Below are 144179 nucleotides of genomic sequence, written 5' to 3'. Positions count from 1 at the left end.
CCTTCAAGTTTTCTTCCTTTAAATCTGGCTTTAAGTATAGGTGAGTTATAGTGCATAATACAGCGAGTGGAAAGGAACTTCAGACTTTACTTGGAAATTGCCATTTTTGGCAATTGCCACTACATTTCACTGTGAAACTTTTACTCCTTTTATAGACTAGCCTTACAGCTTCCATCACTGACATTTTACACACAAGACAGATTTTAAAGGGTTAGGATTGCTGCTATACAAATCATAATCTTTTTTTTTTTACATATATTTGATCGTGCTGGAATTAAAAGTACACCCTGCAGAGCACATAAAAGAGGCAAACGAGGTAAAGTGTGCATAGTAGCAGGCACAGGCGGACGATCTTCCTGCGAGCATGCAGAGGTGGGATGCCCAGGATTTGTAAAGTGTTCACTCTGCAAAGTGCTTCTATTGCCGGGCATAAATGAGGGTCGTTAGATCAGGTAGCGAGGCAGCAGAGAAAGCCACAAGGTGTCTTTGGATCAAGAAGGCAGATCTGTTGACGACTGCGGCTGTGAGTCTGATTAATCCAGGTGAGAGAGGGTGTCTGATGTTGAGAGGTTTAAAACCTGTGATGACCTCATGTTACATCACTGATGATGCATCCCAGCACACTAGTCTGTCATGCAGACCTCAACCAGGCACCGCTCATCACCCGAACACCACCATCACTACAGCGAAGCACGGTGGGGGCAGGATTACACTGTAGGGATGTTCCCTCTAATTTTTCATGTGTCTGAGCGAACACACAAACTCCCTGAGTGGTCTCTTGGACCACTGTGAGCAACAGCAGACGTGTGCACTGTGGTCACGCCAGCATCCAATCCACCCAGGTTACATGGTTTATTAAAGTAATCAAATTACAGCATTTATGTTAGACGACTTTTAATTAACTGCTTTAGCCCACTTACAATGATTTTTTTTTTTTTAAAGAAATCTTGTTCATGACCTGTGCAGCATGTTAAAACTATTGGAAGTAAAAATAACTTAAACTCCAATTTTGAAAACACAACTTTCTAAAAAAGAAATTTATGAAGCTCTGACTCATATCATGAGTCTGAGTCTGTGGTCTGGGAGAGAGTCTGTAACTCTGTCTGCAAAATACAGTAAATAATGACCAATGCTGGGCAGTTAATTATATAGTTACTTCTTCAAAAAGGTAACTGAGTTATGCAAACAACAACATTTTTTGCAGCTGTTTACCTAAAAATGCAGCCAAGGCGTTTTTTTTTTTAAATAAACATTTCAAGCTATTTACAGAACACAAATTATTTGTGCCGCTCCAAAAAATAATTCCTGTCCACTATGAGATGAAGGAGAACAACAGCCTGATACCTGCAGGCCTGACAGCAGCAGACGTATCACTGCTGTAACACCTGTAACATTCAGCAGGCGCCTCATTGTTCTGACACACAACAACACTATTGACTACACTACACACTAACTACACACTGACTACACACTAACTACACACTAACTACACACTAACTACACACTAACTGCACACTAACTACACAAGATTTGCACTAAACGTCGCAAATCTCTCACATCTCAAAAACACGCCGTCACTCCTGTTTTTACCGTTTCTTCCCACAGTAAATATAAACAACGACAGTATTCAGTAAAAAACAAAGAAACATTGCAGATATTTTTATCATAACTCTGGTTTTACGTGGCCGATCAACACAATTTAAAAACTGGTATAAAGTCCACACTTTTCCCTCAGTTGTTCCGTGGATGAGCCGAGGTCTCCCCTCTCGCCGCCGCCTCTGAACACACAAATACAAATTGCATGTGAAGCAGGAGGTGCAGATTTTTTTGCTATTGTTTTCTAAATCCAGGCTTGATCACGTGGAGGTATTTGGAAAACTTTTTTTGGCCAGCGGACGACTGTTGTCTCGCAGAAAGTCAAATCAAATGTATGCGATACACAATCAATTCACAAGAACACATTTAAACAGAAGGTGCCTGATTTCAACTAAACGAAATCATATCATCACGTTTGGTTTTTTTCTTCTTTCTTGTTTTTTTTTTATTTTTAAATTAAGCATCTTCTAATGAGAGTGCAAAAACAGTAAAGAAAGAAAAAAAGAGACCTCTTTCCTCTCGATGGAAAAATGCACCATGTCGACCAATTTTTTTAAAAAAAAGTCAGCATCTGGGATTTGGTTGTTTAGGAAGAGGGGAAAGCAAGACAGCGAGAGAGAGACAGAGATCGATAGCCGGTTTTGAGATGTGGGAGATTTGTGACGTTTAGCGTGGAGTGTATAGTTAGTGTGTTGTGTAGTCATAGTTTTGCTTTGTGTGTCAGTGAGGCCACTAATGACTGTCACAAAGGCACATTGCAATGTAAACACTGTCACCAGGTGAAAACAGGAGCAGTGCTACACCTGTTGTCCTCTTGTGGTGGACATTTTTTTTACTGGCACAAGTAGTTTGTGGGGCATCTTATTGTGACACCTGATTGTTCTTTCATTTTAGTTATAGTAGTATTTTTAAATGGTTGTACCAAATTTTAAAAATGCCAGATGTATTGGTTGCATTTTCAGATAAATAGTTGTATATGTTTATAAAATGTGTGCACAACTTTTAAAAATGTACAATTTATATTTGCATTTCAAGTTATAAAAATAATTTACTCAACATGTCTGTGGTTTTGACAGTAAAAAAAACCTAACTACTAGGATTTTATGGGGTTTTTTTGTGTGATTTCAGATCAGTTGTGTTAATACAGTAAGTCAGTGAAAAAACCAACTAAATTCAGACACATGAGGTTGAGCTGAAAAGAATGATACCAAACAAGGCAGGAAGAAAATAAAAATGAAACAATCTGAGGGTGAAATACAAATGTAAAATCAACAGGAGTCAAAAATGTCCAGTTATATTTTGGACCTCAGAGGGTCAGCCTAACAAATCATGAAAAGTTAGGTTTGGATTTTTGTTCACGACGGTGCAGATTTCTGACATTTTGTGTAATTTAAGCACGTAACAATTTGTGTGAAACTGAAGTTAGCACTTGGACTTAACGCTACAAGCGCCACTTCAACGACCACATGGGATCTGTACAAGACACAAACTGAAAGCATTGGGGGATATATTACACCACAGGTGCCGTATTTGTGGGGGTAGTTACAGAGGTTGTAATTTTTGCAACGAGACTTTGGCTTTAACCGAAGATGGGGCTCCAAGTTCTGCTTTACTTAACGAAAAGGCGCTCTGTCACCCAAGAAACACGCAGGCGCAGAGAGAGAGAGAGCGCGTCGCCCTGTAACCATGGCAACCGTAACGCTGCCGCCTGGAACAACAGCACGTAGCTGTCAAACAAAACCAAACAGTCCTGACCCGCGACAACATGAAACAGGAAAGTACCGCAGTGTAATCCATTTATTTCAACAAAGTAACTGTATCCTGAATACCACCTTTTTAAACGGTAACTGTAACGGAATACAGTTACTCATATTTTGTATTTTAAATACGTAACGGCGGCACATGTATTCCGTTACTCCCCAACACTGTGTGTGTCCCATATAATACAGTGGTTCTCGAAATGTTTAGGCTTCCTTCACCCCCAGCACATCACATAACCATAGGGCAAGAATCCAAATTGAATATAGCCTGAATATAGCGCCACTATATACTTTTTTGCTGCATAAACCATCTTCTTTCAGCTTTGGTAAGGTGCTCACTGATGTCCAACTGAACCCCTCTCCCTCCAACTGGTATAATTTTATATCCATAGCTGATCATTTTTAATTAAAGAATGTATCACACCAGAATTGGACACGAGAAGTGTGGACAATGCTGCCTTGTCTGGCAAGTCTTGATTTCAGCAGGACATTTGAACGGCAGGATCAGAATTTAATGTGAACAACATAAATGCATGGATTAATCCTGCCTGTTGGTAGAGGAAAGTTTGGTGAAGCACGACAGAAGATTTTGTTCCTGATGAAGGAAAACAAGACAAAGAGTGCTGAATTAAAAGAACCGTCTGCCCAGCTTCAACGCGCGAATGCTACTATTAGGGAGATGCAAAGGGATCTCCAAAACATGGAGCAAAAGAATCAGGCTGTCACGGTTGTTAAAGAGTGGACTCAGGCGCGGAGCTCAGAAATAATGACAGTGCATTTATTTACAGTGCAGCAAGGTGACAACAGTTCAAATGTGCAACAATGGTGATAGTGCGTCCCTCCTTCCGTGTAAGCCCGTGCGTGCTAGTGAGTGCCCGTCTCTCCTCCAAGTGCTTCCTTAGTGTCCGTGAATCCTCCGTCAATCCCAGGCTTAGTGCAATACTCCAGCGCTGTCTGTCGCTCAGCCACACCATTAAGTAGCCCTGCTGAAGATGGTAGTTGATTGGCAGCAGCTGGTGGATTGACCGCGGGTGCGGCAGCTCCGGGCGAAAGCACTTCCGGGTCGGTACATTGTAAATAGCTGTACTTTGTGTGAAGTTGTTTTAATAAAACAAAAAAGAATAGTATATTTGTTTGTTTTTCTTTATTATAGATCTATTCACATGTACACAGCAATCACATAAAAATGAAATGCAAACTATTTACATCGCACCACACAGCTGTCATCAATCTTTAACCACAACATGAAACATTACAGGCTATTTAGAGCAGCACGTTGTTTCCAGAAGTATTTCCCAACAAGTTCAGGAAGGCACACTTTACGAAAGAAGTCTTGTGCTTGCTTTAAGCGCGGTTTCCAGAAATCCACAGCAGGGAAGACGCGAGTCACAGCAAGGTCTCTCTGTGTCCATGTAACGGAGCGGAAAGGCTGATTTTATTTCCAAGATGTTTTGTGTTTTTAAAAGGAAGGAGACCTTCCTAAAAACGGGCAGAGCAGTGGAGCCGCCAAGGGAAACACACAATTTAAACTGTAAGATTAAAAATATAATTTATTATATTTAAATAGTTAAAAATGTAAGATAAATTAAAACAACCTTGGCCAAGGGATAACACAATAAAAATCAATAAAACACAACATTAAAAGTCCAGTGGAATCCACCACAGCATAAAAGTCCCAGGGAGTTAAGAAATCCAGCGAAGTAAAAGGGAAACCCAGCGGAGTCCTCTCCTTCCTTTCCGCATTCGCGTCTTGATATGCTAGAGAAAGGGAGGAGCGGCAGTCACTATTCTTCCGGCAGTTTTTATTCAATAAAAGGGGATAAGTCAAAGACTTACCCCGGGTGGGCAGAGCTCTCAACTCCGCCCGCCGCTCTTAAAAACTGCAAAGCCACACAGCCGTCCCGTGCCTTCCGCTGGTGCTGTCTCCGCTCTCCCCGCTGGTACTGTCACTCTCTGCACTGGTGCCCTCTGCGCTGGTGCCCTGTGCGCTGGTACTGTCCGTTCTCCTAACGCCCAGCTCCACCAGCCCCTTCGGCTTGCAGGCGCTGCCGCCTGGCACCACTTACTCCTGGCCGTCTCTCAAGCCTCTCGGTCGAACCGCTTCCTTTGGTCTGCCAGGCCCTCTTATTGGCCTCTCTGGGATCTCTCGCAGGTGTGAACAGTTTATTATCAGGTAGGGGCGGAGTCTTTCCAGGACAGGTGTTCAATTTAAATAAGATAAAAACATGCAATAAAGCTCATACAAACAAACCCAATATACAATATTAAAATATTAAAACAGATAAAACATTGCAAAACATGCACAATAAAAACTCTAAATAACTTGTCCCGTTTCACCCCGTGACATCCACACAACGAGGTCACAGTGGCTGGCGCCCGTAACAAAGACTCAGCGTCTCTGTTGTGTAAACACGCCAGTGATTGGGGTAATGTGGGTGAGTGTGTAGTGTAGTTGGTGTAATAGTTTTCGACTCCACACAGTCACTGCTTTGCTGTGCTTCTGCAGCGTATCCAGTAATGGTGACAAATCCTCCAGCGTTGCAATAGGAAGCTGCTCTTAAGCGCAGAAAGAATTGTTTCCAGGGATTTCTATTTGTATCCAGCTTGGCGTGCAGGATCCTTTGTGTAATCTATGCTTACATATGTATTTTACACACAGACAATGTGAAAAATACAACACATTGCTATGGATTGATGCTGAAAGTGCTAATTGCACTAAAAAATTTAGCTGAAAAAAAAAAAAAACACCAACTAAATAGATAAGCATGTCTGTTAACAAAAAAACCCAAACGCTTTACCCAACTGGGGTTTTTCAACTACCTCAGGGACAAAGCTTTACCAAAATCTTCCAACTCAGACCCTGTGACAAGGTCTGTGAAAACCACGTTTTTATGCCTGAAATACTACAGTACTACACTCCCACCAGATGAGCTCATGCAGCCTGTCACGAACCGGGACATACAACCATGACAAAACAGGAGATGCACACACAATTTATTGTGTTATTAATTTAGATGAACTGTGCTAATATAGTATACCAAAATGAAAACAATAACTCAAATTTCAGATATTTGAGGTAGTGCTGAAAATAATGGTGCCAAATAAGGCAAGAAAAACATATTTTAAAGGTGAAATATAGAGGTAAAATCAAAAATAGTCAAGAACGGCCAATTATACCCTGGACCACAGAGGGTTAAATTTGAAAACGGTTTAAAAACAAACAAACATCCCCATTCTAAAATGTCATGTGACAATCTGATTCATAAAGAGTGATGATGTCACAAGGACATGTGATGATGTCACAAGGACATGCCTTTGATCCTTTGAAGTTTTTCTATAAATAGGGGTCAGGAGCAGCAAGTTTTAGTCAGTTTGTTCGCAGCCTTCAAACGTTCGACCAGAGATACATTTGAAAGTATTTGTAAACCTCTTCAGAGTCACTGTGCACAGGATTAAAAATGGATCCACGAGAACACCAACAAGGAATAAACAATTTTGCTGCCTCTCCTTCGAGGTCTGGCCGGCCACTCACTGCAAGAGGTAAGCCTGATATGACACGATCCATTGGTGCCTCATCAGTCCAAAGGACATTACAGGAAAACTCCGACCTACATGCAAAAATTAAACAAATTGAAGAAGAGAAGCTTCAACTGGAGGAGAAGTGCAGACAATTGGAAGCACGAAATCAAGAGCTGGAAAAACAACAGCAACGCCAGCCTTGCACAAAAATTATTAGTGAGGCCTGGGAAGTAATGTTTGGTAGAGCACGAGAGAAGATTTTGGTCCTGATGAAGGAAAACAAGACAAAGAGTGCTGAATTAAAAGAAACGTCTGCCCAGCTTCAACGCGCGAATGCTACTATTGGGGAGATGCAAAGGGATCTCCAAAACATGGAGCAAAAGAATCAGGCGCTCCAAGGAATGCTTGATGAAGCTATGGAACAAACTGCACAAATCCTCGGACAGAAAAAGGAAGGGGTCACACAAATGCAGGACCAACTCAAAGGCATAAAGAAAAAATACGAAGTGCTGAAAGTCAGGCTGGATGAAACAGAGTGCAAAAATAAAGAGCTTCTTCAAGAGAAAGAGCAACAGGAAGAAGAAAAAAAACGTATTCTCCAGGACTTGGAGAGAAGAAATGAGCAGTTAGAAAAGATACACGAGGAAAAACAACAGCAAAATACAGACAACCGCAATCTATTAAAAGAAATGGAGCAAAGATGCCAGAAACTTGAGAAGGAAGTTGAAGAAACAACCGATCAGCTGAGAACCCTCATCCTAGAGAAAAAAGTGGTCGTGGAAAAGCTCATGGAAAAGAAGAAAAAACGTTTCCGCTTCTTCTGGAGGAGGGACACTCCTGCTTTTTCTACTTTTTCTATTTTTTCTACTGCAGATGTCACCTCGTCTCCCTCCACCTCTGTTCCATCTTAATTTTCACCTCTCCTCTCCCCTTCTCTCCTAACACTTCTTCCCTCTCTCCTTCATCTTTTTTCACCCCAACCAGTCCCGGCAGTTGACTGCCCCTCGTGAGCCTGGTTCTGCCGGAAGTTTCTGCCCGTTTAAAGGCAGTTTTTCTTCCCCACTGTCGCCTAGTGCTTGCTCAGAGGGGATTGTTGGGGTTTTCTCTTTTCTTTTTTTTCCCTTCTTATTACCATTTTCCTTTATTTACCGATTTGTTTTGTTTACTTTTCTTTTACGTTGTTTCTTTATTTACTTGTTTAACTTTTTTTCAACTTATGTAATAAACTAATAAACCAATTGAATTTATCCTCTGCGTATTTTACATCTAATCTTTAAAGAATATTTCCAAAACATTTTCAAACATCACGATCTGTCTTTTGTTTGCTTGTTAAAACCCCGTAAATGGTGAAGTAAAAACCCTGTGATATGGTTTAAAACATCAAAATAGACTAAACAACTAGTCTAAAACCAAGAGACACTTAAATATTAAGTTAAACCTCTGGGGTCGCCGGACGCGTCGGCGCGTCAAAATCACATGACCAATTTAAGACGACACAGCTACAAGATGCACCGATTCAGAGGCTGTATCCCAATTCAGGGTCTGCAGCCTTAAAGGCCGCATTTTAAGGCCGATTACGTCACAGCGACGCGACGAAGGCCTAAAAATAAATGTTGGTTTCAGTTCTATGAAGCTTTGAGTATTTTGGATTAGTAGCACTGCTGTGTTTGTTGCATCATATTGCTGTAATTGTTTATATGCTTTATATATTCTGAGGTAAGTTGATCGATAGTGTTACGTCATATTCTATAAGGATGTTATGTGTTTGTGTACTTTCTGCCCAGTTTGACCCATTTAGCAGAAGCCAGCCTGGTTCCACTTGCCTCTTACCCGTGATTTCAGTGGAAATTTCAAATTCAGGATCTGACACACACTGTTTCATGTCCTACACAGTTCTTGCAAGTTCATAGAAATTTCTGTTCAATTAGAACCAAATATTTGAGTTGATGGTTGAAATTGTTGTTGTAATTTGTGTTTTAAATGTTTTTAGATTGATGTTTTGTTTCCTTTACAATATTGTAAAGGAAACAAAACATCAATCAAAAAACTGTCCTCTTTTTCTTTTTTTTTTTTATTTGGGCTACTTAAATTTATTTTGGGCTACCAAAAACTGAAGAGTGCCTGCCCAAAGGGTAAGTTTCATGTTGGACTCATGGTTCTTTGTTAGTCCAGTTTAGGACAATGTCTCTGACGTATGTATCATATCAAATATATGTCATATCAAAACAACCCCACACCTGCAGTTGTTTCAGTTTTTCACAGGTGTTTCCTGTCAGCCGGTCAACCTCACTCAGGTGGACATCCATATCAGCCAACCAAACGACAAGCTCCTCCCTCTGTGCTTCAAATCCCTCCCACTCTGAGACCAGGAGCTGAGAGAGAGAAAACAAGGGTCAATTATAAAGAAGAGCGAAAAGTGAAACCTCCTGAGAAGGTCTGACTCGCATACCTGCAGTCGACCTATGATTGGCGTTCACGTCATCCCAGCGGCGGCCGCACTCCCTCGCCACTGCCAGCAGCCAAGTCTGCAGGGTGCCCTGGAAGAGCAGAGTTAATGTTCGACTCCTCACATCTCCAATGGTTGTACACGTTGTCATTAACGTGGCTTCACTCCACATCAGCCGCTTTGCTAAAACACCGGTGTCAGCACATAAGGACGCTGTCAGCCTGTCAGCTACGTTGATTAGCTGCGTATATACGAATGTGAATCGCATCATTGGCTGGACTGTGGGATAAGGTGGCCTCGTTCTGATCCCATACGGGAGCAGCCAGTCACTCACTGACTAACACTGCAAAATAGAATTGTTAAAGTATTAATTTTAATTTCAATTCAGGTCAGAATTTTTTTCCGTGCGCAACGCAAATTTTCTGTGCGCAGAGACCGTGCCAGCAGTGCGCAATTGCGCACGCGTGCAGCTTAGAGGGAACATTGCACTGTAGGGATGTTTTCGGCAGCAGGAACTGGGAAATGACTCAAGGATGAGGGAAAGAGCAATGCAGCACCATACGTAAACATCCTTGATGATAACTTGCTCAAGGGCACTATAACAGGACAGTGATGCTAAGCACACAGTTAAGATAACAAAGGAATAAATGGTATATGCCACATTTCTCTAGAAGGCTCTGCTGTTTTTCCTGCAGCAGCACGCAGCTGTCCGAGCGGACGTTTGAACAGTGGAGAAGTTCCCACGTGAAGAACGACGAACAAAGTGCCAGCCACTGCAGCACCATGCTGCCTTTCCAATACAGTTACATTAGCAGATAATTTCCTTTTCTCGGGATGTAACGGCCACTAAACACTTTGCACACACAACACATTTACAGTAAACACTGCACACATTTGCTTTATTAGATTTTTACAGTAACGTTGCATTTTAAGCCTTTTAAATGGTCAAATAAAGTATATAAATATATTTCAAATGCATTTTATCTAACCATCAAAGTCTTAAGTCTCACAGATTTCCCTTTGGTAAACAGTCTTTCTGGGGGAATAACAGCAATGACAATGCAGGTGTTCAAGTACTGCTGACATTCCAAAGACTTCCTGTCCCCTCTAAATGACAAAAGCATTATTCCACAGTGTCAAGGTAACAGGATGAGCCTCATCTGCCAAATGCAAAATCAAATGTGATTTAAAAAGAGAAATCGAGCTCTTAGTTTCTTCCAGGTGCTCGATGTGTGTCCATATGCACCACACCTGCAGAGAAAACATCTGTGAGAGAGTTCTCCAGTGGACCGTTTGGGTTCATGTTTCAGACACATGAGCGTTTGCCACATAACCTCAGCTGACAGAGCCAGCACTCGGCCTGCAACCAGCAGCAACATCCCCACATGCTGGATCCACAGAGGCAGCTCCAACCAGTGGGACAGCCCTCCCACTGGCATGGATACAGCCACACAGGGAGGCAAGCCGCCCACCACCCAAACTCCCAGAGGTGTCCGAAACCCCGGCAGCAAGACATTTATGTGGAGCTGTGTACCAGCACTAGCTCAAACACGTTGGCAGGAGGATTACCGTTTGCCATGACAGCCTGTACGAGTGGGGGGCTGCTGCTGAAGCTGTTCTTCCACTGCGCCCCCGGGTGTTGTGGTTATCCATGAACACACACCACTCCAGTGCAGACACCATCCAACCCCACAGCAATTCAATGCACCACCGCTGTTAGTGTGGCACAAATGTTAAGGCGGTGTTGAATTCTCCCAATTCTTTGAATCTTTGGGCTGAAGGAGGGACAATACTCGGTGTATAAATGCTCAATCAACAATCATTTATTTCCATACAATTCAACAGTCAGAGCATTACAACGTCCGGACGGGAGAGATGCTACCAGAGGGTCAGGCACATGTCTCAAAATGGTGACGGGTTGCTCAGCTTTTTATAGTCTCTAGTGGCCCCCAGCTAGTCGTAAAAGCCAAAACATCACATTTTTTCTCTGTTACAGCGCCTAAGTTATGACCTCGGCAGTTGTTTCTCTGCTTTCTGTAAGGTGGGGGTGTGGAATGTGGTCTATCTATCTCCCCTGTCTTTAGACACAGAGTCTCCTGCTTACAACCTTCTCTTCATGATTCAACAATTAAGCATGTCAAGAAAACAGTGTAACACATTCCCAGCAGATCAAGGATACAGAGTGATGCACATTTATCTAATGAACTAATATGTGAATATGTTCTGTTAACTCAAAAGTATAATGAGAACTAAACTACATACAGCTCACACACTCTATATTAAAGGGTATAATGTGATCTACAGCAGTATTCTAATTCAACTACCTTGATTACATATATAAGGTAACATATAATAACAGAATAATCTAATATTGATTACCGTTTGCCATGACAGCCTGTACGAGTGGGGGGCTGCTGCTGAAGCTGTTCTTCCACTGCGCCCCCGGGTGTTGTGGTTATCCATGAACACACACCACTCCAGTGCAGACACCATCCAACCCCACAGCAATTCAATGCACCACCGCTGTTAGTGTGGCACAAATGTTAAGGCGGCAAAGAACTGCAGAGTTTTTCTGATTCCTCTCGTGTTTTTGTGATTCATCTGCCCCCCCCCTCTCATTTCCCCCCATTCATAAGCTCCTCCTCCAAGTACTCCTCCCATCTTCAAAATACTCTCTCCCTCTCTGTCCTTCTGCACGTCCTTTTCAGCTTAATGTCTCTGTTGGTTGTTTTCTCCTTCCTCAGTCTCCACCTTCACAACTCATAATACGCCTTTACTTCACCTCGCTGCTTATCCCACTTTACTTTTGAATACTTCCTCATCCCACCACCAAGCCTCCTTGTTCCATTTCCTCTGTGCAGAGGCTGCCCCGAACACCTCCTCAGCAGGTTGATTACGGCTTTAGTCACCAATACCTCATCTCAAGTCTTTCCTGACTTCTGCACAACATTTTTTGCTGGTATTTAAGTACAGCCTCGTTTTCATCGCCTTGTGCATGTGTGATGATGTGCTTCAAACGTAAGACCTTAAGCAGCAGACTCCACAGCATGCCTCTGCCCAGGTTATCGACAGCTACATCCAGCCATGCTGCAAACCTGGAGGTCAGGCCCAGCCTCCTTGCCAGCCAGCCGTCCACTGCTGCACAGAGAACAGTGGGGCTTAGATGGGATTAAACAGTTCTTATCTGCACTAAGAACAGTGTGAAGCTCATATTCAAGCAGCCCATGCAGACAGTTCTTACTTGTCATATGGAAAACACAAGTGATAAAAACTTCATCAAAGCTTAATGGACTCCGCCATAATATATTATTGCTTATAGATAAAAAGCTGGTGTCAAAACATCATCACCAGGACCCTGAATTCACCCGCAATGTACATCAGGACAAAACATGGACTCACAAAGACCAGCACCTTACTAATACCTTAATAATGCTTAATAGTGCAGCATTGTTATAAAGTGCTACACTTATTTCCTGAACGTTTACATTAGTCACACATCACTGTCAACATTATATTCAAACAGACCATTTATACTATCATATATAACTCACTGTAGCTAATTCATTTCTACGTTACTCCCTTCCTTCTTTGGTTATTTCAGCACTACCTGCACAGTTACGTTGTTACATTATCTGTGCAAAATCGACAAAAATCTGTTTCTTCAGTTATTTATAAAGATCTGTTCAGGGTTTACGGATGGGTGACAAATTAAAGGAAAACTTAGCAAAGTCTCTTAGTACAGTTTTAGGATTAAAATAGGAGCTTCCATGCTCTGTGAGAAAAGAAGGAGGACAAATCAGGCCTGATTGTTTAAGACCTTGTATGTGAGGAGCAGGATTTTGAATTCTGGATTTAACAGGAAGCCAAAACAGGAGAAATCTGCTCTCTCTTTCTAGTCCCTGTCAGGACTCTTGCTGCAGCATTTTGGATCAGCTGAAGGCTTTTCAGGGAGTTTTTAGGACTTCCTGATAATAATGAATTACAGTCGTCCAGCCTGGAAGTAATAAATGCATGAACTAGTTTTTCAGCGTCACTCTGAGACAGGATATTTCTAACTTTAGAGATGTTGCACAAATGGAAGAAAGCAGTCTGACATATTTGTTTAATATGTGCGTTGAAGGACATGTCCTGGTCAAAAATGACTCCAAGGTTCCTCACAGCGTTACTGGAGGCCAAGGTAATGCCATCCAGAGTAAGAATCTGCTTAGATACCATATTTCTAGGCTCTTCAGGGCCGAGTACAATAACCTCAGTTTGATCTGAATTAAGAAGCAGAAAGTTAGCGGCCATCCAGGTCTTTATGTCTTTAAGACATTCCTGCAGTTTAACTCATTGGTGTGTGTTATCTGGCTTCATGGACAGATAGAGCTGGGTGTCATCTGCATAGCAGTGTAAATGTATGCTATGTCTTCTAATGATACTGCCTAAGGGAAGCATGTATAATGTAAACAGAATTGGTCCTAGCACTGAACCCTGTGGAACTCCATAATTAACCTCAGTGTGTGAAGAGGACTCTCCATTTACATGCACAAACTGGAGTCTATTAGATAGATATGATACAAACCACTGCAGCACAGTACCTGTAATACCTACAGCATGTTCTAATCGCTCTAATAGGATATTATGGTCGACAGTATCGAACGCTGCACTAAGGTCTAGCAGGACAAGCACAGACATGAGTCCACTGTCAGAGGCCATAGAAGGATCCTTTTAAATAGTCCAGAGTATGTGAAGCATTGTGGGTTAATTTATTATTAAACTGAGGCAGATAAAGTGCTTGAAGTTTACAGAATAAAGCGCTGTATGGTTAAAGGTAACTTTGAGTCTAAAGTGCCTTATGTGGTCAGTAAGACCTAAAAAAAGTATTTTAAATAGTCTTGAAATGCCCCTCTTCACATATGGTACATGTATGATCAACTGCATATACCTGCTTAGGAGAAATGCAGAAATTATTCAAGTTATTTTCAGCAAAGTCATTCAAAAGTTGTGCTCACAGATCCAGCGAGCTAAGCAGAGGGTGCATTACCATCAAGAGATACACGCAGTGAGTAAAGAGGGAGAAACACTACTGGTAAGCAGCCCATGCAGCAAACACCAGCCAATCCTGATGTATCCTGAAAAACACAGAGACATGACAAACTGAGACTCACACAGTACTTGATACACTTAAGGCCAGCTCACAATTTCTACACATTTTTCAAGTGTGGTCATTCTGCTTCAGCAGCTTCCCAACACACCGAAATGCTCCAGCAGGCAACAAGCTGCTTTATGTTCACAGCACCAGTTAAGTGACTCGTTATACAAACACACAGCAATGTAACACAACTGAGTGTTTCTCACCAACTATATTCGGCCAGTAAAGCAGTAAATTGGTCATGTGATTTTGACGCGCCGACGTGTCCGGCGACCCCAGAGGTTTAACTTAATATTTAAGTGTCTCTTGGTTTTAGACTAGTTGTTTAGTCTATTTTGATGTTTTAAACCATATCACAGGGTTTTTACTTCACCATTTACGGGGTTTTAACAAGCAAACAAAAGACAGATCGTGATGTTTGAAAATGTTTTGGAAATATTCTTTAAAGATTAGATGTAAAATACGCAGAGGATAAATTCAATTGGTTTATTAGTTTATTACATAAGTTGAAAAAAAGTTAAACAAGTAAATAAAGAAACAACGTAAAAGAAAAGTAAACAAAACAAATCGGTAAATAAAGGAAAATGGTAATAAGAAGGGAAAAAAAAGAAAAGAGAAAACCCCAACAATCCCCTCTGAGCAAGCACTAGGCGACAGTGGGGAAGAAAAACTGCCTTTAAACGGGCAGAAACTTCCGGCAGAACCAGGCTCACGAGGGGCAGTCAACTGCCGGGACTGGTTGGGGTGAAAAAAGATGAAGGAGAGAGGGAAGAAGTGTTAGGAGAGAAGGGGAGAGGTGAGGTGAAAATTAAGATGGAACAGAGGTGGAGGGAGACGAGGTGACATCTGCAGTAGAAAAAATAGAAAAAGTAGAAAAAGCAGGAGTGTCCCTCCTCCAGAAGAAGCGGAAACGTTTTTTCTTCTTTTCCATGAGCTTTTCCACGACCACTTTTTTCTCTAGGATGAGGGTTCTCAGCTGATCGGTTGTTTCTTCAACTTCCTTCTCAAGTTTCTGGCATCTTTGCTCCATTTCTTTTAATAGATTGCGGTTGTCTGTATTTTGCTGTTGTTTTTCCTCGTGCATCTTTTCTAACTGCTCATTTCTTCTCTCCAAGTCCTGGAGAATACGTTTTTTTTCTTCTTCCTGTTGCTCTTTCTCTTGAAGAAGCTCTTTATTTTTGCACTCTGTTTCATCCAGCCTGACTTTCAGCACTTCGTATTTTTTCTTTATGCCTTTGAGTTGGTCCTGCATTTGTGTGACCCCTTCCTTTTTCTGTCCGAGGATTTGTGCAGTTTGTTCCATAGCTTCATCAAGCATTCCTTGGAGCGCCTGATTCTTTTGCTCCATGTTTTGGAGATCCCTTTGCATCTCCCCAATAGTAGCATTCGCGCGTTGAAGCTGGGCAGACGTTTCTTTTAATTCAGCACTCTTTGTCTTGTTTTCCTTCATCAGGACCAAAATCTTCTCTCGTGCTCTACCAAACATTACTTCCCAGGCCTCACTAATAATTTTTGTGCAAGGCTGGCGTTGCTGTTGTTTTTCCAGCTCTTGATTTCGTGCTTCCAATTGTCTGCACTTCTCCTCCAGTTGAAGCTTCTCTTCTTCAATTTGTTTAATTTTTGCATGTAGGTCGGAGTTTTCCTGTAATGTCCTTTGGACTGATGAGGCACCAATGGATCGTGTCATATCAGGCTTACCTCTTGCAGTGAGTGGCCGGCCAGACCTCGAAGGAGAGGCAGCAAAATTGTTTATTCCTTGTTGGTGTTCTCGTGGATCCATTTTTAATCCTGTGCACAGTGACTCTGAAGAGGTTTACAAATACTTTCAAATGTATCTCTGGTCGAACGTTTGAAGGCTGCGAACAAACTGACTAAAACTTGCTGCTCCTGACCCCTATTTATAGAAAAACTTCAAAGGATCAAAGGCATGTCCTTGTGACATCATCACATGTCCTTGTGACATCATCACTCTTTATGAATCAGATTGTCACATGACATTTTAGAATGGGGATGTTTGTTTGTTTTTAAACCGTTTTCAAATTTAACCCTCTGTGGTCCAGGGTAGAATTGGCCGTTCTTGACTATTTTTGATTTTACCTCTATATTTCACCTTTAAAATATGTTTTTCTTGCCTTATTTGGCACCATTATTTTCAGCACTACCTCAAATATCTGAAATTTGAGTTATTGTTTTCATTTTGGTATACTATATTAGCACAGTTCATCTAAATTAATAACACAATAAATTGTGTGTGCATCTCCTGTTTTGTCATGGTTGTATGTCCCGGTTCGTGACAGGCTGCATGAGCTCATCTGGTGGGAGTGTAGTACTGTAGTATTTCAGGCATAAAAACGTGGTTTTCACAGACCTTGTCACAGGGTCTGAGTTGGAAGATTTTGGTAAAGCTTTGTCCCTGAGGTAGTTGAAAAACCCCAGTTGGGTAAAGCGTTTGGGTTTTTTTGTTAACAGACATGCTTATCTATTTAGTTGGTGTTTTTTTTTTTTTTCAGCTAAATTTTTTAGTGCAATTAGCACTTTCAGCATCAATCCATAGCAATGTGTTGTATTTTTCACATTGTCTGTGTGTAAAATACATATGTAAGCATAGATTACACAAAGGATCCTGCACGCCAAGCTGGATACAAATAGAAATCCCTGGAAACAATTCTTTCTGCGCTTAAGAGCAGCTTCCTATTGCAACGCTGGAGGATTTGTCACCATTACTGGATACGCTGCAGAAGCACAGCAAAGCAGTGACTGTGTGGAGTCGAAAACTATTACACCAACTACACTACACACTCACCCACATTACCCCAATCACTGGCGTGTTTACACAACAGAGACGCTGAGTCTTTGTTACGGGCGCCAGCCACTGTGACCTCGTTGTGTGGATGTCACGGGGTGAAACGGGACAAGTTATTTAGAGTTTTTATTGTGCATGTTTTGCAATGTTTTATCTGTTTTAATATTTTAATATTGTATATTGGGTTTGTTTGTATGAGCTTTATTGCATGTTTTTATCTTATTTAAATTGAACACCTGTCCTGGAAAGACTCCGCCCCTACCTGATAATAAACTGTTCACACCTGCGAGAGATCCCAGAGAGGCCAATAAGAGGGCCTGGCAGACCAAAGGAAGCGGTTCGACCGAGAGGCTTGAGAGACGGCCAGGAGTAAGTGGTGCCAGGCGGCAGCGCCTGCAAGCCGAAGGGGCTGGTGGAGCTGGGCGTTAGGAGAACGGACAGTACCAGCGCACAGGGCACCAGCGCAGAGGGCACCAGTGCAGAGAGTGACAGTACCAGCGGGGAGAGCGGAGACAGCACCAGCGGAAGGCACGGGACGGCTGTGTGGCTTTGCAGTTTTTAAGAGCGGCGGGCGGAGTTGAGAGCTCTGCCCACCCGGGGTAAGTCTTTGACTTATCCCCTTTTATTGAATAAAAACTGCCGGAAGAATAGTGACTGCCGCTCCTCCCTTTCTCTAGCATATCAAGACGCGAATGCGGAAAGGAAGGAGAGGACTCCGCTGGGTTTCCCTTTTACTTCGCTGGATTTCTTAACTCCCTGGGACTTTTATGCTGTGGTGGATTCCACTGGACTTTTAATGTTGTGTTTTATTGATTTTTATTGTGTTATCCCTTGGCCAAGGTTGTTTTAATTTATCTTACATTTTTAACTATTTAAATATAATAAATTATATTTTTAATCTTACAGTTTAAATTGTGTGTTTCCCTTGGCGGCTCCACTGCTCTGCCCGTTTTTAGGAAGGTCTCCTTCCTTTTAAAAACACAAAACATCTTGGAAATAAAATCAGCCTTTCCGCTCCGTTACATGGACACAGAGAGACCTTGCTGTGACTCGCGTCTTCCCTGCTGTGGATTTCTGGAAACCGCGCTTAAAGCAAGCACAAGACTTCTTTCGTAAAGTGTGCCTTCCTGAACTTGTTGGGAAATACTTCTGGAAACAACGTGCTGCTCTAAATAGCCTGTAATGTTTCATGTTGTGGTTAAAGATTGATGACAGCTGTGTGGTGCGATGTAAATAGTTTGCATTTCATTTTTATGTGATTGCTGTGTACATGTGAATAGATCTATAATAAAGAAAAACAAACAAATATACTATTCTTTTTTGTTTTATTAAAACAACTTCACACAAAGTACAGCTATTTACAATGTACCGACCCGGAAGTGCTTTCGCCCGGAGCTGCCGCACCCGCGGTCAATCCACCAGCTGCTGCCAATCAACTACCATCTTCAGCAGGGCTACTTAATGGTGTGGCTGAGCGACAGACAGCGCTGGAGTATTGCACTAAGCCTGGGATTGACGGAGGATTCACGGACACTAAGGAAGCTGTTAGGTATTTTGATACCATAGTAGCATTTACAGGATATTGTTTTATACAGGAAAACTGTTACTCAATAAGGCCCAACTACTAGTTGTTTTTCTCTTTCTCTGTGACCCAAGAATTAATGTGTAGGACTCACAAGCTGGTACCCCAAGGTCGAAAACACCACAGAGATGAGACCACTTCCTTACTCCCATCCTCCCTTTTTCTTTATCTCCTGGAAAAGGCTCGTTAAAGGCTAGGTGGTTTGTTTCAGAATTCACTAATGAAAGAACTCTGTATTTTATGTCTAGGAGTGTATTTTGCTGGGATGATCATAAATTATAGCTGAACTGATAAACTACACAAGGGATACTTTGTTCACAAGGCAGGAAGACGTTTCCTTATTTGGTCTGTACCGGTTTGAACTGGGAAAGCTGACACACGAACCTTTTTTTTCATCTATATAAACTGCTGTGTATCAAATAAACCTTTGAGTCGATTTGGGAAGACAACCTGAAGCAGTCTGTGTTTCCTTGTTCTCCCAAGCTGCTCCCGACGTCGTAACTAACCCAGCTGAATGGCATACCTGAGTGTTACTTTAAATAATTAGGAATCTTAGAAGGAAAGGACAGAACTCTGCTTATCGCTCACGCCACGGAGGAAACCCGGGAAGGCAATTTCCTTCAGAAGCACTTGGAGGAGAGACGGGCACTCACTAGCACGCACGGGCTTACACGGAAGGAGGGACGCACTATCACCATTGTTGCACATTTGAACTGTTGTCACCTTGCTGCACTGTAAATAAATGCACTGTCATTATTTCTGAGCTCCGCGCCTGAGTCCACTCTTTAACAACCGTGACAGCCTGATTCTTTTGCTCCATGTTTTGGAGATCCCTTTGCATCTCCCTAATAGTAGCATTCGCGCGTTGAAGCTGGGCAGACGGTTCTTTTAATTCAGCACTCTTTGTCTTGTTTTCCTTCATCAGGAACAAAATCTTCTGTCGTGCTTCACCAAACTTTCCTCTACCAACAGGCAGGATTAATCCATGCATTTATGTTGTTCACATTAAATTCTGATCCTGCCGTTCAAATGTCCTGCTGAAATCAAGACTTGCCAGACAAGGCAGCATTGTCCACACTTCTCGTGTCCAATTCTGGTGTGATACATTCTTTAATTAAAAATGATCAGCTATGGATATAAAATTATACCAGTTGGAGGGAGAGGGGTTCAGTTGGACATCAGTGAGCACCTTACCAAAGCTGAAAGAAGATGGTTTATGCAGCAAAAAAGTATATAGTGGCGCTATATTCAGGCTATATTCAATTTGGATTCTTGCCCTATGGTTATGTGATGTGCTGGGGGTGAAGGAAGCCTAAACATTTCGAGAACCACTGTATTATATGGGACACACACAGTGTTGGGGAGTAACGGAATACATGTGCCGCCGTTACGTATTTAAAATACAAAATATGAGTAACTGTATTCCGTTACAGTTACCGTTTAAAAAGGTGGTATTCAGGATACAGTTACTTTGTTGAAATAAATGGATTACACTGCGGTACTTTCCTGTTTCATGTTGTCGCGGGTCAGGACTGTTTGGTTTTGTTTGACAGCTACGTGCTGTTGTTCCAGGCGGCAGCGTTACGGTTGCCATGGTTACAGGGCGACGCGCTCTCTCTCTCTCTGCGCCTGCGTGTTTCTTGGGTGACAGAGCGCCTTTTCGTTAAGTAAAGCAGAACTTGGAGCCCCATCTTCGGTTAAAGCCAAAGTCTCGTTGCAAAAATTACAACCTCTGTAACTACCCCCACAAATACGGCACCTGTGGTGTAATATATCCCCCAATGCTTTCAGTTTGTGTCTTGTACAGATCCCATGTGGTCGTTGAAGTGGCGCTTGTAGCGTTAAGTCCAAGTGCTAACTTCAGTTTCACACAAATTGTTACGTGCTTAAATTACACAAAATGTCAGAAATCTGCACCGTCGTGAACAAAAATCCAAACCTAACTTTTCATGATTTGTTAGGCTGACCCTCTGAGGTCCAAAATATAACTGGACATTTTTGACTCCTGTTGATTTTACATTTGTATTTCACCCTCAGATTGTTTCATTTTTATTTTCTTCCTGCCTTGTTTGGTATCATTCTTTTCAGCTCAACCTCATGTGTCTGAATTTAGTTGGTTTTTTCACTGACTTACTGTATTAACACAACTGATCTGAAATCACACAAAAAAACCCCATAAAATCCTAGTAGTTAGGTTTTTTTTACTGTCAAAACCACAGACATGTTGAGTAAATTATTTTTATAACTTGAAATGCAAATATAAATTGTACATTTTTAAAAGTTGTGCACACATTTTATAAACATATACAACTATTTATCTGAAAATGCAACCAATACATCTGGCATTTTTAAAATTTGGTACAACCATTTAAAAATACTACTATAACTAAAATGAAAGAACAATCAGGTGTCACAATAAGATGCCCCACAAACTACTTGTGCCAGTAAAAAAAATGTCCACCACAAGAGGACAACAGGTGTAGCACTGCTCCTGTTTTCACCTGGTGACAGTGTTTACATTGCAATGTGCCTTTGTGACAGTCATTAGTGGCCTCACTGACACACAAAGCAAAACTATGACTACACAACACACTAACTATACACTCCACGCTAAACGTCACAAATCTCCCACATCTCAAAACCGGCTATCGATCTCTGTCTCTCTCTCGCTGTCTTGCTTTCCCCTCTTCCTAAACAACCAAATCCCAGATGCTGACTTTTTTTAAAAAATTGGTCGACATGGTGCATTTTTCCATCGAGAGGAAAGAGGTCTCTTTTTTTCTTTCTTTACTGTTTTTGCACTCTCATTAGAAGATGCTTAATTTAAAAATAAAAAAAAAACAAGAAAGAAGAAAAAAACCAAACGTGATGATATGATTTAGTTTAGTTGAAATCAGGCACCTTCTGTTTAAATGTGTTCTTGTGAATTGATTGTGTATCGCATACATTTGATTTGACTTTCTGCGAGACAACAGTCGTCCGCTGGCCAAAAAAAGTTTTCCAAATACCTCCACGTGATCAAGCCTGGATTTAGAAAACAATAGCAAAAAAATCTGCACCTCCTGCTTCACATGCAATTTGTATTTGTGTGTTCAGAGGCGGCGGCGAGAGGGGAGACCTCGGCTCATCCACGGAACAACTGAGGGAAAAGTGTGGACTTTATACCAGTTTTTAAATTGTGTTGATCGGCCACGTAAAACCAGAGTTATGATAAAAATATCTGCAATGTTTCTTTGTTTTTTACTGAATACTGTCGTTGTTTATATTTACTGTGGGAAGAAACGGTAAAAACAGGAGTGACGGCGTGTTTTTGAGATGTGAGAGATTTGCGACGTTTAGTGCAAATCTTGTGTAGTTAGTGTGTAGTTAGTGTGTAGTTAGTGTGCAGTTAGTGTGTAGTTAGTGTGTAGTTAGTGTGTAGTTAGTGTGTAGTCAGTGTGTAGTTAGTGTGTAGTGTAGTCAATAGTGTTGTTGTGTGTCAGAACAATGAGGCGACTGCTGAATGTTACAGGTGTTACAGCAGTGATACGTCTGCTGCTGTCAGGCCTGCAGGTATCAGGCTGTTGTTCTCCTTCATCTCATAGTGGACAGGAATTATTTTTTGGAGCGACACAAATAATTTGTGTTCTGTAAATAGCTTGAAATGTTTATTTAAAAAAAAAAACGCCTTGGCTGCATTTTTAGGTAAACAGCTGCAAAAAATGTTGTTGTTTGCATAACTCAGTTACCTTTTTGAAGAAGTAACTATATAATTAACTGCCCAGCATTGGTCATTATTTACTGTATTTTGCAGACAGAGTTACAGACTCTCTCCCAGACCACAGACTCAGACTCATGATATGAGTCAGAGCTTCATAAATTTCTTTTTTAGAAAGTTGTGTTTTCAAAATTGGAGTTTAAGTTATTTTTACTTCCAATAGTTTTAACATGCTGCACAGGTCATGAACAAGATTTCTTTAAAAAAAAAAAATCATTGTAAGTGGGCTAAAGCAGTTAATTAAAAGTCGTCTAACATAAATGCTGTAATTTGATTACTTTAATAAACCATGTAACCTGGGTGGATTGGATGCTGGCGTGACCACAGTGCACACGTCTGCTGTTGCTCACAGTGGTCCAAGAGACCACTCAGGGAGTTTGTGTGTTCGCTCAGACACATGAAAAATTAGAGGGAACATCCCTACAGTGTAATCCTGCCCCCACCGTGCTTCGCTGTAGTGATGGTGGTGTTCGGGTGATGAGCGGTGCCTGGTTGAGGTCTGCATGACAGACTAGTGTGCTGGGATGCATCATCAGTGATGTAACATGAGGTCATCACAGGTTTTAAACCTCTCAACATCAGACACCCTCTCTCACCTGGATTAATCAGACTCACAGCCGCAGTCGTCAACAGATCTGCCTTCTTGATCCAAAGACACCTTGTGGCTTTCTCTGCTGCCTCGCTACCTGATCTAACGACCCTCATTTATGCCCGGCAATAGAAGCACTTTGCAGAGTGAACACTTTACAAATCCTGGGCATCCCACCTCTGCATGCTCGCAGGAAGATCGTCCGCCTGTGCCTGCTACTATGCACACTTTACCTCGTTTGCCTCTTTTATGTGCTCTGCAGGGTGTACTTTTAATTCCAGCACGATCAAATATATGTAAAAAAAAAAAGATTATGATTTGTATAGCAGCAATCCTAACCCTTTAAAATCTGTCTTGTGTGTAAAATGTCAGTGATGGAAGCTGTAAGGCTAGTCTATAAAAGGAGTAAAAGTTTCACAGTGAAATGTAGTGGCAATTGCCAAAAATGGCAATTTCCAAGTAAAGTCTGAAGTTCCTTTCCACTCGCTGTATTATGCACTATAACTCACCTATACTTAAAGCCAGATTTAAAGGAAGAAAACTTGAAGGACTGAAATCAAATAAACTGAATATTTCATCTCATCAGTGTAAAAGTGTCCTGTTGTTTGCTGGGATGGTGAAGTCCAGATGTGTACAGCTGACGGACAGCAAAGAGGGAAACTGTGATGGTCAACGATGTTTTAATGTTTTTGAAGCTAACAGTGAAGCAGTAACAGGACAACAGTGAACACATCCCACACGTCTCCTTTGAACTCTGAAGAGAGAAGCGGGCTGTTGGAGACATCGCAGCTTCAATTTGAACTTTGTCCTGCGCCCCCCACCCCCGACACCACCACTTGAACTACACTATTCCCTTTCAGACATCAGCAGATCATCTTGGCCAAGCAGGAAAAAGGAACTTGCACCTCAGCCGAAGCTGGATTAGAAACTGCTGCCGAGACCTGTTTTGTAATCCTCTGGAGAAGATGCAGACGTAGCCCTCACAGCACACACGTCAAATCATGCAAAGTTTCTCCATGATTCACTTTTTAAGACAAAGAAATATTCATGATCCTTCTCTTTGTATGCACCTGTTTACAAGTAAAGTCTGTAGATAAGAAATCTACTCAGAGGTGGAGGGGTGGGGGGTCTATTTAAGCCAAAGCACTGAGTGTTTAGCTGAGAGCTGGACCTCCTCCTCAGCTACAGCCCCTCACATCACTGTTACAGAGGGAGACATTGACAGCACTGAAGCAACAGCAAGGCAAAGCTCGTTTTCTTCATTCGTTCTTTTCAAAACAAACTAAATACTAAATTAACAGCGGACTATTCATCCATGGCATCACATTCTCAGTAACGTTGCACAGAATCTCCACAGCCTGTGTTCAGCCTCGACTGTGCAAAATCTCATCCTTCATCTGCTACAGCATGCGTCCATGCCTTTCTTCACGCCACTGTTACGCAGCGTCTCTTTAAGTGCTCATTTCTCCTTCACCTCTTATATTGACAGACTGCTTTAGTGAAACAAGGGTCCATGTGTAATGTTAGAATTGCACTAACGAAAAAATCCCATCCAGAGAAGCTGGTGATTCCCAAACTGTGGACTAAATATTAGACTGAAAGCATCTGCAGTGGAAGGCTTTACAGGATCACAGGTACATAAACAGTGCTGTGAACAAGAGCTTGCCCCGTTCTTGATATACACATTGTTTTTTGCATTTTTGTCTCACTTTCAGGTCATCATACAACTGTTAATGTTACACAGACATAACCAGAATAAGCTCAAAATTAGGATTAAGGGTAAAAAGTTATCCAAACCTACCTGGCCTAAAGTCTAAAAACTGGTCGAGTATGGAGGAGCACTGGTGGGGTGTTGGCCATGAACAACCTGTTAAGGTCATGGACTTGCTGGTATATTTGGGATTGTGTTGTTCTGCTGCGTAACCCGAGCACGCTCGAGCTGTACGTCGAGAGCAGAATTCCTTTTTCCATCCAGATCCTTAATCATCCAAGCAGCCCACTTCCACTCCCACTCCCTCCACATGCTCTTACTGTGATGTTCTTTTTATGAAAAGCTGTTTTTGTTTTTTTCCTTTTTCAAACAGGGCCAGGTAGGTTCTTTTGTCCCTCACCAAAAATCACAAATCAATTAAAAACGTATGTTATCTCATTTTAAATGTTGTCTGATGATCTTAATCACTGCAGTGTGACAAACATGCATGAAATGAAGAAATCAGGAGGCAAATACTTTGTCGCAGCACTGTAGCTTACTCCAAATATACAGAACAAAATCCAAACAGGTTTCAAATGGACCAACTAGGTGTTCAAATGTTCTGTTTTCTCATGTCAGTGAGCCAAACCCATTAACATGGTTAAGTCACGCACACAGCTCTGGCTACACACCTGCTGTTCAAACTATTTGTGTGTGACAGGCAGAAGAGAGCTGGCTTTAAGAGAGACAGAGGCACTAAAAGAGCTGTTTTCAGATAGACACTGACTTGAGTGGCTGCCCCAAGGCTCAGGATAAGGTCAATAAGGATTATTTAGAACTGAGAATAATGAAAAGATACAATATTACAGTCTAAAAATAAGAACATGTTCCTTTAAAGCCCTTTCGGCACAAAGTATGTAATGGCCGTTGCATACTTTGTCCACTAGAGAGCCTAAGTTAGCTTTAAAATACCAACATGGCAGCTGTAGAGCTGGTGTCCTGCAGGCTTTAGATATGACCCTGGGTCAACACACCTGAATCCAATGATTAGTTCATTGTCAGGCCTCTGGAAACCTTTTTAATTTAGCCATTTAAACCAGCTGTGTTGGATCAAGCACATGTAAAACCTGCAGGACGCCAGTCCTTGAGGCCTGGAGTTCCCCCACCCCTGTTATAGAGCTAAGATGTCGAGTAAAACTGAAAACCAGCCGAAGCTGAGCTTTTAAATAAAGCAACAGATGAGATTCTGGACAGCGAGACTCTGAACGATGGGCCAGTAACAGAAAAACATATCAGGAACTTTAATGGGATTTTCTGACAGGAGGGTGTGAAGCAGAGAGGCCACATGCACAATAATCAGGCTGCTATGCAAACACGCACACAAGCACACAATATTGGTCCCCACTGTAGCGCCGTTAAGGATATAATAGTTTATTTAGCACTTCAAAATATGGGTCCGTCTACAGACAGATAACTGCAAGCTGGTGTAAGGCTGGTAGTCATCGGTGGAGCACTTGGGCACCGAGAGTTGTGTTCCACTCACTCACTCACACATACAGCCTCAAGATGAACAAAGCGAGGCTGCGGAGCCTTTGCACATGTAGCAGCTTCCTCTTTGCCCTCCCATCCGTGTCCCTTGTTATCATAGTGTTGAGCCATTTCTCATTCAGTAAGAAAACTTAAACAAAGGGCTACATAAACATATGTTTGCATATAAATTATTGGCATTTTAATGATGCTATGTCAGTACTAAGCTGGAAAAAAAGACCTGTGAAAACCTGTTGTGTGTAAAAACCACACCTGGTGTTATCACATTCTCCTCCACGCAACTTTGAGGGTTCGCGTTCAGTTAATTGCAAAGAAAAAAACAACAACAAAAAGCCTTCAAATAAAACTCAAGAGTACAATCTGTATTTTCTTTAACTGTACAAGTGTCAAAAATATCCAACTATTTCCAGCTGTGATCTGCCAAGTGATGCTGATGGATGTGCAGGTATTCCACAGATGCTGTCGTGCAGCTCTTGAGAACACGGGTTCGCTCCCGGAGATCTGAGCTACACTGGTACGGTACAAAAGCAAAACTGCTGTCCAGGAAGAAAAAGGCGAGTGAGATGAGAGGCGAGGAGGTCGTGCGTCATCCTTATAGGACGTCTGACGTTTCTTTTCGAGTCCCCAGTCTCGGGCATGTGTCCTCTTTCTGTTGGAGAAACGCAGTGACTGCATCTTGATGGTGAGAGTGTGTTGATGAGGTTTGATAAGTGTCTTCTCTATTTATTTTTTTTATTCCATGAAAACGTGTGTATGTCTGTGTGTGTGTACTGGCAGCATACAAAGTCAACCAAGCTGCCAGTGATGTTTGAATTTGCTGTGTTACTAATCCGTGTGAAACTGAAGCATCACATTTTGGGCTCAAATCATGTCCACACCAGGCTAAAACCCACCCACTTGTCTCTTTTCCCTCCTCTCTTCTCCTTCTCATTCGGTCAACCAATCAGCCGAGACAGGGGCGGGTGGGGCCTAGGCTCTGGGCCAATAGGAAAGCTTGTACCACCTCCTGGGTCTGCTGGGGTGTAGTGTTGACGTCCTCCAGGGCATCCGCCACTGCAAACTGCCGGTCCCTCAGCCGGTTCCAGTTGGACAGTACGTTGTGGTATTCAAACACCTTCTCGTAGTTTCCCACTGAGTTGTAGAGTTTGATCAGGCCTCGGTAGTCGTACTCCAGCCCACTGTAACCCTCGCCAAACAGCTTTTTACCTGTGAAGACAGAAACATCACAGACCATGTTTCATTCAGTCTCTCTGACTCGAGCCCCGTTTTTGATAATGTTACCCTCTTCCATTGTAGCGAAGTAACGTCAGGTGTTGGACTGATTAATGTCAGCTCTACATAAATGATTACATAACAATAACAGCAAAACTTGGCAATTAACTGAGAAGTAGGTTGAGTATGATGCATCTCAGTACAACATGTTCTGTGACGAAGCAACATCAGGACCCAGGCCTTGGGCCTCATTTACTGTGACACTAAAAAACATGGACGTGAACGTGTTCTGCTCTTACTGACCGATAGCGATGGAGCGCAGATAGAGCCTCTCTGCATCCTCGTACTGGTTCATGTCATAGTTGTAGAGGGAGGCCAGGTGACCCACAGACAGAGCCACCTCATAGTCTTCGTGGCCCAGTAGCTGCTCCTTAATCTGGATGGCTTTGATGTGCATCTCCTCTGCCTCCTGGTTACACAAATACGTGTGCGAGACAAAGAGATATGAATCACAAACAAAGACAAAACTCAAAGGCAATATTTATTTGGTTTCCATGGCCTTTCCCATAAATCAAACATCCAGCTACGTTTCCACTGAAAACAAAAAGTGGTTCAGTGCCTGTAAGTGTTGTAACTGGGTCAAAGTAAAGTTGTCACATTACACTCTGAAAGCAAGTTATGGCCTTTCACACTTAAATTGTTTTCCAGTCCATTTCCAATGGACTAAAAGGAATAACGTGTAGTCCCAAGTCAGTCTCTCATTAACAGCAGGATATTAGATACTTGCCCAAAGTCATTTCAGCTGCAGACTAGAACTTCTGCAGGATTACTTTTAACCTCCACTCTGGCTTTTTATAGGCCAAAGACAGCATCTAAGACTGGTGCACACTCTTTATAAATGTGCACCACTCTGATATTTGTGTAATCCCAGCCAACTGCAATGACAATATTTCACATCTCATCATTTCTGGCTTTAAATAGCAAAAACCATTCAGTCTCCCACAAACAGTGGTTTGTGCTTGTAAAAGCACAATGTGACTCACTCTCACACAAACACTCATCTCTTAATCAAGATGAGGTGAATGTGGAATAGCTGTTCTCTGCCGTTGACCTTTTCTTACACTGAGATTATTTTTATCACAAGGCAGCACAACTGGCACACGCTGGGATGGTTTATGCCCCTTAATTTTAATTATTGTGTCAAATATTACAAACCACACATGTCCTCCTCACCTTAAACTTCCTCATGGACTGGTAGAGTCGTCCGAGGTTGCCATAGTGTTTGGCTGTCTGTACGTTGAACTCTCCGAAAGCCTTCTTGGCCAGCTGCAGCGAGGAGAGGTGCAGGTCGTGAGCCTCCTGCAGGAGGCGCTCTTCTGTCTCTTTATTGTGACAGTCGATGGCAATTTCTTCCAGAATCAGGGCTGTTGGGGAAAAACAAGCAAACGCGGATAGAGTCTATAAGACATAATGCACAGCTTCAAACAGATACAGCACTGTGCAAAAGTCTTGAGCTATCCCTAACTTCTTATGTTTTAAAGGATTCATGTAAACTGGTCTTAATCAATAATTCTCCAGGCGTCCTGAAGCTCTTTCAAACTGTTTGTTTGGACATCGGCTGCTTTTTCACTCACTTGCTGAATGTTTTTTTAATCTGTCAAACCACAAAAGTTTGACCTACGAATAGACAACTTAGCAAAGAACCAGTTTTAAATTGTTCTTTCAAGGTACTTTATTACAAGCAGCCAGTCACACACACGAGCATAATACTACTCTCCACTTTGCCTGCCTTACCTTTGACTCTCTTAGAGGAGGCCAGCAGAAGATGGTCCTCAGGCAGAATGTGAGTTATGATGTCTATGGCACGTTCTGCATGGAATCTGAGGGACAAACACAGCACTCAGTCGTGTAACTCAGACTTGGCTGGAAACTCTACATATTGGGGACAAACACTTCCAAGAATATCAAGTGTTTCCATTGAACAAAGTTGTTTTGCAGCTCATACGGTCCAAAAGTGGATCAAAGGTCTCACCATTAGGCAATGCTGAATCACAGCCTTTGTATACACGAGGAGCATCACATGATTAATTACACAAACAACAGGCATCTCCAGTCATCTTTACGTCTGCCCGTGTGTACAGTTAAACATTTGATATGTGCAGCTGCATACACATTACCCAAATACCAGAGTCTGACTTTGGGTGTTGGACTACATTTACAAGGCAGCTCATGAGGAATGTAATTAGCCGAGTTTAGAAGATGCACTCACAGAGCATTGTCAAATTTCCCAGAGCTGTACTGGTGCACATATGAGGAGTAGGCTAGGTCTTCATGGGCTGTGGCAACATGGATGTTCTTCCCCCCAAAGACCGATTGTCGGATATCCAGCGCTGTCTGGGATTTGTACATCAGACAAGATTGAATTAAATAACATCACTGAAAACAAGAGCATACTCCTGTAGCACATCGCTCTACGTACCTGGTAAATAGCAACCGATTGGCATATGTTGTCCACATTTAATAAGTAAAATCCATAATCTAGCAGCGTGTCGGAGTACTTGGGATGCTTGTGTCCAAAATGTTCTCTGTAAGACAATATTTTCAGTCAGAAACTGCGATGTTAGAAAGTACCCTGTCGAGTCTTCATTACACCCAGCGGGTTACCTTGCTAGAAACACTGCATGTTTGATCAGCTGCTCTGCTTTTCTGAACTCTCTTTTCACCACGCAGGCCTGCAGGGAAGAGACAATCCACAGTTTACACATGTGTCTGGAAGACTAGTGTAAAAATTCAGACAAAGACTGATCTGAGCGATAAATACATGTGTGAGTGTTACCTTGGAGGCCTGGCGAAGGACATCAACCACTACTTTGACAGGCAGCCCTGGAGTAATTTCCTTCATAGCCTCTATACACCACCTGTACGCCTGAGAGACAAGGTCATTGCAGACAGAAAGGACTTTCAGTTGTCTCAGTATCAAAACTGTAAAGCACCTCAGTGGTCAAACCTACACACCTCGTCATAGTGGCTTTTGGCAAAGAGCAAGGCACAGAGCTCGCCGTACAGCGCTGCCTTGTTGGCCTGGTGGCCATGTTTGGCTAGTTTGTCCATGTAAGACTGAGCAAGCTTGAAGGTCTCCTCCCCAAGGTGGTACTTGCAGTTTCCATTACGGACATGAAGCAGCCTGAAGAGAGAAGACAGGGACGCTTCAGTCTCAGTCTTATCTGCTGTATTACTGCATAACTGTCAATTTAAAAACAACAAAAGCTGTGGAAGGAAACTGCTGCACTGGTTTCCCTGAAAATAACTGGATTCAGTTTGCCGCAATTTGCAACATGTGTGTGTGCATGTATGAGAGAAGCTCAGGCTGGCTGTCACCACTGCTACCGTCTCCTGGATTCCTCAGTTTGTATGGATGGTGAAGCCCATCTTTAATGTGGTGTTAGTGCTACTGGGGCACCACACAGGACAGTCCTGTTGATTTTCTACACTATAGATTTCCAGTGTAACAGGGAATCGAGCCACATGCAGATGCTCTCTAACGACACTGCAGTGGTTGGGTGGGCAGGAGTCAGAGTACAGGTACTGGTGAGACGTTTTGTGGGATGGTCCAACAAAAATCTCCCCTTCCTGAACGTCCCCAGGACAAAGAGATGGTTGCTGACTTCCATAGTTCACTTAAATGACTGGACACTAAACTGGAGAACCCAACAGTGATGCTGTGTACAACAGGCGGATGAACAGTCTCTAGTTTCTCGGGATGCTGGTAGACATGTAGCAGGATCAACAAACTAATCTGGAATCGTCATTGGGCAGCAAGGGACAGGCGGTCACTGAACAAACTGCTCTCCATCACGGACAACCCATCACACCCACTCGGTTACACACTACAGAGACAGCAGAGCTCATATAAAACTGTACCACAGCTTACATGTTTGTGCCCGGTCAACACACCCGTCAGGACCAAATATGCTACAGAAACATCTGGATCAAACATTTTTGCAGCTTTTTCTTAGCTCTACAGTGTTCAGTTTATTCATTAATACCATTTGCTAGGATTCATTTATATACAAGGCCTTAAATATGGGCCCATGGTACTTCTAACAATGTTGCTGTTTTAGTTTATAACAGTTACAGTGTTGTTACTCCATGACAGATAGCTGCTACTTCCACTCAGAAGGAAAGCTTAACCGTCTGTGATGAGATACAGTTTCTGTGTTTTATCCGTTTTCATCTGATAAGAATCAAAAAAATGTAAAGACAGACTGTTTAACAGCTCTTCATATGAATCACTCAGTGGCTTTTATTCACAACTAACATTTCAAGCTGTGCTGTCAGACGCCTAAGTGTTCTGGGAGAAAACACATGTTGTGTAACATCATCGGACTACAGAGTCGGACTACAGAGATGAGGTCAACAGACTGACTGAGTGGTGTTCAGTTAACAACCTCCAACTGAACACCACGAAAACTAAAGAACTTATCTTGGACTTCAGGAAGGGCAGAGCAGACCCGGCCCCACTTTACATTCACGGGAGCTGTGTGGAGAGGGTACACTCCATGAGGTTTCTGGGCGTGCAGATATCTGATGACCTCTCCTGGACTGCAAATACTACAGCGGTGGTTAAAAAGGCCCAGCAGCGTCTCCACTTTCTGAGAGTGCTCAGGAGGAACAACCTGGAGGAGAGGCTGCTGGTGACATTTTACAGAGCCACCATAGAGAGCATCCTAACGTACGGCATAACAACATGGTATGCAGGGTGCTCAGCTGCAGACAGGAAAGTACTGCAGAGGGTCATCAACACAGCCCAGAAGATCACTGGCTGCTCTCTGCCCAGCCTGGAGGTCACTGCAAACTCTCGGTACCTCAGCAGAGCTGGCAATATCATCAAGGACCACTCTCACCCCAGCAACCAACTGTTTGAACTATTACCGTCAGGCCGACGGTACAGGTCACATAAAACCAGGACAAACAGATTCAGGGATAGCTTCTTTCCCAGAGCTATCACCGTAGTAAATAAGCACAAAAACAATTGAACCTATTCCATACCGTCACTGTCATTATATTATGCTGCTATTCATACTGTCATTATATTAATGCTGCTATCCTGTATATATTGTACATACTATTGTTTGAGTACTTACGATTGTTTTTTTTGTACTTTTTATATTTTACATTTATATTTATTATTGAAACTTGCACCAAGGGTGTGGCACTCCAATTTCGTTGTACTCTGTACAATGACAATAAAGGCTATTCTATTCTATTCTATTCTATCATATCTGGCACATCTAACAATTATGGTATTGTAACTATAGGACACAGAGTTCCCTGGTGAATAAAAGCAGCTCTTTGACACTGACCTGACACAGCATTCCACAGCCCGGTAGCAGTGGAGGACCTCACTGTGGAGCGTGCACAGCTGCAGGCACGACAGAAACACTTTCTCTGCATCTCCATACCAGCCCGCATCAGACAAGAAGCCACCTACAAACAGAAACATGACAGTCATCTGCCTAACAACTATGGTGTCTGCTGGTCATAGCACAAGGGTCTTAAGAAAACCAAACTTTGACTGGAAGTTTGGTCACTTAGAAAGAAATCTCTAGAGCATAGGTGTCAAACTCTGGCCCGTGGGCCAAATTTGGCCCGCAGCCTAATTACATTTGGCCTGCGAAGCCATACCAAATTATTATTAGAGCTGGCCTACTGGTATTATACAGCTAATATATATATTAGCTGTATAATACTAATACTTTGCTTGTTCCATATTCAGTTTTCCAGCAAAACCTATTTGAGTCCATAAGAAAAGATTCATTCTTACATCTGGAGGAAGATTTTTTTTTCAATAAATATTAATGTTAGCCTGCAACTTTGTTCCATTTTGAATTTTGGCCCACTCTGTATTTGAGTTTGACACCCCTGCTCTAAAGTTTTAAGGCACAGAGAATATCAACCCAAAATCCAGAAACACACATTATGTAAAAGTTAATGACATGCAAATCAGTTTCTAAGTGAAATAAATATTTAGTATTTTGGTGGAGAAACCCTTGTTGGGAAGCACAGCAGTAAGATGTTTCTTGTAGGGATTTTGGCCCATTGCTCTTTACAGAAACTCTAAAACCTGGCTGTTGCTTAGCAACTTGAGGCTTCGGCTCACTCCACAAATTTCATATAGGAATGCCAAGCTTCTTCTTATCCTCTCCTTTGTTACCTTGTTGGTATGTTTTGGGTTAATGTCATGTGGGAAGACTTTTGTTCTTTGGTGGAGAAACTGGAAAGAAACTGATTCTGCAGACAGGTGTGCTTTATACACATAATGAGTTAAGATGGGGAGTATCTGGAATTCACTGACTAATGTTTCAGAGATCTATGGGAGCTAGAACTCTGCTCAAATATTAAATTCTCTCAATGACATGACAATAGGGCTGAACGATATATCGCATTTGCGATAATATCGCGACATGATCAAGTGCAATTTTCTAACCGCAAAGGCTGCGATTATACTCTGGACATGTCCAAATTCATGGGCTGCATCCTCCTGAGGCCGCATTTGTGGACCGATTACGTCACAGCGACGCGCGGCTGTCCAAATTACTACCATATCCCAGAATTCATAGCGCGGCCCAGCCAAACTCCAGTTTCCAGCAATGGCGGCCGCTACTAAGTTTTAAAATTACTCATACTAATCTTTCTGGGTCACAAAATAAACTTTTAACATATTTTCAGGCGAGAAAGTAGTTGTGTAAACATCAAATATCTGCTCGGTTTATCAAGATATCCCATATTTGCAAAAGTGCTTCGACGTTTTCAGAGGCGTCTGCTACCCACCAGCTCGACAGCTAGCCGGGAGCTCGAGGGTTACTGATGCGGCCGAGAACGGCACAACTCCCGGCACATCATTTTCAGATCACCGCGGAGTTTCGCTGCTCGGGTTAAACGTGATATATAAGTCACTTAGACAACCTAAAAATGTTATTGTTGGGCTTTTTTCAGTGTTTTGTTTGTTCGTGAGTAAATCGGTTTGGCTGAGATTAAAGTTATTAGATTAGATAAAATAAAACTTTATTAATCCCCCGGGTGGGTTCCTCCTTGGTTTTCACACAGCTGACTAAACGTCAAACAGAAAACTTATTAAACAGAAGTATGAGACAGTCGAGAATTTACACCAGTGTCTGGTTATATTTTAGATAGCAAGAAGCAGACGGCCGAGTTTATTAAACTCCACCGAGACAGCGGTGACGCTAATCAGAACTAGACCGTCCAATTTCACGCCTTTAAACTTTAAAGGCGTGTTTGTGTGTGTGTTTATACAATTGCTATTATGTTTGCACTTTATGTGTAATGTTACTGACTGCAGAGATCAGTAAGATGTGTGTATTTTTTATTTATTAGTTTTATTTATTTAATATTATTTTTTAATTGAATGACTGTCTAGTAGTTCACAGATGTTGAAAAACTGAGTGTGGTAAAGCCACTGATTTTGTTTATGTATATTTCTGCAATCTGCACATTGTACTGACTTTCATTTTAATGTTTACACCAGGGTTCCTTGTCAGCACTTTATGCTCAGATGTTTGTAAGCTAAAAATAAACTATTGTGTATGTTCAAATATACTGTTGTGATTGAAGAAGTTAAATAAAAATGTCAGTCATCAATTCATGCATCACCTCATGTCATCATAACAGAGGTCTGTCTTCCAGGAAAGAACAGTTTAAAATTAATGTAATATAGTATTGGCCATACTATATGATGTATTGCTTGTCTTTGTTTAATAATACAGAAGACAAATACCTTAAAAAATAATCGCATATCGCATCGCAATCGCAATATTGGGGCAAAAAAAATCGCAATTAGATTATTTTCCATAATCGTTCAGCCCTACATGACAATTATTATAATAACGTATTATCATAATACATATGGCCTAGGGCTGTTCAATATAACGATATGTATCTGATGACTATATAAAAACGTCTATCGTTTCATTTTACCCTCTCGTTTGTTTCGTGGTGTCACAAAATAAACTGTTTACGGTAATATTTGTTCATGTTCTGATGGTCACTGTAGTGGCTATATTATTTTCTTAAAGTTCTCTCTTTCTCTTATATTTAATATCACCACACTACGGACGGACAAGCGCCTGTTTTTATGTGTTGTCGTTAGCAACAACGACGGTAACACCATCGCGTGTTCGATTGTTTATGTTCCACATAAACCTTTCACAATAAAGCTCAAGATCCTGTTGAGACTTTTCAAAATAAACTGAATCACGTGAAAGATGCAGATTATTTACAGATGAAAAGTAAAAAAGAGCCGTCCGGTGCTAAAAAATAAACCTTAGACTCAAACGTTAGAACAGGCTTTTCCCCGCAGCACGCCGTGTAATAAATACTCACAAAGAAAACGGCGCCGTTACAACTTATGTCTAAAAATGTATCGTTTCATGCATCGGTTAAAACACTCGACTCCAGCTACATGACGCGCAGCTGGAAACACTTCACCTGCCCGAGATTCACAGACTTTACAGAAAATGTTACATTTTTGTGATTTATATCGTTATCGGGACGATAGAGGTCTTATATCGGGATATGAGATTTTGGTCATATCGCACAGCCCTAATATGGCCCACATTATATGCTGTTTATATTGTACGTTATCAACCACCTAACATAAGGACAGCTCTGCACTTCTATCCCACACAGTGCTTATCTGAAGCCTCCACTGCCCAGCCCTGACATTTACCCAGCACAAAGCCAAACTGGATGGCCTTCTCTTTGACGTGGGCGTCAGACTCGGCGATGTAGGAGCAGCGGCGGCTGAAGGAGTTTGCCAGAACTGAGGCCACTTTCACACCGTGGTCCATAAGGGCCTGGAAACAGTGGTGCAGGAGGTGTCTGCAGTGATGAAGTCAAAGGGAGACATCGGGTCAACAGTCAAATTGCAGGAAACACAAAAAATAAAAAAATCCAGTCCACAAGCAGCTTTTAGCGTAAACAGATTCTTATCAGTCATGGCCGTAGACAGCATGGCACCATCCCTACTGTACAGAACACCTGGCACAGTTAACTAGCAGTAAGAATATCACACAAGGGACCGTCAAGAAATGAACAACAGGTCAGTGTACGCAGTTGATGTCCTCGTCATACAGAAGGGATCTCATTTCCATATATGAGCATTCCTCAGTCTAAAGAAGATTCACATGAAACGATGTCTACGATGATAGGTGCCAAATGTGTTTTCAAAGATCTACAAACAAGACCTTAAATTCTCTAGTTAGAAATTATATGATGGAAGCAATCACAATATTAGAGTTTTGGTTGATGGACATTGCTTCCTTCCTCTCTGTTCCAGCATCATTAGTGTTTCACACCTATCAGCCCGCCTAACACTACATTTAACAGAGTGGACAAGAGTTTCAAAAGAGCTAAAAACAGATTTCTCTGGTTACCTAAAAACATGTTTAACATCATTAAGGGCACCCGACTAAACCTATGCTTGGTTCCAGTGTAAAAACTGGTTCCATCCACTGTTGGAAAAAAAAAAAAAAGAGGATTCCAGTATGAACAAATGAAAATGCAAGTTTGGTGAATGATGAAAAAACCGGCATTCACCAAACTCCAAATACCATCTTTACTGATGACAAAGTGGCCAGAGCTCATTAAAATGACTCTTTTCTACCCTCCTAAATTTAAAGTTTAGCATCCCAGTGTACAGTGACATATACTTGTATACTTCCTCTATGTTTAGTAGCCAAAGGGTCTCCAAAGGTTAGGAATATTAATATTCCTCGTTTTACTGGATTAAGATAGAAGTTCTGCTTTTCATTTAACGTGTTGCCATGGTGAATTGTGCTATCAAAGCTCCATTGAAGGTGGCTTTCTTTCCCTACTCGCACACACTAAACTCAAGGTGAACGTACTCGGAGTTAACTGATCTCAAAGGTAATCAACTTGCAGTTTATGGTTAATCTCAGACTCTGCTGAACCTGCTCAGGACTGCAGTGGAAGTGTGAAAACTACTTTAGGAGAGTGATGGGCACAGTTTGGCCCCATTATGTTCTTACCTTTTGTCTGAAGCCCGCAGCACTTTAGCAAACACCTCCAGCTCACAGAACTCTCCCCCCAGCTGGCAGAGTCGACCCTGCTGGTAGAGCTGAGAGCACAGCACAGTGAGACACAGTGAGAAATGAGATTCAGTAACAATACAACAGATGTCATCTCTATAGGTACAAGTCAAATTTCTTAATGTGCAGGGGAACCAATGTCTCAGCTGCAGGTAAATGACAGTCTAACCTGTAACTACAGGAGTGAAGCTGAACATTTTTTACTCTGCTTTAAGTGATGCAACCAATGTTGTCTGCTGAACAGGATCTTAAACAAAAAAAAAACAAAAAAAAATTGCTGATGTCTGGCCTGTCATCAAAGTGCACGCAGCTGGAAACTGTTATACTGAGCCAGGATTATGCTTGTTTATGGACATGCACGTGGGCTGCTGTGGACCCCACCCTCCAACTCTGCTTGCAGTCTGCCTGGAATGTCCATACAGAGCATCACAATCACATCTGATAAGAAAATCAACACCACTCAGATTAAATAGACCCTCGTACACTTGTGGACACAGACAGTATAATCCATATAATCCTTGACACGAATGGCTCACCATAGTGGTGTTTGTGACGGAAACTATTAATCACAGATGTCTCTCTCCAAGGTTCTTACATGAAATCTCACCTAATGAAAACTTGTACTGCAGCCACTGCTGTACTGGGGCGTTATTTTGGTTGTGCAGCTTTAACCTTTCAGTGCTTGTAATTTAAGTCAAACGCTCTACTCACAAGTAGTCACCTAGCTGTGGAGGGCAGTGGGAACCAGAAACAGGAAAACATGTGCAGTGTGGACAAGACAACTTCATGATATTAGGTGTGTGCGCCATTTATGTGTCACCATTTCATAGTGTGTGTAAAAACACAGTGACAATTGTCTAGAACGGTGCTTAAAATTCTAGCATGAACTCCACAGATGTTCATGTTGCCCTCAGGATGATTTGGCACACTGGTAAAAATCAGTGTCAGTGCTGGTGAATTCACCATGTGCTATGTTTCAGCAAACTGCTGAAACTGACAGGAACCTCCACAGTGCACACAGAACAGTACCACAGCACTCAGCTTTTAGATGCTAGCTTGTGTTTGATGAAAACTGACACTTTTGTTACAGCTGTACCTTCAATTTATTGTAATGACTTAAACTCGTGGCAGCATTTTCACATGAATTAGTCCAAAGCAGACTTTGAGCACACTGAGCAAAACTCCAGTATATCGTATCAAAAACACATCAGCAAAATGGGTAAACCAGCACTTGTGTTATTGTGCTTTCCTAATCATGTTAGGAGGCACTGAGCACATCGAGTCCATGCCCCAGACTTCATGTCAGTGTGTTTCTCCTGGGAACTGGGGCATCTGAGCTCTAAGGAAAAACCCATTTTGGTTTATTTACAGAAAATATTTATTCATGCTTTTGCTGGATTTGCACCAGAGTCATTATATAAAAGGAGAAAATGTTAACGAAAGCGTAAGAAAGTAACAAAATTATGTGCATTTGTAGCAGAAGAAAAACTTTCAGGGAAAAACAAAGATTTTTTACTGGGTTTCTGTCACAGTGACCACTGAAATGCACAGATGGTGCAGACCACCCAAAACTTTGTTGTACATGTACAATGACAATAAAAGCCTATCCTATCCTAAACTTAGAATTCTCTCCCCATTCAAGTCTGTATGGGTTTTAAAGTAACTGCCCAGCAGCGTTTCAGATAGCGTCTGTGTTTAATGTTGCTTCTGAAATGGCTTTGGTTTGTGCCCACTAGGACAATAAACATGTATTTTAAAATGTTAATGAATCAATACAAACACAATTGAAAATGCTCTCTTCCCCTTTTCCATAAGTGTGAAGACGAGCTGACTGACAGCTTAAAGGTTTAATTCTTACTGTTAGACAAGAGAAAATTTATAATAAACTTTTATACCATAACCACTGACAGTGTCTAATGAAGGTTTTATGTCACCTTGACCCTTGTTTTTCAAGAAAGACTCCATCTGGAACCTGCAGCACAAAGTAAGTTTAACACACTCAGCATATCATTTCTTTATCTGAACGTTTAAGCACTTTGGTCAGCAAGACTGCAAAAGCACCGTTTTAGTTTGTTTTCCAGCTGTTGTCGTGTTGTTGGTGCGAGAAAAAAAGCTCAGAATAAATAAATAAAATGGAATTCAAACCACTGCTTGCAAATTGAATATAATAAGGTCAACAAGTACAAAGAGGAGCCTTTTTTAGAGAATAATTTAATGTTAAAATTATCTGCAACCAATGAGAAAATAAAACCTAATAATAATCAAGGAACACAGAATATGAATATTTATTCATAAAGAATATTTCCCCTTACTACTGCTCATCAGGGAAAAACAAACTGACACTACTAAAAAACTTCAGACCCTCTTACTATCCAAAGGGATCTTCCTGGAAGAGACACCATTTTCCTAAACACTGATTGGTCAGTAGGCAGTGTTTTGAATTTCCAGTGACTGCTCTATAAATCATCAGAACACACAGAAACCCACAATGCCCGATTTCTTCCCAACTTAGCCTTAAGACACGTGGAGTAAAACTAATTATTTTTCCATCTGTGTCTTAAGACACACAGAGAGGCGCACATTAACAGAAGGACTACATGAATCAAAGTTACCAAATTGCCCCAGTTCTTAGCTCCATTGGCCCCCTGTCTTAATGAAGCTCTATTTTTTTCTTTCTTTGGGGGGGGACACAGTGCAGTTTGCAGGTTAACACCTGCCAGTAAAATTAACTGCAACCACGCCAAGCTGGATGTGAAACCTCATCTCTCAGGAAAATCAAGATCGATCCAAGATAAGGGCATTTTTGCCTGTAACTATTTTTCTACAATACTTCTTACTAGAGCAGGCGATATAGCCAAAAATATTTATCACGATATATATTTGAAAATTTGCGATAACGATATAACCGACGATATAATTGATGCGAGACAAAATACAACTCCACAACATTACTAGCGCAAAAAGACAACCTTCCATTTATTTTCACTTAAACAAGAAGCTGGTTTTTATGTGCATTAAAGCTTTATAAAAATGTAACAGTGCAAATGCAAATTCCTTGCTGAAAGTTTAACCAAAAGGCATTTCCAGTAGAAATGGGCTGACATATCCTGAGCATAACCATGTATAATATCCACTGAAGTTAAAAAGAGGTGCTTTGCAACATTAAACTGCAGTGTGCAGTACGCATTTTTCGGACCATAAGGTGCACGGGATTATAAGGCACATTAAGCGAAACAAAGCAGTCAGATAAATCAAACTTTATTAAACTCATTCTTCTTGCTTCCTCCACTTCTGTACCATTGATTCATTAATGTTGAATTCTCTGGCAGCTGCTCTATTCCCATGTTGTTGCAGTATATTAATGACTAGGGTTGCCAACCGTCCCTTAAAATACGGAATCGTCCCGTATTTAGAAACAAAAGTACACGTCCCGTATTGAGCTAATAAGGGACGCACTTTGTCCCGTAATACAGTGAGAATCAAAAGTAGTCTATAACTTTTAATGGAATTAACGGTTCGTTTGAAAACATAATTCCCAGCCCCTCTCCTGCTTTGTGACCAATGAGCTAACAGCACACTTACGAGTATGACAATTCAGATTACCGCTCATCTCATTGGTCGAGGAAAGGTCGCTTACGGAGAAAATACCGGAAGACAACAGATGACCACAACAAGAAGCATGGCCAACAGGGAAACAAACGCCGACACTGCGGTGCAAGTCTCGGACGACAGTACACCTAAAGCTGGGCAAACACTGTGCGATTTTTTCAGTCACGTTATTCAGCTCCTGCTCAAACTGCACGATTGACTCGCAGGGGTTAGAAGTTCGTATGTCACGATGCAGGTCTCACACTATACCGCCCGATGCTCTGATGCGACCTGAGTGCTCACACTGTGCCTCCATAACATGAAGGTTATAACAGAAAATCTGTCGCGCTCTCTCTCTCCGTCTTACACTCACACAGACACACACACCACCATCAACTTTGCTAAATTGCTAATGAAAAACATTGATCGGGCAGCTGTGATTGAGCAGCAGTGTAAATCCAACTATTTTCACGGTTGTGTGCCTCCATTGCTTGTGTCCAGATCACACGCTGCACAGCCGTGCTGCTCCGTCTTTTTCACCAACGTTTACGTGTTTGCGCGCGAGCAGTGTGAGCGGCTGTGGTGACACCCTCACGAGCGATTGATGATCGGGAGCTGGTCGTGAGGTGTTAATCGCTTCTCGTTACCCCACGTATACTACACGATGCAGGCCAAAATCGGTCCGATCACTCAAAAATCGGCTCAAAATGGGCCTAAAAACGCACAGTGTAAGCCCAGCATTAGAGCAGCAATGTTTGTTCAGAGAAAGGGAAAAATGGGAAAAGGAAAACACCTGGCTGGAAAAAGTTAATATGGGCATGTGCAGTGAATATCAGTGCTATGTGGCCAGAAGTGTGATAATATAACTTATTTTGTGTAATAAACAACTGCAAGGATGGATGATTACAACAAATAGATGACTAATACATAAAAGTAATACATAGATGAATAATGATGATGAGTTAAGATGCGTAATCATGGGAACAAGCGGGTTTTCAAACGGGAGCAGCTGATTAGCATTAAGCCAATTGTACTAAATGCACTAAATGTGCACTGTTACAAGAATGTTTTTCTTTCTATTGTTTTCTATTATTTTAAGTTAAGCAGGACAGAGTTCTTTTAAAGAAAGATTTACTTATATTCTCAAAAGTTAAGCATGACAGGCTTCTGTTTAAGAAAGAGACCTGTTTTACTGTGTTAATGTTGTCATTTTGAGCTAAAAAATAAATGGCTAAATGATCATTTGTTTCACATGTGTTTATATCACAAAGAATACACATCTACTTAAATCAAATTCAAGTCAAATGGTTAAAAAAATAATTTCACACACAAAAAAAGAGCTAGAAAATTCACCACACTGGGAAGGGTGAAGACAACTGGGTCGCCCGGCCCTGGCCACGAGGTGTCCCTTATTTATTTTTCAGGGAGTTGGCAACCCTATTAATGACTAACCTCGTATTGTGGATGGATTATCTCAGTTGTTCTCCTGACTGAAGTTTGGTCCGTTTACAGTATCCTGCCATGCGATTGCATTTGTCTCTAACCATGAAGAACCTTCACGTTAACTTTTATAAGTGGAAAAGTGTTAGTGTTCGTCCTCCAGCTTCACTGTTTATGTTATGCTAACATAGCTGTGTGGCTAGCGATCACGTAGCACATCATTATATAGCAGCTAGCCCAACTTCAGTAACCCTACAAACGTCACTGCTGTTTAGTTTCCTGTCTTCATTTATGTTGGAAGTTATAGCAGAGCTGTACGTTTGATTTTTTTCAGAAATCTCTCCGTCAGAACATGCTATATCATGCTTAGGTAACTAGCGAAACTAGCGAGCTAACTTCCGCTAGCTTCCTGCTAGCTTCTAACTCCGTTAAATGTAATAACTTTTGTTTTCATGGATGCCTGGAAGTTAAACTTTATAGTTACACCTGGTAAAGCAGCAATGCTGATCGTTTTATTAAAGATGAAAGAATTTAGACAGTTTTTAACTCTTAGTGATGCTGCAGTGTTCGTTTGACCTGAAGCATACGGAGTTTAGGACCCAGATTACTCCCAGATTTAAGGGCATCTTAGTCCGACGGCCGCTTGCATGTTCTGCAAAAAAATGTGCTTTGTCGTGTATCTGACGGACAAACACCAAACCAGTTCCACATCACTGAAGTTGCACCATTTTTACAAACCAATTCTGGTTCATCTGTTTCACTCAACAATCGGCCATGTGCGTATGAAAACAAAGGCACTGCGCATGCGCGTTTTACTCATATTCTATCGCGATATTTCATTTTCCTATCGTTGCCTAACATTATACCGGTATTACCGTGAACGGTATAATATGGCCCAGCCCTATTTACAATGCAAGATGTTGTTTATATGATGACAAAGACACACCGTCACTGGAGATGGTGGAGACCAAAATAGAGCTTAAAAACAGATTCATGTGGTCAAAGTCAAAGCTAACCATGTGTGATAGATATGCAAACTTGCACATCCGTTAAAGCCAGTGATATCTGCACAGCCTTTGTAACGTGTGATGATTCGACTTTTTAGTGCACTTAAGGCAAACGTAAAAACAATCCCAGTCTTTCTTTCACACTGTTACATGATTACATTAATACTACCACGCCTCTCTGTCAACGCTCACATTGTTGATGCTGTCTAATCAGCTCCACTTCGACAACTGCTCTTTAATACACGTGTAATATTTTCTGTCACAGCTTCAGCTGAATCAGTTTAATTTAACCCTTCGACAGCACAAGGTCAAAGCAAGAAGCACATATGACATTTTTGTTTGCGTCTTACGGAAAACTACTCATGCCGAGTTCCATCAACAACTCCCTTAAAAGCTGTTATTCCGCCTTTATGGAAACTTTTCTTTATAAGCGTCTCTGAACCACACTCGGGTTTCTGATATCACCTATTTCGACAGAGCCAGTAGGGGCAGTAGTGCTCATGGGGTTTCAGGTTTGACCCTAAAGCCTACCCAGACACACGTGCAAACGCTCATGCACACACACTGTCACCGCGATGTTAGCCGGCAACATTCAGGCATAAACTCATTTTGAGCAATAAACTTTATTTCCAACTAAAAGTTTAAGAGGAGAGACATTAAAAGAGAATCGCTTTTACCTGGATACGTTGGTGTTAGGGTGCAACAGCTAATTCAAATAACAGTGGACTACTGTGCCTTTAACAAAAAAGCAGAGCCCGTGCACGCAGGCTAACGACATCCGAGGAGACCCGGAGAGCACGCCTTCCACCGAGACAATGCCCTAAAGAAAGTAACAACACTAAAATTCAAAAGGTTCTTCTTCTGACCATGCTCCACCTCTCCACTAAGTTTACTGAAATGCAGACAGTTACTTTTACTGTAATCTTGCTGACAGGCAGATAATCAGTAAAACTGAGCTAATCACATACCTCTGACTTCTCTTTAGCAAGTAACCAAGAGTAACTGGACATAAATCTTTATTTTAAAAAAGTAAAAATCAGTTTAACAACAAAACAGAGTTCAAACCCCATTTACAGGAAGTGACGGTGCGGGCGCACACACCATGCATATACCTTGGTTGGCCCAGTAACCTTTGTCATCTCCACAGACAAAGCCTTAAACTAACGGCCTCAGCTGGATCAAACTTTACTAAGAATGCACAATTTGTGTTAACGGGCTGTGCTAATGAAGTGACGCAAATAAATTACCGCAAATGCCTTTCAGCAGTAACAGCAGGGTGCTGGTGTTTGACCGAACTGACATAACAGGTATGAGGAGGGAGCTGGTGTCTCTTCAGGTAATTTAAGTAAGAGTTGTAAGATCAGCTGATGGGCAGGGTGTGACTCCACCTTCATTCTTCACATTTATTTCCACAAAAACAGAAACACTGAACCATACAAAACCTAAAAAATGTATTTATAGATACAGGCTCAGCGAGTTTGAAAAATGTTAAAGGTCACACTGCTACTGAGGCTTTTCTCCTGCCTGAGAGGACGAGCACATCGTTAGGGTGGTGTCTCCTCGCAGCATGAAGAACCCAAACCACAGCCGGGGTTTCCTGGGTGGATTTTAAATTGGCAATGATGTGGTTTAAGTCTACAGAATAAAGTGCTGTACAAATGCAAAGTAAGTAAGTGGTCAGCAAGACTAGGAAAGCATTATATAAATGTATAAAACTAACAACACGTCTGCTGGGCACAGGTGTGCTGTAAGCACAACACAGAACAAGAACCTTTTCAATTATCCTGGTTTTTGGGCACAACACACGAAAACTGTGTCAAGTGCCAAAAAAGTGCCAAGATGTGGTTTTATGAAAGGTAAGCTGACGATCAGAAGGTATTTACAGGTCACTGACAACCTCGCAGAGACAACGAGACTAAAGAAAGCCACTGTCCCAAAGAGTCATGGGTTTATCTGCTCCCTGCATAGTCCTGCACGTTGGTGTGCAGGTTGTGGTAATACTAAATATGAGTGGAAACTGCACGGAATGTAAAAAACAGACTATCATTAGAAAATAATACATGATCTCGTGTTCTGAGATAATGGATGGGAATCGTGTGTGTTTTGTTTTGGGAGAGATGAATTCTATTAAAAAAGGCCTCCGGTCCTTTTCACAGATCACTCCAGCTGCTGTAACGACACCTGCGTGCAGTCTATTACAACACAGAAATGGTTTCCTGGTGCACAGCGGTGAGAGCCACTGAAACATGGAATGACACCAACAAACATCAGCGCTTAATGACATCCACCCGACGGAGTGCAACAGCTCTGAACTGTGAACATTTATTTCGCTGGTGCCTCGTGTATCTGCTGCTTCTGCTGGCTGAAAACTACATGGGGATTTTAGCTTGCGTGTTGCGAATCCAAAGAAGCTGTGCACGTCTAACCCTACGCCTTTCACTTTCTTTAATAAGTCATCGCTGGTATAAAGATGAAGATATCCCAAAGTTAGACGTCTGAGGGCTGCTTTTTTAAAATCTTGGTCATTTTGGCCTGTATTTGTATAGCGCTTTTCTAGTCCCTAAGGACCCCAAAGCGCTTTACACATCCAGTCATCCACACATTCACACACTGGTGATGGCAGCTACACTGTAGCCACAGCCACCCTGGGGCGCACTGACAGAGGCGAGGCTGCCGGACACTGGCGCCACTGGGCCCTCTGACCACCACCAGTAGGCAACGGGTGAAGTGTCTTGCCCAAGGACACAACGACCGAGACTGTCCAAGCTGGGGCTCGAACCGGCAACCTTCCGATTACAAGGCGAACTCCCAACTCTTGAACCACGATCGCCCCATTTTGCAGAAAAGCTCTGATGCTGAGCCAAAGCAAAGCGAGATTAATGGGTCAGTGAGCTACGTCGAGCTTCAAGTCAGAGTTCTTGGTGTTACCAAAGTGGCCCTCTTTGTAACTGACCAACTCACCATGGCAACTTCTTCTGAGCACAAAAGCTTAGAGAAACTCTTTTATTTGCATCATATTTTAACTGCAATGTAAATTCTCTGTATTCTCTATGTGCCAGTTGTTAAGCTGTTTAGCTTACTAACAGCAAATGAAGCTACAAAGTCAGAGCAGTGCAAACTGTGCATCTTGTTGTTAGTGGCTTGTGCAGTCTATTCTTTTGGTGATGCCAGAAATCTATACATTTTTGCTTTACTTTGCTGCCAAGTCTCCTTTACACTGTTGAATTGGAAGCTACTAGAACACACAACAACAACCAAGAATAGCTATTTGATCAATGAAGTTAATTTCCCTTTGTGTGCAGGCAAACTAAAAGGATTTCCACATCTCCTTCATTAGCCGGTGGGTCAGTAAGTTTCAGTGTTTAAATGTATCCAGTTTAAAGTTTCCGAGCTAATGTGAGGCAGTTATGTTAAAAATGAACAGCAGCACTGTGAGCACACCCACACTTAAAACAATTAACTCTGATTAAAATGCTCATCGTACCGCTCTGGGCGCTAAATCACAGGATTAACAATTTTCTGCAACATTAATTTCCTGTCTTCTTTGCAACAGTGTTGCAATGTAATGTTAGATTTTATCACCATTTCAATATAATCATTTGATAACACTCACTGGAGTCGGCTGTGCTCGTGGGGATTATTCTGTGCTGAAGGAGAGTCGGGCAACACATTAAAAGCCCCTTTGATGAGAATGTGCATCGGACCCAGAGCAGAAAGCTCAGCTTAACACAGGAAGCTGATAACCACCGTTGTGATACCGGTTATGTCCAGCTGGGGTTTTAGATTTTTTCAACTCCGCTAAAGCAAAGAAAGCCCGGCTGTATTGAATTTCCCTCGTAGTGCAAGTGTTTGCATTTCTTTTATATCACTAAAATCTGCAACAGGCCAACAATGATAAACCACATCTTCAACTATGAAGCCAAAGATCAACTTAATAGAAGGTGTGTGTGTGTGTGTGTGTGTGTGTGTACGCACCTGTGTGGCAACAGTCGATAAAGTCTATTGATTTGTGGAAAAAAGTGACAAAAACAGTGATTTTACTTCCCACTGGGGGGGGGCGATGCCTAACATCCATGTGATCTTACCCAGACTGAGGCACCAGTAGATCACTGGTGACCTTTTTCTTTCATCCTGCAGAAGCAGGACAAACGGCTGTCCACTCCTTTAAACCTTGCTGTTAATGATGTAACATTTTTCCACATGTACTAAAACAAGCTGCAACATCTGATGTCGTCTTTGAGCTCAGAAATGTCACTGCAGTCACACACACACAAATATTACATCACCTTGTGGATCAAGGGATCCTGAAACAGAAATCCTGAAAAGGGCTCATGGGAAGGCCAATTCTGCATACGCCCAATGCCACCCAATGGCAGTGACCTTGGCTCCTCCAGTGAACACAGCTACCCCTACTTAGCTGCCTCCAAAGTTCTCATGCCTAGCACTGATTTCAGTGGTGGATCTGCACCTAAAGAGCAGAACCGACTGCCAAGGAATCTTTGAGCAACATCAGCAGCTAAAATGTTTCATTAGATTTTGGTTGCAATGCAGGATGATGCTATATAGTTTATATCTAGTAAGGTCGATACCTTAAAATTGGACTACATACAGTGTTCGCTCGGCAAAGCCCCACACCCACTCTCCTTTTGCACACAGATCTCTGCAGATTCTCCCGTAGCAAGCAGGGAGACATGGCTCTGATCCAAAACAACAAATATCTTGTGTTGGTTTTGACACTCTAAGGTTAACATTAACTTCTGTTAAATATCCATGTGTGGGAAGAGTTGACAATATTTGAATGAAAACACAAAGAAACGACTGTTTTTAAAGGCACCAAACAGCCTTTTGTACTTTGCAGAAAAGCTGCATGTCTGTGTGATCTAGGGCCATTTATAAGTCATCCACGTTCAGGGATGTGCAGTTAGGACTACAGGGAAATATGTTTCTCTTCATGAACTGTGCACACAGAACCCCATAAGCACCTGCAGGACCACAGAGTATGCATTGGCCAGTCATTAACCTACCAGCTGCCGAGTACAAAATCTACGTGAAGCTGGATGGCAACTGCAGAAACTGGAGCAGCTAATACTCCTGTTTATGTACGGCTGCCTCGAGAGGCTGATGCTGAGCTCACGCGGCTCACTCATTTCATTTTTCTCATCACTGCTAATACAACCCCAGTGCCAAAAACACTGTGCACATAATGCAATGACTGAGGTGCAGATCCACTATGTTGTTTTTATGATCAGTTGTCAATAAAATATTTAATATTTAAAATGAGAAAATGTACCGCTTTAAGAGACGTTGTTACAATTCTGTATCCCCTCTATTTTAGCACCACTTGTGGTGTTACTGGGAACTGAGGAAAGCATTTGCTGGACTTTTGAGAGAGCAAAGTGTTTGAAAGGTTGAACCTGAGGTACGCCAGATCAGCACCATGAAGCTATACTGTGGTAACAGATGAAGCGTGCACTCGAGCAGCGTCCTGCTGACACACAAGGCCCTACCTGAAAAAGACATCCATCATCTGGATGGGAGCATATCTTTCATACCTTTCAGCCTCGGGTGCCTTTTCCAAACGTGCAAGCAGCAAATTCCATCAGCACCTATCCAATTATGTAACCCTAATACATTAGCACATCCCATAGTACCCAGGCAGATTACTAAACATCCTCCTACATGATTAGCATTAAAGCTGACCACAACATCACTGATGAGCTTAGCTTTGAGAATTACATCTTCACAAATTCTATAGCCATAAGATATATTGACAATATTGATAAATATAATTATATTAAGCAATCTGTACAAATAATATTGATGGAATTCTAACAATACACCTAAGCCATTTTAATAAACTGGCCCAGCTACATGCTGTGGGTCTGAGGTCAGCAGGGTACCCGCCTTCTACTCGGGCCTGAACCCATGCATCAATGAGAGGTGACAGCTACCCAACTGAAGACAGGACTGATTAATGCTCAAGTGCTGAATCACAGGCTGCAGGCAGCCAATCACACATGGGGATCAACACAGAGCACAAAGCTGCAGGAAGAGAGACTAAAGCCCCCTTGTGTGTCATGAGAGGTAGCAGCTAACTGTATTCATGACACAAGCAGCAGAAAACGATCCGTACAACCACTGCACACAGAAACCTGGCTGTCCTCCACATCTCTGATTAACCGCAAAACAAACAAACAACAACAAAAAAACAGCAAATAAATCTTTGAAGTTGTTTTTTAATGTGAAGGATGATAAGAATCAGATTCATGAATTCATCTTGTTACATGATTCGTTATTCAGTTCAGATTCTGAGCTCCTCTCTGAGTCTGAGCTGTAGACTTTAGGGCTGCCACGATTAGTCGACTAGTCACGATTACGTCGACTATCAAAATCGTCGACGACTGATTTAATAGTCGACGTGTCGTTTGAAGCTTTGTAAGATCCTGAAAGACGCAGGAATAATAGCAGGATTTAAGAGTGTAATAACAGACTGAAACAGAAGATGGCAGCACTGCATGTACAAGGATGCCAACTGCCGTTAAACCCCGAAGAAGAAGAAGCTGTGTCCCAGAATTCATAGCGCGGCCCAGCTCAGTTTCCAACAATGGTGGCAGCTAGTTGGTTTTACTCTTATTATTCTTTCTGGGTCACAAAATAAACGTTTAACATATTTTCAGGCGAGAATGTAGCTGTGTAAACCTCAAATATCTGCTCAGTTTATCAAGACACCACATATTTTCAAAAGCGCTCCGACGTTTTCGGAGACGTCTGTTACCCACTAGCTCGATAGTTAGCCGGGGGCGAGGCTCACTAGAGCCGTGAGAACAGCGGACTCCCGGCTAATCGTTTTCAAACCCACCGCCGTCTTTCGCTACTCAGGTTAAATATATATATAAGTCACTTAGATAACTTCAAAATGTTATTGTTTGGCTTTTTTTAGTATTTTATTTGTTCCTGAGTAAATCGGTTTGGCTGAGATTAAAGTTTTTACACAGCTGAATAAACGTCAAGCAGACAGCTGATTATCAGAAGTGTGAGATGCTCAAGAATTTACTCCGGTGTCCTGTTATATTTTAGATAGCAAGGAGTTTATTAAACCACAACAATCTGCAGATTTCATTAAAATTTAATAAACTATCATCTTGTCTTTATTTTTAGTTAGCACATACCTTAAACACTTAAAGCTGTAAGCTAATGATAGTTATATAAGAGCAGATGCTGCTGGTGCAATAAGCTGTAGTTTTACGTCCAATGGATGATGATCTGATTAGTCGACTAATCGCAAAAATAATCGGTGACTAGTCGACTATCAAAATAATCGTTTGTGGCAGCCCTAGTAGACTTCAGACATAAAGAGCTTATCCCAACAGAGCTTTTTGACTCATTTTATAAAGAAAACCGATGAAAGATTTGGAAAACGAACAGGAAAAAAGCAGACACTTCACACTGGCTTTGCACTGCCTCGACTCGAAAGAAAAAGTGAACCAAACACTGGTGACGCAGATCAACCGTTAACTCGAGTTCAAAGGTCAGTTCAAAAGCAACGAAGTAGAACAAATCAGGGTAAGTACTAGTTTTCCTTTCATGTTTCGCCCTCCCTCCCTTCTTCACACGTACAAGCATGAATTCAGGGTCCAACGCCTCTTTGTGGCCTATCAATAATCTGTATTACCAACCAATAAATTGACCTTGTGCAGCCAGAGAGCAGCAGTAACAGCACTCAGCACACTCTATTCAGCTGCAGCAGCTGCACATAAACTGAGGTCATGAAATTTCAAACCACATTGATGCAGTTTATTAAAAGACACGTGAGAAAACTGAATGACATCAGTCCATGACCGATGCATAAAAAAATGTTGTATTTTTATTATGACTACGAATCAAGTGAAACATATTTCTAATTACCTTCCATAACTCATTACAGTCTGTAATATAAATACATCCAACGTCAAAGCATCAACAGCCCAGCCAGTTAACCATTAACCTACCAGGACAGGATTTAATGAGGCTGTAGAAAAGCGATTAGTCCCCTCCCACCTCTCCATGCAAGAATGCAGATTAAGGTACAAACAGATAGATGGCTACAGACGTTTTGGCTTATTGTTCAGATTTGGGCCTGTGGAAATGTTCACAGCCTATAGTGGGACTTGCTGCCGTAACGTACACACATCTAATATTATGGCGATGATGACCAGGCACCTTAAAGTCACATGAATCGTGAAGATGTGGCGGCCTTCATCTCACACATATTAGCAAGTGCAAGCATAACAAATACCCTGGAGGTCCTAGGAGAGCTCCACAATCTCCATGGTGACAGATGTGGAGGTGGTTCACCAGAGGTAGCAGAGCACAGCTGGCTGAGGAGCCCATTTAGTCCTCATGAGTTTGGAGTCTGATGTTAAATATTCATCAAGTTAAATCATTTCTGTTTAAAACAGTAACTGCATTGATGAAGATATTACACCTGTTCTGAGGAGCAGATCTCCAACAGCTCGTTAATATTGAATGTCTGGATTTGTGTCTGGCACTGAATTTAGATTTGCTTGCACTGGTCATCTTCTACAACGTTAGTCTCTTGAAATGAGCTTTTTAATGCACACAGCCACCGAACCAGAGACCAGCTTCTTTCAACGGGAATAATAAATGAAGGGCAGGCTCTTTCCCTCCTGTAGCATCTGCTTCACTTATTGTTTTTAAAGCTACGAGTTCTAAATTATAGTCCTGTCGTTACTGGTTCTTCAGGCTTCCAAGCAGATTTTACAAGATTGTCTTCAATAACCACCCCATGCACCTGACGAGGGAAAAAAGCTGTCTACTCTGTAGACAACAAGCCTGCCACTTTGAGGAAAACACGTCTGAAATAGTCGTGGCTAGCAAGCCCGAGCTTGTAAAATAAGTTTGGGGGACTCTCACCAGTAAAATAACTGCAGAAGGCACCGTTCTTCTGTATGGATATGAACAAAGACTGCAAAAAACTAAAAATGAATGCTAAACAGAGTCCACGTATGACTCCAATCACATAAAACCATCCGAATGTATCAGAAACATTTTTTTAAAAATGAGGGCACGTCTGAGAAAGTTTCTATGATTTCTTAATTCTTTGTTTTTAGTGTCACACACTGGTTAAACAATGAGCACTGTCACCTGACTGCGAGGAGGCTCCCTGCGCCTCTGTGGGACTCCTCCAGGTACTCTGGCTAACTGGTGACTGTAAACTGGCCATTTACAAACAGGGCCTTAATAACTGATTCTACTGATACTGATGTTTACTGGGAAATTAAACTCAGTCCATCAAATACCTTGTCAGTACCACAGGAAGATCAGCATGGTGGTAACAGCAAACCTGGTCAGACACTGACCCTCTCACCCAGCTGAGCATGGACATTTTAAAGCTAACAGAAGAAAGCTCTAGAACCAAAGCTGCCCCCGAGCCAGCAGCCTCACTGAGACCAGAGGACCAAAGCAGTTACAAGGAAGGAAAAAGGGTTCATGTCCTGGTGATGTCATAAACATACTGAAAAATTATTTTATTATCTAATATTCGTTTGTTGTTTTTAATGTAAATCTGTTATTTTGCTTGGTGAGGCAGAATATGCCACCAGATAAAGGTGCACGTACAGCAACTCATTTTCAGTTAATTATTTGCACCTCCTTTAAGTTCAATTTATTAAAGCGCTTAAAGTGAGAGAATATCCTGTGACTCAGTGCAGTCAGGTGGAACTACACAGTTTCATAAACAAGTAAATGACACTGTGCATTGAAGGACAGTTGAATTTTGCATGTACATGCTGTCAGTTACAGTTCTTATAAGAGAATCAGCAAAATGAATAAATCACAAATCAGAGTCAGACACCAAAACTGCAACAAGGATGTCTCTACTTTTTGAAACTATCTTTTTACTGCGACTGATGAATCAAACTCTACTTTAGATCAAGCTTCAAAATAACTGTTTCATTGGTTCAATGCCTTAATGCTTTCTTGGTATAAACCTTTGATGATTTACGTTTGTGAAAACCATTTCTCACACATCACAGTTCTTTTGATTTTCCTGTATATTGCGCTCATTTCATCTTTGCCTTGATGACACCTTCTGTGTTTGTTTCACGTTCAACGTGCGTCACTTTTACATAACTTAAGGGCTCCGCTAAATACAGAACGAAGAATCTGTAAACCAAGCGAAGACGAGTTTGAGTCAAATAAAATAAAACATTGTTCTCCTGGAACTCCTGATCTAACGTGATGATTGGCACTGCCAGAGAGCAGAAAACTGTTGTAATAAGACGCGCTAATGGGAAAGTAAACAAAGAAAGGCCTCATTATGGAGAACACTTTGTGTATTGTAATGCTGTGATGCAATCCGGGTATTCTTAGACACTGAGTGGCATTAAATGCAATGGCTACCATTCGATTCACACAAAACAATGGGTGTGATTTCTACGAGTGCCCCAAACACACTTTTCAGCCACTCACAGTCTCAGGCTGTCTAAAGACTGCGTCTGTAACACCCGACACAAGTCACTGCATCCTTAGCTTGTCTTTGGCTCTCCCATACTGTCCACACAGACACTTTCACAGCAGGTTTCCACTATATGGCCACCTCGCTAAATCATCATGGCAGTAGAGGAGCAGCCAGAACCTCCTGCTGTGACTTGATGTTTTCTGTCCTATAAAATAAGCTGAGCCTGGTCGGCCGCTGCTGCTGTCGAGACTGGAAGCCTCCACCATGGCTTCTGAAGCAGCAAATCCTGAACTCACATGTGCCTCGGTGCCCTGTTTAGTCTGGGCAAAGCATCAACAGAAACACCTAGAGGCGCAAACATACATGCAGCTCTGTTCTTGAAGAGCTCATTTCACCTGTGGACATGATGTCACGCAACCAGCACGAGGCTGCTGTGTTGTGGGGTCGGCAAGAGGAAAAACCACATAAAACAGGAAAATCATTTTTACTCTCAGGGTCTATTTTGTGCTGTCGGAGAGGGAAAAAAGGTGAACAACAAAAACAACAAATGGGTTTTACATAATAAGACTATTACAGATTCTTCTGAGTTTAGAGCAATTACTCTAAAAAAAAGCAAACAAACTGTACAATACAGCCAAGGAAGGAAAAGAAACACCTACAGAGGCTGAACGGGCTCATGGATGGTTAACTATACCATTCATGTCAGATGGAAACAGGATCATTAAGAGTCAGAAATAAGCAAAGAATAAATAAGAAGTGCAACTGAAAAAAAGCTAGTCTTCCAATTAATTTCTATAAAACGGAAATAAAATGTGGACCACAATCGATGAATGTCCAGAGGCATGAAACCTTATTGGCAATGACAACATGAGGTTTCAAAATTTTACATGAACAAAAATTCTACAAGCAGATATGCATCCACCTACAATGCAGCCATGACAGGAGCAGAACAAGTTTCCAGTGGTGAAGGACAGGACAGTAACTTTGGACCGACACTCGGTTTTTATTCATAGACGTGGAGGGATTTCTCTCCTTAAGTCCTAATGGGACTTACTGGGGAGCCTCTGGTCATTTGTAATAATTTTGGAAGTAGTCTGTGTCTCACAGTACTGCCCGAGTTCGCCGTCTCCATAATTTGTTAAATATCCCAGTGCAAAGAAATGGTCTTCCATACTTATCCATACACAGAAGCGATGCAGCCCAACATGCTGCCTCTCAGATATTTGCTCCAATGGTAGCATTCGCTGTCATCTTGTGTCTAACGTCCGTCCCACTCACAGCCCTGCTCATCATTATTCGGTTTGCTGCACTGTTGCACATTCAGCAGTTTTGTGAATACCTTTGGTTATGTTTAAATCCCCTCTGTTTTATGAAAAGCGATGAGTGAAATCTTTATTATTTATCATTGTTCAGCATGATGTTTCACTAGCTGAACATGAAAAATACGTTTCAGTGATTCAAAGGGGCGTTCAGATGTGACTTGTGAATTCTGTACTTGATTTTGAAATGATAGAATACCGTCACACCCCGGCTCGGCACCTTCAACATGTACTTTTGGTGTAAAAACAAAAGAATGCCCTTGTTGTGTGCCTTTCCTAAAACTAGAAGGCTTAAGATCCCTGTGTGTGGTGTAAACTTACAGTAACCACATGCAGGAAGTCTAGGACCAAAAACTAAGCAACCTCCAACTCAAGGAGGCTGTTTAACAGCTGATAAACTTCTTATCTTTGCTCAACAATGAAAAATAAATACTTGCTGTGAAGCATATACCACGTGGTCGTAGAAAGCTCCATCACACTGGATTTCCACAATATTAAACTGCATCCTGGAATAACCTGACATTTACAACTTTGCTCAAAATATAGAGATTGTTGTATAGACTGTTGCACTGCTATCTAGTCACGTTTCCATAGCAAACACCATACTGGAGGTTTCTACGACAGCAGAATACAAATTTACATCCCCATGCAAAGCAGCGCTGCATTAACTCAGCTGATAAGGCCTGCTGACGTAGAGTGAGTGTGAGGCTGTGTGTCACAGTGACCGCTGTTGTTGTTGCATCGCTGAACTACATAGTGGTCAACCACAAAGGTACAAATAACCCGTGAAGGTGTTCCAGAAAAGTGCCAGGAAAGATTACTAAGAAGAACCGGTCTCACTGAGAACACAAGGAACCACAACAACAGGTAAACACGTCAACCCAACTCTTTGACAGCTCCATCAAAATCATGAACAATTATTCTGGACAGCAAGAAAGACATCCAGATGAAGCTCCACATTTTTAAAGCCACGTATTGTTGCTCGGTTAAAAAACGTCTTCCTCAAGGCCAGTTCATCAACAACAGGGCTACCTGTGACAACTGAGATCAGCCTCTCACCACCATGACTGGAAGGGTCCATATCATCTGCTCCCTCTTGAATTTGACTGACAAGAAGGAACGCCAACAAGCACATCGCCGTTAAACTCGGCCAAACACGAGCATCACTGTGAAAAAGGAAAGTGGCACAATAGTTGTGCTTTCTTCATCACAGAACGTCCAAAAATCAACTACGACTCTATGAAGTGTGCAGGTCTGAACACTATACTTGTGTTCAGCGCTCCACTTCCTATTATTCCCACTGCAAAGAAACTGACTGCGATTCAGTGGCAGGAGTAGCAGAGGGTGAAAATGACTGAATGAAGTTGCATTTCTAAAAAAGTGTTGGTTTTCACAAATACAGTATCGATAATATTAAATCACCTCATTGCATCCTGTAAAACATTCTGCTATGTAATCTATTCAGGTTTAGGATATGAAGGAACTCTTTGATGTGAACTGTTTCCAAATGACGACTAAAACAGATGTTAGAAGTGTTGTTAAATCATACGAGAGATTTCCATGTTTGTAGAAGGAGCAGGTGCCCGTGGTGGTTGAAGGTCATGCTATCAAGAAGCTGTTGTTGGTTGCTCTAATGCATGAAATCAAAAATGCATCACAGTGGTGCCGTGAAATCCCCAAAACTCACAGAGAGGAACTTTAATACAACGAATCTGTTGCTTTGATTCTATCAAAACTGTATCTCTAACACGAAGAAAAAGCTTTACTGTATGAAATTTACACAGAGCTCTGTTCATTCTGGACTGAGTGGGAGGGGTTTTTGGTTTTTTAGAATTTAAGTTCATTTGCTTGTCATCTCTGGGCAAGCTGACCAATCAGAGCAGCCTGGAGTTAGTGGGCTGGGGAGTGTAAAAAAGACAGGAGTATAAAAGAAAAACAGAATGTAACCAAATGTAATCCCCAAAATCTGAGCCTGTAAGTGTACCCGGGCTCCTCAACCACAGTCTCTATAAGCACATATGATACACGATGATGAGTGCCCACCTCTGGCCCTGGACGGAAAGCTTTGTGAACATTGTCTGCTGCAGTATGCACAATCAGCTGCTAAATGGAAGCATCACTTCCCTGCTGTAAAGTGCCATTCAAAGTGAGATTACTTTAAAAACGAACCTTATTACTCAAGAGAGAATCACACCCATCATCCTTGATAGTTTTACAAATGCAGTTAAATGTTCGTTCAGGTCACGTTACTGTTCTGTCAGCTCTGTTCCTCACGGACAACGACGATGGTAATGATAACAGCAGATTCAAGCATGTGGAGCCGTTCAGTGTGGAATAAACACCATCGCTAGACCTGACCTGAAGTTAGCTGTCACTGCAGCAAGCCACTCACCAAATGTTTGGACTTGAGCCTCGAACCTTCTCTCAAACAAATTAACGCTCCACTCTCCCACATGAGTAAATGTTCAATTGTACTGTGAGTCAACAGAAAAAGGGAAGATGACTTTTACCTCTAAAATCTTAACACTCTCAGATGTGTGTCTCTTGAACCCCTTATTACGGTACATGTTTATATATTAGATTTCCCACATTTCTAAGATTTGAGTTTATTCTATTTCAGAAAAGTGACGATGAGGAGGAACACGCACTTTTTGGTCAGATCTAATGTTTCAGGCACAATTATCCCTCGAGAAACTACCACGCACAAATCAGGCTTGAATGAATAAATGGTGGTGAGGAGTGATCGGAGGATAACACAACAAAGGTGAATCTTTCTGACTGTAAGCCCATTACGCTGCTGATGTCCTGGCAGAATAGGCTCTCGTGAAAACTGAACTCATAATTGCGGCAGTCAAGCCTGCTGTAGCAATTAGAAATGGTGTCATGTGACTGCTTTGATAAGACTGGACGACTAGATAATCCCACCCTGTGTGTATGGTCACATATGATCGTCAGAGTGTAACTGGCAATCTGTTTGAGGCATATTTAAGCCGCAGTATTACAAAGACTGAAGTCACGCTACCCGAAAATCTAAACTGTGCTAAGGCAACATAATAACATTAATAATAATAAAGATGTCCGGTCAAACTTCCCTGCGGAAGCCTGGTAAAGATATGACACAGTAATAGATGTGTAACAGGCTCTCGTGGCTAGAATCCGGACTGACAAAGTTCAGCTGTTGCCAACCCAGGGAGTAAAGTGCAACAAGAAAGCCATCAGGGATAAGATCTCTGTGTGTTTGCAGATAAATGTTCACCCATATCTTACATAAGTGCCGCTATGCTTACGCTGTATCCATTGCTTCACCTGTGCGTACTTAAACTAACCTGACAACAAAATGCTTCCAGTAAAGCCCATACGAGCTGAAATACATCATGACGCTGCATTAGATTACAGGCCTGTCAACGCTTGTTTGTTTACCAGAGACCAGCCAATGGCTTCCCCAGTGTTAAAAAGCCCACCTGATCATTTTTAAGAGACTGACTGCAGCGGCAGCTATTTAAAGCACAACTGGTTGTTGTTCCGCTCCAACTACACGGCTAGCTGGTGGACGCTAGGCTCCGCAGAACCTGACAGCTCACTAGCAACAACAGTAACGATTAAGCAGCACATGGCTCGGTTTGAAAACCGGGAGACGAGGGCTGCAACAAACAGTCTGGAGGCATTCCCCACTGACAACTTAGGTGAAAGCCAGCTAACTGTCTAGCTACTAGACAAGCAAGCTAGTGGTAGCAGCACAGACATAAACGTTAGTCAGCTGCAGTTAGCTTGATACAGAGGCAACCTGTGATGCCATCCAAAAATATATATAAATGAAAAATATATTCAAGCACGGATTCGAGATTTCTTTCACAACTGTTTCTCCAAATACTGTCCGCGCAGCCCATCCCTCCTCGCTAGCCAGCACTAGCTCCCACAGCAATTAGCTGGACAGGACGTCAAACCAAGCGTAGTTCAACAACCTGCCAATTTAACTAGACCTTGCACTTAAATAAAGACACGCGCTTCATAAAAATACTTCAGGATTATCTCTATGCTATAAGGAATAATAATTAAATTCGGCGCGGTCAGATTTTACACAGCGACTGTTTAACTACGTTATTTTTCAAGATTTCATTATCCACATACGCTTTCCGCTGCAACCCAGCGTTGTCTCTTACGAGGGCAAACGACTGCGGAAAATACATGCTCAGCTAGTGATTAACTAAACATCAGAAAAAATAAGGAAGCTTTTCGACAAATTTTAATGCCGAAATGAATACTGGGCACAACAATTCCATCGAGGCCGTGCGTTTACTTTATACCCGGCGTCTACTTCGTATAACAGGTGAACCCAGTTAAAGCGTTACACTTTAACGGGTGGTCAGGACGTTCTCTTTTCCATATGGCTAGCCCAAAAGCAGACAGCTAACCTAGCGCAACGACAGATTTCTACTTCCCACGATTTTTGGCTTACCTCTCTTAACGGCCTCGTCATATGACAGGAATCCTATCCTCGACTCCTTGGCCCCCATGCTCCCCTCATTTCATTGCAGTGTGAGGAAATAAACGTTACGAGCTGAGTTGGACAGGGGTGTTTGTCGCCTTATCCGTTTATTGTGAAATGGGCTCCTGGCGGTATGTGTATGTGGTGAACGGGTGAATGTTTTTCAGCGACGCCTCCATTCTGTCACATGATCTGACTCTACAGGTCAGTTGATCTGCGAGTTCTAATACGAGTGAACGCAACCCGAATCACATACAGGGGTGGGGGGTTTCGACTTCAGACGGGGTTTTCAGTCTTATCCGGGAAAATGCAAAACAGCACTTTTACTTAGTATGCGAAGTCATACCAAGCTGTCAGTGTGCGACGAGTGCAGCCACAGTTCAAACCAGTGATAACAGCCCCACCGTGTGGTGGTGCTGCTGAATAACGCTAGCTGACTCTCCCCACAGCGACCCCCGAAGGTACGTTCAGTCAGACGATACTGGTGGCACATAGCAGATGAAAGTTTGCAATATATAGTGTCTAATAGTGATGGGCAGATGAAGCCTCATGAAGCACTGAAGCTTTTCATCCAATTGGTTCACCTCAACGCGAAGCTTCTTGAAGCTTCATTTGCTCTAGCAGAACACCTACTGGACGTAAAAATATTAGTTGGCATGAATTTGAAGAGTGTGGCATTTTGCACACAGCCTGTAAATGTCAACAACAAAAGGAGTGTGTAAAACATCTATATTGTAGTGATGGCAGTATACTGTGTATATTTATGCTGGCAGTATGGAAAATGATTATTTGCGGCAAAGTTTGAACCGCTTCCTGAACCAGTCACGTGGTACAGCCGGGCAGCGAGGCTTCGGACGTCATCATTTTCAGCTCCTCCCATAAATGAAGCAAGCCTCGATACGCGCTTCGCGGAAACGCCCCCTCCATTACTCGACACACGCTTCGAAGCCTCGATACAGAACGTCACATCACTAGTGTCTAACGCGTATATGGCGTTTGTTGCATTTCAGTGAATGTGGGAAGTAGTCCACTTATGTCAGTCGTTGTGAGTTCAGAATTTTTACACCAAAGTCGTAAATACTTATTTAAAGTTTGTCATAATGCTTGCAGAGGCGGATCTAGAAGGGTGGCATGGGGTGGCAAGTGTCACCCTAAAATGATCTCTTGCCACCCCAAGTGCCACCCTAGTTTTACATATGACAGTGTTGTTTATTAAAATAAGATAGTATTAACACTTTAAGTGCAGTTACAGTTAACAGTGAATATAAATTCTAAAACTGAATATATTGCATAGTGTTACCCCCCTCCACCATTAACAAATGGTTCAACCCACAGAGCAGACCTCTTGTTTTCAGTAGTAGTCAAGAACGGCCAATTCTACCCTGGACCACAGAGGGTTAAATTTGAAAACGGTTTAAAAACAAACAAACATCCCCATTCTAAAATGTCATGTGACAATCTGATTCATAAAGAGTGATGATGTCACAAGGACATGTGATGATGTCACAAGGACATGCCTTTGATCCTTTGAAGTTTTTCTATAAATAGGGGTCAGGAGCAGCAAGTTTTAGTCAGTTTGTTCGCAGCCTTCAAACGTTCGACCAGAGATACATTTGAAAGTATTTGTAAACCTCTTCAGAGTCACTGTGCACAGGATTAAAAATGGATCCACGAGAACACCAACAAGGAATAAACAATTTTGCTGCCTCTCCTTCGAGGTCTGGCCGGCCACTCACTGCAAGAGGTAAGCCTGATATGACACGATCCATTGGTGCCTCATCAGTCCAAAGGACATTACAGGAAAACTCCGACCTACATGCAAAAATTAAACAAATTGAAGAAGAGAAGCTTCAACTGGAGGAGAAGTGCAGACAATTGGAAGCACGAAATCAAGAGCTGGAAAAACAACAGCAACGCCAGCCTTACACAAAAATTATTAGTGAGGCCTGGGAAGGAAAGTTTGGTAGAGCACGAGAGAAGATTTTGGTCCTGATGAAGGAAAACAAGACAAAGAGTGCTGAATTAAAAGAAACGTCTGCCCAGCTTCAACGCGCGAATGCTACTATTGGGGAGATGCAAAGGGATCTCCAAAACATGGAGCAAAAGAATCAGGCGCTCCAAGGAATGCTTGATGAAGCTATGGAACAAACTGCACAAATCCTCGGACAGAAAAAGGAAGGGGTCACACAAATGCAGGACCAACTCAAAGGCATAAAGAAAAAATACGAAGTGCTGAAAGTCAGGCTGGATGAAACAGAGTGCAAAAATAAAGAGCTTCTTCAAGAGAAAGAGCAACAGGAAGAAGAAAAAAAACGTATTCTCCAGGACTTGGAGAGAAGAAATGAGCAGTTAGAAAAGATGCACGAGGAAAAACAACAGCAAAATACAGACAACCGCAATCTATTAAAAGAAATGGAGCAAAGATGCCAGAAACTTGAGAAGGAAGTTGAAGAAACAACCGATCAGCTGAGAACCCTCATCCTAGAGAAAAAAGTGGTCGTGGAAAAGCTCATGGAAAAGAAGAAAAAACGTTTCCGCTTCTTCTGGAGGAGGGACACTCCTGCTTTTTCTACTTTTTCTATTTTTTCTACTGCAGATGTCACCTCGTCTCCCTCCACCTCTGTTCCATCTTAATTTTCACCTCACCTCTCCCCTTCTCTCCTAACACTTCTTCCCTCTCTCCTTCATCTTTTTTCACCCCAACCAGTCCCGGCAGTTGACTGCCCCTCGTGAGCCTGGTTCTGCCGGAAGTTTCTGCCCGTTTAAAGGCAGTTTTTCTTCCCCACTGTCGCCTAGTGCTTGCTCAGAGGGGATTGTTGGGGTTTTCTCTTTTCTTTTTTTTCCCTTCTTATTACCATTTTCCTTTATTTACCGATTTGTTTTGTTTACTTTTCTTTTACGTTGTTTCTTTATTTACTTGTTTAACTTTTTTTCAACTTATGTAATAAACTAATAAACCAATTGAATTTATCCTCTGCGTATTTTACATCTAATCTTTAAAGAATATTTCCAAAACATTTTCAAACATCACGATCTGTCTTTTGTTTGCTTGTTAAAACCCCGTAAATGGTGAAGTAAAAACCCTGTGATATGGTTTAAAACATCAAAATAGACTAAACAACTAGTCTAAAACCAAGAGACACAGGATAAAGTTGGTGTGAAGGTTTCAGTCTGTGAATGAATCTAAGCACCATCACCTTAACTTTAAATTCATCTCTGTTACCCTCTTTGTGACTGAACTCTGACCGTGAGCACCACAGCCACTGCGCACCAGTCACACGCACTTTAAATCCATCACAGTAAACACTTGGACTTAACGCTACAAGCGCCACTTCAACGACCACATGGGATCTGTACAAGACACAAACTGAAAGCATTGGGGGATATATTACACCACAGGTGCCGTATTTGTGGGGGTAGTTACAGAGGTTGTAATTTTTGCAACGAGACTTTGGCTTTAACCGAAGATGGGGCTCCAAGTTCTGCTTTACTGGCCGAATATAGTTGGTGAGAAACACTCAGTTGTGTTACATTGCTGTGTGTTTGTATAACGAGTCACTTAACTGGTGCTGTGAACATAAAGCAGCTTGTTGCCTGCTGGAGCATTTCGGTGTGTTGGGAAGCTGCTGAAGCAGAATGACCACACTTGAAAAATGTGTAGAAATTGTGAGCTGGCCTTAAGTGTATCAAGTACTGTGTGAGTCTCAGTTTGTCATGTCTCTGTGTTTTTCAGGATACATCAGGATTGGCTGGTGTTTGCTGCATGGGCTGCTTACCAGTAGTGTTTCTCCCTCTTTACTCACTGCGTGTATCTCTTGATGGTAATGCACCCTCTGCTTAGCTCGCTGGATCTGTGAGCACAACTTTTGAATGACTTTGCTGAAAATAACTTGAATAATTTCTGCATTTCTCCTAAACAGGTATATGCAGTTGATCATACATAAACGTCGCAAATCTCTCACATCTCAAAAACACGCCGTCACTCCTGTTTTTACCGTTTCTTCCCACAGTAAATATAAACAACGACAGTATTCAGTAAAAAACAAAGAAACATTGCAGATATTTTTATCATAACTCTGGTTTTACGTGACCGATCAACACAATTTAAAAACTGGTATAAAGTCCACACTTTTCCCTCAGTTGTTCCGTGGATGAGCCGAGGTCTCCCCTCTCGCCGCCGCCTCTGAACACACAAATACAAATTGCATGTGAAGCAGGAGGTGCAGATTTTTTTGCTATTGTTTTCTAAATCCAGGCTTGATCACGTGGAGGTATTTGGAAAACTTTTTTTGGCCAGCGGACGACTGTTGTCTCGCAGAAAGTCAAATCAAATGTATGCAATACACAATCAATTCACAAGAACACATTTAAACAGAAGGTGCCTGATTTCAACTAAACTAAATCATATCATCACGTTTGGTTTTTTTCTTCTTTCTTGTTTTTTTTTTATTTTTAAATTAAGCATCTTCTAATGAGAGTGCAAAAACAGTAAAGAAAGAAAAAAAGAGACCTCTTTCCTCTCGATGGAAAAATGCACCATGTCGACCAATTTTTTAAAAAAAGTCAGCATCTGGGATTTGGTTGTTTAGGAAGAGGGGAAAGCAAGACAGCGAGAGAGAGACAGAGATCGATAGCCGGTTTTGAGATGTGGGAGATTTGTGACGTTTAGCGTGGAGTGTATAGTTAGTGTGTTGTGTAGTCATAGTTTTGCTTTGTGTGTCAGTGAGGCCACTAATGACTGTCACAAAGGCACATTGCAATGTAAACACTGTCACCAGGTGAAAACAGGAGCAGTGCTACACCTGTTGTCCTCTTGTGGTGGACATTTTTTTTACTGGCACAAGTAGTTTGTGGGGCATCTTATTGTGACACCTGATTGTTCTTTCATTTTAGTTATAGTAGTATTTTTAAATGGTTGTACCACATTTTAAAAATGCCAGATGTATTGGTTGCATTTTCAGATAAATAGTTGTATATGTTTATAAAATGTGTGCACAACTTTTAAAAATGTACAATTTATATTTGCATTTCAAGTTATAAAAATAATTTACTCAACATGTCTGTGGTTTTGACAGTAAAAAAAACCTAACTACTAGGATTTTATGGGTTTTTTTTGTGTGATTTCAGATCAGTTGTGTTAATACAGTAAGTCAGTGAAAAAACCAACTAAATTCAGACACATGAGGTTGAGCTGAAAAGAATGATACCAAACAAGGCAGGAAGAAAATAAAAATGAAACAATCTGAGGGTGAAATACAAATGTAAAATCAACAGGAGTCAAAAATGTCCAGTTATATTTTGGACCTCAGAGGGTCAGCCTAACAAATCATGAAAAGTTAGGTTTGGATTTTTGTTCACGACGGTGCAGATTTCTGACATTTTGTGTAATTTAAGCACGTAACAATTTGTGTGAAACTGAAGTTAGCACTTGGACTTAACGCTACAAGCGCCACTTCAACGACCACATGGGATCTGTACAAGACACAAACTGAAAGCATTGGGGGATATATTACACCACAGGTGCCGTATTTGTGGGGGTAGTTACAGAGGTTGTAATTTTTGCAACGAGACTTTGGCTTTAACCGAAGATGGGGCTCCAAGTTCTGCTTTACTTAACGAAAAGGCGCTCTGTCACCCAAGAAACACGCAGGCGCAGAGAGAGAGAGAGCGCGTCGCCCTGTAACCATGGCAACCGTAACGCTGCCGCCTGGAACAACAGCACGTAGCTGTCAAACAAAACCAAACAGTCCTGACCCGCGACAACATGAAACAGGAAAGTACCGCAGTGTAATCCATTTATTTCAACAAAGTAACTGTATCCTGAATACCACCTTTTTAAACGGTAACTGTAACGGAATACAGTTACTTATATTTTGTATTTTAAATACGTAACGGCGGTACATGTATTCCGTTACTCCCCAACACTGTGTGTGTCCCATATAATACAGTGGTTCTCGAAATGTTTAGGCTTCCTTCACCCCCAGCACATCACATAACCATAGGGCAAGAATCCAAATTGAATATAGCCTGAATATAGCGCCACTATATACTTTTTTGCTGCATAAACCATCTTTCAGCTTTGGTAAGGTGCTCACTGATGTCCAACTGAACCCCTCTCCCTCCAACTGGTATAATTTTATATCCATAGCTGATCATTTTTAATTAAAGAATGTATCACACCAGAATTGGACACGAGAAGTGTGGACAATGCTGCCTTGTCTGGCAAGTCTTGATTTCAGCAGGACATTTGAACGGCAGGATCAGAATTTAATGTGAACAACATAAATGCATGGATTAATCCTGCCTGTTGGTAGAGGAAAGTTTGGTGAAGCACGACAGAAGATTTTGTTCCTGATGAAGGAAAACAAGACAAAGAGTGCTGAATTAAAAGAACCGTCTGCCCAGCTTCAACGCGCGAATGCTACTATTAGGGAGATGCAAAGGGATCTCCAAAACATGGAGCAAAAGAATCAGGCTGTCACGGTTGTTAAAGAGTGGACTCAGGCGCGGAGCTCAGAAATAATGACAGTGCATTTATTTACAGTGCAGCAAGGTGACAACAGTTCAAATGTGCAACAATGGTGATAGTGCGTCCCTCCTTCCGTGTAAGCCCGTGCGTGGTAGTGAGTGCCCGTCTCTCCTCCAAGTGCTTCCTTAGTGTCCGTGAATCCTCCGTCAATCCCAGGCTTAGTGCAATACTCCAGCGCTGTCTGTCGCTCAGCCACACCATTAAGTAGCCCTGCTGAAGATGGTAGTTGATTGGCAGCAGCTGGTGGATTGACCGCGGGTGCGGCAGCTCCGGGCGAAAGCACTTCCGGGTCGGTACATTGTAAATAGCTGTACTTTGTGTGAAGTTGTTTTAATAAAACAAAAAAGAATAGTATATTTGTTTGTTTTTCTTTATTATAGATCTATTCACATGTACACAGCAATCACATAAAAATGAAATGCAAACTATTTACATCGCACCACACAGCTGTCATCAATCTTTAACCACAACATGAAACATTACAGGCTATTTAGAGCAGCACGTTGTTTCCAGAAGTATTTCCCAACAAGTTCAGGAAGGCACACTTTACGAAAGAAGTCTTGTGCTTGCTTTAAGCGCGGTTTCCAGAAATCCACAGCAGGGAAGACGCGAGTCACAGCAAGGTCTCTCTGTGTCCACACAACGAGGTCACAGTGGCTGGCGCCCGTAACAAAGACTCAGCGTCTCTGTTGTGTAAACACGCCAGTGATTGGGGTAATGTGGGTGAGTGTGTAGTGTAGTTGGTGTAATAGTTTTCGACTCCACACAGTCACTGCTTTGCTGTGCTTCTGCAGCGTATCCAGTAATGGTGACAAATCCTCCAGCGTTGCAATAGGAAGCTGCTCTTAAGCGCAGAAAGAATTGTTTCCAGGGATTTCTATTTGTATCCAGCTTGGCGTGCAGGATCCTTTGTGTAATCTATGCTTACATATGTATTTTACACACAGACAATGTGAAAAATACAACACATTGCTATGGATTGATGCTGAAAGTGCTAATTGCACTAAAAAATTTAGCTGAAAAAAAAAAAAAAACACCAACTAAATAGATAAGCATGTCTGTTAACAAAAAAACCCAAACGCTTTACCCAACTGGGGTTTTTCAACTACCTCAGGGACAAAGCTTTACCAAAATCTTCCAACTCAGACCCTGTGACAAGGTCTGTGAAAACCACGTTTTTATGCCTGAAATACTACAGTACTACACTCCCACCAGATGAGCTCATGCAGCCTGTCACGAACCGGGACATACAACCATGACAAAACAGGAGATGCACACACAATTTATTGTGTTATTAATTTAGATGAACTGTGCTAATATAGTATACCAAAATGAAAACAATAACTCAAATTTCAGATATTTGAGGTAGTGCTGAAAATAATGGTGCCAAATAAGGCAAGAAAAACACATTTTAAAGGTGAAATATAGAGGTAAAATCAAAAATAGTCAAGAACGGCCAATTCTACCCTGGACCACAGAGGGTTAAATTTGAAAACGGTTTAAAAACAAACAAACATCCCCATTCTAAAATGTCATGTGACAATCTGATTCATAAAGAGTGATGATGTCACAAGGACATGTGATGATGTCACAAGGACATGCCTTTGATCCTTTGAAGTTTTTCTATAAATAGGGGTCAGGAGCAGCAAGTTTTAGTCAGTTTGTTCGCAGCCTTCAAACGTTCGACCAGAGATACATTTGAAAGTATTTGTAAACCTCTTCAGAGTCACTGTGCACAGGATTAAAAATGGATCCACGAGAACACCAACAAGGAATAAACAATTTTGCTGCCTCTCCTTCGAGGTCTGGCCGGCCACTCACTGCAAGAGGTAAGCCTGATATGACACGATCCATTGGTGCCTCATCAGTCCAAAGGACATTACAGGAAAACTCCGACCTACATGCAAAAATTAAACAAATTGAAGAAGAGAAGCTTCAACTGGAGGAGAAGTGCAGACAATTGGAAGCACGAAATCAAGAGCTGGAAAAACAACAGCAACGCCAGCCTTGCACAAAAATTATTAGTGAGGCCTGGGAAGGAATGTTTGGTGAAGCACGAGAGAAGATTTTGGTCCTGATGAAGGAAAACAAGACAAAGAGTGCTGAATTAAAAGAAACGTCTGCCCAGCTTCAACGCGCGAATGCTACTATTGGGGAGATGCAAAGGGATCTCCAAAACATGGAGCAAAAGAATCAGGCGCTCCAAGGAACGCTTGATGAAGCTATGGAACAAACTGCACAAATCCTCGGACAGAAAAAGGAAGGGGTCACACAAATGCAGGACCAACTCAAAGGCATAAAGAAAAAATACGAAGTGCTGAAAGTCAGGCTGGATGAAACAGAGTGCAAAAATAAAGAGCTTCTTCAAGAGAAAGAGCAACAGGAAGAAGAAAAAAAACGTATTCTCCAGGACTTGGAGAGAAGAAATGAGCAGTTAGAAAAGATGCACGAGGAAAAACAACAGCAAAATACAGATAAGTGCAATCTATTAAAAGAAATGGAGCAAAGATGCCAGAAACTTGAGAAGGAAGTTGAAGAAACAACCGATCAGCTGAGAACCCTCATCCTAGAGAAAAAAGTGGTCGTGGAAAAGCTCATGGAAAAGAAGAAAAAACGTTTCCGCTTCTTCTGGAGGAGGGACACTCCTGCTTTTTCTACTTTTTCTATTTTTTCTACTGCAGATGTCACCTCGTCTCCCTCCACCTCTGTTCCATCTTAATTTTCACCTCACCTCTCCCCTTCTCTCCTAACACTTCTTCCCTCTCTCCTTCATCTTTTTTCACCCCAACCAGTCCCGGCAGTTGACTGCCCCTCGTGAGCCTGGTTCTGCCGGAAGTTTCTGCCCGTTTAAAGGCAGTTTTTCTTCCCCACTGTCGCCTAGTGCTTGCTCAGAGGGGATTGTTGGGGTTTTCTCTTTTCTTTTTTTTTCCCTTCTTATTACCATTTTCCTTTATTTACCGATTTGTTTTGTTTACTTTTCTTTTACGTTGTTTCTTTATTTACTTGTTTAACTTTTTTTCAACTTATGTAATAAACTAATAAACCAATTGAATTTATCCTCTGCGTATTTTACATCTAATCTTTAAAGAATATTTCCAAAACATTTTCAAACATCACGATCTGTCTTTTGTTTGCTTGTTAAAACCCCGTAAATGGTGAAGTAAAAACCCTGTGATATGGTTTAAAACATCAAAATAGACTAAACAACTAGTCTAAAACCAAGAGACACTTAAATATTAAGTTAAACCTCTGGGGTCGCCGGACACGTCGGCGCGTCAAAATCACATGACCAATTTACTGCTTTACTGGCCGAATATTGTTGGTGAGAAACACTCAGTTGTGTTACATTGCTGTGTGTTTGTATAACGAGTCACTTAACTGGTGCTGTGAACATATGTAGCCGCTAAACTGGTGGAACTAAATCTTCACCACCACGCCTATACAAGCAGAAAGGGGAGTGAGTGGGTCAGCGCTCAGAGCACAGAAACTTAGCTGGCTTCAAACACACCATTTATTTTCAGGATAAAACACAGTCTGAACCCCAAATACAAGCTAAAATCCCCGTATACAATAAAAAATAGTGTTTACAACCCGCTAAAAACCCTGCCGGCAGGAATGATTAAACGCTAAAAATACAAAGCTAAATGAATGTTTTTCCCTATACTAAAAACTCCCCCCCAGGGTCCTAATTCTCCCAGTCCAGCAACACACGGGCAAATTCTCCTGAGCTGAGAGAGACAGGAGAGGAACTCCTCTTCCGGGATGTGGACTCTCGCCAGCAGAAGACCAGGGAGGAGGCTCCTATCTCCACCTGACTGTGCGCAATCGTGCAGTCCAGCTACTCTCCACCTCCTCGCACGGCCTCCCTCGTAGCTCCGCCCTGAAACAACAGACACGGGCCAGCAACGTTGTCAGCGCAGCCGCTGTTACCCTTCCCCGGCAAAGCTACTCCTAGCGCCCAACAGTGGGAAAGCGATACTCACAGATGCAGGCAGAGGCGTACCCCTGCCCTACTGTGGATTTCACGCGTCGCCTCCCACGGTCGCTATTCTGTCCGTCGGGACTGGATCGCCGGGTTATGCTGGCCGATCGCCGAATGTCTCGTGGCGCCCCACAGTCAGGCCGGAGGTCCTTCTGTTCATATGCTGGCTTGCACCCGTTTTGTTTTCCAGCTCTCCACTTTTCGTGTGTCTCTCTCTTTTTTTTGTCTTTGCGCTCACCATCTCCCTTAAGTCAGTTTGGTGGCTGATAGGCCACCTCGGGGAACGCCCCCACCTCACAGGTGTCTAAAATTGTCCGCTTAATCCACAGTGGAATAATAAAAAAACATATTGTTCAATCAACACTATCTGTGGATCCAGCATGTGGGGATGTTGCTGCTGGTTGCAGGCCGAGTGCTGGCTCTGTCAGCTGAGGTTATGTGGCAAACGCTCATGTGTCTGAAACATGAACCCAAACGGTCCACTGGAGAACTCTCTCACAGATGTTTTCTCTGCAGGTGTGGTGCATATGGACACACATCGAGCACCTGGAAGAAACTAAGAGCTCGATTTCTCTTTTTAAATCACATTTGATTTTGCATTTGGCAGATGAGGCTCATCCTGTTACCTTGACACTGTGGAATAATGCTTTTGTCATTTAGAGGGGACAGGAAGTCTTTGGAATGTCAGCAGTACTTGAACACCTGCATTGTCATTGCTGTTATTCCCCCAGAAAGACAGTTTACCAAAGGGAAATCTGTGAGACTTAAGACTTTGATGGTTAGATAAAATGCATTTGAAATATATTTATATACTTTATTTGACCATTTAAAAGGCTTAAAATGCAACGTTACTGTAAAAATCTAATAAAGCAAATGTGTGCAGTGTTTACTGTAAATGTGTTGTGTGTGCAAAGTGTTTAGTGGCCGTTACATCCCGAGAAAAGGAAATTATCTGCTAATGTAACTGTATTGGAAAGGCAGCATGGTGCTGCAGTGGCTGGCACTTTGTTCGTCGTTCTTCACGTGGGAACTTCTCCACTGTTCAAACGTCCGCTCGGACAGCTGCGTGCTGCTGCAGGAAAAACAGCAGAGCCTTCTAGAGAAATGTGGCATATACCATTTATTCCTTTGTTATCTTAACTGTGTGCTTAGCATCACTGTCCTGTTATAGTGCCCTTGAGCAAGTTATCATCAAGGATGTTTACGTATGGTGCTGCATTGCTCTTTCCCTCATCCTTGAGTCATTTCCCAGTTCCTGCTGCCGAAAACATCCCTACAGTGCAATGTTCCCTCTAAGCTGCACGCGTGCGCAATTGCGCACTGCTGGCACGGTCTCTGCGCACAGAAAATTTGCGTTGCGCACGGAAAAAAATTCTGACCTGAATTGAAATTAAAATTAATACTTTAACAATTCTATTTTGCAGTGTTAGTCAGTGAGTGACTGGCTGCTCCCGTATGGGATCAGAACGAGGCCACCTTATCCCACAGTCCAGCCAATGATGCGATTCACATTCGTATATACGCAGCTAATCAACGTAGCTGACAGGCTGACAGCGTCCTTATGTGCTGACACCGGTGTTTTAGCAAAGCGGCTGATGTGGAGTGAAGCCACGTTAATGACAACGTGTACAACCATTGGAGATGTGAGGAGTCGAACATTAACTCTGCTCTTCCAGGGCACCCTGCAGACTTGGCTGCTGGCAGTGGCGAGGGAGTGCGGCCGCCGCTGGGATGACGTGAACGCCAATCATAGGTCGACTGCAGGTATGCGAGTCAGACCTTCTCAGGAGGTTTCACTTTTCGCTCTTCTTTATAATTGACCCTTGTTTTCTCTCTCTCAGCTCCTGGTCTCAGAGTGGGAGGGATATGAAGCACAGAGGGAGGAGCTTGTCGTTTGGTTGGCTGATATGGATGTCCACCTGAGTGAGGTTGACCGGCTGACAGGAAACACCTGTGAAAAACTGAAACAACTGCAGGTGTGGGGTTGTTTTGATATGACATATATTTGATATGATACATACGTCAGAGACATTGTCCTAAACTGGACTAACAAAGAACCATGAGTCCAACATGAAACTTACCCTTCGGGCAGGCACTCTTCAGTTTTTGGTAGCCCAAAATAAATTTAAGTAGCCCAAATAAAAAAAAAAAGAAAAAGAGGACAGTTTTTTGATTGATGTTTTGTTTCCTTTACAATATTGTAAAGGAAACAAAACATCAATCTAAAAACATTTAAAACACAAATTACAACAACAATTTCAACCATCAACTCAAATATTTGGTTCTAATTGAACAGAAATTTCTATGAACTTGCAAGAACTGTGTAGGACATGAAACAGTGTGTGTCAGATCCTGAATTTGAAATTTCCACTGAAATCACGGGTAAGAGGCAAGTGGAACCAGGCTGGCTTCTGCTAAATGGGTCAAACTGGGCAGAAAGTACACAAACACATAACATCCTTATAGAATATGACGTAACACTATCGATCAACTTACCTCAGAATATATAAAGCATATAAACAATTACAGCAATATGATGCAACAAACACAGCAGTGCTACTAATCCAAAATACTCAAAGCTTCATAGAACTGAAACCAACATTTATTTTTAGGCCTTCGTCGCGTCGCTGTGACGTAATCGGCCTTAAAATGCGGCCTTTAAGGCTGCAGACCCTGAATTGGGATACAGCCTCTGAATCGGTGCATCTTGTAGCTGTGTCGTCTTAAATTGGTCATGTGATTTTGACGCGCCGACGCGTCCGGCGACCCCAGAGGTTTAACTTAATATTTAAGTGTCTCTTGGTTTTAGACTAGTTGTTTAGTCTAATTTGATGTTTTAAACCATATCACAGGGTTTTTACTTCACCATTTACGGGGTTTTAACAAGCAAACAAAAGACAGATCGTGATGTTTGAAAATGTTTTGGAAATATTCTTTAAAGATTAGATGTAAAATACGCAGAGGATAAATTCAATTGGTTTATTAGTTTATTACATAAGTTGAAAAAAAGTTAAACAAGTAAATAAAGAAACAACGTAAAAGAAAAGTAAACAAAACAAATCGGTAAATAAAGGAAAATGGTAATAAGAAGGGAAAAAAAAGAAAAGAGAAAACCCCAACAATCCCCTCTGAGCAAGCACTAGGCGACAGTGGGGAAGAAAAACTGCCTTTAAACGGGCAGAAACTTCCGGCAGAACCAGGCTCACGAGGGGCAGTCAACTGCCGGGACTGGTTGGGGTGAAAAAAGATGAAGGAGAGAGGGAAGAAGTGTTAGGAGAGAAGGGGAGAGGTGAGGTGAAAATTAAGATGGAACAGAGGTGGAGGGAGACGAGGTGACATCTGCAGTAGAAAAAATAGAAAAAGTAGAAAAAGCAGGAGTGTCCCTCCTCCAGAAGAAGCGGAAACGTTTTTTCTTCTTTTCCATGAGCTTTTCCACGACCACTTTTTTCTCTAGGATGAGGGTTCTCAGCTGATCGGTTGTTTCTTCAACTTCCTTCTCAAGTTTCTGGCATCTTTGCTCCATTTCTTTTAATAGATTGCGGTTGTCTGTATTTTGCTGTTGTTTTTCCTCGTGCATCTTTTCTAACTGCTCATTTCTTCTCTCCAAGTCCTGGAGAATACGTTTTTTTTCTTCTTCCTGTTGCTCTTTCTCTTGAAGAAGCTCTTTATTTTTGCACTCTGTTTCATCCAGCCTGACTTTCAGCACTTCGTATTTTTTCTTTATGCCTTTGAGTTGGTCCTGCATTTGTGTGACCCCTTCCTTTTTCTGTCCGAGGATTTGTGCAGTTTGTTCCATAGCTTCATCAAGCATTCCTTGGAGCGCCTGATTCTTTTGCTCCATGTTTTGGAGATCCCTTTGCATCTCCCCAATAGTAGCATTCGCGCGTTGAAGCTGGGCAGACGTTTCTTTTAATTCAGCACTCTTTGTCTTGTTTTCCTTCATCAGGACCAAAATCTTCTCTCGTGCTCTACCAAACTTTCCTTCCCAGGCCTCACTAATAATTTTTGTGTAAGGCTGGCGTTGCTGTTGTTTTTCCAGCTCTTGATTTCGTGCTTCCAATTGTCTGCACTTCTCCTCCAGTTGAAGCTTCTCTTCTTCAATTTGTTTAATTTTTGCATGTAGGTCGGAGTTTTCCTGTAATGTCCTTTGGACTGATGAGGCACCAATGGATCGTGTCATATCAGGCTTACCTCTTGCAGTGAGTGGCCGGCCAGACCTCGAAGGAGAGGCAGCAAAATTGTTTATTCCTTGTTGGTGTTCTCGTGGATCCATTTTTAATCCTGTGCACAGTGACTCTGAAGAGGTTTACAAATACTTTCAAATGTATCTCTGGTCGAACGTTTGAAGGCTGCGAACAAACTGACTAAAACTTGCTGCTCCTGACCCCTATTTATAGAAAAACTTCAAAGGATCAAAGGCATGTCCTTGTGACATCATCACATGTCCTTGTGACATCATCACTCTTTATGAATCAGATTGTCACATGACATTTTAGAATGGGGATGTTTGTTTGTTTTTAAACCGTTTTCAAATTTAACCCTCTGTGGTCCAGGGTAGAATTGGCCGTTCTTGACTACTACTGAAAACAAGAGGTCTGCTCTGTGGGTTGAACCATTTGTTAATGGTGGAGGGGGGTAACACTATGCAATATATTCAGTTTTAGAATTTATATTCACTGTTAACTGTAACTGCACTTAAAGTGTTAATACTATCTTATTTTAATAAACAACACTGTCATATGTAAAACTAGGGTGGCACTTGGGGTGGCAAGAGATCATTTTAGGGTGACACTTGCCACCCCATGCCACCCTTCTAGATCCGCCTCTGCAAGCATTATGACAAACTTTAAATAAGTATTTACGACTTTGGTGTAAAAATTCTGAACTCACAACGACTGACATAAGTGGACTACTTCCCACATTCACTGAAATGCAACAAACGCCATATACGCGTTAGACACTAGTGATGTGACGTTCTGTATCGAGGCTTCGAAGCGTGTGTCGAGTAATGGAGGGGGCGTTTCCGCGAAGCGCGTATCGAGGCTTGCTTCATTTATGGGAGGAGCTGAAAATGATGACGTCCGAAGCCTCGCTGCCCGGCTGTACCACGTGACTGGTTCAGGAAGCGGTTCAAACTTTGCCGCAAATAATCATTTTCCATACTGCCAGCATAAATATACACAGTATACTGCCATCACTACAATATAGATGTTTTACACACTCCTTTTGTTGTTGACATTTACAGGCTGTGTGCAAAATGCCACACTCTTCAAATTCATGCCAACTAATATTTTTACGTCCAGTAGGTGTTCTGCTAGAGCAAATGAAGCTTCAAGAAGCTTCGCGTTGAGGTGAACCAATTGGATGAAAAGCTTCAGTGCTTCATGAGGCTTCATCTGCCCATCACTATTAGACACTATATATTGCAAACTTTCATCTGCTATGTGCCACCAGTATCGTCTGACTGAACGTACCTTCGGGGGTCGCTGTGGGGAGAGTCAGCTAGCGTTATTCAGCAGCACCACCACACGGTGGGGCTGTTATCACTGGTTTGAACTGTGGCTGCACTCGTCGCACACTGACAGCTTGGTATGACTTCGCATACTAAGTAAAAGTGCTGTTTTGCATTTTCCCGGATAAGACTGAAAACCCCGTCTGAAGTCGAAACCCCCCACCCCTGTATGTGATTCGGGTTGCGTTCACTCGTATTAGAACTCGCAGATCAACTGACCTGTAGAGTCAGATCATGTGACAGAATGGAGGCGTCGCTGAAAAACATTCACCCGTTCACCACATACACATACCGCCAGGAGCCCATTTCACAATAAACGGATAAGGCGACAAACACCCCTGTCCAACTCAGCTCGTAACGTTTATTTCCTCACACTGCAATGAAATGAGGGGAGCATGGGGGCCAAGGAGTCGAGGATAGGATTCCTGTCATATGACGAGGCCGTTAAGAGAGGTAAGCCAAAAATCGTGGGAAGTAGAAATCTGTCGTTGCGCTAGGTTAGCTGTCTGCTTTTGGGCTAGCCATATGGAAAAGAGAACGTCCTGACCACCCGTTAAAGTGTAACGCTTTAACTGGGTTCACCTGTTATACGAAGTAGACGCCGGGTATAAAGTAAACGCACGGCCTCGATGGAATTGTTGTGCCCAGTATTCATTTCGGCATTAAAATTTGTCGAAAAGCTTCCTTATTTTTTCTGATGTTTAGTTAATCACTAGCTGAGCATGTATTTTCCGCAGTCGTTTGCCCTCGTAAGAGACAACGCTGGGTTGCAGCGGAAAGCGTATGTGGATAATGAAATCTTGAAAAATAACGTAGTTAAACAGTCGCTGTGTAAAATCTGACCGCGCCGAATTTAATTATTATTCCTTATAGCATAGAGATAATCCTGAAGTATTTTTATGAAGCGCGTGTCTTTATTTAAGTGCAAGGTCTAGTTAAATTGGCAGGTTGTTGAACTACGCTTGGTTTGACGTCCTGTCCAGCTAATTGCTGTGGGAGCTAGTGCTGGCTAGCGAGGAGGGATGGGCTGCGCGGACAGTATTTGGAGAAACAGTTGTGAAAGAAATCTCGAATCCGTGCTTGAATATATTTTTCATTTATATATATTTTTGGATGGCATCACAGGTTGCCTCTGTATCAAGCTAACTGCAGCTGACTAACGTTTATGTCTGTGCTGCTACCACTAGCTTGCTTGTCTAGTAGCTAGACAGTTAGCTGGCTTTCACCTAAGTTGTCAGTGGGGAATGCCTCCAGACTGTTTGTTGCAGCCCTCGTCTCCCGGTTTTCAAACCGAGCCATGTGCTGCTTAATCGTTACTGTTGTTGCTAGTGAGCTGTCAGGTTCTGCGGAGCCTAGCGTCCACCAGCTAGCCGTGTAGTTGGAGCGGAACAACAACCAGTTGTGCTTTAAATAGCTGCCGCTGCAGTCAGTCTCTTAAAAATGATCAGGTGGGCTTTTTAACACTGGGGAAGCCATTGGCTGGTCTCTGGTAAACAAACAAGCGTTGACAGGCCTGTAATCTAATGCAGCGTCATGATGTATTTCAGCTCGTATGGGCTTTACTGGAAGCATTTTGTTGTCAGGTTAGTTTAAGTACGCACAGGTGAAGCAATGGATACAGTGTAAGCATAGCGGCACTTATGTAAGATATGGGTGAACATTTATCTGCAAACACACAGAGATCTTATCCCTGATGGCTTTCTTGTTGCACTTTACTCCCTGGGTTGGCAACAGCTGAACTTTGTCAGTCCGGATTCCAGCCACGAGAGCCTGTTACACATCTATTACTGTGTCATATCTTTACCAGGCTTCCGCAGGGAAGTTTGACCGGACATCTTTATTATTATTAATGTTATTATGTTGCCTTAGCACAGTTTAGATTTTCGGGTAGCGTGACTTCAGTCTTTGTAATACTGCGGCTTAAATATGCCTCAAACAGATTGCCAGTTACACTCTGACGATCATATGTGACCATACACACAGGGTGGGATTATCTAGTCGTCCAGTCTTATCAAAGCAGTCACATGACACCATTTCTAATTGCTACAGCAGGCTTGACTGCCGCAATTATGAGTTCAGTTTTCACGAGAGCCTATTCTGCCAGGACATCAGCAGCGTAATGGGCTTACAGTCAGAAAGATTCACCTTTGTTGTGTTATCCTCCGATCACTCCTCACCACCATTTATTCATTCAAGCCTGATTTGTGCGTGGTAGTTTCTCGAGGGATAATTGTGCCTGAAACATTAGATCTGACCAAAAAGTGCGTGTTCCTCCTCATCGTCACTTTTCTGAAATAGAATAAACTCAAATCTTAGAAATGTGGGAAATCTAATATATAAACATGTACCGTAATAAGGGGTTCAAGAGACACACATCTGAGAGTGTTAAGATTTTAGAGGTAAAAGTCATCTTCCCTTTTTCTGTTGACTCACAGTACAATTGAACATTTACTCATGTGGGAGAGTGGAGCGTTAATTTGTTTGAGAGAAGGTTCGAGGCTCAAGTCCAAACATTTGGTGAGTGGCTTGCTGCAGTGACAGCTAACTTCAGGTCAGGTCTAGCGATGGTGTTTATTCCACACTGAACGGCTCCACATGCTTGAATCTGCTGTTATCATTACCATCGTCGTTGTCCGTGAGGAACAGAGCTGACAGAACAGTAACGTGACCTGAACGAACATTTAACTGCATTTGTAAAACTATCAAGGATGATGGGTGTGATTCTCTCTTGAGTAATAAGGTTCGTTTTTAAAGTAATCTCACTTTGAATGGCACTTTACAGCAGGGAAGTGATGCTTCCATTTAGCAGCTGATTGTGCATACTGCAGCAGACAATGTTCACAAAGCTTTCCGTCCAGGGCCAGAGGTGGGCACTCATCATCGTGTATCATATGTGCTTATAGAGACTGTGGTTGAGGAGCCCGGGTACACTTACAGGCTCAGATTTTGGGGATTACATTTGGTTACATTCTGTTTTTCTTTTATACTCCTGTCTTTTTTACACTCCCCAGCCCACTAACTCCAGGCTGCTCTGATTGGTCAGCTTGCCCAGAGATGACAAGCAAATGAACTTAAATTCTAAAAAACCAAAAACCCCTCCCACTCAGTCCAGAATGAACAGAGCTCTGTGTAAATTTCATACAGTAAAGCTTTTTCTTCGTGTTAGAGATACAGTTTTGATAGAATCAAAGCAACAGATTCGTTGTATTAAAGTTCCTCTCTGTGAGTTTTGGGGATTTCACGGCACCACTGTGATGCATTTTTGATTTCATGCATTAGAGCAACCAACAACAGCTTCTTGATAGCATGACCTTCAACCACCACGGGCACCTGCTCCTTCTACAAACATGGAAATCTCTCGTATGATTTAACAACACTTCTAACATCTGTTTTAGTCGTCATTTGGAAACAGTTCACATCAAAGAGTTCCTTCATATCCTAAACCTGAATAGATTACATAGCAGAATGTTTTACAGGATGCAATGAGGTGATTTAATATTATCGATACTGTATTTGTGAAAACCAACACTTTTTTAGAAATGCAACTTCATTCAGTCATTTTCACCCTCTGCTACTCCTGCCACTGAATCGCAGTCAGTTTCTTTGCAGTGGGAATAATAGGAAGTGGAGCGCTGAACACAAGTATAGTGTTCAGACCTGCACACTTCATAGAGTCGTAGTTGATTTTTGGACGTTCTGTGATGAAGAAAGCACAACTATTGTGCCACTTTCCTTTTTCACAGTGATGCTCGTGTTTGGCCGAGTTTAACGGCGATGTGCTTGTTGGCGTTCCTTCTTGTCAGTCAAATTCAAGAGGGAGCAGATGATATGGACCCTTCCAGTCATGGTGGTGAGAGGCTGATCTCAGTTGTCACAGGTAGCCCTGTTGTTGATGAACTGGCCTTGAGGAAGACGTTTTTTAACCGAGCAACAATACGTGGCTTTAAAAATGTGGAGCTTCATCTGGATGTCTTTCTTGCTGTCCAGAATAATTGTTCATGATTTTGATGGAGCTGTCAAAGAGTTGGGTTGACGTGTTTACCTGTTGTTGTGGTTCCTTGTGTTCTCAGTGAGACCGGTTCTTCTTAGTAATCTTTCCTGGCACTTTTCTGGAACACCTTCACGGGTTATTTGTACCTTTGTGGTTGACCACTATGTAGTTCAGCGATGCAACAACAACAGCGGTCACTGTGACACACAGCCTCACACTCACTCTACGTCAGCAGGCCTTATCAGCTGAGTTAATGCAGCGCTGCTTTGCATGGGGATGTAAATTTGTATTCTGCTGTCGTAGAAACCTCCAGTATGGTGTTTGCTATGGAAACGTGACTAGATAGCAGTGCAACAGTCTATACAACAATCTCTATATTTTGAGCAAAGTTGTAAATGTCAGGTTATTCCAGGATGCAGTTTAATATTGTGGAAATCCAGTGTGATGGAGCTTTCTACGACCACGTGGTATATGCTTCACAGCAAGTATTTATTTTTCATTGTTGAGCAAAGATAAGAAGTTTATCAGCTGTTAAACAGCCTCCTTGAGTTGGAGGTTGCTTAGTTTTTGGTCCTAGACTTCCTGCATGTGGTTACTGTAAGTTTACACCACACACAGGGATCTTAAGCCTTCTAGTTTTAGGAAAGGCACACAACAAGGGCATTCTTTTGTTTTTACACCAAAAGTACATGTTGAAGGTGCCGAGCCGGGGTGTGACGGTATTCTATCATTTCAAAATCAAGTACAGAATTCACAAGTCACATCTGAACGCCCCTTTGAATCACTGAAACGTATTTTTCATGTTCAGCTAGTGAAACATCATGCTGAACAATGATAAATAATAAAGATTTCACTCATCGCTTTTCATAAAACAGAGGGGATTTAAACATAACCAAAGGTATTCACAAAACTGCTGAATGTGCAACAGTGCAGCAAACCGAATAATGATGAGCAGGGCTGTGAGTGGGACGGACGTTAGACACAAGATGACAGCGAATGCTACCATTGGAGCAAATATCTGAGAGGCAGCATGTTGGGCTGCATCGCTTCTGTGTATGGATAAGTATGGAAGACCATTTCTTTGCACTGGGATATTTAACAAATTATGGAGACGGCGAACTCGGGCAGTACTGTGAGACACAGACTACTTCCAAAATTATTACAAATGACCAGAGGCTCCCCAGTAAGTCCCATTAGGACTTAAGGAGAGAAATCCCTCCACGTCTATGAATAAAAACCGAGTGTCGGTCCAAAGTTACTGTCCTGTCCTTCACCACTGGAAACTTGTTCTGCTCCTGTCATGGCTGCATTGTAGGTGGATGCATATCTGCTTGTAGAATTTTTGTTCATGTAAAATTTTGAAACCTCATGTTGTCATTGCCAATAAGGTTTCATGCCTCTGGACATTCATCGATTGTGGTCCACATTTTATTTCCGTTTTATAGAAATTAATTGGAAGACTAGCTTTTTTTCAGTTGCACTTCTTATTTATTCTTTGCTTATTTCTGACTCTTAATGATCCTGTTTCCATCTGACATGAATGGTATAGTTAACCATCCATGAGCCCGTTCAGCCTCTGTAGGTGTTTCTTTTCCTTCCTTGGCTGTATTGTACAGTTTGTTTGCTTTTTTTTAGAGTAATTGCTCTAAACTCAGAAGAATCTGTAATAGTCTTATTATGTAAAACCCATTTGTTGTTTTTGTTGTTCACCTTTTTTCCCTCTCCGACAGCACAAAATAGACCCTGAGAGTAAAAATGATTTTCCTGTTTTATGTGGTTTTTCCTCTTGCCGACCCCACAACACAGCAGCCTCGTGCTGGTTGCGTGACATCATGTCCACAGGTGAAATGAGCTCTTCAAGAACAGAGCTGCATGTATGTTTGCGCCTCTAGGTGTTTCTGTTGATGCTTTGCCCAGACTAAACAGGGCACCGAGGCACATGTGAGTTCAGGATTTGCTGCTTCAGAAGCCATGGTGGAGGCTTCCAGTCTCGACAGCAGCAGCGGCCGACCAGGCTCAGCTTATTTTATAGGACAGAAAACATCAAGTCACAGCAGGAGGTTCTGGCTGCTCCTCTACTGCCATGATGATTTAGCGAGGTGGCCATATAGTGGAAACCTGCTGTGAAAGTGTCTGTGTGGACAGTATGGGAGAGCCAAAGACAAGCTAAGGATGCAGTGACTTGTGTCGGGTGTTACAGACGCAGTCTTTAGACAGCCTGAGACTGTGAGTGGCTGAAAAGTGTGTTTGGGGCACTCGTAGAAATCACACCCATTGTTTTGTGTGAATCGAATGGTAGCCATTGCATTTAATGCCACTCAGTGTCTAAGAATACCCGGATTGCATCACAGCATTACAATACACAAAGTGTTCTCCATAATGAGGCCTTTCTTTGTTTACTTTCCCATTAGCGCGTCTTATTACAACAGTTTTCTGCTCTCTGGCAGTGCCAATCATCACGTTAGATCAGGAGTTCCAGGAGAACAATGTTTTATTTTATTTGACTCAAACTCGTCTTCGCTTGGTTTACAGATTCTTCGTTCTGTATTTAGCGGAGCCCTTAAGTTATGTAAAAGTGACGCACGTTGAACGTGAAACAAACACAGAAGGTGTCATCAAGGCAAAGATGAAATGAGCGCAATATACAGGAAAATCAAAAGAACTGTGATGTGTGAGAAATGGTTTTCACAAACGTAAATCATCAAAGGTTTATACCAAGAAAGCATTAAGGCATTGAACCAATGAAACAGTTATTTTGAAGCTTGATCTAAAGTAGAGTTTGATTCATCAGTCGCAGTAAAAAGATAGTTTCAAAAAGTAGAGACATCCTTGTTGCAGTTTTGGTGTCTGACTCTGATTTGTGATTTATTCATTTTGCTGATTCTCTTATAAGAACTGTAACTGACAGCATGTACATGCAAAATTCAACTGTCCTTCAATGCACAGTGTCATTTACTTGTTTATGAAACTGTGTAGTTCCACCTGACTGCACTGAGTCACAGGATATTCTCTCACTTTAAGCGCTTTAATAAATTGAACTTAAAGGAGGTGCAAATAATTAACTGAAAATGAGTTGCTGTACGTGCACCTTTATCTGGTGGCATATTCTGCCTCACCAAGCAAAATAACAGATTTACATTAAAAACAACAAACGAATATTAGATAATAAAATAATTTTTCAGTATGTTTATGACATCACCAGGACATGAACCCTTTTTCCTTCCTTGTAACTGCTTTGGTCCTCTGGTCTCAGTGAGGCTGCTGGCTCGGGGGCAGCTTTGGTTCTAGAGCTTTCTTCTGTTAGCTTTAAAATGTCCATGCTCAGCTGGGTGAGAGGGTCAGTGTCTGACCAGGTTTGCTGTTACCACCATGCTGATCTTCCTGTGGTACTGACAAGGTATTTGATGGACTGAGTTTAATTTCCCAGTAAACATCAGTATCAGTAGAATCAGTTATTAAGGCCCTGTTTGTAAATGGCCAGTTTACAGTCACCAGTTAGCCAGAGTACCTGGAGGAGTCCCACAGAGGCGCAGGGAGCCTCCTCGCAGTCAGGTGACAGTGCTCATTGTTTAACCAGTGTGTGACACTAAAAACAAAGAATTAAGAAATCATAGAAACTTTCTCAGACGTGCCCTCATTTTTAAAAAAATGTTTCTGATACATTCGGATGGTTTTATGTGATTGGAGTCATACGTGGACTCTGTTTAGCATTCATTTTTAGTTTTTTGCAGTCTTTGTTCATATCCATACAGAAGAACGGTGCCTTCTGCAGTTATTTTACTGGTGAGAGTCCCCCAAACTTATTTTACAAGCTCGGGCTTGCTAGCCACGACTATTTCAGACGTGTTTTCCTCAAAGTGGCAGGCTTGTTGTCTACAGAGTAGACAGCTTTTTTCCCTCGTCAGGTGCATGGGGTGGTTATTGAAGACAATCTTGTAAAATCTGCTTGGAAGCCTGAAGAACCAGTAACGACAGGACTATAATTTAGAACTCGTAGCTTTAAAAACAATAAGTGAAGCAGATGCTACAGGAGGGAAAGAGCCTGCCCTTCATTTATTATTCCCGTTGAAAGAAGCTGGTCTCTGGTTCGGTGGCTGTGTGCATTAAAAAGCTCATTTCAAGAGACTAATGTTGTAGAAGATGACCAGTGCAAGCAAATCTAAATTCAGTGCCAGACACAAATCCAGACATTCAATATTAACGAGCTGTTGGAGATCTGCTCCTCAGAACAGGTGTAATATCTTCATCAATGCAGTTACTGTTTTAAACAGAAATGATTTAACTTGATGAATATTTAACATCAGACTCCAAACTCATGAGGACTAAATGGGCTCCTCAGCCAGCTGTGCTCTGCTACCTCTGGTGAACCACCTCCACATCTGTCACCATGGAGATTGTGGAGCTCTCCTAGGACCTCCAGGGTATTTGTTATGCTTGCACTTGCTAATATGTGTGAGATGAAGGCCGCCACATCTTCACGATTCATGTGACTTTAAGGTGCCTGGTCATCATCGCCATAATATTAGATGTGTGTACGTTACGGCAGCAAGTCCCACTATAGGCTGTGAACATTTCCACAGGCCCAAATCTGAACAATAAGCCAAAACGTCTGTAGCCATCTATCTGTTTGTACCTTAATCTGCATTCTTGCATGGAGAGGTGGGAGGGGACTAATCGCTTTTCTACAGCCTCATTAAATCCTGTCCTGGTAGGTTAATGGTTAACTGGCTGGGCTGTTGATGCTTTGACGTTGGATGTATTTATATTACAGACTGTAATGAGTTATGGAAGGTAATTAGAAATATGTTTCACTTGATTCGTAGTCATAATAAAAATACAACATTTTTTTATGCATCGGTCATGGACTGATGTCATTCAGTTTTCTCACGTGTCTTTTAATAAACTGCATCAATGTGGTTTGAAATTTCATGACCTCAGTTTATGTGCAGCTGCTGCAGCTGAATAGAGTGTGCTGAGTGCTGTTACTGCTGCTCTCTGGCTGCACAAGGTCAATTTATTGGTTGGTAATACAGATTATTGATAGGCCACAAAGAGGCGTTGGACCCTGAATTCATGCTTGTACGTGTGAAGAAGGGAGGGAGGGCGAAACATGAAAGGAAAACTAGTACTTACCCTGATTTGTTCTACTTCGTTGCTTTTGAACTGACCTTTGAACTCGAGTTAACGGTTGATCTGCGTCACCAGTGTTTGGTTCACTTTTTCTTTCGAGTCGAGGCAGTGCAAAGCCAGTGTGAAGTGTCTGCTTTTTTCCTGTTCGTTTTCCAAATCTTTCATCGGTTTTCTTTATAAAATGAGTCAAAAAGCTCTGTTGGGATAAGCTCTTTATGTCTGAAGTCTACTAGGGCTGCCACAAACGATTATTTTGATAGTCGACTAGTCACCGATTATTTTTGCGATTAGTCGACTAATCAGATCATCATCCATTGGACGTAAAACTACAGCTTATTGCACCAGCAGCATCTGCTCTTATATAACTATCATTAGCTTACAGCTTTAAGTGTTTAAGGTATGTGCTAACTAAAAATAAAGACAAGATGATAGTTTATTAAATTTTAATGAAATCTGCAGATTGTTGTGGTTTAATAAACTCCTTGCTATCTAAAATATAACAGGACACCGGAGTAAATTCTTGAGCATCTCACACTTCTGATAATCAGCTGTCTGCTTGACGTTTATTCAGCTGTGTAAAAACTTTAATCTCAGCCAAACCGATTTACTCAGGAACAAATAAAATACTAAAAAAAGCCAAACAATAACATTTTGAAGTTATCTAAGTGACTTATATATATATTTAACCTGAGTAGCGAAAGACGGCGGTGGGTTTGAAAACGATTAGCCGGGAGTCCGCTGTTCTCACGGCTCTAGTGAGCCTCGCCCCCGGCTAACTATCGAGCTAGTGGGTAACAGACGTCTCCGAAAACGTCGGAGCGCTTTTGAAAATATGTGGTGTCTTGATAAACTGAGCAGATATTTGAGGTTTACACAGCTACATTCTCGCCTGAAAATATGTTAAACGTTTATTTTGTGACCCAGAAAGAATAATAAGAGTAAAACCAACTAGCTGCCACCATTGTTGGAAACTGAGCTGGGCCGCGCTATGAATTCTGGGACACAGCTTCTTCTTCTTCGGGGTTTAACGGCAGTTGGCATCCTTGTACATGCAGTGCTGCCATCTTCTGTTTCAGTCTGTTATTACACTCTTAAATCCTGCTATTATTCCTGCGTCTTTCAGGATCTTACAAAGCTTCAAACGACACGTCGACTATTAAATCAGTCGTCGACGATTTTGATAGTCGACGTAATCGTGACTAGTCGACTAATCGTGGCAGCCCTAAAGTCTACAGCTCAGACTCAGAGAGGAGCTCAGAATCTGAACTGAATAACGAATCATGTAACAAGATGAATTCATGAATCTGATTCTTATCATCCTTCACATTAAAAAACAACTTCAAAGATTTATTTGCTGTTTTTTTGTTGTTGTTTGTTTGTTTTGCGGTTAATCAGAGATGTGGAGGACAGCCAGGTTTCTGTGTGCAGTGGTTGTACGGATCGTTTTCTGCTGCTTGTGTCATGAATACAGTTAGCTGCTACCTCTCATGACACACAAGGGGGCTTTAGTCTCTCTTCCTGCAGCTTTGTGCTCTGTGTTGATCCCCATGTGTGATTGGCTGCCTGCAGCCTGTGATTCAGCACTTGAGCATTAATCAGTCCTGTCTTCAGTTGGGTAGCTGTCACCTCTCATTGATGCATGGGTTCAGGCCCGAGTAGAAGGCGGGTACCCTGCTGACCTCAGACCCACAGCATGTAGCTGGGCCAGTTTATTAAAATGGCTTAGGTGTATTGTTAGAATTCCATCAATATTATTTGTACAGATTGCTTAATATAATTATATTTATCAATATTGTCAATATATCTTATGGCTATAGAATTTGTGAAGATGTAATTCTCAAAGCTAAGCTCATCAGTGATGTTGTGGTCAGCTTTAATGCTAATCATGTAGGAGGATGTTTAGTAATCTGCCTGGGTACTATGGGATGTGCTAATGTATTAGGGTTACATAATTGGATAGGTGCTGATGGAATTTGCTGCTTGCACGTTTGGAAAAGGCACCCGAGGCTGAAAGGTATGAAAGATATGCTCCCATCCAGATGATGGATGTCTTTTTCAGGTAGGGCCTTGTGTGTCAGCAGGACGCTGCTCGAGTGCACGCTTCATCTGTTACCACAGTATAGCTTCATGGTGCTGATCTGGCGTACCTCAGGTTCAACCTTTCAAACACTTTGCTCTCTCAAAAGTCCAGCAAATGCTTTCCTCAGTTCCCAGTAACACCACAAGTGGTGCTAAAATAGAGGGGATACAGAATTGTAACAACGTCTCTTAAAGCGGTACATTTTCTCATTTTAAATATTAAATATTTTATTGACAACTGATCATAAAAACAACATAGTGGATCTGCACCTCAGTCATTGCATTATGTGCACAGTGTTTTTGGCACTGGGGTTGTATTAGCAGTGATGAGAAAAATGAAATGAGTGAGCCGCGTGAGCTCAGCATCAGCCTCTCGAGGCAGCCGTACATAAACAGGAGTATTAGCTGCTCCAGTTTCTGCAGTTGCCATCCAGCTTCACGTAGATTTTGTACTCGGCAGCTGGTAGGTTAATGACTGGCCAATGCATACTCTGTGGTCCTGCAGGTGCTTATGGGGTTCTGTGTGCACAGTTCATGAAGAGAAACATATTTCCCTGTAGTCCTAACTGCACATCCCTGAACGTGGATGACTTATAAATGGCCCTAGATCACACAGACATGCAGCTTTTCTGCAAAGTACAAAAGGCTGTTTGGTGCCTTTAAAAACAGTCGTTTCTTTGTGTTTTCATTCAAATATTGTCAACTCTTCCCACACATGGATATTTAACAGAAGTTAATGTTAACCTTAGAGTGTCAAAACCAACACAAGATATTTGTTGTTTTGGATCAGAGCCATGTCTCCCTGCTTGCTACGGGAGAATCTGCAGAGATCTGTGTGCAAAAGGAGAGTGGGTGTGGGGCTTTGCCGAGCGAACACTGTATGTAGTCCAATTTTAAGGTATCGACCTTACTAGATATAAACTATATAGCATCATCCTGCATTGCAACCAAAATCTAATGAAACATTTTAGCTGCTGATGTTGCTCAAAGATTCCTTGGCAGTCGGTTCTGCTCTTTAGGTGCAGATCCACCACTGAAATCAGTGCTAGGCATGAGAACTTTGGAGGCAGCTAAGTAGGGGTAGCTGTGTTCACTGGAGGAGCCAAGGTCACTGCCATTGGGTGGCATTGGGCGTATGCAGAATTGGCCTTCCCATGAGCCCTTTTCAGGATTTCTGTTTCAGGATCCCTTGATCCACAAGGTGATGTAATATTTGTGTGTGTGTGACTGCAGTGACATTTCTGAGCTCAAAGACGACATCAGATGTTGCAGCTTGTTTTAGTACATGTGGAAAAATGTTACATCGTTAACAGCAAGGTTTAAAGGAGTGGACAGCCGTTTGTCCTGCTTCTGCAGGATGAAAGAAAAAGGTCACCAGTGATCTACTGGTGCCTCAGTCTGGGTAAGATCACATGGATGTTAGGCATCGCCCCCCCCAGTGGGAAGTAAAATCACTGTTTTTGTGACTTTTTTCCACAAATCAATAGACTTTATCGACTGTTGCCACACAGGTACGTACACACACACACACACACACACCTTCTATTAAGTTGATCTTTGGCTTCATAGTTGAAGATGTGGTTTATCATTGTTGGCCTGTTGCAGATTTTAGTGATATAAAAGAAATGCAAACACTTGCACTACGAGGGAAATTCAATACAGCCGGGCTTTCTTTGCTTTAGCGGAGTTGAAAAAATCTAAAACCCCAGCTGGACATAACAGGTATCACAACGGTGGTTATCAGCTTCCTGTGTGAAGCTGAGCTTTCTGCTCTGGGTCCGATGCACATTCTCATCAAAGGGGCTTTTAATGTGTTGCCCGACTCTCCTTCAGCACAGAATAATCCCCACGAGCACAGCCGACTCCAGTGAGTGTTATCAAATGATTATATTGAAATGGTGATAAAATCTAACATTACATTGCAACACTGTTGCAAAGAAGACAGGAAATTAATGTTGCAGAAAATTGTTAATCCTGTGATTTAGCGCCCAGAGCGGTACGATGAGCATTTTAATCAGAGTTAATTGTTTTAAGTGTGGGTGTGCTCACGGTGCTGCTGTTCATTTTTAACATAACTGCCTCACATTAGCTCGGAAACTTTAAACTGGATACATTTAAACACTGAAACTTACTGACCCACCGGCTAATGAAGGAGATGTGGAAATCCTTTTAGTTTGCCTGCACACAAAGGGAAATTAACTTCATTGATCAAATAGCTATTCTTGGTTGTTGTTGTGTGTTCTAGTAGCTTCCAATTCAACAGTGTAAAGGAGACTTGGCAGCAAAGTAAAGCAAAAATGTATAGATTTCTGGCATCACCAAAAGAATAGACTGCACAAGCCACTAACAACAAGATGCACAGTTTGCACTGCTCTGACTTTGTAGCTTCATTTGCTGTTAGTAAGCTAAACAGCTTAACAACTGGCACATAGAGAATACAGAGAATTTACATTGCAGTTAAAATATGATGCAAATAAAAGAGTTTCTCTAAGCTTTTGTGCTCAGAAGAAGTTGCCATGGTGAGTTGGTCAGTTACAAAGAGGGCCACTTTGGTAACACCAAGAACTCTGACTTGAAGCTCGACGTAGCTCACTGACCCATTAATCTCGCTTTGCTTTGGCTCAGCATCAGAGCTTTTCTGCAAAATGGGGCGATCGTGGTTCAAGAGTTGGGAGTTCGCCTTGTAATCGGAAGGTTGCCGGTTCGAGCCCCGGCTTGGACAGTCTCGGTCGTTGTGTCCTTGGGCAAGACACTTCACCCGTTGCCTACTGGTGGTGGTCAGAGGGCCCGGTGGCGCCAGTGTCCGGCAGCCTCGCCTCTGTCAGTGCGCCCCAGGGTGGCTGTGGCTACAGTGTAGCTGCCATCACCAGTGTGTGAATGTGTGGATGACTGGATGTGTAAAGCGCTTTGGGGTCCTTAGGGACTAGAAAAGCGCTATACAAATACAGGCCAAAATGACCAAGATTTAAAAAAAGCAGCCCTCAGACGTCTAACTTTGGGATATCTTCATCTTTATACCAGCGATGACTTATTAAAGAAAGTGAAAGGCGTAGGGTTAGACGTGCACAGCTTCTTTGGATTCGCAACACGCAAGCTAAAATCCCCATGTAGTTTTCAGCCAGCAGAAGCAGCAGATACACGAGGCACCAGCGAAATAAATGTTCACAGTTCAGAGCTGTTGCACTCCGTCGGGTGGATGTCATTAAGCGCTGATGTTTGTTGGTGTCATTCCATGTTTCAGTGGCTCTCACCGCTGTGCACCAGGAAACCATTTCTGTGTTGTAATAGACTGCACGCAGGTGTCGTTACAGCAGCTGGAGTGATCTGTGAAAAGGACCGGAGGCCTTTTTTAATAGAATTCATCTCTCCCAAAACAAAACACACACGATTCCCATCCATTATCTCAGAACACGAGATCATGTATTATTTTCTAATGATAGTCTGTTTTTTACATTCCGTGCAGTTTCCACTCATATTTAGTATTACCACAACCTGCACACCAACGTGCAGGACTATGCAGGGAGCAGATAAACCCATGACTCTTTGGGACAGTGGCTTTCTTTAGTCTCGTTGTCTCTGCGAGGTTGTCAGTGACCTGTAAATACCTTCTGATCGTCAGCTTACCTTTCATAAAACCACATCTTGGCACTTTTTTGGCACTTGACACAGTTTTCATGTGTTGTGCCCAAAAACCAGGATAATTGAAAAGGTTCTTGTTCTGTGTTGTGCTTACAGCACACCTGTGCCCAGCAGACGTGTTGTTAGTTTTATACATTTATATAATGCTTTCCTAGTCTTGCTGACCACTTACTTACTTTGCATTTGTACAGCACTTTATTCTGTAGACTTAAACCACATCATTGCCAATTTAAAATCCACCCAGGAAACCCCGGCTGTGGTTTGGGTTCTTCATGCTGCGAGGAGACACCACCCTAACGATGTGCTCGTCCTCTCAGGCAGGAGAAAAGCCTCAGTAGCAGTGTGACCTTTAACATTTTTCAAACTCGCTGAGCCTGTATCTATAAATACATTTTTTAGGTTTTGTATGGTTCAGTGTTTCTGTTTTTGTGGAAATAAATGTGAAGAATGAAGGTGGAGTCACACCCTGCCCATCAGCTGATCTTACAACTCTTACTTAAATTACCTGAAGAGACACCAGCTCCCTCCTCATACCTGTTATGTCAGTTCGGTCAAACACCAGCACCCTGCTGTTACTGCTGAAAGGCATTTGCGGTAATTTATTTGCGTCACTTCATTAGCACAGCCCGTTAACACAAATTGTGCATTCTTAGTAAAGTTTGATCCAGCTGAGGCCGTTAGTTTAAGGCTTTGTCTGTGTGACAGTAGTCAGAGTGAAACTGCGTCTGTGGAGATGACAAAGGTTACTGGGCCAACCAAGGTATATGCATGGTGTGTGCGCCCGCACCGTCACTTCCTGTAAATGGGGTTTGAACTCTGTTTTGTTGTTAAACTGATTTTTACTTTTTTAAAATAAAGATTTATGTCCAGTTACTCTTGGTTACTTGCTAAAGAGAAGTCAGAGGTATGTGATTGGCTCAGTTTTACTGATTATCGGCCTGTCAGCAAGATTACAGTAAAAGTAACTGTCTGCATTTCAGTAAACTTAGTGGAGAGGTGGAGCATGGTCAGAAGAAGAACCTTTTGAATTTTAGTGTTGTTACTTTCTTTAGGGCATTGTCTCGGTGGAAGGCGTGCTCTCCGGGTCTCCTCGGATGTCGTTAGCCTGCGTGCACGGGCTCTGCTTTTTTGTTAAAGGCACAGTAGTCCACTGTTATTTGAATTAGCTGTTGCACCCTAACACCAACGTATCCAGGTAAAAGCGATTCTCTTTTAATGTCTCTCCTCTTAAACTTTTAGTTGGAAATAAAGTTTATTGCTCAAAATGAGTTTATGCCTGAATGTTGCCGGCTAACATCGCGGTGACAGTGTGTGTGCATGAGCGTTTGCACGTGTGTCTGGGTAGGCTTTAGGGTCAAACCTGAAACCCCATGAGCACTACTGCCCCTACTGGCTCTGTCGAAATAGGTGATATCAGAAACCCGAGTGTGGTTCAGAGACGCTTATAAAGAAAAGTTTCCATAAAGGCGGAATAACAGCTTTTAAGGGAGTTGTTGATGGAACTCGGCATGAGTAGTTTTCCGTAAGACGCAAACAAAAATGTCATATGTGCTTCTTGCTTTGACCTTGTGCTGTCGAAGGGTTAAATTAAACTGATTCAGCTGAAGCTGTGACAGAAAATATTACACGTGTATTAAAGAGCAGTTGTCGAAGTGGAGCTGATTAGACAGCATCAACAATGTGAGCGTTGACAGAGAGGCGTGGTAGTATTAATGTAATCATGTAACAGTGTGAAAGAAAGACTGGGATTGTTTTTACGTTTGCCTTAAGTGCACTAAAAAGTCGAATCATCACACGTTACAAAGGCTGTGCAGATATCACTGGCTTTAACGGATGTGCAAGTTTGCATATCTATCACACATGGTTAGCTTTGACTTTGACCACATGAATCTGTTTTTAAGCTCTATTTTGGTCTCCACCATCTCCAGTGACGGTGTGTCTTTGTCATCATATAAACAACATCTTGCATTGTAAACATATTCTCCAATCAGACTTTAAAATACCTCGATGACGATGGAGATTCTAGTGCTCTCCATCCCGTCCTCATCAACATCTCATAAGCTTCTCTGGAAAATTTCTCAAGATTTGTTGCACACTTGGAATCAAGGATGAGCTAAAGTTTAGCTGATATGTCAATGAACATTTAAAGGTCAAGAATAGTCCAATAACTGTTATGGTAATTATGTCATAGTTAGCACAGTCCTGTCTGTCATAACTAGAGATGGACCGATCCGATATTAGGTATCAGTATCGGTCCGATACTGACGTAAATTACTGGATCGGATATCGGAGAGAAATAAAAAACGTAATCCGATCCATTAGATATCAAAAAAGCACCTCACAAAACTTGCGACACGGCGTAACTCAGCTCATAACCGTAGCACATCGGAGCAGTATGCATCACGTGATAGAGCGGTCGTGTGTATTTGTAGCCTCGCTACCAAACCAGCATTTCATCTCCGAGGAAGTGATCCCTGAGAGAAGTAAAGCAAGCGTGTAAGTTCGTCTCTGAATGTTTGTAAAGCATTCCAGCGTTAAGCTTAACAACCTATGGAGCGACTGCCTCTCTCTCCTGCTGCTACTTCAATCATGAAACTGATCAATGATCAGCTGATCGTCTCTCTTGTTTGTTTTTGGCCCACTTTGCACCAGAAAGAGGAAACCAGCGGCTGAACAACAGCAGCACGTTTAAGCTTGATCAGCTATTGTTAGAATTTATTTAATATTACTTTCTACACCAGGATCTATTTCTACAGCTGACGCTGGTAACTGTGCAGGGGTGGATCTAGCAAAGTTTAGCCAGGGGGGCCGATAGGGCATGAACAGGGAAAAGGGGGCACAAAGACATACTTTTCTTTCTTATTCTCATTTAAAATGTCGAGCTTTTAATAAATAATTATCTGACACCCAAAGTTTTAATTTGATGTAAAATGTATAGAAGTCCATTACTGTATATAGTGACTGTTAAGTCTAATATATACCCTAGTAAGCTATACTACTTTTTCCTTTGGGAAGGTACCATCTGTGCAGTCTGCAGTTCTATTGAAGAAAGATGTTGAATCTATTTAATTATTCTTGAAAAATAATTGATTTCTGTGCATTTTTTCCCACACTGCATCAAATTAAAGTTGATTACATCGATTAAGCATCATGAGGTGGAGGGTGGGGGGTGGTTCCCTATTTTTTTGCTGGGAGTTTGCAACCCTATTAGTTAGGTTGCTTAATATTTCTGCTAAGTGCTCTTTAAAATACCAGAATAGGGAGGATGGAGCAGGTTTAAGTTTATTAGATTGATCAGTTTTGCTGAACTATGAAATATTTTGTGTGTAGTGTATTTTTTTTAAAATACAGGTATAACAGAATAGCTTCAGTGTTGTTGTTTATTTAAACTTGAGTATGAACTTATACAAAATGCAGCAATATATTAAAAACACACTATATCGGATTCATATCGGTATCGGCAGATATCCAAATTTATGGTATCGGACATAAAAAAAGTGGTATCGTGCCATCTCTAGTCATAACACTAACCTGCAACCTCTCTGATTGGTGGAGGCATATAAATACAAGTAGCCACAAGTGGTGTAATTGCAGCAATGGCTGTAATGGAAGCTGCATAGTGTAGTGGTAAGACTACACACCTCTGGAGCGGGGGTTGCAAGTTTGATTTCCACCCGGTATCCAGTAAGGGTCCTGGCTATGACCCCCATGCTAGAAACAAGCCCTGGAGTGGCGTGGCTACGTCTGCAGCCTGTCCACAGTTCAGGACACAAGCATTTCACTGCATGTTCACTATATGTTGTACTGTGACCAGTGTTGGGAAGGTTACTTTTAAAATGTATTCCATTACAGAATACAGAATACATGCCCTAAAATGTATTCTGTAACGTATTCCGTTACGTTACTCAATGACAGTAACGTATTCTGAATACTTTGGATTACTTAATATATTATCGTGCTTTTTACAACAACGTGAATGTACTATTGCTGTGTGATTTATTACTGTTACTGAAGGTCCGCGACTCCGAACTGTAGTAAAGGGACCTCTGACTAATACGGCGGGGTCCCTGTCGGCTCGTAGCCGAAAAATAGCTTTACTTTGTTGTGTGGGTCAACTTTTCTTGCGAGAGACAGAGAGAGGCGTTGAAAGGCTCCAACGGGACTTATTGTTTTCGGAGGAAAACACGAACACGGTGTACAGTCGAGTCTTAATAGCTTACTTACAACTGGGCTCGTCAGGCTCTCTTCTTGGCTGCAGTGGTTATTATTATATTTACATGCTTCCAGCTCCCGTTTTTCCTCGATGACAACTCGTACCTTTCCACTCCCCTTTTTCTCCCTCCTCGCGCTCACAGACCCATAACGTGTATGGCAGTCCATTCTCCCTGCAGCACGGACTACACTGCCCATGATGCTACATTCTTTAGAGCTATGCTTGTAGCATTCTGCCTGTTAGCTTAGCACAACAACAACAACGAAAAGGCGCTCTCTCACCCAGGAAACACACAGTCGCAGAGAGAGAGAGAGCGTCGCCCTGTAACCATGGCAACCGTAACGCTGCCGCCTGGAACAACAGCACGTAGCTGTCAAACAAAACCCAAACAGTCCTGACCCGCGACAATATGAAACAGGAAAGTACCGCAGTGTAATCCATTTATTTCAACAAAGTAACTGTATTCTGAATACCACCTTTTTAAACGGTAACTGTAACGGAATACAGTTACTCATATTTTGTATTCTAAATACGTAACGGCGGTACATGTATTCCGTTACTCCCCAACACTGACTGTGACAAACAACAGTTGTATATTTGCAATTACATAAGCAGTGTAGAAAATGAGCATACTGAAATGACTAAAGTTTCTTTCTTTAAAGCCACACTTTAATGCAGACAAGGTCAAATTTAAGGACGTCCGTTATTTGTAGTCTCTTAAGACTACAACAGGAAACACACTGTTTTAGTTTATCATTGATTCAGAAAACATCAAAGTTGCGCTTGGATCATTTGATAGGCTACCCTCTGACGAGCAACATCCAATCCTGAAGCAGGTGGACCAGTCATCCAATCTAATCAGACATTTGTCAAAACCAGTCGAGCAGTTCTGTCATGCTGCTGTGGCTCCAACCCCAGCACTACCAGCTTTTCATATGGAGTCTTTAAAGTGCCCTCAATTTCTAACTAATGTACCTACATTTGTATTTGCTAATTTACTGCAGCTTATCCCTGTTGAACTGTGATTGGCTGCTGAAAGCTGATAAGTCAACAGTTAATGATTCCGTTTTACTGCACGCTGACCCCTTGCCTATCAGATGAGCGGCACCTACTGGTATCTTGTTGATCATTTAGCTACAATGTGGTCATGGAAGCTGTAAACAGGATCCTTTTCAGCCGTTAGTCAGCAGTTTGCTGTCACCGCTGTGTATAGTCGGTGACATTGTTCGCTACAGCGCCACAGTTACTACTACATGTGTAAGCAGCTTTGTCATTTTTACCAACTGTTCCAGAGTTAATCTATGGATTAACGACATGACACCGTTAAACTTCTTTTTCAGGCGCTTCTGTTAGAAGATCATTTTAACCGTTGCATTAAAAGCGCTTCCTCTGTTTACTGTAATTGGATGGAAGTCATTCTTTCTGTGTTGCTGCCAACAGTTGTGCTGCAGTCCTAGTGAAGTGAAGGTGAAAGAAATCTGGCGTCTAGTCCTCAGAGCTTCAAACAATGACATTTAAAAACATTAAAGACGTATTTCAGGACCATCCAGACCTTGGTCCTAATACAGTTTTTAAACTGTTGTAGCCATTGCTTGTTTCTTTACTGTTTATCTTTCGTAGATTCTGTTTTTCTCTTGCAGACTTGTAGCATGACTTCGCAAACAACTGCAGATCAGCTCTCCGTCTCTGTTGATGTAATCCCATCTCTGTTTGTCTCTCTGTAGTCACTGATGTGGAACTGAAGCGGCTGAAAGATGCCTTCAAAAGAACCAGTGGCCTCTCCTATTACATGACCCAGCAGTGTTTCTACAGGGAAGTTCTGGGAGATGGAGTTCCCCCTAAAGTCGCAGAGGTAAGCCACAATGATGTCACACCACGTATTCTGAGTGGGTAACGGTGGCGGCAGTTTCCAGGAAGCCAACAAAATCAGTTCGGTTATGCCTTAGCAGTGTGACCAACGAGCTTTGTATGAAGGATTTTATTGTAAGTACAAGCTAGAGATTTTAGTTGTAGTGAGGGGCCATTTCACCTCACATTAGGCTCAGCCTTGCATTCCACTGAAAGACTTATTGATCCAATAAAAAGGTATCATTACCATTTTATAGCTCTGTGTTTCCTGTTGAAAAGCATCAGTCTGATGTTCGAGGCTAAAGAACAGCCAAAGTTCTGCAGGGGAATAAATATAGAATAGCAACGTTGTTTCCAGTTTATTTATAGCTGCTTAAAGGAGACTCTTCGTGCAGATACAGAGGAGAGTCTGTTTTTCTTTGAAGTAACTGAATCATTAAAGTAATCAACACAGACCTAGACTTGATATATACAGCTGGTGTATATGCAACAGTATGACGATATACGTATAATATAGTCTGACTACAGTTTCCCTCACACATCCCCATCTGACAGAGCTTCCTCCTGTCACTTTTTACGACTTGTCATTCTCATGTTACACATTTGAAACCTGCTCTTCTTCTTCTTCTTCTTCTTCTGGTGAAGTTGACAGATTTAAAAATACTCTGGAGGAATATAGACTGAAATGAAATGTAAAGACTCAAAGTGTAATAGTCATCGAAGAATGGGCAGTTTATCTTTCTCTCTATACATATAGATATAGAGAGGACAGAATCAGAATGCTTTATTAATCCCTGACTAAATTCTGTGGGTTACAGTTGACAGTAACCAACAAGACAGTAACAGACTAAACTGTTTAAATAAAGCAACATGTCAGAGAGTTTACAAATGTAAGAAATAGCGCTAATATGTACAAACGGCTCAATTATACAGATGGATGGATATTTAATTATTTAATTCGGGTTTGGTTTTTATTGGGCTACTGATCGCTTTGTGTTGACAGCAACCTGGTCTTGCTCTTGAAATGAGCTACTAATTCCTTTGTTCATTCCTTTTAATTATTTTGGTTTATGGGCTTTTTGTATGACAAAGTTTAAATTGGTAGATGTCAGGCTGTTCATTCAGAATAACCTGAATTATAAAACTGCTCCAGGGAAATGACAGGTAGAGGGCGGCCTGAATCATTTTAAATGTGTCTGTATTAAACAGAAATAATAGAATTTCCAGAGTTTAGTTTGATTTGGATTACTTGAAAGTTGAATGAAGATTTCTTTTTTGTATTTCTTTCTTTTACCAATGTTAGGTTTTGAATAGCGTGTGTGCAAATATGGCCCAAATTACAGATCCTGCTTCATTGTTTGGGGCATTTAAGGGAGTTAGATTCCAGTCAGACACATGGGAGCATCCTAATGTTCTGACGACAGGGTTTCTTTAGTCTTGTCTGCTTTGCTCAAACACACCTACCCTCACCGCTCTGCACATGATTGTTTATGTAATGAAGAAAAAAGAAAAACGAGGTTTTGATTGAAGTTTGTTGTCCTTGCTCTGTATGCATTTCGACTTTACGATGGAGTGACGATCCTAACATGAACTACTGATAAAGGTGCTCTGACATAATTCACACCTGCCTGTCACTTTTTCTTCTCCTGTGTTTTTTGTGCCGTGTCATGCACGTTGTGTGGGCACAACCATTTAAAGTTCACAATCGTTTAAAATCAGTTTGCTTGTGTAATAGGAATGCATTTTCCTCACATTATATCATAAATCATGCTGCTCTAACTGTTCAAGAGCACATGTCCCCTGCTGTCCTCTGCAGTCTTAGTTGCGAGGTGACAGCAAATGGTTATCTCAGTCCAAACGTGGGCTTTCCTCTGTCGTGTCCCACTGCTTTCTTCTGTAGCTTCAGTTGCTTCATAAAAATGTAACCACGTGTTGTGGCTGGATTGTGCATATCTGCTATGCATACGCTGTACATTTGTGGAAAACACTACAATGGCAAACAAAAACGTGCGTGATTCAGTTAAGGCTCGCTGCTCTGCCAGTTTCTTGAGCATACAATAACAACACCTACCTTGTCTCCTCAGTGCATTAGTAAGGCCAGTGTTAGTCATCGCGCACCCCCCACTCCATCTGCTGCTTATTAAACACACGGCTTGCATGTCTTCACTACAGCACGTGTCATCTCCCTCCTCCTTCTCCTTTGTCACCATGGCAGCAGTTACTGCGGTGGCAGCAGTTACTGCGGTGACAGCAGTCCAGATGTAAGGTTGCTGCTGGTGTCTTCAAATATAGCCGTGGCTACTGCACAGTCTGGTAGTTCAAAGAAAGCCCGACCCAATCAGTCAGTCAAGGAACACGCACTGTTCAGTGCTCAGAGGTTTATCTGGTGTTTTATCATAAGTGTATAATGACTAGGGCTGAGTATCGTCACTGATTTCTAGAATCGATTCGATTCCGATTCACAAGATCCCGATTCGATTCAATTTGATTCGATTCAATTCGATTTAAATCTGGGAAATTTTGCCTCAGACAGTCAGAAATATTATAATTCAGATCTGTACATTTACATATTTTTGTATCTATAAAAAGGAAGCTGACACTTTCCAGACTTTATCAAAGGTGTGAGCATCACAGCAGAGGCCTTTGTGTCAAAGTAGCTGAAGATAAAACAGAAAAACATGAAGGAGATTTTCCTGTTCTGGGATTTTATAAAAATATTCTGCAGTAGATCAAAAATGAACGAAAATCATTAACCAGCATATGAACATCACCTCTGACGTTACAGCAGTTTTATTAGAGACACGGCGTTTTGTATTTTGTATACTTTTAAAAAGTTTCAATTTGTTCAGAAGCCTGTTGAACAGCAGAAATTAGGTTTTCTTTTCAGAAGTAAGTAAAAGAAAAAAAAAAAAACATCGGCCGACAGCCTGTAAACAACGGTAGACTTGTGCGTAACAAGCAAGTGAATAATGCAGAAAACAATGTTTAGACGGGAAACTGTTGTTGAAGTACAGAGAGAGAGAGAGAGCTGTGCATCCTGGTGGAAGCAAAACAGTAAAAGTCAGAGTGAATACATGACGATGTTTATGTGAAGCGTAGTTTGGATCTTCTTTTGCTGCTGGTTCAGTCAATATTGTTTGGAGAGACATCAAACTAACAGCTTCAGAATCAGCGCAAAAACGGCGTAAACACAAAGCGCGGACCCGCCGACACATCAGAGTCAGCGAGCTGTCGGCTTTCAGCCCCGACCGTGTCCGTGCCGTCGGTGAGAAAGTCACATCTCACTGATTCTGATCCGTCGGCGCTGTGTGTTTACGTCTTTGTGCAGAATCCGTGTTCCTGCTCTCATTTACTATTTAGCTGTTTGGCGGTTGTTGAAATTTTGTGAGGTTTCACCTGAGATTGTGGCGTTTCGGGCAAAATAAATTTATATTAAAAAATCGATTCAGGATTTTAATGAATCGATATCACGATTTTAATCGATAAATCGATAATCAAAACCCAGCCCTAATAATGACGGTGCTGACGATCATTCGTGGCCAAGTATCCAGAGATTTTATGTACTGGATAAATCGCATGTTGGCTTGATGTTTTGTTTTTTGTTTGTTTTCACTCAGTGTTATCTCAGTAGGATGAACAGTTATTAACTGGTATTTTGTTCCTCAGGCACACATATGCTGATAAATCCTGATAGTTAATGTATAAGTACAAGGAGTTATTGTTGCTCACAGTGTGCTGTAGCAAGAAGGTCTCATGGTGAACTACCAAATGCTTCAGGATGAACACAAATACCATTACACCTTCCACATGTAATATAACAACAAGGTTTGAGCCGATCACTGTTTGGGAGGTGGGAGTGGGAGTGGGAGGAGAGACAGACGAGTTAAGAAGCGTGCTTTAGTTGGCTGCGTCGAGGACTTCCCCACAGTCTCTGGGGACTCCACAGTCAGTTTCATGTATGAAACTATATGCGTGTAGTGATATTTAAAGAGTAACAGTAACAAAATATTTACAGCTTTAAAAAGAATAAAGAACTAATCTGCTCTTGTAGAGGTTTCCTCTGCAACCTGACGACTCAACTTGGCTCTGAGCTTCGTGGACACGAATTCTCCGTTTCATAGTTTGAGTTAAGCTCCAAAAACACTCCGACCTGTGTGTCTTCATCAGCTCTACTCTTTGTCCAACTTAAACACATTTTGTCCAGTTTGTCGTTGTTCGTGGACTCGTCACATCGTCAGAATTATGACTTGACCAATGTTCCTGAGAAACACTAAAGACACGCTGTCTCTCACAGGTGAAATGTGCTTTCTGTGACGGTTGACCTTTTGCATGTAGATCGGCGGACTTCCCCTTTAATTTTGTTTTCCCACAAATGTGCGTTTACTGAAATTGATCACGTTTCTCTTCATAAAGCCACTGAGATTTTTTTTGTGCGTGTGTGTATTCAATAAATACTATTTGCAGGTTTTTGGCAGTCGGGATGGCAGTGAATACAAACCTGACTTACAGTTTATACATGGATCAGTGAATGCATCAGTATTTTTAGTTTCTGTCACTTTTTAATATAAATAAATAAATGCAGGTTTAAATGAAGAAGATGGTTAAGTGTTTAAGGTATGTGCTAACTAAAAATAAAGACAAAAAGATAGTTTATTAAATTTTAATGAAATTTGCAGATTGTTTCGGTGAAGTTTAATAAACTCCTTGCTATCTAAAATATAACAGGACACTGGAGTAAATTCTGGAGCATCTCACACTTCTGATAATCAGCTGTCTGCTTGATGTTTATTCAGCTGTGTAAAAACTATAACTTTAATCTCAGACAAACCGATTTACTCAGGAACAAATAAAACACCAAAAAAAGCCAAACAACAACATTTTTAAGTTATCTAAGTGACTCATATATCATGTTTAACCTGAGTAGGGAAATACGGCGGTGGGTTTGAAAACGATTTGCCGGGAGTCCGGTGTTCTCACGGCTCTAGTTAGCCTAGCCCCCGGCTAGCTATCGAGCTAGTGGGTAACAGACGTCTCCGAAAACGTCGGAGCGCTTTTGAAAATATGTGGTGTCCTGATAAACTGAGCAGATATTTGAGGTTTACACAGCTACATTCTCGCCTGAAAATATGTTAAACGTTTATTTTGTGACCCAGAAAGAATAATAAGAGTAAAGTTAAAACTAACTAGCTGCCGCCATTGTTGACAACTGCGCTGGGCTGCGCTATGAATTCTGGGACACAGCTTCTTCTTCGTCGGGGTTTAACGGCAGCTGGCATCCTCGTACATGCAGTGCTGCCATCTTCTGTTTCAGTCCGTTATTACACTCTGAAATCCTGCTACTTATTCCTGCGTCTTTTGTGATCTTACAAAGCTTCAAACGACGCGTCGACTATTATCTGTGGGTTTCCCAGGTTTGCTGACCAGTGGTCTGATCAGTGGTCCAGTGGACCATTGATCAGTGGTCCATTGTGGTATCAATCAGACCACTGGTCTTTGATAATTATGATTGACATGGCAGCACTGAATGCACATGTGCTGTATCAAGCATGCACCGGGACGCAGGAAAGACGGGTGGAGTTCCTGGTGGAGCTTGCAGGAGAGTTGGCTCACTCTCATGTAGCTGGGAAGAAGGCAAGAAAAGAACAGTTGCTTCGGACACAACCCTCCACACCTATCCCTGGAAAAAGAGCCATGTGTCAGGTCAAACACAAATGCAAGAACAATCATGCCACTGTGCGATGTGTTCACTGCTACAGATACACATGTGGTAAATGCAGACTACAGATACCATGGCAGTGCCAGGATTGTGAGTGATTGCTGAAAATGTTGAAGTGTACTCACTCACTTTTTATTATTATTTGTAAATATGTGTACAAATGGTTGGTTTTTTGTACTGTTTTTATCAATAAATCTCAGCAACAAAGGACATACACCCATGTGTGTTGATTTCTCCCTAAGATGGCAAACTGAAACACTCCAAGTTGGTGACTTTTGGAGATTTATTTTCCTGGATGATTGAGAATGCATCAAGACGAACACAAAAGGAAGTTCACCGCTTTTAGCAGCCCCCCCCCCCGACAAACAAAGAGGCAGTTGGCAGTTAGAAATCAGCAATCATTCACACACCCCCACTGCCCTCCAGAATTCTCAGGTAACAACCTAATTTACATATGAATGACTAGCCAATGTAGCTTCCACTTGGCTGAAGCTAAAGCTTAGCTAAAAGCCTACCAGGTAGAAAGCCAAATGGCTGCTCTCTGGGACTCTAAGCAGCAGTGTGTGATGAAGGGGCGGCAGATGACGGTGAAAGTGTTGGATTTAGGAATTTGCATCGTATGACACAGTGTGACTTCCGTGTTTTTAAAAGCCACAAATAAAGCTTCTGTACTCTGTGTGACCTGCTGGCATGGACATGCTTCATCAGCTTCTGACTGCAGAGTCATGTTATGCAGGCCATCAGCGTGTCCTTTAGCTTAATGACAGCAGCGCCTCCGTAACACGAGCTGATATAGTTTTAAAGATGAGGAGCACATTTCTCTATTTTTGTTTTGGGTGATTTTCTCTCACAGTTCCACAGAAACTAGTCCAGGGCTGCTTCTGAGAAACTGAACTGAAAATGAATTGTAAGTCCAGCACAGGAAGTACTTTCCTCCTGTCAGCTTTCCTTTTACTGACATCGTACTGTAGGTCTTGCAGTATTCCAGAGTCACCAACATTACTGCATCCAAGCTGTTATGTTAAATGTTACATTTGTTATATTTTTGAACGACAAACTTCAAATGGTTTTGTTTTTTTTCTCAGTTGTCGGTGAAACCTGATGACGTTGGTCAAAACTCTTCTTTGCTCACACATTGGCAGCTTTTGTCACTGTGGTGTTTGGATGGGCTGACGTCTCGATCGTGTTACAGGCGGTGGAGCAGCTCGTGTTTAACGTTACGATTATGTGTGTGTTTTAGGTGATCTACACCTCGTTTGGAGGCTCTGCCAAAGGGCTGCACTTTAACAATCTGATCGTGGGTTTGGTGCTTCTGACCAGAGGACGTGATGAGGAGAAGGCAAAGTGTAAGTATCTGTTTAGGCCATGAGATGTTGATTTCATTTCCCTCTCTCTTGTCTCGCTTTAAAAAAAACAAAACAAAAAACAGAATAAAAGTCGTTTTAAAATTTGTTTTTTATGAGATATAATGTAAGCTTTAAGCTAATGCAGTTTAGTTATAGTCAAGGAGTGATCACGGGTTGCCATGGCTACTGCCACAGTTGGATAAACATACTTACTGTCATTAAAGTAATTTATTACATCATTACCTACTATGAAAAGTCATTTGTTAAAGTATTTCTAAATTGCTAAAACGAACCCCCTTTGCATGTAGACGGGGTGTCATGGTTAAACATCCGGAGGCTGTATTTCCTGTCATATATTTACCTTTAAGTGCTTTCACTCTACCTCTTTTCATAGCGAGTTGCACTCGGTAATATCTCCACCACCAAATAATCAGCATCAGGCTGGTTCGAGCTAGCTTTAGCTGAACTAAATGCTGTTTCTGAGGCTGAGCTCTGGCACAGGTATTAACAGGCCTCGTGTTTTGAAGGTACTGTTTAAAAATGTGAAGAACTAATTAGCAGCTGACCCTTGTGAACACTTCTCAGTATCTCAGCCGTGTAAAGGCCCGACAGACTCCTGGATTTGTTCCACGATTACTTGGTGAAATTTCCCTCTGGGCTTTGACTCGGACATTTATCCTAAGCCTCGTCCAGTGCTGTCTTGGATGTTTGCTTTCATACTGAAAGATGAACAATTATGTAGATTTCTGTTGAGGTCATCAAACTGTTCTTTGTTGTATTTTAGAAGCTAATAAAACAAATAATGAGACGACTCGTTCCACAGATATTTTTTCCCCACTATCAATTTTATATCTGTAAACTTTAAGAAACTAGCAATCACTCATTTTAACCTGCGGTTTAGTCCTTTATAATATCTGTCTCCATTCTTTGTTCCATGCTAAGTGTTACTTGGAACAAAATCCATCCCGGATACGGATGTTGGCATCCGTCGAGTTATTTATAGGCAACATATGTTGAACGTGACAAAACAAACGAATGATGAAATTAACATAAACGAAACAGATTTGGGGCTTTATAATAAAAGTTTTTCTTAAAAATCTTTTAAATGTTAATAGTTACTGTATGTGTGATGACATTCGTCGACGCACTCGTTAAGGAGGAGATGGGGTACATGCATATATACATACACTGTGATCAAAGAGAAAAGATGCAGTGTTCATAGTTGTCACATCACTACTGGGACACGTCCACCTGGAAGACAAAACAGTACTGCGGTCCTCCAGCTGTCCTCTAAACGTCTTCAGATTTAACTTGGCACAGCACCAGCTTCCAGAAGGGCGTGGCATATAGCACCAACCTGTGAACACACCTACACCTACCCCGCCTTACAGGCCAAATCATTCTCCACGGCAACCAGGCTGTCAGTGGCGGCTCAGTGAAACTGTAGGAATGGTTTAGCCGACACCGGACAAATACTCTGACACGTGACAAATGAATGAATTTACACGTGGTACTTGAAGCTAGCTGTAGCAGTTATCTTTGCTTTAACGGTGAAGTTTCTTGTTCTTCGCCTCCCACACGGTGGTGTTATTTACCCATCCAGCAGGTCACAAGTCCCCAAAAATCACGGTTTCTCTTCATATCTTTGTCTCCCCTCCATGAAGAGATGAACGTAGTCTTGGCTCGAGATAAAAACAAAACTTTAGTCTTGCAGTACTACTGACCGTCCACTGCTGACCGTCATGATGGAGCGATGTTTTGCCCGACAGGGTGGCGAGTCGCTCACGTGACTGAAAACTATGAAAAAGCGAGTCAGCGAAGTCGGAACTGCAGCGAAACACTTGAATTTAATCTGGGAACAAAACATTGAAATGTTGAACTTGTCAGTGGACTGATGACAGCTGGTGAGTGGTTCTGTTTTACTGCAAAACATCATTTTTAGAAGGTATTTCTACATATACAGCTTCAGAAAAGCTCGCTCACCTTAACTGTCCAAGCACACATGGGCCGGAAACTCTCAGAACTGTGTGAGACATCTGGTTGATTTCTTTGTAGGATAGGCTACAAGCTGAAGGAGCGACTGTTTTGAGACCACAGTGATTGAAATGTTTCGTTTCTTTTTGTTTTTCATGCTTTTGGTTCGTCTCCTCTTCCTCAGGCTCATTCTGGTAGTCGTATCTCACATGTCGCAGGCATTCAAATCCATCAGGACATTATTGACATTGAGACTTTTATCAGCTCATTGCTGCTGTGTGCTGGACGCCTGCGTTCCTGTGATAAAGCTGAGCTTTCTTCTTCGTGTGTTTGTGTGCACAGACCTCTTCAGCCTGTTTGCCAGTGATCTGGGGGGATATGCTGCCAGGGAAGATATAGAAGCAGTTCTGCAGGTCCTGGATGGAGAAGTCCCGGCATCCCTGAAGGAGTCCTTCGGCGAGGTGAGCAAACGCTGCAAAAGACTGCACAGCATTAATCTGTTAACTCATGCACTCATGCAAGTGAGCTGCAGACTAATGACTCCTCAGCTTCTATCGCAGAGCGCTTGATCGTTGCAGAGGTTTCAGTCACATGCTTATAAAAGAGCCATTGTTACTAGGAGCGCACAGGGAGCCTCCTCGCTGTGATAATACAAAGTTTGGCTTATCAGCGAGTCATTGTGCTGGTTATTAAAATACCACCTGAAAGCATGCAAACCTCCCCACTCCCACAAATCAAATCAAATCAAATCACTTTTATTGTCACATCACATGTGCAGGCACACTGGCACAGCACATGCGAGTGAAATTCTTGTGTGCGAGCCCCACAAGCAACAGAGATGTGCAAACACAACAACACAAACGAGCAAAATACAAGAATGGCCAACCTGAAACTAATAAATATATGTACAATATATAATAGTGTATGCATTTCTGGATGTGTATACTAAATATTTTCCTACGTGTGTGTGTGTGTGTGTGTGTGTGTGTGTGTGTGTATACACATTTTTACAAATTAAATAGTAAAAAAATAAAATAATAATAATAATAAAATATATAAAATATACAGAGTTGAATATGTGCAAAACAAGTGGCATTTATATACAGTGTGGCATTTATATATAGCATGCAAACATCTCTAGAGACACAACACAATAAAGTCTAATACTCAGGTGTTGCATTTTCCCCTGATGATGTTTATGTCCATTATTATCCTTCTGCAATTACATGTTCACTTCTGAAATCACCACTAACCAAATCCATGTCCAAGACTGATTGTTTCATTTGTTTAGATGCTTATTTGTGGGTTAAACAGAGTCGGGATATTGTTTGTGTGCAGGAGAAACAAAAAAGTCGTTTGGTACTGGGCCACAAGAGTTGAGGCTCCGGGGGGGAATTCATGGTTTTCAGGGTTTTTATCGGCTTTCAGCGTTATTCTTTTATCGTTTTTATCATTAACTTGGTTTCCCTGCTTCTTTTCCTGTGTGTTATGAATAAATCTTCCTTTTTGTTTGGTGCCGGTGTCGTGCCAAACTTGGTACCCCCGACAGAATTTGTTTCCCCTGCGTCAGGAGCACAAGCTGGACTGTCCAAATCACGGACAAACGGTCTCCCACATTGCTGATTTTTAGTTCACAAACACTTCTTATTATGACGCATTACTCCTGAAACTTTGGAGGATTTAGCTCTTTATATAGTAAAGTTACAGGAGAATAAAAATAGTTATCAGCCAAAATGTTAATGGTTTGTTAAAATAATCCCATCTGAGCAATAAATATATAATTTTCTGTAGTAACCCTCAAACTGAATGGTAATGTAACGATACTAATTTTTCACTTTTTCACAAAATGAAAACATCAGTACTTCCTGTGTGCTCCCAGCACAGGGGAAACATTGTCGGGGATACCTACTTTGGCACGACACCGGCACTGGTTTTATTTTGTTGTATTTATCCGCCACACCTTTAAGGCCGGTCCGTGAAAATATTGTTGGACATAAACCGGTCTGCGGCGACCGCTGCTGTAAAGAGTTTTAAAACATCAAAAGAAGGCAAACCTAAGGTTCAACTGAAAATAGTGCACGTGTATTTAAGAGCCTTCTTGGAGCACAATAAATATCACTCAATGATTTCACAATGAGTTTATTGGAGCTATCATTAGCAGTGCTAGCACCAGCATGTAGGCTAACGTCCACACACATGTACGTAATGTGGTTGCACAGTTTATGTGCAGCTGTTAACATTATTTATCGCTGAAGTATCAAAATAATTTAAGTCAAGTCCTTCTAGAGGGAGGTGTTGCAGCTCGGCTCGCTCTATTTTGACCAGCTTGTGTTTGTGGTGCCAATCATCTCGCTGACTGAAGCACACATACAGAGTTCAGGCCTTAGCAAAGCCATTGTGACATATAACATGTTTAAGTGTCACTTTGGTTTTAAAGGGGTGGCTGCATTACCTGCTGCCTCGGCCACTGGTAGTCCAGGTGTGCACGAGGCCTACAGTAGCTCTAAGTTTGTGCACGAGGGAACATTTGCATTCATCGGGGATCGTTACGATTCATCAGGTTTCTTATATTAGAGCCTCGTCTGTCGTTCTCTGTTTGATGTTTGCAGCGTGAAACTGACATCTGTCAACTGAATAGAGCTTCCACCTTGATGTGAAGCAAAGTGCATTTCCCTTATCTATGTTTGCGCCCTCGTCCTTGGCTACTTTCTGCAGTCCTGCCCCGGCACTTGTCACTCATTTTGATGAGCTGACTTCTTTAAAATGTCAGTAAACTTCTGTTGGGGGAAAAAGACGTTCAAGAAGCAGAAGTCGGTGCTTCTCATCACGACCGAATGATTCGATTTGTCAGACTTTGTGTAATTTGTTAGTTTAAATTTAAAAGCCCTAAACTCCAAATCACTTTGACTGATGAATAACAATAGCTAATGAGTCCGTAGCGACGGGCCAAAGCCTTTCCTCATTAAATAGCCAAACGAGGATGGACTCGGCACACGGCTGGCGATCGGTGTTTTGGCGACAGCAGATTCATTTTGCCTTTCTGTTTGTGCAGGGAGACAAGGTCAACTACGATCGCTTCAGGAACTGGCTCCTGCAGGACAAGGAAGCCTTCACTTTGTCCAGATGGCTGCTGTCGGGAGGAGTGTGTGTCACGCTGACGGATGACAGCGACACGCCCACGTTCTACCAGACCCTAGCGGGCGTCACACACCGTAAGGCCACCCCTAAAACAGCGTCCTGCAGCAGTGCGCCTGAATGTTATGTGTTTACTTCACACTTGAGACGCTCAGGTGTTCATTTGATACCTGGTTTGTTTTAGATGGACTTTGGATTGGAATCAGTCTGGATAATTATTCAGCATTTTTAGTCACTACAAGAAATTCTGACCTGCCTGGCCAAACTCTGCAATGCACAAGGCCTTACTAACCAATGTTGCTCCACAGAGAATAACTTAGAAAGCTTTTAATGTGAAACTGCTCCAAGAAAATTGATGGCTTGTAGCTTGTTAAAGCGGAGGGGAGGATTAATAAATAAAACAATAAAAAAAAATAAAACTTCAGCAGGTTAGAGCTGGTTTGAAGAGTAGTGTTTGTAAGGAGAAAAGGAGAGCATCAGACTCTTCTGAGTGGTGGGAATGCAGTTTGTGCTGATGGTGTTCCTGATGCTACCAGGAACCACAAGTTGGTATAAAGTTTGCATTAATACGAGCAGCAGCTGCTGCCAAGATGTGGAGGTTTCTTGCTAGAAGGTGATGACATATACCAGCAGAGATGGGCAGTAACGCGTTACAAGTAACGCGCTACTGTAATCTGATTACTTTTTTCAAGTAACGAGTAAAGTAAGGGATTACTATTGCAAAAACAGTAATTAGATTACCGTTACTTTCCCGTAGGAACGCTGCGTTACTGCGTTACTAAAACCGTAATTTTTTTGCGAGAATGTCTCATGACAGTGACGTAAGCGAGTGCGACGTTAGTGACAACAGCTGTGTGCAGATCAACAATGGATCATATATGGAGTGCAGAGAGAGTATGAGCGTGCAGCGTTTAAAGCGTGGAAGTACTGACCTTACTTTGAGTTTGATTCCATAAAAAGTGACAAAAACATTAGTGTCCGCTGTGCGTGGGAAGAAAACTTCTTTTTACAGCGAAAAAACCCCTAAACTTCCAACAAGCACCGAGTAGCTACGACGTAATGGGAAACTCACAGAGAAACTCGCGGATTCTTCCACTGACCGCGGCACACCTGCACCAGGGTAAACCTCCGCCTACCCCACTCCTGCTTTACAGGTGAAAATAGAGCAACAGGACCGCTGAGTCTTTTGACTTTATTTATTTTCTGCTGTGTTTTACTTGCATCTATTTGAAAGACTGAGTGTAAACACAAAAAATATTTTATTTTATGTGCTGGAATGTGCAGAAAATAGGTTTAAATGTTAAACTAATTTCTTCCAGTCAGAGAATGTTGCAGATAATTTAATGTTTGCTTGATGCATAAAGTTAAAAGATTAAAACTAATAAAACAAGTTTTAAAAAGGGACTTTTCCATTTGATTACATTTTGTATGATTATGTAGAAAAAGTAGAATTGGGCTGAAAGATCTATTTATCACCTCTTCAGGTTGTAAATCCTGTTTTTAAAAAGTAACTAAGTAATTAATTACTTTTGAAAATAAGTAATCAGTAAAGTAACGGGATTACTTTTTTGGGGAAGTAATCAGTAATTAGTTACTGATTACTTTTTTCAAGTAACTTGACCAACACTGTATACCAGTAAACACAGGCTGCTGGGAGGAGCCTGTTGAATGTGAAGGTGCAGCCCCGTCTGATTGGTCGCGCAGAACGTTTGATTATTTGTAAATATTTGTTCCTGAATTCGAAGCAGCGAAACGTGCTGGTGGTTATTCTCTTCGTCTTGTTGCTTTCTGTTCTGTTTGCACGAACTGAACCCTCGGCTTGGACCGAGCTGCAGAACCACTGAAAAATTAAAACTCAGGATCCTTCCACACCTGTTTCAATGAGACTGATGTCATTTTAATTACATTTTGTTTGTGTGTTGTTGTTGTTGTTGTTGCCTGTGTTTAATTGTGTAATATTTGTAACTGTGAGATACTTGCTGCTGCCTGTTTCGGCCAGGTCTCCCTTAAGAAAGAGGTTTTGAATCTCAGTGGGAGGTTAAATAAAAAAGCAGGGACTAAAAGTGAAATATTTCAGGGACGTGATAGATTCACTGTGTGATGTTCTGCCATATCGTAGTGAGTGAAACGGACATTTTCCCATTTCCATCTTCTTCTTCCTGCACCTCGGTCTTGGAGAGCAAACGTCTCAGGAAACACCACAAACGTCTCCCGGCGTGCGTTCCAGCTCCGACAGCGTTACACTTAAAACGTGCTGTTTTTAAACCCACTGACCCCGATTCTTATTTCATGTCGTCTTCCAGCTTCGTGACTCCATCACTCCTTCATATGAATCGCGAGTTCTTGTCAAAGTGTGAACCAGAGAACATGAATGTTGATGCTGTCGAGTGTCTTCCCATGCTGACAGCCACCTCTGTCCCAGCCGGCTCTTATGTAACAAAAGTATTTGAATGGGTGGTTTTATTTCTGCCTGATGTTACTGATTGATTTGTGAAAGACTGTTCAGGGTCAGTAAGTGTAGTATAGTGCAGCGTGTGCAGTACAGGACGTTACACGAGTCCTTAAAGATATTGTCCTGATGAGAGAAACTTTGCTTTGCTTGTGTAAAATGAAGGAGCTGAAAAAGGCTTGATAATGAAACCTTTTCATACCCTACAGTTCACTTTAGAAACACGCTGTGGTTTGCAGATACAAAGCCTTATTACCAGCCCAGACGTTTGATCTACAGCACAGTGTGTCTAAAAACATGATTACGTCACTCAGAAACAGCAAGTTTTTACTCTACGACAAAGAGTTTAAGACAAAAAAGAAAAGAAAAAAATTGGTTACTGTTATTGTGTTGAGGACGTCCTCGCATACTAAGCTCGACATAAGCAGGTCATAGTGTGTCTATGCTTGCAAAAAGTCTTTTAAAAGAAGTAGTGTGTGATGTAGCAGTACACTTATTCTGTCAACACGTCTCCACAAATCAGATTTTTTAAAAACGTTATTCTAAAACGATTTCTTAGCCAACTTCATGCCACATGATTCCCTGACCTCATTATACCTTAGATCCACATTGTTCCACAAACACAGAGAGATGCATGTGGGTGTGTCACATTGGTTTGTGGCTTTTAGCTCAGTTTTCCACATTTGCGTCTCACAGTTACAGTGAGAGTAACGATGGAGCGATCGTACGAACAGCAGTGATTGCTGGCATGTCAAACAAAAGCACGTTCTGTTGTTTGCTGTAGGTCAGTGTTTTCACAAGACCAAGAAGTAAATTTAGCCCGTTAAGTTCAGATGGCTGCAAAGAAGCTGTGTTGTCCAGAGAAGCTGAGGTTGTCTTTAATCTGGCTGCTACCAGCTTATCCTCTTACCTTTGCGTCTCTTGATCTGTATTTGTGAGTGTGAGATGAAGAGAGAGCATGACTGACACGGCCCTGGTTCATGACTCTTTCCAGAACGAGAACATAAAGCGTGACTCGCGGCGGAGCTTAGCACGGTGAATCTGCTGCTAACATGCTAGCTTGGATGCTATCTTGGAGTTATTTGAGTAGAAATCCTTGGAAATAACCTTCCAGGCAGCTGATGCGGGGAGTTTTGCTGTGCTACGTACTGGCGGTGGCAACACCTGTGTAAGGATGTTCCCTGGATAATGGTATGGTATCTCTGCTGCCACTCGGACAGAGTAGCACCTCTGGGTGGGTATCAGACCTGCAGGGCGCCATGACGTGTAACGGCCCGTCATCAGATCGGTTTTGTCATTCAAATGAAAAGTACCTGGATTTGTTTTTCGTTGGTAGATTTATGCGTACCAGCATCTGAGTAGCACATCTAGCATAGCAGCAGTGCAGGTCCTTGGGCTCTGTAGAAGTTAATGCACGTACTCAGAAGAGAAGACTGCTAAACTGAAGCTCATCATCATTATAAAGACGTTAAATCCAGCAAAGAATGGCTCTTGTGTGTCTTCGAGTCTACGCCAGTGTTTGTAGAAGTGAGCCTATGGTGGATGGGAGATGTGCAGGAGTGGATCCAAAGTGAGCCTCGTGAGTTTTATAGATTAGCAGTCAGACCGTCATTTGACTGAATCAGAGCCTTCAGTAATATTTCTGGCTTGTATCATTTCCTCCATGCAGTCTCCGTACAGTCCCTGGTGTAAATCATTCGTTTTGTATTCAGTGTTTCCTTTAACTTTAAATGTCTGAACCAGGAAGTGAGAAAGGTCGTCGAGCTGTGTCGACGTCCGTGTCTTTACTACAGAGAGTTATAAAAACCTTCTCTGAGTCAGAGAGAAGTCTGGGCTTCAGCTTCACCTGCCTCCCATCACTGCAACCTGTTTGTTACCCGTAGCTGCTAAAAACAAGCTTTCAGCCCACCTGACCGAGAATCCACAGTCCAGTTTCTACCAGGAAGTGCCGGCCATTTGATTCATACGTCTGCGTTTGACAACTATTATCATTTTGGCTACCTGCCACAGGCTAGCTGACTAGCTGCTGAATCCAGTTAGCTTAAGCTGCAGATTAGAAAGTTAAAGGAGGAGGCTGGTTGTTACCCCGGGCGGAGCTTCATGTGCTATATCGGTCTGATCCGTATCACTTTGTGACAACCAGAGGCAAATTCTCCCATTGCTCATTGCATAACCCTACCCTGGGTTTACTGATGATGATTGTGTGTGTGTGTGTGTGTGTGTGTGTGTGTGTGTGTGTGTGTGTGTGTGTGTGTGTGTGTGTGGTCACCAAATGTAATTGCTTAATTAGCAATAATTAGTTTATATGATCCTAAATTTGTACTTGTGGACTTGTATTAAATTTCCGATGACACGTTTGAATAAATTTTTGTATTTCTTTCTTTCGGATGGTTAAACGTCACCTGGGCTACACCTGAAAGAACAACATCCTGACCTGTCTTTAAACATTAACAAAACGCTCTGTTATAATCAGTGAGAGTTGTGACACCACAAAGTCGTCGTTTTAGCCGGCTTTCATTGCTGACATGAAATAGGCTCAATATTATCAATTTATTGGTTCTTTCTCAGTCTCACTGAGCAACGTGCTTAAAGCCATAAACACACACAGCGCTTTAAATACTGAACTAGTGTTCAGCGTGTCTTCTCACACACCTTTTTGTCACTGTTTTGTTTGCAGCAGTTGCAATGCTTTCATTCTGTATTAGTTATTTAAACCGTTTAAAGAAATCAGAAAGGAAACAGAACGACCTTCATCCTTTTAGACTGTTCTCATGGAGAAGATGTGAACGTAGACGGGAACATAACCAAACCAGCTGCTAGGAGAAGCTGGCCGACTGTTTCTCAGTGGAGGATAATGACCGAGCTCTGCTGAGGCAGTGGAGACAGCCTGGTTCTCCCCAGGAGATCCTTTCTTCTGCTGATGTACGATAAAGTATCTGAGTGCGCTCGTGTCGTGTTGCTCCTCCATACTCCCACAGAAGTTCTTCCCTCACCTGTCAGCAGCATCACTTATGGATCGCATGCTCCCGTGTTTTCTTTCCTCTTTGCCCTCAAGCACCATATTTATGATTCAGTACACAGTGTTATTTTTCTCCGTTTGCATGGTTTGTACAGTAATAAAATTCAGTTAGAGCTGCATGACGTGAGAAAAATGTGCATCAGTAATGAAGATGCAAGAAGAAGGTTTGAAGTTTAGAAGTTTTAGCCGACACAGCTTAAGTAAAAATATCCGATTAAGCTTAATAACCTGTAAAGAAAAAGATAACGATTAACGCAGATGCTTCATGTACGCTGGGCTGCATTAACAGCTGATCTGCCTGCATTAGACATGCTGATGCGCCTCACATGTAAAGAGACGTTCAGGTCTGCAGTGCATGTTTGCAAACGGCTTTCATCTGGACGATCTAAAATACAGTTTGCTTTTATCTTTCCATTCTCACATCAACGGTGCTGGATTGGTCATTTACAGAAATCAGGTCAAATTCAGATCTGCGGTGTTTCAACTGTTTCTTTGTTGTTCCATTTTAAATTACACATTCGTTTTGGCTCTGTGGCTCAGTGCCGCAGACAGTAACCGTGTAGCCGCGTGGCAGCTGTTCCATAGTTTTGTTACTGTAACCAGGATAATATTGTTTGAAATAAAAACACAGACGGCTCCGTCAGCTTCCAACGTGACATTTTGAAGTGACCTTGAGCAAAAGGGGGTGGAGTGAAGTTATCAGCTGATACTAGCTAGCTTGTTTGGCATGCTGATTTAATCAACTGTGAGCAGCAGTGTACAGACTAACACACCTGTTTATGAGTTCCCAGCAACAGACTAACAGAACACGACGTTTGGCTCTCGTGTTCTTGGCTGTTCTGTACCACAGCACCTCATCTGTCCCGTGCTTCCATTTAGTGATGCAGAAACACCAACACCCCAGAAACGGTGGATGGAGCCCAGCCGGTTGTGTTAGCACACCGGACGTCCTGGAGCCAGTCTCAGGAAGAAATATAGTTTTTGTTTTATTTTGTTCTTCTGCATTTGTCTCGTTTTCACTTTATGTATATGTTGGCAGTCTCTGGATGAATGCGTTGACTTTAGAAAGTCCAAACAGGCTTTAAACCTGTCTCATAAAAACTTTCTGATTTGCTGTTCCTAATTCTTGGAAAGTGTGGAGAAACTGCTCAATCAAATGTCACTGTGCAACATTCGCCTGCAGTACGATCCTTCAGTGACAAATATCTGACTGCCCGTCTCTGTGCGTCTCCTGCAGTGGAGGAGTCTGACATTATAGACTTGGAGAAGCGCTACTGGTTGCTGAAAGCTCAGTCCAGGACCGGCCGCTTTGACTTGGAAACCTTCGTTCCTCTCGTCTCTCCTCCTATTCATGCGTCACTGAGTGAAGGTAAGACGATACTTGCTCACTTTCATATCTGCATAGCTTTGCAATAATGATGAAGAAACGAGACCAAAGTGGCGTTCTCGCTTTGAATACGCGACCTCAGCAGAGAACACGACCTGCTTTAAGCGTGCCTAATGTTATGTGTTGTTGATCTTGTTTTTTAGGCTTGTTTCACGCCTTCGATGAAAATCGGGACAATCACATCGACTTTAAAGAGATCTCTTGTGGGCTCTCCGCATGCTGCAGGGGGCCTGTTGCTGAGAGACAGAAATGTAAGGCTCGCTGTGGATTCAGATCCACACAGACACCCCACACAAGTCCCACCGCTGCCCATAACAAGCCCGTTTCTCAGTTGAAGCTGATATCCAGGGTTTAAATGTCTTTTTTTTCCTTAAAGAAAGTCCCGATCGGTCGGTACAGTCATGGACCGCTCTCATCAGGACTTCCACTGGTGCTTGAAATTACATTTGCACTGGCAGCAGTGGCAGCGTGTCGGATTTCCTGCTCGTACACTGAACGGCACGATGCATCGGCGTGGTGCTTCATCAACATCATAAACGTCTTTTTGGTCTCTTTCACTTCCAGTTTGCTTTAAAGTGTTTGATGTGGACCGTGATGGGGTTCTGTCTCGAGATGAGCTTCATGAAATGGTGGTGGCCTTGCTGGAGGTGTGGAAGGACAATCGGACAGACTTACTCCCTGTAAGTAAACTCACACTGTCACACACACGCACACAACCCTCCAGTGCGATCAAGGGTGAACTTTCATATTTATGCCTACTGGAACCTGACTCATGCACAGAACTGTGCTCTGTTCTTTTAACTGTGGAAGGTAATTATAGCAGTCAGGGTTTTGTGAGTGAGAGAGGTTTTTCTTTTTCTGATAACAAAATATTTTCTGATCTGTTTAAGAGACGTATGCAAATATGCACATTCAGCATAAATAGAATGTAAATCTGTAAATTTGTTCTCTTTGTGAACTTTTCCACTATCAGCATCGATATTTCTCCCTCCTCGTGTGTTTTTTTTCACTAGTTTTGCATTTGGCTAGGGGCGTTACTGGTAGCATTAGGCGATACCTGGACCCTGCAGAGGTTGCACAGGTAGTTCAACTCCTCCAGGATGGCACATCAATATTTTGCCATTGCCAGAAGGATTGCTGTTTGCTTCAGCACAGTCTGAAGAACATGAAGGAGATTCCAGGAGACCAACAGTTACTCAAGGAGAGCTGGACACGACTCCAGAAGGTCCTTAACCGTCAGCAGGACCGGTATCTGCTCCTTTGTGCACAGAGGAACAGGATAAGCACCGCCAGAGCTACAAAATGACCTCCAGCACTGGTGTGAATGTCTCTGACCAAACAACCAGACTTCATGACGGTGGCCTGAGAGCCCATCATCCTCCACTGGTCCACCACTGTCCATCACTGGCACCTTCTGTTTTTCACAGATGAGAGCAGGTTCACCCTGAGCACATGTGACAGATGTAAAAGGGTCTGAATGAGTCATGGGGAACATTGTTGCATGTAACCTTGTTCAGTAGGGGGGCATATCCACAGAGGGACATACAGACCTCTACAGGCTAGTTAACGGCACCCTGGCTGCCATCAGGTACCAGCATGAACTCCACTGACCCACTGTCAGACCCTGCTCTGGTGTAGTGGGTTCTTACTGGTGCACGACAATGCCCGGCCTCACGTGGTGCAAACGCGCAGTCAGGTACCAAAGGATGAACGAAGTGGTGCCGTCCACTGCTCCCATGCTCACCCAACCTAAATCCAAGTCTGAGACATCAGAGCATCGAGTGTCAGCAGGTTGCGCGTCAGACTGTCCGGGAGCTCAGTGATGGCCTGCTGCAGATCTGGAGGAGGTTAAGACGAGGCGCTTACTGTGTTTTGCTGCATGCTGATCTATTGTGTTGCTGTTGCAGGAGCTGCAGAGTAGTGTGTCAGACATAGTAGAAGACATCCTAAAGATGCACGACACAACTAAGGTAAGACAGCTCCATGTTATCGTCGTTGGAACACAGTCCTGTGCAAAACCTCTAAATACATAAATGCTCATTAGTATTCATGATTAATTTTTAAGGCTTTTAAAGCGTCTGCAGCTTTAAAGAAATCATTGCTCTCATTCAGAAAAAGCAAACACTTTTCACGCGGCCGTGTGAGTGTTGGCTGCTCACTGACAATAACCTCGCAGTCCTCAGCCACCTTATCTTACCCACAGCTATTCGAAGGTGTCACAGCAGTGTTTATTTTCAGAGTTGCGTGCCTGATTATGTTCGCCTTGGTTCTATTTCACTCTCCACCAGCTGGGTCACCTGACCCTCGAGGACTACCAGATCTGGAGTGTAAAGAGCGCTTTGGCCAACGAGTTCCTGAACCTGCTTTTTCAGGTCAGCACCCAGATGCTACAGTCTTAAAACTCACACAGTGTTCACATTGAAGTTGAGTATTTATTCGTTATCCTCGTGTATTTTCATCTTTATCTCGGTTCAGGTGTGCCACATAGTCCTGGGGCTCAGGCCTGCTACTCCAGAGGAGGAGGGGCAAATCATCAGGTACGTACCTGTCCTCGCCACCTGTCCAGTCATTGTTTGGTTGAAAGGTCCGATTTGTGATTTTCTCCTTTGTGTGTGTGTGTAGGGGTTGGTTAGAGAGGGAGAGCAGACATGGGCTGCAGCAAGGCCAGAACTGGTTCCTCATCTCGATGCTGTGGTGGCAGCAGTGGAAAGACTACGTTAAATATGTAAGTAGTGCATTAACGGGAGTTTTTATTGAGCTCTTTTCCCCTCAGACGTCTGTTTCTGTTTTCTGAGCTGAGCAGGTTTCTGGCGTCGGGAGCAAAATGATTGAGCGCGCGTTAGAAATGAGTCTGATCTCTGTCTAACACCTGGAACCTGTTCTGATGGTCGTCAAACCACCTCTGATATGTACCAAGATGTCACAACTTGTCATTAAGGGTACGGGGAGGTTGTCAAACATTGTCATTATGGGGAAAGCTTTAAATATAGCTGCTAATAGCTGACAGCACTGTGGTTAACATATGTTAGGCAGCGTCCCGTGATGCTGTGCGGTGAACGGCACAGGATCGAATATTCAGCGGACACTCTTTGAGTCGCCTTTTCTGCACATAAACGGGAACTGGTCACAATCTCGTTACTCCATGCATTTGTTTATCCGGGGCCTTTTAAAGTCGAGTGCCCTGTTTTCACCTTCACCTCTCATTCACGTTCATACATCACTACAAAGCTTAGCTACAGGCCATTACATGCGTGACAGCTGTCCTGTTATTATCTATATATGTCTCGGGTGTGTGCGATTTAGCAGTGGTATATGTATTTATATTTTCCCCCACTTAAAAACATCTGCGACAGTTTCTGTTTCCATTCATGCACTTCCAGTCAGTGTGTCAGACTCATCGTTGCATCTTGTGCTGTAACTTCACTGGGACAGAAGCAGTGACCATCAGCCAGTAAGATAAAACGTGATAGCGGCTCTCACGGTAAACAATCTTGCCAATTGTGTCGTCTTCCCCTCAGGAGCATAAGGGCATCGTGGTGGAACAGCCGTCCATCCTGAGCTCACTCAGAACTCCAATGGCCACGGCCACCGTTGAGCCTGCCCTCCCTGAAAGCCTGGGAGGACCGGCCACGTCCGGCCACGTCAGCCCCACCGAGGAGAGGTCACCCGATGCCGTGTCCAGTGCCTCAGAGGCTACAGAAACTGGTCAGTCCGCACATCACGGATTGTAGATCAAAATGAAAATCGTGGGTGTTATTTTTGTACTATGTATTTGCTCTGCTCCCTCTCTGTCTCAGCAGCACTGAGCCCACAGGTAGCCTCAGCCACAGAGAGCTGTTTCGCACGTCAGCACAACGTCTCAGACAACAACAATCAGTGTTTTTCTGGAGCCAACGGCCACCTCCCCTCCCAGCTGGCAGCACAAAGACCTGGAGCCATCGACAACCAGCCTCTGGTCACCACTGACCCCATGAAGGCAAGGACTAACTCAGTATGGCTGTAATAAGGTCGCAGCTTTTCAGGCATAGCGCGCGTCCCGTATCACGTTCACAGCTCAGCTGGAGCGTATGTTTGACACACGAGCTCAGAGAAGCCGCTCATTCCAGCAGCGTTGCACTCCCTCCTGATTTGCATTCTGGGTGGTGCTCATGCATCATGTTTTACAAAGCTGTGCGTCTAACAGACAGATGTGGTCCTGGCTTTTGACAATGAGGGCGTCTGCAATCTTTAGCACGTGTAAACAAACCCAAACCGTATGACCAGATTCTTTCTCGGTTTGTTTTGGAGTCGCTCCTCATCTGCTGGCAAAGGCTCCGCGGGGCCAGATGGCACCTCTCTTTCCTTTTGTCTTATCTTTCTGTAATCATCGCAGCATTTCTGCTCGTGTGTAGCATCAGGGTGCTGTCTCTTTTTATTATGCGTAATTCAGAGAGACAGACCAGCGTCTTTGTGCCCTTATTCGAATGCTGATGTGTGTCCCGTGTCCTGTGCAGGCGCCCACGTTAACTATGGAGGGCGGCAGGCTAAAACGCTCCCTGCAGCTGCTGCCTCGCAGAGACTTTGAGACGGTGCCAGAGCCTGTGTGGCGGGCGCTCTACCACTGGTACGGTGCCAACCTCAGCCTGCCGCGACCGGTGAGTGAACACAGCAAACCACTCACAAGCTAATGAACTTCACTTTCACTGTGATGCAGTACCTGGGAATAATCAGTCAGCTGCTGGGCTGGAGCAGGTCATCCATGAGCAAACAAATGAGTGTGTAGGCAAAACTGAAAAGTGCACTGGAAGTTCAAAAGTAGCTGCTTTCTATACAAATTCAATAAAAATAAATACAGCACATGTGTGTTTTTGTACTCCCTCGCTTTTATCCAAGCATGCACAGAGAACCACGACTGTGACAGTCATTAGCACTGGTGACGTTTCCACGGGTTACCACACTGCCGTCAAATTCAGCTTTATTTATAAAGCTCCAAATCACAACAACAGTTTCCTCAGGGGCTTTATATTGTACATAAGGTCATCTGTTGAACTTCAGCAACATGCAGATAGTAAGCACATGTTCTCTCAGTAAATATCCTACTTTACTAGTATTACGTGCATTTATTGTACTCCACTTTAGCTGCGTAGAAGTCACATGGTTTCAGATTTAAGTGCAGATTAAAGTTGAGAGTGCAGAAAAAAGGTTTATATTCAGATGTGCTGCATGTCTCTTGTGTTTTATGTTGATTATTAGTACAAGAATGTTTCATGGGCCTTTGAAATTCCTTCCCCTGCAGGTAATCTTGGAAAGTAAGACAGGCCAGCCGGAGCTGGAACTCTTCCCCCGCTACCTCCTCTTCCTTCGCCAGCAGCCGGCCACGCGCTCCCCCCAGTCCAACATCTGGGTCAATATGGGTATGACCAGCCTGCGAATGTTCCCACCGAATTTACCCCCCACAAGAGGTAACGTAAGCCTGCAGCAAGACCAGAGCAAGCCGTCGAACAGTGCTTCATTCAGCAACCCCGCATCCCCCGCCTCCTCTCCGTTAATCTTCTTTAAGTTGACTGATCCAACCCAGGCGATTCTCTGGAGTGAACCCACGGCACACAAAGGAGAAATGCTGATCAGTCTAACACTGGAATAATCAAACCATTTTATTTTCATCTACACAGCTCGTCGTAGTGTTATTTAGCAGGTGGAGCAGTGAGCGGCGTAATCACAGTCGCCTCGGTCTCCCTGCTTTTCAGAACAATTTCCAAAATGAGGAAACTTCAGGAAAACCCCAAACAGGGAGCAGCAGCTGTTTCTAAACGCTATCCATCACCACATAAAGAAATGTGCTTCCTGTCAGCAGAAAACCTGTTGCTATGGTTACGTCCCCAATTCTAAAAAACCCAATGATTTTCTCACTGATCCGTGTTGTGGACAACGTCAGATGTTTAAACTAAGAAAACTATGAGCTCATTTTGAACACGTTTAAAACACGGAGACTGCAGCGAGTTCACAGCTACGCAGCTTCCTGTCTCAACAGCGCCTGTAAACAGACCTGAGGACAGCAGTGATGCTTTCGTTCTTGTCCGAGACGACTCCGCCTGCTCCTGTGGGGTCTTCAGTGTTTTTAGTCGGTCAAAGGTCTGGACTGCCGTTTTAGGGCCCCGACTAGTATGAAGCCACGCTGTGGTAATACATGCAGTGTGCATTGTTCCAGTGCACTTGCAGGTTCTAACTTCACTGTAACTTTCTGCACTGATGGTGCCTTTCCAGATGTGAAACCTGTGCTGGAAGGGCTCTGATGCACCCTAGACCGTCAGTGGCCCCTCTCTTCATTGGTCCACAAAGCAGTTTCTGTGCCTCGGTCCATTTTAAAACCATAAGACCAGCAGCCTTACTGGGCCTGGATGTTCATTTCCTGATTCTTCTTTGTTTGATGGAACTTCAACCTTCATTTCTAATTACTGGGTGACATGAACACATGGCAGTGGCAGCTTGCAGCCCAATATTGATTTTTAGCTTTGTCAGTAGTTTCTTTCTCCAGATTCTTGGAGTCTTTTCCAGCAGGTGTGAGTGAGCTGTAGGTAGATGGCTGCTCAGCCATATGAGGTAAAACGCTCCCAGTTGACTCTATTTATAGACCCACCCACTCACACAGTAAGCGATGCCTGATTTTCAGCTCAGCGGTTCATTCTCTCTTGCATAGTGTATAAACGGACACCTGTAAACAAAAGATGTCCCACTGCGGCGAGATGACGAGGCGAAATGCGTAGGCGTGCGTAGTCACTCGAGCTGTAATCAGATTGGAGATGCTCAGCGCTCACCCCGAGCTTGCCGGCACTAATCAAGTCAACAGATCGAGTTTCTGGTTACAGGTTTCACAGAGCCCGCTGAGTTTTAGCTTCCATCGTGACTCACGCTATCTGGGCAGCCGCTGTCATTGCTGGGCATTCAGACCTTTGTTAGGCATGGAGTCGAGTATCTGATATACTGTAGATCTAATTTATACCTCATATTCCACAGAATGTAATCCTGACAGCTGTAGGCGGCAGTGAAGCATCACACCAAGTTTATAGGATGCTTAATTACAAAGCTGTGCACATGAAAAACCCTCCAATCAATCTCGATTGTAACAGGACTAATGTTGCCTGGTTTGTGTTTGATTTAATCCACACACAGTGCTCTAAATTCACTAAGTTGATTGACCAATCAAACCTGCACTGATTGCCCTTTTCTTGCTGCTTTCTTACAACTAATCCTCAGTCAGCAACATGCTGCTGTTGGTACCGATCAGCTGTTTGGGTCTGCCAACCTGTGAACAGATGAACAGTGATTATGTGAGAGCCAATGGGAACAGACATTAGTGTGAATGAATAATTGCATCCGAGCGTGGCTGGGGTATGTCACTGTTGCTTTCTTCGAGCAGGTAACGTGCCATCCCCCAACGCTCCTCTGAAGAGGATGCTGGCCTACACGGGCTGCTTCAGCCGCATGGGCACCATTAAGGACATCCACCTGTACCTGTCGCAAAGGCTCCGCATCAAGGAGGAGGACATGAGGCTCTGGCTCTACAACAGTGAGGTGAGGATCAAATCTCTCACAGCGATCCCCGCTATTTAACCCTGGACTTTGAGACACACACACACTGTTGTTATATTTTTGGGCTCTGATGAGATATTAGATATATGTTAGCCAATGTCTGCTTTGGTTTCCAGAGAAAGTAGAGAACAACCAGAAACACAACAGGCCCAGATGTTTGCAGGAGCTTTACTGTCATGAAGCTGATGAGATGCTTAAAAGGAAAACAGAGAAGAAAGCGTTTCGTAGGACAGAGCTTCAGATGAGAGTGCTGGACAGACCTGGAGAGATTATTGTTTATGAAGGCCATACGAGCCTTTATTAGAGTTTACTGCAGCACACTGAATGCATTTTAAAGGAAAATGTATTCCCAGTGTCAGAACACTTTCAGAATCCCAAAGCGCACATCCAACTGCATGAAAGTATGTTTAACAGGGAGAAATCCACTGCTTTTAAAAGCCTTGTGTTGTTCCCTAAATCCCATTTCTATTGAAGAAAGCTTGAATCTCCTGCAGGAAGCACTGCTGCTACAAAGCAGAGTGCTAGATGCTTCCTGTAGACATTATTATGTAGCTGAAAGTTGGGGGTGGTGGTAAGTCTGAACTTATATGTGCATTCGTTCAGTGTGGAGCAGTCTGTGGCCCAGCAGATCGTTTTGCCCCCCAGGACCTTCTTGCAGATTAACCCGGCCCAGACTACAGCTGCTTTTAAAATAAGCTGACACAGAAGAAAGCTGAGCAGAGCTGTTAGCCCAGTGCTGAAAGAAGTCAAAAGTTATTAAACAGCCATATGAACTGCAACCAATCTTCTCCTGTTTCCTTTACCTGTTGTCCACTAGAACTACCTCACACTTCTGGATGATGAAGATCACACACTGGAAAGCCTGAAGATCCAGGATGAGCAGCAGCTGGTTATTGAAGGTGTTGTTTCTCCCCAGAGTTGCTGATCGTTCTGTATCACGGCACAGCAGAGTGGAACAAACATGTCTTTTGTTTCTCCACAGTCAGGAACAAAGACATGAGCTGGCCTGAGGAAATGTCTTTCATTGCCAACAGTAGTAAGATGGACAGACACAAAGGTAAGTTTAAAGAGCGCACTGTGCAACCGCTGGCATGCTCTGATAGGATGCTAACTATAGCAGACAGGTGTGACGTTTAAATCTTACAGTCATCAGTGTGGAATCACAGCAGTGAAACAGCAGAAATCTCAAAGCCCTCTCTGAGGTCAGAGATGTAACGGGGAGCTGCAGAGTCGACCGAGCACAGTCGAGTGCTCACACAGGTTTGGCTCGTAAAGGGTTACAGCAGCGCAGGGTAACAGGAATGAAGCTGAGAAAGAAATCGCAACACAAACATCCAAAATACTGTTTCTCAGCGAGCTCACGCCATGATATCCTGATGGTTAGAGCACGCCGCTTTGGTGAAAGCTGTAATGTTTCTTCTGCTTTTGCCTCTAAAGAAAAGGCTCTGGAGATCATTTTTTGGCCTTTGTACAGCTTTATTTGAAAGGGTAGAGTGACGAGAGAGCCGGGGGGGAGACATGCGGCAAACGGCCTCGGGTCGGCCGCTCTCAGCCACGCGGCCTCATATTGTGGTCGCAAATTTTGAAGCCACCCTAATAACCTTCTCCCACCAACGATGTGGGGATCCAACCTCTTTAGATCCAATTAAAATCAAGACACTCAAAAAGATGCTCTGGAAAAGAGTAGAATTCTTGGAACAGAGTTTAATACACTGAATCATATGAACAGCAGGAAAAATACATACAGACATTTAGCAAGAAAATTGCAAAGCAGAAAGCAAGCAAAGCAAAACCCCGGGGTGTACAGCCTTAAGCACAGACAGCAGAGCAACACCGAGACGGACAGGAGGCAGCAGCAGGAGGAAAAAGAGCTCTGGGGGTGTCCTCTGGTCCCCTAATACAGGGACCAGTATCCCCCTGCTGCTGGGTAACTTTCCCACCCATCCAAACACAGCTGCAGGGGTCTGGTAGCGGCCAAGGTCTTGGCCGAAGGCCAGTCAGGACTCCGGCTACCCCCTGCTGTGGCTTATCACAATAGGTCATGACACAGTCAAACATCACACATTAATCCTAATTATTAAATCTTATACAGCAAGTGGCACAATCGTATAACATACATGCTTTCTCATATATAAAAACACTTCAGTGTGTGTGTGTGTGTGATTATATCATAGGATATTTTATCGTGATGTGTTCAGGATCTCTGTTACAATGTTACTGTTTTGGTTGTGCTGCATGAAAGATGTTGAGTGTGTATTAGTGAAGGTCAGTTCGCGGAGCTGGAGAGTTATTCAGGCGAACTCTCAACAGCATCAACTGCCCTGTTACTGTAAAACCTTAATAACCTCGGTGAAGCAAAATGTCTTGTGCTTAAGACTCTGCATTAAAGTTAAAATATATATGTTCAGAACACATAGATATATAGTGTATATAGTTACATAGTTATACATATCACACAAAAATCCACCACAATATGGTTGCTTGGTCTAGTGAGCTAAAGCGGCGCCCGAGCTCTGGAAAATGTTGAACTCCAAAATCCAAGAAGTAACTATGACCAGTGCAGATTATATCACTAAATACATTTTAATAATAATAATAATAATAAGTATACAGAATTATGTCTAAAGAGGAAAAAAGGATGTTTTTAACCCTTTGATCCATTTTTAAAATTTGTATAAAGTTTGTTTTGAAGTAAAGCAAAAGTGCTTGGAGTTCAAAGGTTTTTTGTTTCTTTGTTTAGGTGTTTGTTTTTTGAGGACTCCTGTCTAAGCGTTCAAAGACAGTTTGGCCTCATGTCCTTTATTCTCATATGTAAAAAACATATTGAAGTCATACGTGCTTGTATGTATGACTCTTTTTTTCTTCAGTTAAGCATTTTAGCATCTGAACAGCACGTCTTTGTATCCCAACACAGTTCCCACAGAGAAAGGGGCGACTGGCCTCAGTAACCTTGGCAACACCTGCTTCATGAACTCGAGCATCCAGTGTGTGAGCAACACCAAGCCTCTCACAGACTACTTCCTCTCAGGGAGACACCTCTACGAGCTCAACAGGTGCCTTTTATTCAAAATATTTTATTGAGTATTTGTGGATATAGTTTAAAGAAAAACAGAAAACCAACTGTTCATAATGAATACAAAACAACAATGAGGGGAAAAACAAACATTTTCATTTTAACTAACTTTTGTTTTTTTGGTGTATCAATAGAACCAATCCTATTGGGATGCGAGGTCACATGGCCAAGTGTTACGGCGACCTGGTGATGGAGCTGTGGAGTGGGACACAGAAGAATGTAGCTCCACTCAAACTCAGGGTGAGAAGTTGCAGCATTTCCCATATATTAGTCACAAAAAGAGTTTCATGTGCAGGCGGGTGCACATCCACAGGAGGCCACAGAATATTAAAGTGATAGTGTGGGATGATATTTTTGGCTCAGCTATGTTTTGTCGTGCTTATGTTCTAATCAGAGTTTATGATTCATTGCTTTAGTGGACGATAGCAAAGTACGCCCCCCGTTTCAATGGCTTCCAGCAGCAGGACTCTCAGGAGCTGCTGGCCTTCCTCCTGGACGGCCTCCACGAAGACCTGAACAGAGTCCACGAGAAGCCGTACGTGGAGCTGAAGGACAGCGATGGTCGGCCAGACTGGGAGGTGGCCTCTGAGGTCAGAGTTCACACTGCTGATTAATTGGAGCAAGAATAAGTTATTTTGGTTGATAAGATAATAAACATCTGGATTATCATTTTAAACATTTCAGGTAATTACACTGTAACGGGGGAGTCCCTGAGCTTTAATTCAAATGATAGATAATAAATATAAAAACAAGCAAAAGAGAGAGAACCTTTAATTAGACGTAGCAGCAAAGGTTGGTCGGTAATGATCTGGGCGGGATTTTAAGCCACACCTCTGCAGTAGCCTCACCTGCACAGCCAGGTGAGCTATAGCCTTCAACCGGGTAAATTGTGTTGAGACTTCCAGGATCTTTGCTCGAGCGACTGAGTTCAAACTCTAAAGATGAACAAACACTCCTGTCAGGGAAGCCGGCTGTGCTTAATTCACTGTACAAGTAAAAGCTGAGAGCTTCATACGAGTGAATGCAAAAGAGTGATCATGTTCATAAGAACGTTACAGCACTGAGTGAAATACTGAGTCCGTATGTGTCCCTGTGGCGTAATGTTGCAGGACAATCGGAGCCCCGCAGCCTCGCTGCAGGTGATCTCGGCTAACGTTTGGAAGTTGCCAAATATGGAGTCACACACTCTGCCTGTTGCCTTCATATTAAATCATTTTTTGAACAATAATTAAAAAATATTCCTTCACGTCATTACGAGCCGTGAGATTGAGCCTCGCGTGTTTGGGTTTCCACCGGCGTGAAGAAATAGAGAGGGGACAGCCTAACGTATGAAACAGGAAAAGACGCCGAGTAATCCCTTTATTTCAACAAAGTAACTGTATTGTGAATACAGCCTTTTAAAACGGTAACTGTAACAGAATACAGTTACTCGTGTTTTGTATTTTGAATAACGCTGGTACATGTACTCCATTACTCCCCAACGCTGCTTATTGTTGGTTACATTTGCTGATTTCTGTTTTTGCATGTTTGCTGTTTTTAGATCACAAAATCATTTTTATTATTAGACAAAGAGAAGTGAAGCAAATACAAAATGCAGTTTTTAAATGTTGACTTCATCTGTTATCAAGGGAAAGCTGCCAATTGTTATATTTTTAATTAACTGGTTGCTATTAGAGATGGACGGATCCGATATTACGTATCGGTATCGGTCCCATACTGACCTAAATTACTGGATCGGATATCGGAGAAAAATAAAAAATGTAATCCGATCCATTAAATATCACGAAAGCACCTCACAAAACTTGCAACACGCCGTAACTCACCTCAGAACGTTAGCACGTCGGAGCAGTATGCATCACGTGATAGAGCGGCTGTGGCATGCGGGACCTGTCGGTGGTCTGGATAGCATGTGGAGCTTCGCTAGCAACCCGGCATTTCATCTCCGACAAAGTTATCCCCGAGAGAAGTAAAGCAAGTGTGTAAGTCCATCTCTGAATGTTTGTAAAGCATTCCTGCGTTAAGCTTAACAAGTGACTGCCTCTCCTGCTGCTACTTCAATCATGAAACTGCTTAATGATCAGCTGATCGGCTTTTCTGTGCGAGTCCGTCTCTCTGGTTTGTTTTTGTCCCACTTTGCAGCAGAAAGAGGAAACCAGCGGCTGAACAACAGCAGCACGTTTAAGCTTGATCAGCTGTTGTTAGAATGTATTTAATATTACTTTCTACTCGAGGATCTTTTTCTACGTAGCTGACGCTGGTAACTGTGCAGGGGCGGATCTAGCAAAGTTTAGCCAGGGGGGCCGATAGGGCATTAACAGGGAAAAGGGGGCACAAAGACATACTTTTCTTTCTTATTCTCATTTAAAATGTCTAGCTTTTAATAAATAATTATCTGACACCCAAAGTTTTAATTTGATGTAAAATGAATAGAAGTCAATTACTGTATATAGTGACTATTAAGTCTAATATATATACCCTAGTAAGCTATAGTACTTTTTCCTTTGGGAAGGTACCATCTGTGCAGTCTGCAATTTTGTTGAAGAAAGATGTTGAAGCTATTTAATATTTCTTGAAAAATAATTGATTTCTGTGCATTTTTTTTCACACTGCATCAAATTAAGGTTGATTACGTCGATTAAGCATCATGAGGTGGAGCGTGAGGGGTGGTTCCCTATTTTTTATTTATTTATTTTTGTTGTTGCTGGGAGTTGGAACCCTATTAGTTAGGTTGCTTAATATTTATGCTAAGTACTCTTTAAAATACCAGAATAGGGAGGATGGTGTAGGTTTAAGTTTATTAGATTGATCAGTATTGCTGAACTATGAAATATTTTTTTTTGCATACAGGTATAACAGAATAGCTTTAGTGTAGTTGTTGTTTTAAACTTGAGTATGAACTTATACAAAATGCAGCAAGATATTTAAAAAACAGTTTTGTTGATTAAAAAACACTATATCGGATTCATATCGGTATCGGCAGATATCCAAATTTATGATATCGGTATCGGACATAAAAAAGTGGTATCGTGCCATCTCTAGTTGCTATAAGTCCTGTTGTCACCTTAATAGAACCTCTGGAAAATCTTCCAGCCTAAAAAGCAACAATCTAAAGAAACTGATGAGAAACAAGGTCACTGACACCTTTCATTGGATGACAAAGTAAGTTGTAAGGCTTTGGGACTCCAGTGACAGTAATTATCCACAAATGGGAAAACTTGGAACAGCGGTGAACCTTCCAGGATCAGCCAGGCTGAGACTCATCCAGGAGGTCACCAACACACCAGAACAACAAAGAACTGCAGTTCAGAGTTCACGATTCAACAATGAGGAAGAGATTGAGGAAAAATGGCATCTGTGTTTAAAGAAATCCCTTCTGGCATTTTAGTTTTTAATGAGATGACGCAAACCAAAGAGAGCACAAAGGCTCGTCTCACATTTAGCCAAAAACATACTGATGATGGCTTCTGGGAAAATGGACTGACGAGACAAAAGTTGAACTTTCTGGAAGGTTTGTATGGGCTCAAAATGTGGTCATAAATATTTTGTACTTGTAAAAAAGATTTGTGTGTGGACTTAGCCCAAAAAAACCCTGCAAGTTACAAGTACGAATTTTGACCCTATTTTTCTTCCTTTAAGCTGATTGGTCAATGTCATGTCAATCACAAATTAAACAATCCAATCAGAGAACAGATGGGTTTGGCTGTCGGAGGGGCGCTTTTTTGAACTGCAGGTCCTTGAAGGGTAATCTCTATATAAATATCCGATAGCAGCTAGGTCCCCTAACTTTCAGCAGCTGTTGAAAGGATAAAGTTGTGCTATATCAGTGGTTAGAAATAACATTATTACTTTAGGATTAGTTTAACACAAAGTCAGGGCTGACCCAGGACCATTGCTGTGAGTCACAGTGCGCAGCATAAAAGTCCTTTCACATCAGAGGCAGGATGTGCTGCTAACTGCTAACTGCTAACTAAAAGCCAAGGATCCAGAATTTGTTGCTGGCTGCTGGGCTCTGTGGGTTTTTGCATCAGTACCTGCACTAGATGCACCTGCTCCTTGTCGTTTTCATCTCTGACTTTATGTGAACTACAAGAGTTTTGGTTTTTTTGCTAGTTCTTCAAATGTTCAATAAAAACATGTATGCTAATTCATAACGAAGAAAGCTTTGTGATGAAGACTGTCATTTCCAAAACACTGCCCCCCCCCCCCCCCCCCCCCCCCCCCCCGCGTCCGCAGCGCTGTTGAAAAGGCTGTGGTAGTCCCTGTATTAAACACGTAGACCTGTGACACAAAAATCACCAAACTCGGACGACCACAGACTGTTTTCCTTCGTGGTGATGAAGGAAAACGCTGGGTTGGCATGTAAAAGGCCATTTATTCCCTTCAAAGACCTGCAGTTCAAAAAAAAAGCGCCCCTCCGACAGCCAAACCCATCTGTTCTCTGATTGGATTGTTACATTTGTGATTGACATGACATTGACCAATCAGCTTAAAGGAAGAAAAATAGGGTCAGAATTCTTACTTGTAACTTGCAGGGTTTTTTGGCTAAGTCCACACACAAATCTTTTTTACAAGTACAAAATATTTGTGACCACATTTTGAGCCCATAGGTTTGGGTTGCGTTACATGTGGTGTATAACAGACACAGCATTTTCTAATAAAGAACATGACAGCAACAGTCAGACAGGGTGGTGGGAGTGTGATGGGCAGGGGCTGCTTTTCAAAAACAATAAGAAAGGTATGAAAACAATCCCTTTATGCTAAAACACTCATTGTCCTCACTTCTACTCACTTCAAATCATATTTACTGTCTTTTTTTATACTATTTATTAATTTTTCTGAAACTGTAGGTGTCTGCAGTGGCACAAATCACATTTTATCTGTTGCTGTTTAGTTATTTGTTACCACAACCAAGAAAAAGAAAGAAAGGATGTCTTCAGAGGGAAGGACTTCCCCGTGTTGTTAAAGTGGCATTAACTAGTAATGTTCTTATAACGGTACAATAACTGTAGCTGAACTATTTCAGCTAACTCTGTTGGGAGATAGATGATAAAATTGGGTAAAACCTGAGAAATGGGGATAGGCCGGCTCTGACTTCTATCCTCAGGCTTTGTGGTCTCAGCTGAAAAGCGAGCCCTCCCCTCTTCAGAGGGATGTTGATGTTCATTCACAGCCTTTGCGATCTCTTTGTCTGAATCGGAGGATAAGGCACCGTATTGATGTTGGGATTTACAGAATTAACAGCGTATGATCTGGTGACGGTCTGCTATGCTTTCTCCACTCTCAGGCGTGGGAGAATCACCTGCGTAGGAACCGCTCCATCGTGGTCGACCTGTTCCACGGACAGCTCAAGTCTCAGGTGAAGTGTAAGACCTGCGGCCACATCAGCGCTCGCTTTGATCCCTTCAACTTCCTGTCTCTGCCTCTGCCCATGGACAGCTCCATGCATCTGGAGATCACCGGTGAGCAGGCCGATGAACAGAAATCAACTGTGCTTAGAGTTAATGCTGCAGAACTGATCAGTGTTAGTGGTTAAAGCTGGAGGCAGACAGGCTAGCACTGGGCTGGACTCCCTTTTTGCTTCAGAATAAAATTCTTAGCGTCTCAGATTTTGGTCCTTGTTGACATGATGGAATAACACCGTTGCTGCAGATTTGTTCTCCCACCACATCCACAAAGCTGCTCCACGAAACTGACATTAGGTCGTTCTGTAGGTCATTTTAGTGCATTGAACTCAATGACAGGTTTGAGAAACCAGTTTGCGATGATTTAAGCTTGTATCCTGCTGGAAATGGCTAGTTCGTCTTGTAATCGGAAGGCTGCCAGTTCGAGCCCCGGCTCCGACAGTCTCGGTCGTTGTGTCCTTGGGCAAGACACTTCACCCGTTGCCTACTGGTGGTGGTCAGAGGGCCCGGTGGCGCCAGTGTCCGGCAGCCTTGCCGGAAGTGTGACTGTACACAAATGTTTCCAGCCTGGACGTAAGACCTGACCATGTTTCCCTCGTTCTGTCAGCAGCCTGTTTGAAGCCCTGCAGCAGTAATGTGTCCTTCTTATAGGAGGTCCACCTTTCGCTGTTTCATTCTCTCACACTCTGCTGGATTTGTATTTTTTTTTAAGTGAATCTATAAAAATGTGCTGTGTGGTCATTAAAACCTATTTCTTTGTTAAAGAACAAATTCTGAACGGTGCTATGCTGCGATGTGTCTGTAGTTATCAAGCTGGACGGCTCCACGCCCGTGCGCTACGGCCTGAGGTTGAATATGGACGAGAAGTACACCGGGCTGAAGAAACAGCTGAGTGAACTGTGCAGCCTGAAGCCCGAGCAGATCCTCCTGGCTGAGGTCCATTCTTCTAATATCAAGGTATTCGCACCACGCTGACGCTCTCATCTGTGCGCCATGCAGCAGAAGACGGCATTAAAATGAAGGATTCGTTGAATCGTTTTGTCTCGAACCTTTGCAGTCACTGCTTGTTTGTCTTCGCTCATCTAGGTTACGATTTATACTTAAAAACTACAAATGTGTGTGAGTGATGCTCGTATCTCGTAACACTGCTGGCCTCATCCTCTCCTCAGTGAGACATGATCACGTTATGTTAATGTTCCTCACAGTTTGGTTCAGACGTGCTGACAGCAGCGATCAGGAAAGCCACGGTACGTGCATAATCGAAGCGTGTGGGTCGGAGCCACATTTTGGCCGCGTTGTCTCATTGGTGTGTGGAAATGTTGCTGTGGTGGTGGAGGTGGTGGTCGCTCTCCTGGACGACATAAAGGGCCCGTCTGTGGCAGGCGGTGTGGTTGGTTCTTGGTGGGGGCGTAATGCTGTGTTCAATCCATGACCGTACACACTCACACTTAGACCCTGGTGAAAGTCATACGTTACTAACTCTAACCTTGTAGTGTTTTTAACACGAGACTCTTTGTGTTAAAAACACTCATTTGTCTGTCAGTCCACATGGTTACGTTTCCTCTGTGAGGTGTATTTTGTGTCCATAATAAGAATCTTGATATTTTAGGCGATCGTATGCGGCGCAGTGAGAGCGCTCCAGAATTAACAGCTGAAACGTCGAACACGATCAAAGATAAAAAGTGCCAGAGGATGTGAGTGCTGCTGCAGCACGTCTTCCAGTTGTTATACGGCTGCATGGAAACACGCAGCTGCTGCTGCAGATAGTGGTGCCACGGATCACGGTTGATCCGAAATCCGAACCGATCCCACTCCACGGTTCGGTACGCACGTGATCCGAAGACTCGGGGGGGAAAAAAAAAAGTATGTGTATGGTGCGCGTGGTCAGTCTGTCAAGCGATAGTTATGGTCAGCGCCAGCGGTCCAAGTAGCGGAGCAGAGGAGTTTGCGGCATTTAAGCAGCCCTTTGCTGCCCAGAGTGGTAGATACAAAGCCCTGCACTGCCCTATAGATTACATTAGATTAGATGAAACCTTATTTATCCCTCGGGTGGGTTCCTCCGGGACATTCAGTTTCCAGAAGTTGCAGAATGTGAGCAGAAATATACCAAATATACACATTTATAAATACAGAGAATACAAAAGGGATAAATAGGAATAAGAATACAAGGGAACGGCACATTTTAAGTATTGTGAGTCTGTTACACCGTTGGATATTAACAACAACTATTGCACAGTGAAAAGGCACTACAGCTACTTGTTCCCCCCTCCTCTGTCCCCGTTTCCCCTCCAGCGAGGAGTTAAACAGTTTGTTGGCGTGTGGGACTTTTTAAGTCTGCTGGTCCTTGACGTTGGGAGAAGCAACCTGTCACTGAACAGACTCCTCTGGTTGTTTATGGCCGTGTGCAGAGGCTGCCCAGCATGGTCCATAATGTCCATATTGCACCTTAATTTGTTTTTATATAAGTGCCTGGAATGAGTCTTCAGTTGAATGATTTTTAATAGGCAAAAAATACTTGAATAAGTAAACGGCGAGTCGAATTTTTGTCTTTTTTTTCTATTTTTGCTGATCCGAAAATTGATCCGATCCGTGACTTTAAAACCGTGAGAGTTTTGATCCGTTGCACCACTAGCTGCAGACGCCATTTAGCACCATCTACGTGAACGAGAGTTAAAGTCCTACCAAGGTTTTAGATGTGTGGCACAAACCGGCGTGCAATGAACTCGTAGTTCTGCTGAAATGTTTGCATGTAGGCGTCTTTATTGCTGCAGTCTTATGTGCTGACCTTTGGTTTTCAGAACTTCCCTCAGGATAACCAGAAGGTCCGTCTGTCTGTCAACGGCTTCTTGTGTGCGTTCGAGGTCCCGGTGCCGGGTTCACCAACATCACTGAGCTCGCCCACGCTGACAGGTGTGTCATCTTACACATGTCTGCGCACTCACCAGAGAGCTACCTGCGAGTTTCTCATTTTCTCCCCTCCTCCATCAGATATCACACCTATAGCCAACAATACAGCTGCCAATGGGCACGTGGGCAGTAAGCTAGACCTCATCCCTAATGGTGGGCCCTGCAGCCCTGAGACGCCTCTGACCAACGGGGTCGCCAATGGACACATCACACCGGTGCACGAGAGCCCCTTCATTGGATACATCATCGCTATGCACAGGAAGATGGTGAGAACTCGTAGAAAAAACTAATGCAGTGTCATTTTTATGGTTGTTGTAGACGTAACACGTAAATGTTTGTGCCCCCCGCTTTAGATGCGCACAGAGTTGTACTTCCTGTCGTCTCAGAAGAACCGACCCAGTCTGTTCGGCATGCCGCTCATTGTTCCCTGCACTGTGCACACCAGTAAGAAGGACCTGTACGACGCAGTCTGGATCCAGGTGTCCAGACTGGCCAGTCCCCTGCCCCCACAGGAGGCCAGCAACCATGCCCAGGACTGGTAATTTCCTCCTACGAATCTCTTTATTAGAGAAACACTCGTGTGATTCTGTTGAGTAACATTCATCTGAAGAAGCATTTACCCTCTCGAGTGTGAACCTGAGCGAACTTCCAGACTCTCCTCTGTTAAACTGAGGCAGCAGGTCTGTCCGGACGAAGTCTCTTACGCAATCAGGATCAGGTCGGATCAGCATCAGCTGTCTAAAGCTTGATCCGTGCCACTTCCCTTGTTTAGTGTAATTTAATTTTGGAAGGAAAAAATAACTTTGCTGACAAGTTTGTTGACATTTTTGTCTTCCTTTAACTTGCAGTGATGACAGCATGGGCTATCAGTACCCCTTTACTCTGAGGGTCGTGGGCAAGGATGGAAACTCGTGTGCCTGGTGTCCGTGGTACAGGTAAGAGCGTTTCGGATACAGACACTCGCGACTAAAGCCGTTTTCACACACGCTCTGCAGCTCTGAGGTGCACGCAAAAGCTCAGCTGTGTGACGCAGCCGAACTCTCTAATCCTCCAGCCCCCAGCGTGCAAATGCTGCAGCTAATATCTACGATAGACGCCATGCACGCCGTCTCCTGCTGAATTACAATACTGGAAATACAGAGTTTTGTTGTTTTTGTGTGCTTAAAGTGAGAGTGCAGCTGTGGCAAAATAAACCGAACCTCATTGTCCTGAAGTTCTGTGAAATTCAGGCTTACATACAGCTTAAAGTGGGAGTAGCACATTTTGATGCAAGATTATGACATTTGATTTGTTGTAACCGTGTTCTATAAGCAAAACTCACACATCTGTACTGCACATCTGTGTGTTTGCAGGTTCTGCAGAGGCTGTACGATAGAGTGCACAGAAGACCGAGCTTCTGTAGGAAATGCTTACATAGCTGTAGACTGGGATCCAACTGCCCTGCACCTCCGCTACCAGACCTCCCAGGAGAGGGTAAAGGATACATGCACGCACGCACATGCACGCACGCACACACGCACACACACACACACACACACACAGACGCACGCACACAGACGCACGCACACACACACACACACACAGACGCACGCACACAGACGCACGCACACACACACGCACACACACACACACACACACACGCACACACACGCACACACGCACACACACGCACGCACACACACGCGCACACACACGCACACACACACACACACAGCACCAATTCAGGCAGAGAAAAAGTCACTTCGAGTTAGAGCAGTAATGGAATTTCTGTGAAAATGGTGCTCGCTGTCATTAACGTCATCATTTGTAAACACCAGCTTTCCTCGGGGCAGGAGGAGTGATGAGCAGCAACACTGCTTTCATATTTCACACCGTCATATTAGCAATTCTACATCAGGGTCCAGTTGTCCTCATGTAATGATCGCTGTGCAAACCAGAATATGGTGTGATTCAGAGTATGGCCACACGGAGGCGTCAGCGAGTCAGTAAATGTCAGATTAAAGTGTCCAGACTCCTTCGAGGTGTGTTGGTAAGTGCTGTGGTTTATGTGAATTCTAGGAAAAATGAGTTTCTGAGCAGTAAAACTTGTTAGATGCATTAAAGTTGCACTTTGCTTGGCTCTAAAACGACACCTGGTAGCTGTTTCCCCGAGTGTCTGCTCTCGTGGTCCATTATCCTCCGTCATGCATCGCGCTCCTCTCCCTGCAGATTGTGGAGGAGCACTGCAGTGTGGAGCAGTCTCGGCGAGCTCAGGCTGAGCCCATCAGCTTGGACAGCTGTCTGAAGGCTTTCACCAGCGAGGAGGAGCTGGGAGAGGACGAACTCTACTACTGCTCCAAGTGCAAGACCCACCGACTGGCCACCAAGAAGCTGGACCTCTGGAGGCTGCCACCCATACTGGTCAGGAGCAGACTCGTGCATCTGAGTGTTTTATGTGAAACGATGCGTGGGTGTTGGTAGCATTTAACGTTCTCACGTGAAATAAATTTAGAGACGGCGTCTGACACGTGTTCACTTGTGTAGATTGTCCACTTGAAGCGCTTCCAGTTCGTGAATGGTCGCTGGATCAAGTCCCAAAAGATCGTCAAGTTTCCACGGGAGAATTTTGACCCCAGCGCCTTCCTGGCTCCCAGGGACCTCGAGCATCGCTGCCTCCACTCCCGCAGTGAGAGCGAGGATCTGCTGAGGGTCGGAGAAGACAATCTGTCCTCCATCTCTGCACCCGCTGGCTTTGGCAACCTCCCCAAAGGTACGGCATGTCCAGTAAAGACTTTCATCACTGTTTGTGTTTTTTAAAGAATGTGAAAATTGAAGTGCTAATGCTTTAACACTGCTGCTTCCCCAACAGCTTCCCCAGCTTCAAGCAGGAAGTCTGCTCCCTCTCTCAGCCGGAACAGTAGCCCGTCTGGCAGCCCGAAGGCCGGGAGCGGAGGCCGCAGACCAGGTCGGTTGCGCCTTCCCCAGTTGGGCAGCAGACATCGCCTCTCCAACAGCAAGGAGAACCTGGACGGAGCAGCTAATTCTGAGGCTGAATTGAGAGACGATGCACCGCAGGCGGACCCAGAGGGTTCAGCAGCAGGAGGAGCGTCAGGGCTTCAGGGGTCAGGAGAGGGCGTTGCATCAGAATCGTCCTCCGGTAGTGAAGCATCCAGCAGCCACTGTGACGTGGTCCTTGTGAACGGAGACAGCAACGGGCTGTGCTCCGACTGCAGCACAGAGAGCAGCACGGAGCCGGACGGCTCTCTGCTGCAGCACAGAGACAACATGTGTCTGGATGCCATATACAACCTCTATGCAATATCAGTAAGTCAGGCGCTTTGTGCACGCTGGCATACGGGCGGGGAGAACAGTCAGACAAGTCCTGAATGTTGTTCTGCTTCATCTCTCCAGTGCCATTCAGGAATATTGGGAGGAGGCCACTATGTGACATATGCCAAAAACCCCAATGGGAAATGGTACTGTTACAATGACAGCAGCTGCAAGGTAAGGCAGCAGCACACCTCCACTACTGTCTGCAGGTACTAGGTAACTAGTTACAGCCTCCTACACATCCAGTACGACCTCCACAGACTCAGCTTAGAGGAGCACTGTGCAGGGAAACAGATGGTCCTCTTAAAGCTGTGCTGGTTTATGTGGGTTGTTTTTATTGGTTAAAGTGTCTCACACACACACACACACACCTTTATCATGACTTTAACACATGCTGCTCTGCACACGCTGGGCACTCTTGTGTGATGTAAGGAAAAGTTTGGCTCTGTCGACACCCCAAATGCGACCACGCTGTAACAACACTCCGCTTTATTTGTTTTTTCATTTACAGGAAGTGCACTCTGAGGAGATCGACACCGACTCGGCCTACATTCTCTTCTACGAGCAGCAGGGAGTCAACTACTCCCAGTTCCTGCCAAAGATCGATGGCAAGAAGATGGCCGACACCAGTAGCATGGACGAAGACTTTGAGTCAGACTACAAGAAATACTGCGTCCTCCAGTGACCGCAGCTCGTCTTCCATCAGCCAGCACTACGCCCGCTCGCCTCTTTCAGCCTGCTGCTCTGAACAGGAAGCGCCAGAAGATCTCACGAACGGCTGACAGTTGAACCGCGCGCGGTCTTTATGGCTGCTTCGCAGCACTTTCTAAACTCGACTGCAAACACGGATCGGTGAAAAGGTTTGCTAAGACAACAGCGAAGCCCCTCCCTGTGAAAGCACCCGACCGGTGCACTTTGCTGAGCCCGACGAACTCCCATCAGCTCCCACCCCGTGATCCTCGCCATGACATAGATGTAAAATATACTTGCACACTAACGCATCTCTGAATGTATGGCAGTACGGCCGAGTCATGCAGCGATGTTGCTTTCTTATCGTGCACTTATCACTTGTGATGTCAGGATTCAAAACAAAAGACGGCTTTTTCTACCCAGAGTCACGATTTGACCTGAGCAGGGAAAAACCGATGTGCTCCAGGCGTGAGTCCCTGCAGGCCTACGGATGCCAACTGTACACGGGGCCCAGCGTTCACTGTGTGCTGGAGTCACGTTTGGTGCCACGGGAGACGACGGATGCCCGGGCAAGCTTTCAAACCAATGGTTCTGCTGAGGTTTTATTAGCGATAGTGTGAGCAGGAAAACACGCGTCATACGCTACCTCATCGCTTCCTGCATTCTTTCAGCCAACTGGACCCCAAAAGTCTGTGACAGTATTAATATCATGAAATGCTTCCTTTTAGTGTAGGAGACTCGGTACATGCATTCAGGAACACCCCCACAAAGACCCCCCTCCCCTCCCAGGACACTCGGGTCCTGATGTTCACATCAAATTCGGCACGTTTGCCAAAAGCTGTGTTTGGTCCTGCAGCTGCCAAATATCCACGGTGATTTGTGCAATGTTGACCAGTATGTAGCCACGACGACTGAGAACCTGGGTTTGTTGGGGACAGGTGCCATGATTTAAAAAGTTGTACGGTATATGTTTAAACGCTTTTTTTTGATTGTGTAAATGTGTCATTTTAGAGGATCTGCTTTATTTTTTTAGTTTTTCTTAGAGTTGCTTCAGGCTACCTAAAGGCCCCACCTGTAGACACCAGGCACATCTCCACGGGGCTGATGCAAACCTCTGCAGTTCTCTGCTGTCCACCCAAACCTGGACTTCCTGCGTCCATCACAGCCAATTATTTTACTGTTTGTTATTTTAAAAGTGTCAAAACGGAAGAACCAGAGATTTTTTTATTTGCTCAAAGCCTGTAAACCACATTACCCATAATGCTATTCAGAATCCAACTTTAGCCTTTATTACTGTGTCTCATGTGGCTTCTGTGCTTACACTTCACTTTGCTCACATTCGAACGAGTCCCACAGATCGCTGTGAGTGTTTCTCACCTTGGCTACTTCGCACAGAGGCAGGGAAGCCTTTGTTAACCATGAGTGTTTCATGTGTTGCACTGTTGGGTTTTTTGTTTTTCACGCAACTAGAGCAGCTTTGCATGATTCACAGTTCAGGTACTTTTGGTTGCACCGTGCAAACGTGGAGTTGGAAAAGCACCTGGGTTCTAACTTCTGTCCCTGAAGCGATCATAGTTCATATATCTACTCTCAGTGAATTCATACAGACCTGATAAACCTTCCTGGACTGTGAGGTCAGAAGTCATGCTGTTTAATATGAGCAGTGACTTTTGCACCAGTGTGTGCACGATAGGAAATAAGGAAGAGCTCCTTCAGTGTCGAGTGCGGACGTGCACTCATAGATCGGACGGATATCTAACAAATATCTCCGATAAATTCCCACTCGTGTGATTTCTCTCCCCTGTCAGAGTTCACACACTGTGTCAGACAGTTTGTAGTGTACTGACACGAGTATTTCATTTGAGTGAGAGGCGAATGCAATGACCAATGGAGCGGCTGCAGAGGGTTGGTCAGTCGCTTCTCTCCGACTCCACATCATTACATTTTTAAAGCTTCCATCTTGTATTTTTGAGTTGTTTTAATGTGTAATAGGAACAGCAGGCTCAGCCTCGGGTTCAATGCCGCTTAGCACACCTAAAACCTGAAGCATGAGTGTATAAAGATGCAGTGGTCCCACCTCCTGCTGCTTAGGGGATCATAGATGCTCCTGGAACACTTTTTAGTTTTAGGGGGAAAAAATGAATCTATGGATAACCACTTGTTGGCTAGCTCACTGGCTACAGCCTCCATAGGCTGGTATATTAGTCACTTGTGCACTTGGCCACATCTGCCCTGCCGTGTATGAGCAGCCTGCTTGTGAATGACACCACCAATGCAAGCATTCACCTTTCTGAGCTTTGTGGGTATCGAGCCTGGAGAGCCGTGTGAGGTGCCCCGTCCTGTGCAGTCTGATCGCTGCAGCAGGGGTGCTGAAACCACATATTTGTGAATGGGTACCATCAAAGCACAACACAAACTGTAAGGTCTTACTCCAGCTTCTGTATTTCTAGCAGATCTTAATGCCCAGTCTCAATAGACGGACTTTCACAATCTCATTTTAATAGCTTAGTGTTTCATATCTTAAACCAGTTTCCCCCTTTTCCTCAGCTGAGCCATCCAGTGGGCCAGCCACACCCTGATGGGTGTCCAACAAAAGCGAGTGACATGTCAGTGTAGACGGAGCAGTGTCCATTTTTAATGATTTCATTTCTTAGCTGCTGGCATAACGTTTGATGACTGGGATGATGGTTTCTGGTGGAAATGAATAAATATTTAAACTTTTTCAGGAAGTTCTATGAAAGTTTTAAGAAAAATCAAATAAGTGTCTTAGAACGTTTTCACCTTTTGCCGGGATGTTTTCAGGGAAATGATTTGGAAACAACCATCCCCCCGTAGACAGATGTGCTCACGTGTGGAAAGTAACCAAAGTCTGTTTGTGTGAGGAGCGTAAATGCATCGCTACACGACTGGAGCCAACGTTCGAGCAAATGATTTGTTTCTGCCGTTCCTCCTTTCCTCTGAAGGTTTGGCTGCTTCGACGTGGCTGCTGAGGTCTCTTTGAGATGGACGAGCCCATGTTTTCACCGCGTGGTTCCAGCTGCAGAGTTCTGTGTGTCTGCTTTGTAGCAGCAATGGCGGAGCTCCTGTCACGTCAGGGGGCTCCGTCTAATCACTGTGAACAGACGGCAGACTGTCGATGGCGCCCGGCTTCGTCTTCTGGAGCGCAGAGCCTCGTCTCTGCGTTCGTCCCCTTTTTTAGCTGCTGTATTTGTGATGAGACGACTTTGTTATGGATGTACTTGGAGATAAATCTGTCACTGAATGAAACTTTATTTCCTTCTGCAAAGATCACATTTGTTGAACAAATGGAAATGTACATAAGAGTGTTATTTATGTTTGCTTGGCCAGCTCTTTTTCTTTCCCCCTCCACCCTCCTGCCGTCGCACTGAGCTGTAGACAGTGTCCAGTTTGTGTCTGTGGTTGAAGGTTATCACAGGACTCGAAGGAAAAATTGTCCCTTGAGAGCTCAGTTTGCAATGTTTGCTCTACTTAAAGGTGCAATAGATGTCAACTTCTTTCTTTTTCTCTTTGTTTCTTGGGCTGTGAATGTGCCCTCAAACGGCCGGTAGCGTAATCTCTTAGCAGAAATGTTTCATGTCGGGGTTACTTTCAGCACAATTTTTCTAATCCAGGAACGAGGATTTGACGCCCAGGGAAACTGGACTAGCACGGATTCTGTAGAACATCGGGCTAGCATCTGAAGCCCCGCCCCCCAGGAAGATTAGTTCACGGTGTCAGGCAGTGCGATCGACTACTGAGCTGTCTTTCAGTGTGTGTAGCTTCTTTTTTTATTTAAGTTCATATCTGTCTGATGTGAACCAGATGTGTTAATTTAATAAACTTTTTTGTAAGGTGTTCGTTGGAAGAAAGTCGCATTGCACTGACATGAAAACGTGTACATAAACAAAACGTGTTTTGTAAATAAGCCAATGAAAACTATGTATTTGAATATGAACTGTACAAAATACTGTACCTGTAGTTGTGTATATGGAGTGATCCTGTTGATCTGTAACGAAATACCCAAGCAACAAATTAAATTCAGCAAAGGAAATGACATCAGAGTCGTTTTGTTGTGGTCACAACCCTGATCTGACACTTCAGGCAATTTGCGTAGACTTGTGAAGTAGAACAGCCTCGTTGATCATCTCAATTTAATGCCACAAGCAGGAGCAAAGCATCACACAGACAGAAACGATCCAACTCGATGGTGTCTCATTATGTTTGGCCATAAGTTGACTGAACTCCAACATATTTTTAAGCTCCTTTGTGTCAGGCTGTGTGCGGCAGGCAGGAATGGACCCGAAGCGCCGACTGCAGGAGGTCAAACTTAGAAACTTAGTTTCCTGTTTTTCTAATAAATCTAACTTAACCTCCTAAGACCCGAACTCTTTCACAGCATGCATTTTTAATTTCTCTTTCCTATTTAGGCTGACTGGGATCTGATGAATGTAAAAACTAAGAATTACCAGGTTTTTGTTTGTTTTTTACCTGATGTTTGTTGCTGAGAAAAATGAGATCCACACATGAGGACATTCGTTTTAAATTTCGATAGAACAGTGGCAGGATAACGTCCTCATAAGTGGATATCAGGCCCTTGTAGAGCAAAACTTAGTATTTTGGTCTAAACAACCCAAAATGTGACGTCCACGTGTGGATGCCAGGTCCTCGGAGGTTCAACTGGAAAAATGAACAAGGATTAAACAGGTAGAACACACAGCATGAGAGGCATCGTGAAACAGACCAAGGAAAACACAGGGCTTAAATACAGAGAAGGATGACGAGGGAATGAGACACAGGATGAGAGCACAGCTGGAAACATTAACAGACGCAGACTGTCAGTAAAACAGGAAACAACACAGCAGTGTGAACCTGACATGAAAAGGCATATAAACAAAACCTAAGACTGGAAATCAGGAGATACTAACTAAAAAAGAGAAACACTAAGTCACAGAATATAGACAAACAAAATCAAAACCACTGACCACCAGACCCAGGTACCCCAACACTTTCAGCTATTCCTTGATCCCCAATTGATTAAAGCAGCCAACGGCCTAAAAGTTCCACATTTACCTCACAAGTTTCGAGTTAACATAATCAGACTGTAGTAATAAACTAACTTGGCTCCTTCATATTGCCTTCCCAACCCAGCAGAGTGACTTTTGTCAAGGTTGAGCTACTTTATTTTATCCATATTTGGAATAGAGATGGCACGATACCA

At 42.8% G+C, this 144179-nt stretch overlaps 3 protein-coding genes and 2 long non-coding RNA genes across 9 annotated transcripts; 1 reads left to right on the top strand and 4 right to left on the bottom strand.

The window, feature by feature from the left end:
• Positions 1–4888: 4888 nt before the first annotated feature.
• On the bottom strand, positions 4889–10334 carry LOC146693220 (uncharacterized). Its single transcript, XR_014923928.1, has 3 exons — positions 9325–10334; positions 9113–9247; positions 4889–5542 (listed from the first exon to the last, which is right to left on the bottom strand). It is a non-coding gene; the product is annotated as an uncharacterized LOC146693220 (long non-coding RNA).
• Positions 10335–10493: 159 nt separating this feature from the next.
• Positions 10494–15824, bottom strand: LOC146693219 (uncharacterized). The gene is given in 9 exon segments (XM_085429786.1): positions 10494–10747; positions 10750–10784; positions 10786–10823; positions 11702–11760; positions 11763–11844; positions 12347–12459; positions 14348–14389; positions 14392–14435; positions 15640–15824. Coding segments are annotated over 9 exon segments (849 nt in total). The 3' UTR covers positions 10494–10496.
• Positions 15825–23849: 8025 nt separating this feature from the next.
• On the bottom strand, positions 23850–60256 carry LOC146693218 (amyloid protein-binding protein 2-like). 2 transcript variants are annotated; one of them, XM_085479034.1, is made up of 13 exons: positions 60033–60256; positions 37704–37792; positions 36383–36534; positions 33000–33123; positions 30652–30820; positions 30473–30562; positions 30301–30368; positions 30116–30221; positions 29906–30030; positions 29431–29516; positions 28870–29060; positions 27940–28105; positions 23850–27630 (listed from the first exon to the last, which is right to left on the bottom strand). In XM_085479034.1, the coding sequence occupies exons 1-13, from the start codon at positions 60051–60053 to the stop codon at positions 27368–27370; spliced, it is 1650 nt and encodes a 549-aa protein (XP_085335160.1). In that variant the 5' UTR covers positions 60054–60256; the 3' UTR covers positions 23850–27367. The 2 variants fall into 2 exon arrangements, with proteins under 2 accessions (XP_085335160.1, XP_085335161.1); XM_085479035.1 differs by lacking the exons at positions 36383–36534; positions 37704–37792; positions 60033–60256 and having other exon boundaries at positions 33000–33220.
• A 9828-nt stretch (positions 60257–70084) lies between these two features.
• LOC146693217 (uncharacterized) lies at positions 70085–70638 on the bottom strand. Its single transcript, XR_014923927.1, has 2 exons — positions 70575–70638; positions 70085–70471 (listed from the first exon to the last, which is right to left on the bottom strand). It is a non-coding gene; the product is annotated as an uncharacterized LOC146693217 (long non-coding RNA).
• Positions 70639–75572: 4934 nt separating this feature from the next.
• Positions 75573–143015, top strand: usp32 (ubiquitin specific peptidase 32). Of its 4 annotated transcripts, none has more exons than XM_085479033.1 (34): positions 75573–76538; positions 96862–96989; positions 103942–104047; positions 106364–106482; positions 109074–109233; positions 115862–115993; positions 116155–116262; positions 116576–116691; positions 117919–117981; positions 118300–118383; positions 118487–118548; positions 118634–118736; positions 119530–119716; positions 119812–119987; positions 120505–120645; positions 121287–121404; positions 123408–123562; positions 124398–124479; positions 124563–124637; positions 126495–126633; positions 126788–126893; positions 127070–127243; positions 131938–132112; positions 132861–133012; positions 134854–134965; positions 135044–135228; positions 135316–135500; positions 135811–135897; positions 136315–136435; positions 137171–137362; positions 137486–137711; positions 137811–138265; positions 138353–138445; positions 138783–143015. In XM_085479033.1, exons 1-34 carry the CDS (start codon positions 76481–76483, stop codon positions 138954–138956), a joined length of 4749 nt encoding a protein of 1582 aa, XP_085335159.1. In that variant the 5' UTR covers positions 75573–76480; the 3' UTR covers positions 138957–143015. The 4 variants fall into 4 exon arrangements, with proteins under 4 accessions (XP_085335159.1, XP_085335157.1, XP_085335158.1 ...); XM_085479031.1 differs by having other exon boundaries at positions 121287–121452; XM_085479032.1 differs by having other exon boundaries at positions 119809–119987.
• Positions 143016–144179: the final 1164 nt, after the last annotated feature.

This window comes from Copadichromis virginalis, linkage group LG14 (genome assembly GCF_057382275.1).
Source record: "Copadichromis virginalis isolate Kocher_CV1m ecotype Utaka linkage group LG14, C_Virginalis_male_GT1.1, whole genome shotgun sequence".
Taxonomy (NCBI): domain Eukaryota; kingdom Metazoa; phylum Chordata; class Actinopteri; order Cichliformes; family Cichlidae; genus Copadichromis; species Copadichromis virginalis.
This window is presented reverse-complemented; position numbering and strand designations above follow the sequence as displayed.

What these genes read in the sequence shown, in the direction of transcription:
- LOC146693218 (XM_085479034.1), bottom strand. Translation starts at nt 60,053, where the DNA reads ATGACGAGGCCGTTAAGAGAG. An exon ending in CTGCGGGCTTCAGACAAAAG is followed by an intron (nt 36,535 to 37,703) that starts GTAAGAACATAA and finishes TCATCACTGCAG; the next exon opens with ACACCTCCTGCACCACTGTT. An exon ending in AATCGGTTGCTATTTACCAG is followed by an intron (nt 30,031 to 30,115) that starts GTACGTAGAGCG and finishes TACAAATCCCAG; the next exon opens with ACAGCGCTGGATATCCGACA.
- usp32 (XM_085479029.1), top strand. Translation starts at nt 76,481, where the DNA reads ATGGGGGCCAAGGAGTCGAGGATAGGATTCCTGTCATATGACGAGGCC. An exon ending in GAATTTACCCCCCACAAGAG is followed by an intron (nt 121,453 to 123,407) that starts GTAACGTAAGCC and finishes TTCTTCGAGCAG; the next exon opens with GTAACGTGCCATCCCCCAAC. An exon ending in GCAGCAGCTGGTTATTGAAG is followed by an intron (nt 124,480 to 124,562) that starts GTGTTGTTTCTC and finishes GTTTCTCCACAG; the next exon opens with TCAGGAACAAAGACATGAGC.